Raw genomic sequence first — 106331 nt, 5'->3', positions numbered from 1 at the left:
TTGCAAAAAAACGAACATCTTCCTAAACTACATGCTTGTACAAAAATTTATGGACCATAGAAATAAATATAAAACCATAAAACTTTTAGAAGAAAACACAGGACAAAATCTTCCTGACCAGGGTTAGGCAAAACATGAACCATAATCCATAAAAGAATAAATTGATAATTTGAGTCATCGAAATTAAAAAAATTTTTTTTTTTTTGAGACAGAGTCTCACTCTGTTGCCCAGGCTAGAGTGCCGTGGCATCAGCCTAGCTCACAGCAACCTCAAACTCCTGGGCTCAAGCAATCCTCCTGCCTCAGCCTCCCGAGTAGCTGGGACTACAGGCATGCGCCACCACGCCCGGCTAATTTTTTCTATATATATTTTTAGCTGTCCATATAATTTCTTTCTATTTTTAGTAGAGACGGGGTCTCGCTCTTGCTCAGGCTGGTCTCGAACTCCTGAGCTCAAACAATCCACCCGTCTCGGCCTCCCAGAGTGCTAGGATTACAGGCATGAGCCACCACGCCCAGCTAAAATTAAAAATTTTTGTTCTGTGAGAGTACATAAGAGAAGATGCAAACTGGGAGAAAAATATTTGTAAATCACATATCCAACAAAGCACTTGTACCCAGACTATATATATAAAAATAACTCTCATAATACAACAGTGAGAAAACAAACAACCTAGTTCTTTAAAATGGGCAAAAGACTTGAACAGGTATATCACCAAAGAGAATATATGGTGACACATGAAAAGTATTTAATGTCATGGATCATTAAGGAAATTCAAATTGAAATCATGATGAGATGTCACTATTCACCTCCTAGAATGGCTCAAATAAAAAATTCTGACAACATCAATTTCTGGCAAGGGCGTGGAGCAACTGAACTTTCACATATTGCTGGTGGGTGTACAAAATGGTACAGCTCCTGTGGAAAACAATTTGGTAATTTCTCTTTCTCTCTCTCTCTTTTTTTTTTTTTTTTTTTTTTTGCATGTACCTTTATGGAATGAAAGCATTATATGCTGTGTGCTTTTTATTTGTTTTTGGGGTTTTTTTGTTTGTTTGTTTTTGAGACAGGGTCTTGCTCTGTCACAGGCTGGAGTGCAGTGACCTCATCATAGCTCACTGCAACCTCAAACTCCCTGGCTCAAGCAATCCTCCTGCCTCAACCTCCCGAGTATCTGGGGCTACAGGCACGCACCATCACACCTGGCTAATTTTTTCTATTTTTTGTAGAGCTGGGGTCTGACTCTTGCTCAGGCTGGTCTTGAACTCCTGAGCTCAAGCAATCCTCTTACTTCGGCCTCCCCAAGTGCTAGGATTACAGGTGTGAGCCACTGTGCCCGGCCCTATCATTCCTTTTTAAAGCTGAATAATATTCCATTGAATGTATGTGCCACATTCACAATGCATTTAAATCTATGCGTGCTGTAAGCCCAATTTAATGGATCTGGTCTGCCGCCTTGTGGAATTTTAATGCAACTTCAAATTTTACAAATTGAGAAGATGGCTGTAATTTAGAAATCATGCCACTCAGGTTCAACTATTGGTTATTTTTTCTAGTGTCAATTTAAAGACTAGCTTTATTTAATATAGCTATGCAAGATGTATATGAAGAGAACTTCAGACTCTGCTGATGGGCCTAGATATTTGAATAAATGTAAAAGTATTTCCTATTCTTGGATGGGAGGAACGGACTACAAACATGAATTAAGCAGTCATGGAAAAAAATGAAGATGGCTTTTCATCATATAAAAGTTTACATGTTGCAGGATTTCAATCTCATTCATAAGAAAAAATGCAATTTGAAATGTAATTATCTACAACATGGATGAACCGGGAAAACATTGTGCTAAGTAGAATAAGCCAGATACAAAAGAACAAATATTGTTGCTCTTCTTTTTTTATTATATGGTGTTATCCTTAAAAAATAAGCTCTTTTCTTCTACTTTATCTTAGCTGAAAACATTTGGCAAATGGTATGACATTGTGAAGAAAGAAAAATAGCAACTATTAAGGTCTCCTGCACTCCTTTACATAATTCTCTCCAATCCTCATAACAGCCCAACAATATGGACTTTATTAGTTCCATATTGCAGATGAGGAAACTGACGTATGGTACGGTTAATTGGTTTAGGAGAAAGTCCCAGAGCTAGTTGATGCTATAGAAGAGACTTAAATTCCTGTTACCCATCTCTAAATTTGAAAAATTTGGGAATTAGGTTGGACATCTCTGTCTCAAAAGGGATTTTCCAATCTGATATCTGATGCCTTTTTTCTCCATTTCCTTTGGGATGTGTGATTCCACCATTAGAGATGCAGCACACATTCTGAGCTCTGAGGGGCTGGCTGATTGTGGATTTTTCTCTGTAGTTCACAGGAAGAGTAAATAGTTCTGGATAGGGAGGCATAAAGTAGCTGGGTGATATTCTTGCCAAACAGGCTGCACTTGCTGGGCTGCACCATAAAATGCCAGGCTTTGAACAAAGGAGAACCATCCTACTATTCCAGGGCTTGGCAAACACATCGCCCAATCAGAGAAACACTGCCAAAGGAACATGTTTGTGGATTTGGGACCAACACTGCAATGGACTTGAAAACCATTCATTTAACAAATCCTTACTGAGCTCCTGTTATGAGCAGGCACTGTTCTATGCAGTTTTGTTAATTAGCAAAATAGATCAAAATCCCTGCCTTCATGGAATGGTCATTCTTGTAAGGCTAGGTAGACAAGAAATAAGATAAACAGGTAAATTATGTAGTGTATTAGAAAGTGATATTTTGCCAAAAAAATTATTAAGGAATCAGATGTTTCTCCTAAATAGAAACGCCCAAGGAAGATATTGCTAAATCCAACAGTCAATTCTCAGACTTCATCTTATTTGGCTTATCAGCAATATTTGACACAGTTGTTAATTTCCTTCTTTGAATGCATTCTTTGGGTTTCCAAGATTTCACACTACTGGTTTCTTCCTATCTCAGTGGTTATTCCTTTGGATATTTTTAGCTCATTTCTTCTGATTTCCAAACCTCTAAACACTGGCATGCCCTGGGCTGAGTCTTTGACCTTCTCTGACAGTCTGCACTCCCCTGCTTGGTGACCTCATCCCATCTCATGACTTTTAGACTGTCTATAGCCCAACTCCAAAAGTTATAACTCCAGACCAGAGCTCTCCTCTGAATTATAGGCTTATCGCCTTCCCAATATCTCCATTTGTAATTGCAAATTTAATATGAATTATTGTTCTTCTCTTCCCAACCCCCACCCCCCCCAAAAAAAAAACCACCCTGCCCTCCCACTGTCTTCCCTTTCTCAGTTAATGGATAACTTCAGCCTTCCAGTTTTAGCTCAGGCTGAAAACCTTAGCAGCTAACTTGACTTTTCTCCTGTCACTCCTGCCCTCATGTCAGTAAATCTGGCCTATTCTATCTTCAAAATATATCCAGAATCAGCCTGATCCTCACTTCCTGTGTAACCAGCCTGGTCCAAATCATCATCACCTCTCAGTGGATTATTACAAGTACCTGGTGTCCCTGAGTCTACCTTTGTCCCCCTCTCCTACGCTCTTCTTAACACAACAGCTAGAGTGTTTTTGATTTTAATGGAAGTATAAGTCAGATCACATCATTTTTCTGCTCAACATTTTCCAACAACTTCCCATCTGAGTCCTTGCAGTGGTCTATAAGGCACTATATGATCATTCTTCTCTCCCCACACCTCCTCTTACTGTTTTCTACTACCGTCTGCCAGAGTGATCGCCCACTCCAGCCACTCTAGCCACATGAGTTCTCCCTGCTGTTTCGGAGCCACACGAGGCACATTCCTGTCCCAGGACCTTTGCATAGGCCATTCCCTCTGTTTGAACACCTGAAATAGCTTCATGGCTCACATGTCCCCTCCTTCAGATCTTAGAATGTCACCTCAGTGAGTCTCCTCCTATATAACCAACTGAAATATTCCAACACCCTACCCCTCTTTCTTGCTTTACTCTTTCCCATGGCACATAGCGTAACATGCTACATTATACTTAACATATATAGTTCATTCTTTACCTCCATGGAAGCTCTGAGAAGGAAAGAGATTTTTTCATCTGTCTTATTTATTGCTATATCCCTAATGCCTGGCTCATACTTTCAATGTGTCAGTGCTCTCCAGCCAAAGACTCCAGGAACAGACTTGTAGTTGAAGAAGTTGGGTTTTTGGCTTGCTGCAATGAGGGAGATGCACAACAGGAGGAATTGTGGAGCAACTCAGTACGAAAATGTTAGCAAGGAGCATTTGGGCTTAGGTTAGGTGATTTGGGGGAGGTTTCAAGGAAGTGGGGCTTTGCTCTGGATCAGATGCTACCAAGAAGCAGGAATAATTCTCTGATAGGGGATCTTAATGAGTTTTATATAGAAGGAGAGTAAGCCTAAGGATGTAATTGGTAAAGAAGCAGCAGTTATATTAGCAGAAAGGGGGATATTTAGCATTTTTGTGGTTTACACAGTGACCTTATTTTTTTCCTGTGCATAGATAAGATTTATAAACTGGTCTTATTTTTGTTTTGTTTTGTTTTGCATCTCACTTTATCAAGGTCTTAGAGTGGCCTTGTCTGATGTAGGTATTACGTGAGATTGTTTACCTTCATCAGGAGAACACCATGGCCTGTGACGCCAGGCAAGCTCCTAATACCATCGAGGGGCTAGCTGATAGGACCAGGCCAGTTTCCCATGTCAGTGGTGGCTCCTCTCTCTTTCAAGTATGTGTTTGTTAAATAACTGAATGCATATCATGGTGGTCTTCATATACCTGAAGGGCTATAACATGGAAGTAAAATTAGGCTCATTTTATAAGAATTCAGAGAGTATCACTGGGATAATGAATAAAGTCAGAGAGTAAGCAAGTTTCAGCTCCCCATAAAAACTTTAACAAAATGAGGCCCTCTGCTGGGAGATGAGTGTCAATTACTTGAGTTCTCAACAGATGCTGGGAGATAACTGGATTGGGGTATCCTAGAAGGGATTAAGGTACTGCATAGAGGGCTAGACCTAAATGGCCTCAAATTTCTTGAAGTCTGTGAAGATCTTCCAAAGCTCACCTGGCCTTTCAGGGTGCTTCCTAGGAGGCTCCCAGTAAGAATCAGACACTGGCTACACTAAGATGAGCCAGAAGCTGTCTGGGGCCTTGAGGATTTCACAGACTAGAAGTGGAGACAGATCTGGAAGCAAATATCCACAATACAGTTCTCCATGGCAGTTTTAAAGAAGTAGTTCTCACTGGGGGTGATTTTGCCCCCCTTGCGACATTTGGCAATGTCTAGAGACATATTTTATTGTCACAAGGAGTGAAGGAGTTTGCTATTCACATCCTGTAGGTGGAGGCCAGGATGCTGCTAAGTATCCTGTAATGCACAGGACAACTTTCCACATCAAAGAATTCTCTCTCAAAATGTGAGTACAGGTTGGAGATTCCTAATCCAAAATCCCAAATCCAAAATGCTCTGAAATCTGAAACTTTTTAATTTCCAACATGATGTCACAAGTGGAAAATTCCATACCTGACTTCGTGTGATGGGTGGCAGTCAAAATACAGGCACATGGCACATAGTTTATTCAGTGTCCCCAAGGGAAAAAAGACCTTCCCAGTCCCCTTCAGCTCCAATATATCTTTTCCAGGTGCACCAGATATGTATGTCATATTTTTTTTACTGTTAAGTCCTTAAGTGTGAATAAATGTAAGAAAATGATTGGTTATGGGTAGCATATCAATTCAGAGTCAGGAATGATGGTGATGCCAAACAACCACAATTGTCCATGAGTGGCTGAGATAGTGACACCTTTGCTTTCCGGTGGTTCAATGCACAACAACATTGTTTAATCCACAAAATTATTTAAACTATTGTATAAAACTACAGTACCTTCAGGGTATGTGAATAAGATATATATGAAAATAAATGAATTTTGTGTTTAGACTTGGAGCCAGTTCCCAAGATATCTCATCATGTATATGCAAATATTCTAAAATTTAAAAAAAACTGACATCCAAAATACTTCTGGTCACAAGTATTTATGATAAGGGATACTCAACCTATAGTACCAAAGTGGGAACTCTTGTTTTAGAGGGAGGGGAAAAGAGTTGTAGGTACACATAGGGAGGAATGGGTCATGCTGACTCTAAGGGAAATGGGAAAAGGTTTTACAGAAGAGGTGATATCTGAGCTAAGCTTTTTGTTTTTTCTTTTCTTTTCTTTCTTTTTTTTTTTTTGTAAAGACCAAGGTCTTGCTATGTTGCCCACACTAGATTTGAACCCTGGGCTCAAGGGATCCTCCCCCTCAGCCTCCCAGTAGCTGGGACTAAAAGTGCACACCACCACACCTGGCTTGAGCTGGTTTTGGAAAGAAGAATAGGAATTCCTTAGTAAAGAAATGCTTAATTTATTTTGGAGAAACATTCTGAAATATTTGTAGATGATAAAATGTCTGCATATTGCAAAATAATTCAGTGAGGGGGTGGTGTGTGAGAGGGTAGCAATTTGGTGAGGAGTTGATAATTGCTGAAACTGGTAATGGATACATGCCCATTCATTATACTTTAACTTTGGTATAGTCTCAAAATGTTCCCTGATAAAATTTCAAATTGAGTCTTTTCCTTTGTTTTTGTGGTAAAATATGCATAACATAACATTTACTATTTTAACCATTGTTAACTGTACAGCTCAGTGGCAGTAAGCACATTCACAGTGCTGTGCAATCGTCACCACCATTTCCAGAACTTTTCCATCATCCCAAACAGAAACTCTGTACCCATTAAACAATAACTCCCTATTCCCTTCTCCCACCCAACCCTGGTAACCTTTATTCTGCTTTCTGTCTCTATGGATTTGTCTATTCTAGGTACCTCATATAAGTGGGATCGTATAATATTTGCCCTTTTGTGCCTGGCTTATTTCAGTTAGCATAATGTTTTCAAGGTTTACCTGTGTTGTGACATGTATCAGAATTTTATTTCTTTTTATGGCTGAATAATTTTCCATTGTACGTAACAGTCATGCATCACTTCATAACGGGGATACGCTCTGAGAAATGCGTCAATAGGCCATTTTGTTGTTGTGCAAACATCATAGACTGTACTTACACAATTCTGGAAGGTATAGCCGACTATACAGCTAGGCTATATGGTACAGCTCATTGCTCCTAGGCTGCAAACCTATACAGCATGTTATGGTACTGAGTACTGTAGGCAACTGTAATACAATGGTATTTGTGTACCTAAACATAGAAAAGGTACAGTAAAAATACAGTATAAAAGATAAAAAATGGTATACTTGTATAGGTCACTTACCGCGAATGGGGCTTGCAGGACAGGAAGTAGCTTTGGGTGAGTCAATGAGTGAGCGGTGAGTGAATTTGAAAAGGCCTAGGACATTACTGTACCCTGCTGTAGACTTTACAAACACTGTACACTAAGGCTACATTAAATTTTTAGGAAAATATTTTTCTTTCTTCAATAATAAATTAACCTTAGCTTACTGTAACTTTCCTACTTTATAAACTTTTAAATTATTTTTAACTTTTTGACTCTTTTGTAGTAACGCTTAGCTTAAAACACACATTGTACAGCTGTATAAAAATTCTTTCTTTATATCCTTATTTTATAAGCTTTCTTCTATTAAAAATTTATTTTTTGTCTTAAAAACACAGACACAAACACACACATTAGGCTGGGCGTTGTGGCTCACACCTGTAGTCCCAGCTACTCAGGAGGTTGAGGCAGGAGGATTGCTTGAGCCTGAGAGTTTGAGGTTGCAGTGAGCTATGATGATGCCACTGCACTCTAGCCCAGACAACAGAGCAAGACCAGTCTCAAAAATAAAAACAACAAACACACGTATTAGCCTAGGTCTACAGAGGGTCAAGATTATCAATATCACTGTCTTCCACCTCCACACCTTGTCCCATGGGAAGATCTTCAGGGACAGTAACACACATGGAGCTGTCCTATTTTATGACAACAATGCCTTCTTTTGGAATACTTCCTTGTTAACTAAAGAGCATGAGGTCAACAGAGGAAAGGCACAGGAGAGCTTTATTTTCTAAGAATGAACAATCTGTAGATGGGGAGCAGCCTTTCATGTAAGATTAAAGCATACTCAGGAGAACAAAAAGGGGGTCTGGCTTAAATAGGGAAAGTTCCCACCCAAGTCCTCAATCTGGTCCAATATGCAAATGAAGAACTAAATTCTATTTGTTTAGTCCTGCCAGGCGTGGTGGCTCATGCCTATAATCCTAGCACTCTCTGGGAGGCTGAGGCGGGAGGATTGCTTGAGCTCAGGAGTTCGAGACCAGCCTGAGCAAGAGCGAGACCCCATCTCTACCAAAAATAGGAAACATTAGCTGGGTGTGGTGGTGTGTACCTATAGTCCCAGCTACTTGGGAGGCTGAGGCAGGAGGATCCCTTGAGCCCAGGAGTTTGAAGGTGCAGTAAGCTAGGATGATGCCACTACACTCTAGTCAGCCAGTGCTACAGGCAGAACTCTGTCTCAAAAAAAAAAAAGTTTGATGTATAGCCTATATTAAAGCCCACCAGCCAAAGACCATAAGAGCCACATAAAGTTAAACAAAGTTAGGTTTTTTTAGTTGCTGCAGCAAGAAAGAGAATACACCACAGAAGCTATGGGATGTGTTATTAAGAAGGAATTGGGAAGGGCTTATTATAGGATTTCAGCTTGTGTTGGATGATTCTAAGGAGATTTTAGAGACAGCAGGATCAGTTCCAGATTGGGTGCCATCAGGAGCAAGGGCATTGAGTGATTGGGTAGATCTTTGGTGATTTTTATGTAGGAGGCCAGAAGGTTAAGGGGGGCTAGAGATGTCATTGGTAAGGAAGCTGCAATCATTCATGTTAGTATAAGAAGGAGATATTCACAATTTTTATGGTTTCAAAGTGGTCTTGACTCTGTCTTGTTCCACTGCACTCACAGAATGGGCTTCCCTAATTACTGTTTATATCCTGTGGGAATAATTGTTTCATTAGGAAGATTATAGCCTAGCTTTCAGCAACCAGAGTTATCTTCTTACTTTCCTCAGTACTCCATTTTACCCAAGGGCAGATGAACTCAGCATGAAGAATATATTACTCTGTGAAATTCAGATTCATTGTCAAGATTCCATTGATCAGAAGGTCATGCATAGAACATCATCTGTTGTTCAACTAAAGTCAGTAATTCATATTCCTTTTGTTGGAAGATGTGCTGTCGAATCATCTGACATGACAGTGGCCTCATAAGGCAGTATTTACATGTATGGGGGTTATCAGTTAGAGTACTAAGCTCCTAATTTCTTTGTTTCCTGGAACTGTTCAGTAATATTGAAGATTCCAAGAAATCTATAGGGATGTAAGTACATTTTTCTTTTAAGCACATGCTCCCCCTTGAGAGGCTAATATCACATCAACACTTTGGAATTTTATGCTATTTAAATTGGTAACAGCATTCGTTAAAGACCATTCCATTAGGGTTACTATTCTGTGATCTCTTCCAGAACCTAAAAGCTCCTGAACCAAAATCATGTAGAAGCTGATTAGGTGGCTGGTGAGGGCAGTGTCAGTTCATATCTATCGGTGAAAATACCGAACAGGTTTCTCTAATTTATTATATTTAGCAGCATTATTAGAATAGAGAAAAGTGGAATACTTTATTGAAGACTAACTTATGTTTTATTGAGAGTATTAACATAGTATGGACAGCGAGAGTATTTAAAAAAACCCTCCAAGGCCTTTAATTTAGTTCATAAAATACACATGTCAGCAGTTGACAAGAATATTTAAAGCTGGAAATCTGTAACTTAAAATATTCTGTTGGCTATTATTGTGCAGCCTTTGTGCTGCATGTGAACATCTGTGTGCTTCTTTTATCCTGAGAAGTAGAGCATCACTTAGACATAATGTATGTACAGTTTGCTTGTACATTATTTAACTTAGAAAGACTGAACTTCTTTTTTGTAGTTGTTAGTTTCTTTTTCTTTTATCCTAAATATGATAAACATAAGAGCCTTCACAGTAGTTTTGGGCCAATTAAAGTTTGGAGAATGTGGATTAAACTTATTATTCCTATTAGTCTTTTTTTTTGTATTGAGGTCAAATTCACATAACATAAAATTGACCATTTTAAATGTACAGTGGCATTTAGTACATCCACAATGCTCTGTGGCCATCACTTTTCTCTAGGTCCAAAATATTTTCATTATCCCAAAAAGAATAGCCACTTCCCATTTGCTCCTCCCCCCAGTTTCTAGCAAACACTTTCTATTTCGGGATTTACTTATTCTGGATATTTCATGTAAATGCAATCATATGTGATATTTTGTGTTTGGCTCCTTTAACTTAGCATAATGTTTTCGAGGTTCACCTATTTTGTAGTATGTATTGATTACTGCAGCTTTGAAATAAGTTTTGAAATCAGAAAGTGCGAGTCCTCCAATTTTGTTTTTCTTTTTCAAGATTGTTTTGGTTATTCAGGGTTCCTTGCAATTCTATATGCATTTTAGAATCAGCTTTTCCATTTCTGCATAACAAGCCATTGGGATTTTAATATGAATTGCATTGAATCTGCAGATTGCTTTGGGTAGTACTGGCATCTTAACAATATTAAGTTTTCCAATCCGTGGACACCGGATGTCTTTCTACTTGTTTAGGTCTTTGATTTCTTTCACCCATGTTTTGTAGTTTTCAGTATACAGGTCTACATAGGTTAAATACAGGTTCTGGGTTAAATTTATTCCTCAGCATTTTATGCTTTTTGATATTATTGTAAATAAGATTTTTTTCCTAATTTCATTTTCAAATTGTTCATTACTAGGGTATAGGAATACAACTGATTTTTGCATGTTGATCTTATATCCTGCAATTTTGCTGAATGTTTATTATTTCTAATTTTTTTGTGGATTCTTTAAGATTTCTATATATATGGTCATGTCTTTATGAATAGAGATTTTATCTCCTCCTTTCCAATTTAGAGACAAGATATGAAAATAAGTCATAAGTATCTAAAGGCATAAATAGTTACAGTCAATATTGTGAAAACACAGCAATAGGAAACAATGTCAATAAATATAGATCTAACAGCCTGGTACCCAGAGCCATGATACACTCATGCACAGAATGTGTGGGAGGCCAGAGCAGCCGCAGCCAAATCAGACTGTTGACCAAGGAAGACAGAAGAGCTGGAGATAGAGAATATTTATATAAGATTATAAAAAGCATAGACCAGTAGTGTTAAGTGCTAAATAAGTCATTTAGATCAGTAAGGAACACAGGAAGGAAAGCTTACATACGTTGGACTGGTTGGGAAAGAAAAGAAGGCTGGAATTCAAGGTGGTCTTTAAAGTTCAGGTAGAACTGAGACAGAGAGGAAGACAGAATGGGAAGAGTGGGAATCTCAGGAGAAGACATAAATTGGGAGATGATAAGTAGTAATTCTGGAAGCTACAGGGTTCATGGAAGGGAATACTATTGAAGATACATTTAGGTCTCAGAAGATAGATAGGTACAGGTGGGGGGAAGGGGGATGGGTATATTCACACCTAATGGGTGTGGTGCACTGTCTGGGGGATGGGCACGCTTGTAGCTCTGACTCGGGCGGGGCAAAGATAATAAATGTAACCTAAACATTTCTACCTCCATAATATTCTGAAATAAAAAATAAAAGAAAAAAAGAAAAAATAAAAGAAGATAGGTTGACTCAGACTCTTTTAGGTTAAAAACTAGGCTAAGTAGATTGGACAAACAAAAGGATGTACAATGAAGAAAGAAAAGAATGTAGAGACAAGAGTAGATACTGGAGTGAGAGAAGAAAAGATAGTTACTTCACCTCTTGAGCTATCTCTGAACCACAAGCTGTAGTGACATAAAAAATGGGAAAGATAAATTGTACCTATAGTCAAACAAACACACTTGATGCCTACCTTGGTGCAAAATTCTTCAATAACTCTCTTTAAAAGATGGATTAGAAATTCCCGTGGTTTCTAATGTATCTTTCTGGAAGTTTCTTGTATATTTTGAACATGACAGCATCCCTCTTTTTGTTTCCTTTGTGAATTAGCATAGTTAAGACAAGTACAATGTCAAAATGTGCTGGATTAATTATGAGATTTCTGAAGTTAATTTTAACTGCTTAAGTAATCCATGAACACATTCCTCTTATAATAAGAGAAAACAATGTAGACACAGCTTAAGGGCTCCAAATCTGATCCTCTCCCTGAGACCACTATTAACCTCATATGTATTCTTCCAGACCTTTACTATGCAATGACATACTTCTGAATTCATATAAAATACATACCTTTAAAAAAAAAGTATTGGCCGGGAGCGGTGGCTCATGCCTGTAATCCTAGCACTCTGGGAGGCGGAAGCGGGAAGATCGCTTGAGCTCAAGAGCTCGAGACCAGCCTGAGCAAGAGTGAGATCCTGTCTCTCTATAAAAAAAAAAAAGAATAAAACAAAACAAAACAAAACAAAACAAGTAGTATACAGTACTTTTGCTTCTGCAACTTAAACTGATGCATGTGTCAATGGGAAAAAAGCCAAACTCTGTAAAATAATTTAAAGAGGTGTATTCTGAGCCAAATTGGAGGAGTATGGCCCAGAGCCACACCCAAGAAGCCTTGAGCAAGTGGACTCACCGTAGTTGGGTTAGTTTGGTTTTATATATTTCAGGGAGACAGGACTTACAGGTAAAAATCATAAATCAATACATGGAAGGCATACATCATTGGTTTGGCCAGAAAAGGTGGGACATCTCAAAGGGGATGTGGGGCTTACAGATTATAGGTGGGCTTAAAGTCTCTTTGACTTGTAATTAGTTAAAGAAATGAAGCTTTCTCTAAAGGCTTGGAATTTTTTTTTTTTCTCTGAGTCAGAGTCTCGCTTTGTTGCCTGGGCTAGAGTGAGTGCCGTGGCGTCAGCCTCGCTCACAGCAACCTCAAACTCCTGGGCTTAAGCGATCCTACTGCCTCAGCCTCCCCAGTAGCTGGGACTACAGACATGCGCCACCATGCCCGGCTAATTTTTTCTATATATATTTTTTAGCTGGCCAGATGATTTCTTTCTATTTTCAGTACAGACGGGGATGGGTGGGGGCAAGATAATTTCTGTCTATTTTCAGTAGAGACGGGGATGGGTGGGGGTGGGGTGGGGTCTCACTCTTGCTCGGGCTGGTCTTGAACTCCTGAGCTCAAACAATCCGCCCGCCTCGGCCTCCCAGAGTGCTAGGATTACAGGCGTGAGCTACCGCCTGGCCCAGAAAGTTTTAATTTAAGATAAGGAAGTCTGTTAATCAGAGACAAGCCACTGGCCATATATTGGTTATGTAAATTGAGGACCGCAGGTTTGCCTTGTATATCCTTAGACTTGTTAATGAGTCACAAAGTATATCCCCAAGAAGGGAGGGGGGGCTTGATGAGGCAGGTCTGACCTCCCTTTTCATGGGCTGCAACTCAGTTTTAGGGTATCTACTCGGCCAAGAGTGGGTCCATTCAGTCAGCCGGTGGGAGGCAGCCTTAAGATTTTATTTTAGTTCCCACATGTATTCTGGAATATGGATGTATCTCAATTTAGCCATTTACCTGCTGTGAATGTTCCAATTTTTTCCTGTTACTGCGTTCTACCAAACAACTAGCATCAGCTCCTGGTCCAAACATGCTGCTGTTTTTCTAGCATTGACAGCAATTCGTGAAGTTGCTAAAAAGGTGTATTTTCAAATGTAACTGATGATGCCAACTGTCTTCCAAAGTGGCTGCACCGATTGATACCAATTTACACGCCTATGGAGAGATACGGAATCACTGCTTACTTGGCAGAGATAGTTTTCCCCCAGGGGGTAGGGAGTTCCAGGTCTGGCGATCCCTGTGTACCCCCTCTGGGCCTGACCCAGGCGTCACGCCCCCGCCGAGGCCCCTGCACTTGTTTGGGCCCAGCCCCTTCCGTGGCGCGGTTCCGCCTCTCCGTCGCGCCTTTCCACAGGGCTTGCAGCGGGAGGGGCGGGGCGTGGGTCGGTCGTGACGTCACTGCCGGTCAGACGCCATCTTGATGGTTTGCGGCCGGACTCGGATGTGGCAGCCCCGGCGGTGGTGAGGGCGTGGGGAAGGGTGGGGTGAGGGGGCGAGGCCGCAACGAGGGCGGCGAAACTCTCCTCCCCTCGGCCCCACCGCGTGGGACGGCGTGGACGTGGTGTCGGAGGGATGTCCGCCTTCTCCGAGGCGGCGCTGGAGAAGAAGCTGTCGGAGTTGAGCAACTCGCAGCAGAGCGTGCAGACCTTGTCCCTGTGGCTCATCCACCACCGCAAGCACTCGCGGCCCATCGTCACCGTGTGGGAGCGGGAGCTGCGGAAAGGTGAGTCGCCCGTGCTTCTCGGCCGCTCCCCGCCCGCTGGCCGGCTCCCTGGCGCCCCGGGACCTCCTGTCCTCTTCCCGGGAGCCCCGCTTCCCCAGCGGCCCCCGCTCCGGGGTGACCCTGGCTCCCTGGCGAGGGGAGGGAGCTGTCTCGGTGCCCGCGCGCGGTGGTCCGCGGGCTGGGAGGAGCAGCGCGCACCGCGCTTCTGCAAAGTCGGCGCTTCGGAGGAATAAAGGAATGAATTAAAAAAAACAAAACTTCGATTAACTTAACACAGAAACAGTAGCAAGGGCTTGGGAGTCCACACCCAGTTAGGGCTAGAAATTCAGGTAGTTAGGTATTTTTTTCATTCCGTGGAGTATAATGGAGGATATGGGAGGGAAAAGGTAAGGAGGTGGAAAGGAAAAGATTGGTGTGGGTATGGGCGTTACTTCCGTCATTTCTATAACACATCATCTTAGTCTTGCAAAATTAATAGAGGAATCAGTTTTAGAGCTGGGGAGTCTAACATGAGATGTGTGATGCAGTGGAAAGAACCCTGAATTTGTAGATTTGGGGCAAGTTTCTTATAACTTCTGGATTGCAGATGCCTCCCCTGAAAATGAGAGATTTAGGTTAAGTGATCCAAGGTCCCTTCTTGCTCTGTGAGTATATTCCTCTAGTGCAGCATCTTTATTTTGCAGAACATTTTATAGTGCTCCTGTAAATGAAGTCAACTTTTTTGAGCAGATGTCTGTCACTAAAATGTCCAGATTCGGTTCACTTCTGCAGAGTGACTGTATCTGTAAAAAACTGTATGTTAGTGCGACTGAAAATAAAAATATTTCATTTGCTTAGTCTGAGTTTGTATTCATTCATTGGGTGGAGTGGGCACTCTTCATTTTTGTTTCAAACATCCTGATAGATATGGTGTTTATTTAAAGTGTTAAGGGTTTTAACCATTAGTAATCAAAATAGATGCTTGGCCCCCCTGAAAGCTGTATGGTGTATTAATATGAGAGCCAAAATGTTGACTGTGTAGAATGGAGACAAACCGTCCTTGTCCTTTGTATTTGCTTCCGGTTAAGAAAATGTCATCCCTTAGAAGAAATTGATTTACAGCCCTATTTTTCAGTTTATGTATAAGTGTATGCGTATTGGCTCTCATTGAAGAATTCATCTGTGAGTGGACAAAAAGTTTTGAGAAACAGTGATATAAAGGTCTGAAAAGTAGCTGTGAACTTTGGGAAGTCAGGAATTAGCTTTGCTTCTACATTTTACTAGATTCAGAATCAACAATAAGTTTATCCTATTTTTTTGTTTTTGAAAGAGCATTTAGAAACACACATAATTAATTAGAGAGTGATATCCAGACTTAAGAGCCATTAAAATACAAATCAGTAGAAAAATGGCAATACTGGGGGTTTTTTGTTTTGTTTACCATTTTTGTAAACATCATTTAAGTAAGTCCCTTGTATTTTATTAACTGGAAGGAAAGGATTTTTCACTGAGTTGAGGCTGATAGGGTAAATTAGTTATAAACTTGGTCTTTTTGTGTACATTAGTGTAAACCCCATATTGAAATCTTCTTCTATTGCTTTTGTTAAATAGTAAGCCAGATGCTAGATATCTCTGAATGTCTGGAAGAGGGGATGGACAGATGAAGAGATACATGAGAAATATTAAGGAGATGAATTCAACAGGGCTTGGCTGGTTGGCCAGAAATGTGTAAGGGCCGTAAGGAAGAGGGAAGACTCTGACTCCTTGGCTCTTGCCTTGGTTGGTTGGGACGATGCTGGTACCATTATGGCTTATAAAAAGAACTTGCTTGAGAGACAAGGATGAGTATTACTAAAGTAGTTCAACTTAACATTTGAAGGTATCAATCAATTAATTAATTAGAAATAGGGGCTTGTTTCTCCGGAGATAGGGGTTGGTTGTAAAGATTTTGGAGCCATCAGAATATAAATGGTAGTGGAAACTTACACATGTAGGAGGTTCTAAGGAGAATGAAGAAAGTGACAAGAAAAGAACAAAGATAGAATTCTGGGAAACATTAACTCCTGCTGGGTGGACAAAGAAGAGAGCTGACTTTGGTGGGCAGCAGATTTTGCTGTCCCAGATCCCAGGAAGATGTGTTTTCCTTGAATCTAGAGAGGGGAGATCTGAGTCATAGACCTGGCTTTGTGCTGCTCACACCGCTGATCCACAGCCAATGCCCCCCAGCACCGGCTCAGACTGCAGCAGCCTTGGAGGACTGATGGGTTCTGGGGGAATTATGGGTCACCAGGAGTTTGGGCTTTCAGGGTGGGCTGCTTTTAGCGAAGAGGAGAGTGCAGCATGGCAGAGGGCCCTCTTAGGACATAGGGAACCAGAGTACAAGCTCCCCACCATTTGGGCCTTCTGTTCCGCCGTCCACTGCTGCCAAGGCAGCTATGGCTGTTTCCGATGGGCGATACTAATTACAGGCATTTCACGTGAGGAAAGCTGAAAGACCAATAAATGATACTTAATCTTACAAATCAGGAAAAAATATCAATGGGTATTGTTGCAAGTGCAAAAAACAAATCAGGAAAAAATAAACCAGTGAGGCACCACTTTATGTTCATCAATTGGCAAAATTAAAGAGTATGATAATATCAAGAATTGTTGAGGGTGAAGAGAAACAAATTCTTAACACCACTTGGTGGGAGTGTAAAAAGGTGTAACAATTTTGGAGATCAGCTTAGCAACCTCATGAAGTTGGGGGTATATATCCTTTGACCTAGCAGTTGTCTTTCTAAGAATGTATTTTAGAAGTGAGTACCACGCTCAAGATACTATGTTTATTATAGTCTTTTTTTTTTTTTTTTGAGACAGAGCCTCACTCTGTTGCCCGGGCTAGAGTGCCATGGCGTCAGCCTAGCTCACAGCAACCTCAAACTCCTGGGCTCAGGCAATCCTTTTCTGCCTCAGCCTCCCAAATTATAGCCTTATAATAACAAAATTGGAAACAAGGTAAACATTCCATTAGTTAGAGAATAGATAAATAAATTGTGATATTCATAAAATGGAATAATGTCCAACAGTTTCATGAATGAATGAACTAGAGATACAGGAAATAACATGACCAATTAAAAAACAACAAACACATAAAATCTTGAGCTAAGGAAAGCAAAGAACAGACTAATATGCTATTTGGTGAAGTTTGAAAACATGCACAATAATCTATTGTTTATAAATACATATAATTACAGTTAAAACACGTATATGGAAAACACTGTATTCAAGACAGTGGCTACTGTAAGGAAAGAGGAAATGGGAGCGGTGCTACCTAATATTTCATATATTTAAGAAAATACTGGGCCGGGCGCGGTGGCTCACGCCTGTAATCCTAGCACTCTGGGAGGCCGAGGCGGGTGGATCGCTCGAGGTCTGGAGTTCAAGACCAGCCTGAGCAAGAGCGAGACCCCGTGTCTACTAAAAATAGAAAGAAATTAGCTGGCCAACTAAAAATATATGTAGAAAAAATTAGCCAGGCATGGTGGCACATGCCTGTAGTCCCAGCTACTCGGGAGGCTGAGGCAGTAGGATCGCTTAAGCCCAGGAGTTTGAGGTTGCTGTGAGCTAGGTTGACGCCACGACACTCACTCTAGCAAGGGCAACAAAGTGACATTCTGTCTCAAAAAAAAAAAAAAAAAAAAAAAAACTGGTACAAAAGTGGGAAAAAGATATGATGTGCTGTTAGCTGGGTTTGAGTATGTTTCCATATGCTTAAATGCTTCATACTTAGAAATAATTAGAGGCATAAATAGATGCTTTTGAGGATGGTGATGGTGCTGATAGTGTTGATAGTAATGGTTGTGATGAACATGTTGCTTCTGCAGTCCTCATGTTGGTCTGGGTTAGTATGCAAAAGATTTCCTTTTCTTGACACATGACTGCCTTTGTAGAGAGAGGGTAGGCTTTGTGTTTTCCCCCTTCCTTGCAGTTTTGCTCATCAGCTTCAGGATCCTCATCTCCTGTAGTTTAATAACAATGGCAGTCACTTAGTACCAGGCATTGTTTTAGCCATTTTACTGTGATATCTTGAATCCTTACATCATTTCTCCAAGTATTTATGAAAGGAATTGATCACATTTGAAAATATGCTAAGGAAAATTGGGTGAACATTTTTGTATTGAGCTAGGCACTCTTTAGTTTTTAGAAGTGTATAAAGAAGATAAAAATGACAGTAGAAGAAATTACTGTTCAAGATATAAGAATGAGTAGGTAAAATTGTATGTGTCAGAAACAGTAATAATTTATTTATGAAGGTTCCCCCTCTTATTCTACTACATTCCTTATGTTTTTCTCCTTTTAAGAAAGATTACTTGTTTGGAAGCATAAACCCCAAGACCTTTTTAAAGATCTAAATGGCATATAATTTCCCTGATAAGTGCAATAAATAAATACATAGCCAAAAATGTGACCCATTTTGTTGTTTTTTTCCTAACAGCTTTATTGAGATATAATTCACATGCTATGTAGTTAATCCATTTAAAATGTACAATTCAATAGTTTTTAGTGTATTCATAGAGTTGTAAAACCATCACTAAAATCAATTTTAGAACATTTTCATTACCCAAAAAGAAATTCTAAAAAGCCTTTTAGCTGTCATCCCCCAGTCCCTTCATCTCTCTAACCCTAGAGAACTGCTTTGTTTTCTATAGAATTGCCTATTTTACCATTTCATATAAATGGAATTGTATAATATATAGTCTTTTGCAGCTGGCTGCTTTTAGTCAGCATGTTTTCTAGGCTCATCCATGTTACAGTGTCTGTCAGTACTTCATTCCTTCTTATGGCTGAATATTTTGTTATATGAATTTACCTATTCATAAATTGATAAGCATTTGAGTTCTATTTTTTGCTGTTATAAATAATGCTGCTTTGAACATTCATGTACAAGTTTTTTGTGGATATGTTATCATTTTTCTTGGGTATATACTGAGGAGTGGAATTGCTGGGTCATATAGGAACTCTATGTTTAACCTTTTGAGGAGCCACCAGGCTATTATTTTCTTTTTTCCATTAAAAAATTATTTTTAATTATTATGGGTATATAATAAAAATGTTTATTAGGGTACATGTGATCTTTTGATGCAAGTATGCAATGTGTAACAATCAAGTGAAGGTAATTGGGGCATCCATCCACCAGGCTATTTTCCACCACGGTTTTACCAGTTTTATATATTCCTACCAGAAATGGAGGGTCCAATTTCTCCATATCCTTGCCAATATTTGTTACTACCTGTCTTTTGAATTATAGGTACCCTAGTGGGTGTGAAGTGGTACCTTAATATAGTTTTGATATGCATTTCCCTGATGATTAATGATGCTAATGATGTTGAGCCTATTTTTATCTGATTATTGGTCATTTGTGTATTGTCATTGGAGAAATGTCTGTTCAGATCCTTGCCCATTTTTAAATTTGTCTTTTTATTAATGAGTTGTAAGTATTCCTAATACAATTCCAGATACAAGTACATTATCAGATCCATGATTTGCGAATATTTTCTCCCTATCTTAGTGAGTTGTCTTTTTACTTTCCTAAGAGTGTCCTTTGAAGGTGACTGTTTTAAACTCTAAATGACTTAGTATTTGACTAAATTATAAAACTGTTAATATACATCATATAATTAAGTTACATGTTACATTCATTGCTGTAGAAATATTGACCATGAATTGCCTGAATTTAAAAACCAACACTGACATTTGGGCTCTATTCTAAATATGCTCCCTTCCAAATCTGCAAGAGTTGTAGAAAACAAGCTAGATAGGAGGAAGTTCTTCACAGTTAGTTAGAGTCACTGCCTTTACTAATCTAGTGATTGAATCCTTTGCACCAACCTTTTGTATGTTTTTTATATTGTGTCTTAACAAAACTGTAAGTGCCTAAGCCCTTTAAAGTATATTCATTCACCCTGTATTTATTGATTGTCTGTTATGTTGATAAAGAAAGCAAGGTTTTTCCCTGACCTTAGAATTTATAGTCTTGTGGAAAGGGCAAACAATAAAAAAACTTGTAAGTACCATAATCTTGAACCAGCTTTGCATTCCTGGAATACTTTCAGCTTATCTGCATTGTATAATTATTTTTATATATTGCTGAAATTCATTTACTGATTGTTTTGTTAAGGATATTTGCATCTGTATTCATAAGGGCTCTTGCTCTCTAGTTTTCCCTTTTTTGGTACTATGTCGAGTTTTAATATAGGGTAACATAGTACTGACTTCATAATGTGAATTGGGATGTGTTCCCTCTTCTACTTTCTGGAAGATTATGTAGAATTTTTAAAATCATTTAAACATTTGGTATAATTCTTGGTGGAAACCATCTGGACCTGGAAATTTCCTTTTTGGGAGTTTTAAAATTGTGAATTCAATATCCTTAATTGTTATAGGGCTGTTTAAATTATTTCATATTGACTGAGTTGTGGTAGCTTGTGATTTTTGAGGAAGTGGTCCATTTTGTTTAAGCTGTCAAATTTCTATGTTTAGAGTTCATCGTATTCCTTGTTTATCCTTGTTTTTTTTTTTTTTTGAGATGGGGGTCTTAGTCTTCCTCAGGCTACAGTGTAGTTCCACAATCATAGTTCACTGTAGCCTTGAACTCCTGGGCTCAAGCAGTCTTCCCACCTTAGCCTCCAAGTAGCTGGAATGGCAGGCATGAGTCATCATGCCCAGCCTTCCCTGTTTGTCCTTTTGATGTCTGTTGAGTCTGTAGTGATATACCTGTTTTATTCCTGCTATCGATAATTTATGTCTTCCCTCTTGTTTCTTTGTCATTCTTGTTAGAGGTTTTTCAGTTACATTGATTTTTTTAAAGAACCAACTCTTTGTTCCTCAATTTTAATGTTTTTATTTACTTTGATGTCTTTTCTTACATTTATTATTTCATTCCTTCTACTTCCTTGGGTATATTTTGCTCTGTTTCTAGATTTTTGAAGTTTGAGCTTAAATTATTGATTTGAGACTGTTCTACTTTTCTAATGCATGCATTTAGTGTTAAAAATTTCTCTCTCAGCACTGCTTCAGCTGCGTTCCATAGATTTTGATATGTTGTATTTCAGCAGATTTCCATATGCTAGTTGAAGCATTTTTATGATGGCTGCTTTAAAGTCTTTGTCAGATAATTCTAACATCTCTACTTTGTGTTGACATCCATTGATTGTTTTTATTTTTTTCTTTGAAATCTTTTTGGTTCTTGATATGGTTGGGTTTTTTTTTGATTGATACATAGATTTTTTTTGGATTATGTTATGAGATTCTGGATCTTATTTAATCTAATTTTAACTGGATTTCTCTGACACTGTCACATTGCGGGAGGAAGGTACTCTTTGTTGGTGTTGGGTGTGAGTGGATGTTCCGACTTTACACTAGGTCTTCACTGACACCATGGGAAGGGTGAAAGGAGTTTATTATTGTTGGGCTGTAGTGAAAGTCCTAATGTTTGACTAGGCCTCCTGTGACACACCCCTGAAGGGAGTGCCTCCTTACTGCCCCGTGCGAGTGAAAGTCCAGGCACCCTGCTTTGCCTTTCTTGACACCACCAGGGCTCCACTTTACAGTCTTGTGAGGCTGGAAGTCTATGTTTCCTATTTTGCCTTTGCTGGTGATGGTGTGGCCATAGTATTTTTCTATGGTATTTGGTTGGAGTAGAGTGGTTATTGTGTAAAAGTTTTCTGTCTTGCCAGGCTCCCATTCTTCTAGTCCTTCTGGTTTCTCTCTCTAGAGAGAGAAAGCTTTTGTAAGAGCTTTTAATGTTACCACCTGTTAGAGTTTCTGGGTTCTTCAACTCCAAATATGGGATATATAATATGAGGCTTGGCCGGGCGCGGTGGCTCACGCCTGTAATCCTAGCACTCTGGGAGGCCGAGGCAGGTGGATCGCTCGGGGTCAGGAGTTCAAGACCAGCCTGAGCCAGAGTGAGACCTCGTCTCTACTAAAAATAGAAAGAAATTATCTGGCCAACTAGAATATATAAATATATAAAATTAGCCAGGCATGGTGGCACATGCCTGTAGTCCCTGCTACTTGGGAGGCTAAGGCAGTAGGATCGCTTAAGCCCAGGAGTTTGAGGTTGCTGTGAGCTAGGCTGACGCCAAGGCACTCTAGCACGGGTAACAGAGTGAGACTCTGTCTCAAAAAAAAAAAAAAAAAAAAAAAAAAAATGAGGCTTAAAGCAAACCCAGGGGACTTACCCTTAGGTTCCTTGGGTCCCAAAGTCCCTAACCAGTCTGCCATTTTCTCTGTTCTTATATTTGTTTTGTATACAATGTCTAAGATTTGTAGTTACACTTAGCAATGGGTATAGAGAAAAGTATGTCTTCTCTATCTTCCCAGAAGCAGAAGTCTCCTGTAGATGGATCTTTTTTTTTTCCTCCCCCACCCACCCCTAGATGGATCTTTGTATTGGAATTGGGACATACTATTTGGAACTCTTAGACTAGTATTTTCTTATTTTTGATATTATAGGATACTTTCTGGTTAGTATGTTGTACTAGTATTTTTAACAAGTTTATTTTAATATAATTCTATGCTGAAAACTAATTTTCACATTTTTATTGGTTTAAAATATACATTTCCTGCAAAATTTAAAATAGTACAAAAGTATATAAAATTGCTAAGTAAATGTCCATTGTAAAGAGGCCAGCTATTCCCAAGTTAATCTGTAAACTTGGAGAAATCTGTAAGGAATTTGTTTTTCATAAGAAATTTAAAGTTAATTCTAAAGATCATTGGGGAAAGTAAATGTGGAAGAAGAGCCAAGATGATTTTGAAGGGAAAAAAATAATGCAGGTGTAGTGTGCCTTTTTAGGTAGTTGGGCAGACTGTACGGTTATGTAAATTGTAACAGTATGATGTTAGTACAGGAATAGAAATATATATGAATGGAAAAGAATAGAGATTTAGGAGAGACCCATTTTATATAGGCATATGGAAAATTAGGCACATCAAATCCATGGGAAAAGGATAGAATATTAACAAATGATTCTTCAATTCCTACCTAATGCCATATATAAAACTAATTCCAATTGAATTAAATATATAACATTGAAAAATCAATTATGGAAGCGGGAAGAAAAATATACATTTATAATTGTTTTTAGTTTTGGATTGTGAAAAGACTTTCTAAATATGATATAGGCCAGGATTCATGTAGGCATAGATTTGGCTACGTAAAATGATAAAATGCCTGAATGCAGAAAATACCAAATTTTAATTTTAAGCAACAGATTAAGAGAAAGTAGTTGCAGTATCTAAAACAGTAAAAAGCTAATATTCGTAACATAAAATGAACTTATCAGTTGGTAGGGAAAAGAAAACACCTCAGTAGAAAAATGTACAACATGATATGAACAGATAAGTCATAAAAGAAGGAATATATCGAAATCAGCCTCACTAGTATTCAGGGGATTGCAAATAAAAGCATGGCCATTTACTCCAAAGGGATTGGCAAAAATTTTAAATATTAATAGTGCCATGGGAAATGAGCATTTTCGTGTGGTGGGAGTTCAAACAACCTTTTTGGCAGAAAACTTGACAATATTTAAAGTGCGTACTTTTTTTTTGAGACAGAGTCTCACTCTCTTGCCTGGGCTAGAGTGCCATGGCTTCAGCCTAGCTCACAGCAACCTCAAACTCCTGGGCTCAAACGATCCTCCTGCCTCAGGCTCCTGGGTAGCTGGGACTACAGGCATGTGCCACCATGCCCAGCTAGTTTTTTCTATTTTTAGTTGTTTGGCTAATTTCTTTCTATTTTTAGTAGAGGCAGGGCCTCATTCCTGCTCAGGCTGGTCTCAAACTCCTGAGCTCAAGCAGTCCTCCCACCTCAGCCTCCCAAGTGCTAGGATTACAGGCGTGAGCCACCACGCCCGGCCTAAAGTGCATACCTTTTAATCCATCACCTCTGCCTCTCAGAATCCTTTAGAAGTACTTGCTCATTTTACAAAGATAAAAAGTATTTGAAACACTCTGTGTATCACATGACTCAGTATCTATTAAAAGGAAAGAGGCTATTAAAAAGATTAGTAAACTGTCTTCACACTGAGTAGGCTGAGGAGGAGGAAGAGGGGTTGGTCTTGCTCTCTCAGGAGTGACAGAGGCGGAAAAGGTAGAGGAGGTGGAAGGGGAGGCAGGCACATTTATTGTAATTTTTACTGAAAAACATCCACATGTATGTGGATCATGCAATTCAAACCCATTTTGTTCAAGGGTCAATGGTAATTAAACACACTCAAAGAAATGTAAGGATCTGAGATGAAGTATTCAATCACAAAGATATGGCTACCAAAGCACAATCCATAATATTTCAAAAAATTACAAACATTTTGAATCAAAATTTTTTCCCAATAGCTGGGACTATACACACATGCCACATGCCCAGCTAATTTTTACTATTTTTTGTAGAGACAGGATTTCACCATGTTGCCCACACTGATCTCTAACTCCTGGCCTCAAGCAATTCTCCTGCCTCGGCCTCCCAAAGTACTGGGATTACAGGTGTGAGCCACCATGCTCAGCTGCTAATTTATTCTTTAACCACCGACGTCTGTAGGTATCTAAAGGTGGTAATCATATCTATACTCTTGCCAAATTTAGTTATTGTCAAACTTTCATCTTGGTCAATCTAATAGGTAGAAAATAGTAGTTGGTCTTAATTGTTTAACATTTCTGTTTCTTTGAACTTCCTTTTCACATTACCTGCTCATTTTTCCATAGTTATTGATTTGTAAGAATTCTCGAGTGAAGGAAGAAAATGAAAGTAGTTAAACTCAATACACTGAAAATAAGCATGAGTAGTTAGAGCTCTAAGAAAGTTTTTCATAATCTGAATTTGAAGTTGTAGGGGTTTCTGAGATAGTGTAATTTTACTCTGAGCTATACTGCATGAGGTTAATGATCAGAAACTAAGTTAATGGGGCAAGTAAGTGAAGCTACAGATCTAGGCCAAAATTCATTTAGTAAATACTGAGCGAATTTTGAACCAGCTGTTGGGCTTGTTTCTGGGAGATGAGATTGACAATAGTTGCTCTCAATGGAATTTAGTTGAGAAGCACAGCATTGAATAAAAACAATTATGGTTAGTATAGGTGTGCCATAGGAAAAGTATGGGCACTATGAGAGCATCTTAGGGCTGCCTAACCTATGTGGGCTGATTGGTCAGGGAAAACTAGAGGAACCCATTTAACTGAGGGCTGAAGGATGGTGGGAGTTGGGGAAGTTGGAATAGTAGCCTTGGGTGTGAAGACTAGTGTAGAGGGCAGCAGTCCCCAACCCCCGGGCTGTGCATCACTGCCTGACCACCCCTCAACTCCCTGACCTGTGTCCATCTGTCTGTTGTCAGTCCTTGGAAAAATTGTCTTCCATGCCCACTTACTTAAAAGTTCAAAGTGTCTTGCTGGAATTCATCTGATGGTTAAGGAATGCTATACTGTACCAACCTGGGAGGACGTGGGGTATTAAGATAATGATTCCAATCTAACTTATTTTTTCCTGGAAATGCATAGTTCTGTATAGTTACACAGAACTGTATGAATACATACTTGCCATTTTGCATATTTAAAAACAAATACTTAAAGGGGCAGCAGGAGGTGAGTGGCTGGCTTCAAAGTTCTTCTGTATTTACAGTCATTCGCATCACCACCTGAACTCTGCCCTCAGCCCCACCCCCTAAATCCATGGAAAAATTGTCTTCCACGAAACTGGTCCCTGGAGCCAAAAAGGTTGGGGGCAATATTATAGGGCCTTTAGTTCATATTAAGGATTTGAGGTGTTTTCTAGAGAACAATAGAAAATCTCTGAAAGATTTTAAGCAATAACTGACAGGATTAATCCCTGCTAGGTAATTTGAAATGTGAACCTGAACTCTTGAAGGGATGGGCTGCCAAAAATCGGAGACATCTGGCAGTGGTACAGGAGTACATCAACTCTATCCATTTTTCACCCACCTCAGCTACTGAGAAGCAGCCAGCTGTGTCTGACTGAACAAAGATGTCCTGTCTGGGACAGACAGAATCCATTCAAGAATCATTTGTTGATTATATACTTTCTGTGGCCCAAAAAAAAAAAAAAAAAAGACTAAGTTAAAGCAGTTTCTGCCTTACAGCCACCACCTATCCATCCATATGAACATACTTTCCTCCCCCCGGTGCTGTAGGAAGAAGGAAAAATCTTGAATCTGTAGGTTTTGGGAACAGTTTTAGAGAATACAGTCTCAGGATATGTTTGCATAGTATAGACCTTCTTTTTTGCCTCAGAAATTACTCATTTCCATGAAAACATGTTTTTAATTTTAATTTGTTACACTACATTTTTAAAGTGAGTTCTTAGGTATAAAATTACCTCTAAGGTTAAGGGACTGAATTAGGTCCATTTACATGCTTTTCTGAACTAGAAGAAATAAGGCTTAGTTGGAAGAGGATTTAGAAGTTGGAGATAGGCCATTTCTGTAGTAGGATTTAAGACAGCATGAGGAAACCAAAGAATCTGGAGAAAAGGGTTCTAGAAAGTATAAGAAAAGTTCAGAGCCCTTCTTTTAAAAGCCAGAGTTGGACTCATGAATGCATGAGAGGAAATGCTATCTGTATAACTATTCCTTAGTTTCAAGAGAGAGATAACTGGGGATTATTATGAAAAATATTTATTATTTAAAATTTTCTTTTTTTTTTTTTTTTTGGCCGGGCGCAGTGTGGCTCACGCCTGTAATCCTAGCACTCTGGGAGGCCGAGGCGGGTGGATGCTCGAGGTCAGGAGTTTGAGACTAGCCTCAGCAAGAGCGAGACCCCGTCTCTACTAAAAAACTAGAAAGAAATTATCTGGCCAACTAAAATATATATATAGAAAAAATTAGCCGGGCATGGTGGCGCATGCCTGTAGTCCCAGCTACTGGGGAGGCTGAGGCAGTAGGATCGCTTAAGCCCAGGAGTTTGAGGTTGCTGTGAGCTAGGCTGATGCCACGGCACTCACTCTGGCCAGGGCAACAAAGCGAGACTCTGTCTCAAAAAAAAAAATAAAAATAAAAAAAAAATAAAATAAAATTTTCTTTTTAATAAATGGCGTTGGTAGAGGTGATATTTGAGAGCACATGGAAATTATCCAGAAAGTTCCATGGGGAACCTGTGGCCTCAAGGCCACATGTGGCCCTCCAGATCCCCAAGTGCAGCCCCTTGACCGAATCCAAACTTCACGGAACAAATCCTTTTCAAAGGATTCAGTCAAAAGGCTGCACTCAAGGATCCAGAAGGCCACATGTGGCCCCAAGGCCTTAGGTTCCTCATCCTATGCAGAAAGCCTTTGTTCAAGTCTCATTTGAATTTCAGCCTCTGGAATACTTCATGTAGCAGTATTCTACATTAAACTCTAATATGGAATTCTTTTTTCTACTGGAAATCAAGCAGTGTCTCTGGTTCATTCTGAATGACAGTTACTGAAAAGAATTATTCAACTCCAGAAGGTGTAGCAAATTATTTTCTTGTTAATTGCTTCCTGTTAGAGTGGCAGCGCAACAAATGAGAAATTCCAATTGGAAATTTTGCCCAATAGGAATTTACCATAAGTGAATAGAAAAGCCTTTCTTCTGTGTAAGTACCACCTTCCCAAAAAGCTTAGGAATTGTTAGGGATGATTAGATGTGGTCAGCGAGGAACTGTATAGAAAAACGAAAGGCAAAATCCCTGTTATCACAACTCTAGCTTTGAATTCATTCTTCTTTCCTGACTTTTTGAACTATTCTTAGTGTTAAGTCTTAGCTACTTCCAGTTTTCCTAATGTACCGGAAGGTGTCTAGTCTTTCCCCACCAACTCTAAAACTGCAGTTCTTCTCTTTTTGTTTATAAAACAAAGCTTGGTATTTAAGGCCCTTCCTTCTCTCCAGCTTCATATTCCATTACTCCCTCCTACATAAAGAACAATGTGCTCGTTAGGTCACGCCCTGGAGCTTCTGCCAGGAATATTCTTTCCACTAATGTTTCATTGCACATTTATGCTTATGGCTTAAATAGGCTTTTATGAACCTGACTACGAGTCTTCTTTTATTCCTAATACCTAATGCAGTGTCTATGAAGATGGTAGATACCAAATGATTATCTGCTGAGTGAATGAATGGCATGAGATCTTAATTATTTATAATTATCCTTTGGTTAAGTGCATTTATATTTCCAACTCAAACTTAAGAGGATTTAATAAGTACCTCCTATATAAATAGGGTATTTATAGCATCTCACTCTAGTCTGTAGTAATGCACTTTACCAGAGAATAAATGAGGCTATCCTACAATTGTTGCTAAAGCTTTAATAGATTTTTGTTTCGTGATAATGGCTTTTCCCTGAGTTCCTTCTATAAGACCTGCAGGATGGTCATTCTGTGTGTGTGTATATGTGCATGTGTGTATATATATTTGCTTATTCAATTTTGTGCTCTTCCTTTCCATGTAGAAGGCTTTACTGCACTCTACCCAGGGTGACAGAGTGAGACTCTGTCTCAAAAAAAAAAAAAAGGAATTTCAGCTATTTGTTGTATTTATCAGCGTTGTCATTACAGTAGTTTTAAATTCAACCTTCCTAAATAGATAGGTGGTTAAATTATAATCTGCATTGTATAAAAGTAAGTAGGAATATACAATATAAGTAGTAGGCATGTACAGTATAAGAAAATGAGTAATGTTCCTATCACTTTCTAATTATGAACAAATAAAATTAGATTATGAACTGATTATAAGTCAGTGAGACTAGATGACGTATCTTTAATCCTTTCACTGGCCAAGTTTATTTCATGTTGTTTACCTAATAGGCTAGACTTATTAGGTAATACTGTGTTCTCATATGTTAGCCAGCCAATTTTTTTCTTTTCCTTTCCTGTGTACTTGTTCATATACAAGGTCCCAGGACAGGAGCTATACTTATTATGTATAGAAACTTAAAATTTAGTTCAGGGAAATGAGATAGAAGAAAATAATGCTTCATAATATAAATGTTGAGTGGTGCTTATTTGGCTTATACTTTATTGGTACAAATATAGCAGTGTACATATATATGGACACTGGGAAATAATAAATTTATGATTGTTTTCGTGTTGGTGTAATATATTAGTAGAGAGAAGTAGTAAAGGGAGAAAAACGAATTAACATTTTAATAATGTGACATATCGTGTGGCAATTTATATGGAACTTGTAAACTCCTGATTGAATAGGAAAGGTTCATTTTATTCTATGCCCAGTGTAGCTACTAGCGCATGGCAAACATTAAATAAATCCTATGTTGCCTGGGCTGGAGTAGTGCAGTGGTGTCATCATAGCTCACTGCACTTTCAAACTCCTGGGCTCAAGCAATCCGCCTGCCTCAGCCTCCCAAGTAGCTGGGACCACAAGCACATACCACTATACCTGGCTAATTTTTTTTTTTTAGTTTTTTGTAGAGATGGGTTCTTGCTATGTTGCTCGGGCTGTTTCTTAAACTCCTGGCCTCAAGAGATCCTCCTCCTTTGGCCTCCCAGAGTGCTGGGATCACAGGCATGAGCTACCATACCTGGCCAAATAAATACTATTTAAATTGAACGGGAAATTTGAAAAATAGGTGTCCTTGGAAGGGACCCTGTGAACAACAGAAACATTGGACTTGACTAGGTCAGACCCATTATTTAGCTTTATATTCTGTTGCCAACAGAGGTATTTCTTTAAGGAATTTTGGGTTGTTTGCCCTGTAGACTTTCTGTGTTCCTTCCTTCCTTTCTTTTTCTTTTTTTTTCTTTTTTTTTTTCGAGACATTCTCACTGTAGCTCCGGGTAGAGTGAGGTGGTGTCCTGATAGCTCACTGCAACCTCAAACTCCTGGGCTCAAGTAATCCTCCTATTTCAGCCTCCCGAGTATCTGGGACTACAGGTGTGCACCATGATGCCTGGCTAATTTTTCTATTTTTAGTAGAGGTGGGGTCTTGCTCTTGCTCAGGCTGGTCTCAGACTCCTGAGCTCAAGCAATCTCCTGCATCGGCCTCCCAGAGTGCTAGGATTACACGCATGAGCCACAGTGCCTGGCTCTGTCTCTCTTTTAATAACAGCTTATAGCTCTGTTGTTTATTTATTTACTTTTTCCGAGGCAGAGTCTCACTCTGTTGCCCGGGCTAGAGTGCTGTGGCGTCAGCCTAGCTCACAGCAACTTCAAACTCCTGGGTTTAAGCAATCCTACTGCCTCAGCTACAGGCATGCCCGGCTAATTTTTTCTATATATTTTTAGTTGTCCAGCTAATTTCTTTTTCTTTTCTTTTTTTTTTTAATAGACAGGGTCTCGCTGGTGCTCAGGCTGGTCTCGAACTCCTGAGCTCAAACGATCCACTCTCCTCGGGCTCCCAGTGGCTCTGTTATTTTTAAATGTATTAAAATTCACTTGAAAATAATTTTTTGATTTTCTTCTGGCATTGTTTGTTTTGATTACTTCCATTAATTATTTGCTCTGTGTAAAGGTACACATAATTTTAATTGGAATTAAAAATTTTTTCCCTGAAAATTGGATAGGGGCATAAATTTTGGCAATTTCTCCGTATTTCTCATATGTTAGCTTGGTTCCATAAGAAAAAAATGAAAATAATATGTTGGTATTTGGACTCCAGACCAAATCCATGCACCTAGTATAGAATTTGTCCTTTGGGATTTATTGGGAAATATATTTTGAAATCTTGTAAATTTGTATTGTAGAAGTAATTCTGAATTATTTTTGAGCGATTAGTAGCTTATGAATTTAAAGAACATTCTAAAAATTTTGTTTTTGTGCTAACATATAACATAAAATTTACCATCTTAATTTTTTTTTACGTGTATAGTTCAATAGTGTTAATTACATTCACATTGTTGTGCAACCAATTTCCAGTACTCTTCTTGCAAAACTGAAACTATACCCATTATACAATAACTGCCCACCCCTCTACCCCTACCCCTTGGCAACTACCTTTCTATTTTCTGTCTCTATAAATTTGACGACCCTAGGTACCTCATATAAATAGAATCATACAGTCTTTTTGTGACTAGATTATTTCACTTGGCATAATGTCCTCAAGGTTCATCCATATTGTAGCATGTATCAGCGTTTTCTTCTTTTTTAAAACTGAATAATATTCCATTGTATGTATACATCATATTTAGCTTATCCATTTATCTGTTTATGAACATTTGGGTTACTTCCACCTTTTTTGACTATCGTAAATAATGCCGCTAACATTTAAAAATATTTGGATTTGAGTTGTTATTTAATCTTCTCAAAAGGTTAGCATCCTCCTTCATTTATGATGGGCAGCATGGTCTGGTTATAAAGTGGGAATGCTTTATGGTTGGACTTTTTGGATTCAAATCCTGAATGATCCTTTCCCCGCTATTTCACTGTGAGCAAATAACGTTTTTGTTGTTTGTTTTCTCAGCGACCAAATGGGGACGGTGATGGTTCCTTACATTGTTAAGATTAAATTAGATAATACATGTAAAGTGTTTAAAATTTTACGTAGCACATAAAAGTGCAATGAATGTCATTACTAGGAAAAGGAGGCCATTGGGTTCAGGTACCCATTCAAAAGTACTGCAGGTAGTCTCCCAGTTATGTACTCATAACAATTTGAGTTACTAAACTCTTTTGATGATAAGAAGGCAAAAACCTGCATTGAATGATATCAACCTTTTCTATGGATGAGATTGAGAGGGCAGAGATGGGAAAAAGAGATAAGGTTGAATACTGGGAAAGCTGCCATTATCCTCTTCATGGAAAAGGGATCTGATATCTTAACAGTTATATACTATGGTTTATCTAACCAGAAAAGGATCCAGGGGAACTAGAAATTGGTTTCTGTTATTGCCATCTCTTTCTTATCTTTTTTCCATGCCATCAACTTCCAAAGGCATGAAAAGTGGTGGGCAGCAACTTTAGTCAGGCAAACCAGGTTGTGCAATGGCATGGCACAGGTTTGTAAAGTCTGATCAGTTGTTACTCAGTATTTTATAGTTTATTGTAAGAAGGTTGGGTGTCTAGTTTCTCCTCAAGAAAGATGTGAACTCAAAAGTGGCTTTTAATATATTGAAGGCTTTTAATTTATAAATTGAATACTTAAGTCTAGAGCAGTGGTCCCCAACCTTCTCGGCACCAGGGACTGGCTTCATGGAAGACAACTCTTCCATAGATAGGGGCGGGGGGACACCACCGCCCCAGGTCCACCCCAGATCATCAGGAGCGAGATTCACACAAGTAGCACACAACCCAGATTCCCCGCATGTGCAGTCCACAGTAGAGTTCGTGCTCCTGTGAGCTGTGATGCAAGTGAATCCCCCATCCTTGCTCACTCTCCAGCTGCCCACCTCCTGCTGCAGACGGAGCCTGGCTGGCTCCCAACAGGCCAGGGACCAGTATTCGGCCTGGGGGTTGGGGACCGCAGGTCTAGAGAACCAAATGCAGCCTGATTGAGAATTTTGTCTTAAATTTGATAAGCTTGCCCATATGAATAGTATACTGGATAATTGGTCCTGACTGTAAGTTTCCTATACCATTGTCCTATGGATGCCACAAAATACGATGCTTCTTTTTTTTTTTTTTTTTTTTTTTGAGACAGAGTCTCGCTCTGTTGCCCGGGCCAGAGTGAGTGCCGTGGCGTCAGCCTAGCTCACAGCAACCTCAAACTCCTGGGCTGAAACAATCCTACTGCCTCAGCCTCCCGAGTAGCTGGGACTACAGGCATGCGCCACCATGCCCGGCTAATTTTTTCTATATATATATTTTAGTTGGCCAGATAATTTGTTTCTATTTTTAGTAGAGACGGGGTCTCGCTCTTGCTCAGGCTGGTCTCGAACTCCTGACCTCGAGCAATCCGCCCGCCTCGGCCTCCCAGAGTGCTAGGATTACAGGCGTGAGCCACCGCGCCCGGCCTGATGCTTCTTAATATAATTGTACTACATTCAATGATTCAAGTTTAATTGTAGTAAAATTATAAAATAGTTAATATATAAAAGATTATGTTCAACACTAAGTTTTCCTTATGTATGTGAATCTTGTTTGAGTCATATTCAATACCACTATGCTACTTCACACTGTAACCAGTAAAAATGTGCACTGGCAAGGATTGTTGGAACCTTATCTACTTCCTTTTTTTAATTTATTAATTTATTGGATTTTATTTTTTGTTTTAGAGTGGAAAAGCTAGCCTCATAAAGACTTTGTATTTGGGAGTAGCATTTTGACAATAGTGATGTCGAGGTGGGCTGTGCTGATACACACTGGCATTTGAGGCCATGCTGAAGGCGTTTTGGGTGGGGTCTGGAGGAGGAAATTGTAAATGGGGTCCTGGAGCACACCTGAGAGACATGCATGAGGGAGGAATTAGGGAGGGGGTGGGCTGCCCTGTTCTAGTACACTAAAGTATGGGTTGCTCCTGCACCATGCTTTAGTGTACGAGAACAGGTCAGCTTGTCCACTTCCTTGGACGGATGACTGCACCCACAGAATATAGTGAGTAGGGGAATATTTTTGTCGCCATGAATTCGGTTATTTAAGGCCATGTAGTCTAGTTATTGGAGCCCATTTGGTCTCCCTAACATTTAGTCTATTAGCTTGGCAAATATTTATTGCATAAACAAAAAACAAGTAATTGATTGGAGTGGTATCTCTTTCAACCTGTTTTACATTTTGTATTCTTTTCTTGTTTCACAATAGTTTAATAATGGTTTTGAATTAACATGGATATTAAAACAATTCTAAATTCAGTTTAGGGTGCCACCTTAATAACATGACCAGTCACTATCTTATTTTAAATAGTTATATTTCATACAGTTTATAGTTGTTTTAATAAAATTTAATACAGGATAGACTCACAGAGACATCAGGATTTCAGTGTATAAAAACTATTAATTGAGGAGTGGGGTTGAGATTAGGAATCAAGAATGTTAAGTAGTTGGGGTGGGTGCCTTAGTAAAATTGCAAGGATGTGGAAGGATGTATCATTGATCTACCTCTGCCTCTTGGGTTCTTTTTTTCCCCATGACACATCTCCAGAAGCTGCAGAGTAGTCAGCCTGGTGAGTTTAGTAGCAGGGACTCGAGTAGTTTGGTAGTAGATGAGAAACTAGGCTTGAATATGATAAATAAAGGTTAGTAGGCTTTTTGTAGTTCTCAAAATGCTTAATTGAGATATTGAGAAAGTTTGTCCAAGTTAAGTGAGGATACTTTAAATAGATTAATTTTTTTTTTTTTTTTTAATTTTTCAGCCAAACCAAACAGGAAGCTTACTTTTCTCTACCTAGCCAATGATGTCATTCAGAACAGCAAAAGGAAGGGGCCGGAGTTTACAAAAGATTTTGCACCAGTTATAGTGGAGGCTTTTAAGCATGTTTCAAGGTATGATAATTGTTTTTGGTATTAGGTAATCTGTTTTAAATGTACCATGTATCCTTTTGCTAAAATTTGCCTTAAGCCATTAAAATAAAAAAACAGGGAATATATTTCTTTGAAGCTTTCATTTGAAAGGGCTTATCTCTAAAAGACATTTGTAAATGTATTAAATGCTTTCTGTGAAGAAAAAGATTTTTTTGAATTATTTTTTGAATTATTGCTAAGGTGGGCCTTTAAGTACTTGAATTATAGCTTTCCTTTAAGAGACCAGAACCAGCTGCTGTATTGCAATGAACTTCATTAAGAATGAATGAAGGTATTGAATTAAAAATTTGTGTGCTTATAGAGCTATCAATCTTATAACTAGTATTTCTGTATACACTTAATACCTTTCCCCTCATTGTTTATAATGATTTTAAGGTTTTCTAGTGTCTGGGTGTATGTCAAAACATTTTAAAATGCTTTGGAAATAAAGAATATTTATTTAAGGTATCATAAACCTGTTGAAAAATTTTGCCACAGAAAATTCTAAGGGTGAAAATCTGTATTTTGGCTTATGTCCTTTTGATTGCTTACTTCCAAACATTACACGCAGACATTTGATAGATTTACTGCGTAAATATTATTGGGGTAGACTACTAAATTCATCTAAATTATGGAATTCATTGGTGAATGATGATGATCTGTTGAATGATTTCAGGATGAAAATCTACCACGTGCCATACAGTTAGAGTAGACACATTTTTTTTAAAAAGTGTGAAATATTGCTTTATGTTGCTTTCTTGAATACGTATTATTTACTTTTCAATTTGGATACTGTATTCAACCATCTTTTCAGATGTTGGTGTTTCTTAGTGTTAAGCCCTAGGCCCTTGTTGGGAGGTCATATTCTTTATTTGCCCTCTGAATGATTTTGTACACTGTATGTTTTTAGTTATTATCCACGCTGTAATGACTTATAATCTTGTGTTCCAATTCAGACTTTTTTCTTTGGGCATACACCCGTATGCCCAATGACATTTCTATTTGTATTGGATCCCAAACATCTGAAATTCAGTGTCTGCTGTTGAACTCATTATGTCCTTGCTTCCTGCCAAACATAGATGGGCAACTCTATCTATGCAGATGCCCATGCAAGAAATGAGGTGTCATCTTTAACTCTTCTTTCTCCTTCACTCCCTCATATCTCATTATAGGACACGTTCACTCAGTTCCTTAGATTGCTTTCTCTTCCAGTTATCATAATGTCTTTTCTGTGTAATTGCAGTAGCCTCTTGTATTGTTTAATCCCTTTAGGAAACTGTAGACAGAATTGCAGAGTTGATCATGATACTTCCTTGCCTTTGAGTGGTTCCCATTTGTCTTAGCAATCAAGTCTAAAGCCTACGATGTTCCTTTGATGGTGCTGCCTACCTCTCCAGACTCCCGTCTCACATTTATTCCACACACAATCCATAGCCCACAGTTTAAGCTCTCTGAAACTTTTTTAGTTCTTTCTACCTTAAAACTTTTATATATGTTGCCTCTCCCTAGAATTCAATAAAATATTTATTGACTACCTACTGTGTGTGAGGCCCTGATTAGTAGTGAACAAGATAAGATTCTGTTCTATTGGAGCTTATATTTCAGTGGATAACAAAGGTAATAACTAGATAGATAAGTGAATGCATATATTAAATGTAATGTCAAATGAGAAATGCTATGAAGAAACATAAAGCAGGGAAGGAACCCTAGAGGGTATGAGGGTGCTCAGTTATAGAAGATAAAGAACAACTGTTTGGGGGAGGTGGCATATGTACAGAGACTGAAAGAAGGGATGAAATGAGCTCTTTGGCTCTCTAGCAGAAAAGGATTCTAGGCAGAGAGAACACGTGGCAGAAACGGTGAGATAGTTATGTGCTGGGCATGTTTGAGGATCAGCAAGGAGATTTGTGTGGGAGAAGGTATTAGGGAATATAGACTTGAGAGGTTGCCAGGAGGCAGAGGATGTGAGCCTTATGGCCCAGGGTAAGGACTTCGGTTTTATTCTTGGTATGTTTGGTAGCTCTGGAAGGATGGAGAGCAGTGTGATCTGATTTATATTATTAATAGTAAGATGCTTTGTAGAGAATAAAGTAAAAGAATAGAGATTGGGAGATCAGTGAGAAGACTGTTAATAAAAGTCCAGGCAATAGATGATAGTGGCTCAGTCTACAGTGGTAGTGATGAGAGGTAGGAAATGGTTGGGAATAGTCTGTTTCCCATTTCCCTGTATGTCCAATTTTCAGATCTCAGATTAAATAACACTTCTTCAGATACTCTTCCTGATCTCGCTTAAACTGGGCCATGTCTCTCTGATATGCCTATCTTTAGCACTTTGTTCCCTTTTGTGGCACTTACAAATAAGAGCTGCCATAAAGCTTCATTTGCATCTCCATATCAAATATTATACCTTGGTCAATAAATATTTGTTGAATACATTAAAAAGTCACCTATAAGAAATCTCCCTTAGCCTCATGTTTGGCCCCCCCTTAGGTTAGGAACATTTTCTTTGTAAACCCCAGTTTTTTGTAATTTTTTGTTTAATAATATGTTTATAAGATCTTTAAGGGAATCAGGGAATATGTCTTGATTGCTTCACCCTTGAATTACTAGCCACATAGTGGTGCTCAGTAAACATTGGGGAGTTTTTCCAGGGAATGAATATCTGCTTATTTTTAAAATCATCATTACCTTTTCAGTAGCACTATGAATGCATTTTTACCATTAATATTTTTATTTTTCTTTAGTGAAACTGATGAAAGTTGTAAGAAACACCTTGGAAGAGTGTTATCTATTTGGGAAGAGAGGTCTGTTTATGAAAACGATGTATTAGAACAACTTAAGCAAGCTCTGTGTAAGTATGTAATCTTGATCTCTTATCATGAAGTCTTCTGTAAAATACACTGTTTCATTAAAACTTAAATGTTCTTTTAATTCAGATGGTGATAAGAAGCCTAGGAAGCGAACTTATGAACAGATAAAGGTGGATGAAAATGAAAACTGTTCCTCTCTGGGATCTCCAAGTGAACCACCACAGGTAGAAGTTTTTCTCTGTTAAGAGAGTTATGTTACTTGTACTTTGGAGCTTTATTAATTTCAATGTTTTACTTCTGTAAATTGATTTTTATTATAATTTTGGGTACAAGAAAGAAGCTACATTAATTATCTCTTCTGGTTAAGAAATTGTGTATGTTGGCCAGGCTTGGTGGCTCACACCTGTAATCCTAGGTCTCTGGGAGGCTGAGGCGGGAGGATCACTTGAGGTCAGGAGTTCGAGACCAGCCTGAGCAAGAGCGAGACCCCGTCTCTACTAAAAAAAAAAATTGAAAGAAATTAGCTGGACAACTAAATATATATATATATATAGATAGATAGATAGATAGATAGATAGATAGATAGATAGATAGATATACATATATATAAAAATTAGCTGGGCATGGTGGCGCATACCTGTAATCCCAGTTACTTGGGAGGCTGAGGCAGAAGGATCACTTGAGCCCAGGAGTTTGAGGTTGCTGTGAGCTAAGCTGACGCCACAGCACTCTAGCCCGGGCAACAGAGTGAGACTGTCTCAAAAAAACAAAAAAAAAAGAAATTGCATATGTTTAATGTAGTATGTTGTGTATTATATATTTTGCATAGAAAGAATTTTTAATTGCTAGGTATTAATGTAATTAAGTATGGTGAGATATCAACTGTTTAAAGTTTTTTAAAAAATAAAACATATGACATGCATATTTTCTTCTATGATAAGTACACTAAAAATTTCATTCTTAAACATAAACAAACACTGCCTCTTTAAGTATTTGTTTTTAAACATGTAAAATGGCAAGTATGTATTCATACAGTTCTGTGTAACTATATAGAACTATGCATTTCTATGGAAAAATAAATTAGATTGGAATCATTATCTTAATACCCCATGTCCTCCCAGGTTGGTACAGTATAGCATTCCTTAACCATCAGATGAATTCCAGAAAGACATTTTGAACTATTAATTAAGTGGGCATTGAATCTTTAAGCTTCCTCCTTCTATGTTTCAGACATATAGGAGGAACAGATAAAATTTAAAAGGAGAAAATGAAGACATAGCTATACTCTTAAAACAAGGTAAATACATCTTCATGGGCGAGAAATGGTACAGAAGCACAGCTAAGTATGTGAGCCAGAGCCTGGTTCCTACTGAGCTCTGGTCCAGAAGCAGGCAGGTTGCCTCTAGAGTAATAAGAATTCACACTGTCCATGGGAGTTAGAGTACTGGACCCAGACTCAGTGAATAAAATCAGAGACTGGGAGGGGCTCTTACTCCCATGAAAGGAGCCTGAAAGAACGAAGTGATCAATTACTGCCTAGAACTGTGGATTTATTTCAGTCTTAATACTAGGGAGGCAGAAAGAATCAGACCAAAGCTCTCAGCCAGGACCTGAGCCAACCTTCCTGTTGGTTTAATGACAGGAGTGCTGAAGCCCACTGGTCACCATGGACAAGAGCTTGAATAGAAAAATAATAACATCTGGAACAATCAAACCCTGAGATTTATATTTCTTCCTATTGGTAATAACTCAAGACAGAAAATCATTTTGTGCTGAGAGTACCATTGTAATTCCATGCACAGCATTTTACCTGCATTCTGGATAAAAGATCTGACCTTCTCCCACCCTCCCTGATGAAGTTACACTTCTTAGGAGTATTTTGGAGTAACCATCTGCCTCTTCTCTAGTACTTGTATAAAATGCTATTGCTCTTTGTTTTATGATGACTATTTTCAGATTAATTGTGCTGCTTAATTCTTAGTGGTTCAGCTTTGTACTCAGCACTTTATTTATATCATTGTTTATAAGAATGGCCAAAATCCTTTCCAGAGAACTTAGAATGAATCCATGTAGGAATGTGAAGGTGTTATAAGGTCAACTTGTAGTTGAAGCATATAAGCATTGTCAAGACCAGAAAGCCAAATTTCTTCTTAGAACTCCCTAAAATTTTGGAACTTTCTAAGACTGATTAAAAAAATAGTATTTTATATCAGTTAGTTGTGGCACTATGAGAAACAAGCTTTCTGGTAATTGTCATTGCTCATTTTTTTTTTTTTTTTTTTTTTTTTTTGAGACAGAGTCTCACTCTGTTGTCTGGGCTAGAGTGCGTTGGCATCAGCCTAGCTCACAGCAACCTCAAACACCTGGGCTCAAGCAATCCTCCTGCCTCAGCCTCCCCAGTAGCTGGGACTACAGGCATGTACCACCATGCCCGGCTAATTTTTTTCCATATATTTTAAGTTGTCTAGCTAATTTCTTTCTATTTTTTAGTAGAGACAGGGTCTTGCTCTTGCCCAGGCTGATCTTGAACTCCTGAGCTCAAACAATCTGCCCGCCTCGGCCTCCCAGAGTTGCTAGGATTACAGGTGTGAGCCACCATGCCCAGCCTGAAATTATTTTTTAAAATACTGGGATTTTAAACACACTTCTAAAGAATTAAAAGCACGCTTAGAAGAGTATTTTGCCATGTGCTAGATCCTAATGATAGTATTTTTTTGTAAGAGAATAGCTTAAAGAAAAATTAGTGACTGTTAATGCCATCTTTTTTTTTCTCTTTTACCAACCAGGAAGAAGCGTTTAGGCAATGTCATCTTAATATATACATAGAATTAATAATATCCTATATTTTCTAGCAGTATGTGTAATTTCCTAGTGTCTCTGAATCTAGTCTTAGAAATTCAAAAAAAGAAAGACAAGAAAGATGGGACAGGGATGGAGACTAGTTAGTAAAAAGAAAATTTAATCATTTTTCTTTGGAATAATTTTACAGATATTATAAACTGTGAAATCAGCAGCAAAGAATTGCCCTTCTCTCCTAATTATTGCTGGTCTGAAAACAGTGCAGCTATTATAAAATATTTTAATGATAAAGTAATATATAAATATTAGTCATCAGATACACAGAATTATGAAATATTTTAAGGATCTTATTAATAAGGCATAGATAATTGAAGATACCATATTTGAACATATTCCAAAGCTGCCTTTCTCTTGTGCTTTAATTACAGCATGTAGAAATGGAATCTGGGAGACTCTTCTGTGTTGTAGTAGAGAATTTGTATCCCTTTGCCCCCAGTATCCAGTTTTATATTTAAAAAGTCATCTTATATACAATGATAATGTATATATCATACATAAAACTTGTATTCTCTAGATTGAAGTTATAGCCTACATTCCCTTTTACCACTGATATATTTGGCATATAAATCAATCACTTAACTCATTTTTAATAATCAGATAATTATTTTTCCACTGTCGCCATCATTACAGTGAGCTCTTTAAGGGCTAGGGTTTTGTCTCATTTGTTTTCATTTATTTATGTATTTAATATGGATGTATGGATGTGTTTATTTAAAGATAGGGTCTTATTCTTTTGCCCTGGCTGGAGGTGCAGTGGCCCTATTGTGGCTCACTGTAACCCTCAAATACTTGGGCTGAAGTGATCCATCCTCCTGCCTCAGCCTCCTGAGTAGTTGGGACTACAGGTGCACACTGCCATGCCTGGCTAATTTAAAAATTTTTTTGCAGAGATGGGTCTTGCTATGTTGCCCATGCTGGTCTTAAACTCCTGGCCTCAAGCAATCCTCTGACCTCGGTCTCCCAAAGTGCTGTGATTACAGGCATGAGCCACTGCACCCAGCCTTGTTTATATTTTCAACACCTAACATAGTTTAGTTTCTGTTTCTTAATACATAAAAGAAATGGACTTCCTTTAAAAGCAGTTTATATCAGAAACTTTACACTAATAAATAGCCCATAAGGCTTAAAGAATATGAATTAAATTTCACGTCTTCTGTATTTCTTTAAGCTTCATTTATTTTGGTTCTGAAGTTGTGTACTTTTTAGACTCTAGATCTGGTTAGAGCATTACAAGATCTAGAAAATGCAGCTTCAGGTGATGCAGCAGTTCATCAGAGAATAGCTTCTTTACCTGTTGAAGTCCAAGAAGTATCCCTACTAGATAAAATAACAGGTAAGAAAAGAAACTGTGATCCAGAACTTTTTTGGGAGTTGGGATGAGAGAACAGCACATGTCATTGTTTTTGTTGTATAATATTTTATTATCCTGTGCTTTTCTTAGATAAAGAATCTGGAGAAAGGCTTTCTAAAATGGTAGAGGATGCTTGTATGTTGCTGGCAGATTACAATGGCAGACTGGCGGCAGAAATAGATGATAGGAAGCAGCTCACTCGAATGTTAGCAGATTTTCTTCGTTGTCAAAAGGAAGCCCTTGCAGAGAAAGAGCATAAATTGGAAGTGCGTAACCTTTTCCTTCTTTAGTACTTATGTATTTAACTTACTTTTTCATAGGAATTTTAAAATACTTTAACATACCTGTACATTTTGCATCTTTTTAACCATAGGCCTTTTTAGGTAGTTACTCAGGTAAGCAGCTCCTTGTGTTAATGGATTTTCTTCTCCTTGAACCAAATCAATCTGCCTAACTAAAGAAATTTAGAAGTAGCAGAATCGATTGCATTTTAAAATTATTCATGTGAAATTCTATGTAATAGTAATTTATCTTACCAGTTCAAACCCTTATTCTAGGCACAAAAACAATAGGATAAAGTTGGTATGAAGTGTGGTGTTAACTGCAGTAAATTGTGGTTAGATTTATTTAATTTCTGTTTTGAGAACATTGAGTGTTTTAGGTATATCATTAAGTTTTCCTATTAACTCCCTTATTCACCTCTGATTCTGATGCTTAACATATTCCCACTCCCCACTTCCGGCTCACACCCTTAGGAAGCAGTTCATTGCTCTTTTAAATTAAGTAATGACTGATACTGTTCATGAGAAGTCTGTGAGTGTAGGAGGTAATAAAAAGAAGCACACTCATCTTTACTTTGATTAGAGTAGCCATTTTAAGGGGTAGATGAGCCAGATTTATTTAAAATAAACTTTATTTAAAATAAACTAATATAAATAAGTTTATTTAAAATAAACTTCCAGCTGAGTAGTTCTTGTTTAAATTGTTTACTGCTGTAGCAACTTCTTATTCTAATAGTATATGGGAGAAATTCTAATTTGTGTGGATCCCTTTATTTGTGGACAGCTCACTGTAAATTTGTAGGTAACTCATGGTACTACTCATATTAAGTTGCTTTATTAGTGCTTAGTTCTTGGTTCAGCACTCTCTGTGCCAGAAATGGTGCTTAGATTACATTACCATTGCTACGTGTGAGATAACTCCCACCCAAAATTCCCAGCTCTCAGTTTAGTACTATGCCTCTTAAATTTGCTCCTACTCTGCTCACATAAACACCCTTAGATAACCTGTTGGCACTTTGAAGAGGTTGCTCACTTCTATGTGGAAAAGAAAAGATGGATTTTCTTTTTAAAGATGAATTTGGTAGTTAACTTGACAGTATTTGATCTTGTGATGAAACTTCAATTTTATAAATATTATTATTGGTTTTATTGTCTGCAGAATTAAAGGGTAAGTAATGTCATACAATTTTTGTGTTTTAGTGTGATTTCTTTAACTTCTATCAAGCTTCTGTTGCAGATATTGGACATGGGCGTATCTTCTAATGATGTCATCACCATTAGCATATTCCTGCTAAAAATAAATATTAAACTCCAAAGCCTGCATTGTCTCATGTTTCTGAAAATTTAAGAGAAGACTGAAACTTTATTTTTCTACCTTATACTACTTTCTCACTTATGATTTTGGTCATTTCTCACCATTTATAAAAATAGAATTTATATTTCAAATGGAAGTGTAGAAAATTGATCAGATGCCACCCCCTACAACCTCTTTTCCAAGTGCCTTCCGGCCAGATTTTGTAGTTGATAGTCACAGATGAGGCTGATAATAACAATGTTAACATTTACCATGTGTCAGGTACTATTGTGGGCACTTCACATGATTGACTCATTTAATCTTATACAGCAAGATGTATTATTATCCACAGTTTACAGATATAGAACTGATGTACAGGGAGATGAACTGAGATTGCTCAAGGTCACAAATTATTTGGAACCCAGGGAATCTGCCTCCAGAATCGGTGCATTTCATCAAAAAGACATATTTGCTTCCTATAAAAGAAGTGTAAGATTATAGCAAATGCTACAGCCCTATTTCTCCAACCCTTTCTGCTCCCTCTGTCCTCAGAGGTAATCACTGTCTTGAAATATAGGGTTCTAGGAGCTTTTTGTTGTTGTTCTTTTCACATAAATGGATTTTATTATGAAGAAGAAACCACCTCAATGACGTTCAAAATTTTTTTACAAGTAAAGAAATACTTAGATTTCTACAGAAACTTGGAAGTTATTCTGCAGAACTCTTTGTAAATTATCGTTTAGAACTAAGTGATTCCTTTGTCAGAAGATGTGAAAATGATTTGAGATATTTGGGCATTTTTTATACTAGGATATTTGGGCCTTTTGGGGGGCATCACTCGGAATTTGAGACTGAGAGGTGAAGATTTATACTTCTCTGCATAAGCTGTGATATCATCAAATAGTTTTCAGTTATACATCTTAGAATATTAACTGTGATTGACCAGGTACCCAAGTGTCATTAGTTGCTCTTTTTTTGAAAATGGGACATAAATTTAAAGGATCACTTCAGGAATTGGCTATTTCATATTTCTTAAGGAAGTCACTGTCAAAGCATTTGTAATGAATGTAAACATGAAGTGTTTTAAAATTTTGGAAATCATTATTTTTGAAACTTCTGACTTTAGTTGGTTATTAAGCAGATTAAGTGTTAAAATAGACTAAATAAATTCTGTTTATATTTATAAAATCTATTTCACCATTCAGAAGTTGAAAGTATTGCATAAATGATTGTTTACTTAACCTTATCATGGAAGGCATACATGAATAGGAGAATTACAAGTAACATTTTTGGAGAGGGGCAATATAGAGGTCAGAAATTCGTCCATATTCAATAAGATATTGTCATGTTTTGCTCAATTTTGAATACTTTTTCATGATACAGTTGGTATAAGGAAACATGGTTTTGAAAAGTCCCTATTGATCTCATAGTACATTGATTTATTTTAAATTGCTAGACATTGTAGAAAATAAATTTTCTACTCTGTGGGGTAGATTTCCATAGAAAATTGGAAGTCATAATTGGATGGCTCTTTTTATTTATTTATTTATTTATTTATTTATTTATTTATTTATTTATTTATTTATTTATTTATTTGAGACAGAGTCTTGCTCTGTTGCCTGGGCTAGAGTGAGTGCCGTGGCATCAGCCCAGCTCACAGCAACCTCAAACTCGTGGGCTCAAGCGATCCTACTGCCTCAGCCTCTCGAGTAGCTGGGACTACAGACATGCGCCACCATGCCCGGCTAATTTTTTCTATATATAGTTTTAGTTGGCCAGATAATTTCTTTCTATTTTTAGTAGAGACGGGCGTCTCACTCTTGCTCAGGCTGGTCTCGAACTCCTGACCTCGAGCGATCCACCTGCCTTGGCCTCCCAGAGTGCTAGGATTACAGGCGTGAGCCACCGCACCCGGCCAGGGTAGCTCTTTTTAAATCAAATGATAGTTCCAGGTTTTAGAAACCAGAATGGGAATGTATGCCAGAGAGGATGTGTTTATCTTTTGCAATCTTATGTCAGTATATTTAGATCTACTTTGTTTTTTAAAACAAGTATATAGTGTTCATCGTAAGAATATTGTCTTTCCCTCTTCTAATGGTGTCAGATTGCCTCTGTTAAGTTGCTTTCATTCATTATTGTAACACTTTTTATATTATAGATAGTATAGTAAGTCCTTACTTAAAACATTATTGGTTCTTGGAAACTGGGACTGTAAGTGAAACAATGTATAACAAAACCATTTTTTTCCCTAATCAACAAAGCAATGCTGAACAAAACATTATTCCAGGATGTGCTGTACGTCATTTCACTTACAGTCCCACTTTCCAAGAACCCATCCATGATATTAAAATGAGAACTTGTACTACAGAGAACATGTTGGTGATGCAGATTTGCATAGTTGTGCAAGCACATCTGCAGGATTGATTCTCAGTGAAATATAGCTGGAGCAAAAGGAACTTGTTTAAATGTTGATGATGTACTCAAGATCTCCAAAATGTTTTGCTTTTTAAACTTTTTGCTGTTTGATAGCTGTTCTTCTTGCCCACACTGAATGTCAGTAATCTTTTTAATTGATGCATATCTGATAGGTTAAAATTTTTGCTTTATTCAGATTAGTTATCTTTAAAAAATATTTATTAACCATTTTATTTCTCGCAACTTCCCTGTACCACTTTTCTATTTGGTTCTAATTTTATATCTTAACATCTGTCTTTGCCTTTATAGATTTTGGGCTTTCTAGTTACACTTAAGATGGCCTTCTCAATTCATAACCATGGGAATACTCTACAGTTTTCCAGTAGTTTTTTCTGATAATTTTATCCATTAGAATTTTTTTAAGGGTATGATATAAGGATCTGTTTGAAAGTGATAGTAAAACCTCCTTTCAATTTATTGATGAGTCAGTTAATTAGTGATTTAGTCTGTCTTTACTACTGTTTTTTGTTTTTGTTTTTTTTTTTTTGAGACAGAGTCTCACTCTGTTGACCGGCCTAGAATGCCGTGGCGTCAGCCTAGCTCACAGCAACCTCAAACTCCTGGGCTCAAGCGATCCTTAATGCCTCTGAGTAGCTGGGATTAAAGGCATGTGCCACCATGCCCGACTAATTTTTTTCTATATATTTTTAGTTGTCCAGCTCATTTCTTTCTATTTTTAGTAGAGATGGGGTCTTGCTCTTGCTCAGGTTGGTCTCCAACTCCTGAGCTCAAATGATCCGCCTGCCTCGGCCTCCCAGAGTGCTAGGATTACAGGCGTGAGCCACCGCGCCCAGCCTAGCCCATTTGTCTTACCCACCTTTAATTACACAGTAGGTTTTGATTTTGATCACTTTCTAGTATTCATGTTTATAATTTTAATCACAATTATTGTTAAACAAATTATTATTTTCACTCACTTATTTTCACATTTTGCCTTCACAATTCATATTTTAAATGGCAACATTTTGTTAATTAGATGTTTATTTAGCCTTTTCTCTATTTTTGTCTATCTCTCTATTTGGTAGACGTATTTTCCAGGTATTTCAGCAGTTCTTTCATAAAACTTTTTGTTTTCAGAAATAAAGTTCAATTTGCATTTTTAAATGTTTAATATAAATTTTGTTTTACCTGAGACAGTTAATGATTTAGAAATTCCTAATGTCATAGTCTCTTAACACAGGAAATAAAATTGTTTTAAATATATAGCACTGAAAGTACAAATTTAAAAGTCTGTTGCTGAAAGTGTTACCTGAATGTATCATTTTATGGTTATTGATTTATCAAATTACAAATGTTATTCAAGGACATATAGTGGTAGGAATATGGAGAACTGATTATGGAGTCTTTCTTCTGTGGTTCAGTTATTTTTAATAGTTATTTTGCTCTGTGTTTTTCCATTGAAATCATATTTAGAGGCATACCTCAGATATTGTGTGTTTAGTTCCAGACTACTGCAATAAAGGGAATATTGCAATAAAGCAAACAACACAAATTTCTTAGTTTTCCAGTGCATATAAATGTTATGTTTACACTATTTTGTAGTTTATTAAGTGCGCAGTAGCATTATGTCTACAAAAACCATATATACTACCTTAATTAAGAAACACTTCATTGCTAAAAAGTGCTAGTGATCATCTTAGCCTGCAGTGAGTCAAATCTTTTTCCTGGTGGAGAGTCTTGTCTCAAAGTTGGTGGCTGTTGATGGACAAGGGTGGTGGTTCAAGGTTGGGGTGGCTGTGGCAATTTCTCTTTTCCTTCCTTCCTTCCTTCCGTCCGTCCGTCCGTTTTTGAGACAAGGTTTCACTGTGTAGTCCTAGCTGCAGAGCAATGATGTCAGCATAGCTCACTGCAACCCCAGACTCTTGGGCTCAAGTAATCCTCCTGCCTTAGCCTCTGGGCTAATTTTTCTACTTTTCATAGAGACAGAGTCTCCCACTATGTTGGCTGAAGCTGGTCTCCTGTTCTCAAGCAATCCTTTCACCTTGGCCTCCCAAAGTCCTGCGGTTACAGGTGTGTGTGAGCCACCTTGCCCGACCAGTTTCTTTTCTTCTGTTTGTTTTTTGAGACAGGGTTTTGCTCTGTCACCCAGGCTGGAGTGCAGTGGCACAGTCATAGCTCACTGCAGCCTAAAACTCCTGGGCATAAGCAATCTTCCAGCCTTGGCCTCCAGAGTGACTGGGACTATAGGTGTGTGCCACCACACTTGGCTAATTTTTTGTTTCATATTTTTAGAGATGGGGTCTTAACTGTGTTGCCCAGGCTGGTCTGACTCCTAGCCTCAAGTGGTCCTCCCACCTCAACCTCCCGAGTAGCTGTGATTGCAGGCGTGAGCCACTGAGCCCGACCAGTTTCTTAAAATAAGACAATGAAGTTTTTTGCATTTATTGAGTCTTTCATGATAGATTTCTCTGTCACACATGGTGCTGTTTGATAGAATTTTACCCACAGTACAATTTCTTTCAAAATTGGAGTCAGCCCTCCCTAGCCCTGCTGCTGCTTTATCCCCTAACTTTTGTTATTTTCAACAGTGTTCACAGCATCTTTACCAGGAATAGATTCCATCTCAAGAAACCACTTTCTTTGCTCATCTGTAAGAAGTAACTCATCTATTTAGATTTTTATCATGAGATTGCTGCAGTCCAGTCACGTTCCTCTGCTGAAATCTTGAACCCCTCTAAGTCATCCATGACAGTTGGAATCAGCTTCTTCCAAACTCCTGTTAATGTTGATAGTGTGACCTCCTTCCATGAATCATGAATGTTCTTAATAGCATCTAGAGTGGTGAATCTTTTTCTGAAGGTTTTCAATTCACTTTGCCTAGATCTACCAGAGGAATCATTATCTATCTATGGCGGCTGTAGCCTTACGAAATGTATTTCTTAAATAATAAGAATTGAAAATCGAAATTATTAATACTTATTTATCCATGGGCTGCAGGCATGTTGTGTTAGCAGGCATTAAAACAATATTAGGCTGGGCGCGGTGGCTCACGCCTGTAATCCTAGCACTCTGGGAGGCCGAGGCGGGTGGATCGCTCGAGGTCGGGAGTTCGAGACCAGCCTCAGCAAGAGCGAGACCCCGTCTCTACTAAAAATAGAAAGAAATTATCTGGCCAACTAAAATATATATGTAAAAAAATTAGCCGGGCATGGTGGCGCATGCCTGTAGTCCCAGCTACTTGGGAGGCTGAGGCAGTAGGATCGCTTAAGCCCAGGAGTTTGAGGTTGCTGTGAGCTAGGCTGATGCCATGGCACTCACTCTAGCCTGGGCAACACAGCGAGACTCTGTCTCAAAAAAAAAAAAAAACAATATTAATCTCATTGTACATCTTTATGAGAGCTCTTGGGTGACCAGGTACATTGTCAATGAGCAGTAGTATTTTGAAAGTAACCTTTTTTAAACCGTGCTGTAAACAGATGTTTTGTCATCCAGGCTTTGTTCCATTTATAGGGCACAAGCTGAGTGGTTTTAGCATAATTCTTAAGGGCCCTAGAATTGGCTTCAACTTAAAGTCACCAGCTGAATTACCTCCTAACAAGAGTCAGACTGTCCTTTCAAGTTTAAAGTCAGGCATTGACTTCTAACTATGAAGAATTAAAAAGAAAAAGAATTAGGACCCTGCTCTGGATTAGGCTTTGGCTTAAGGGAATGTTGTGGCTAGTTTGATCTTCTATTCAGACCATGAAAACTGCCTATCAGCTGTAAGCCTGTTTTGCTTATCATTAGTGTGTCCAGTAGAGTAATACTTTTTAAAACAATTTTTTATTTTTTATTTTGGCAGCAGAGTGCAGGGGTCCCCTAAGAGGTGACCTCCCCAGGCCCAGCCTAGAGTAATACTTTTAATTTCCTTCAAATACTTTCCATTTGCATTCACAACTTGGTTAATTGGTGCAGGTGGCCTAGGTTTATGCCTGTCTCGGCCGACTGGCCCTTCCTTGTCTCTCTCCGTCTTCGGGCCTCCCTATTCCCTGAGACAACAGTACTGAAATGAGACAAATTAATAACTCTGATTGCCTCTAAGTGTTCAAATGAAAGAAAGAGTAAGTTTAGTAAGGAAGACATGTTAACTTTTCACTCTCATTTATCACATCTATTCTTGTGATAAATTTCTAAAGATGAAATTGCTGATTCGTGTTAAAGACTCCATACTTATTACCAATCTGACTTTCGGTAATTGTGCCAGGTCATTGTCATCTTTGATGATTCATCTGTTCTAGGCCATTCATTTTCTTCAAAGAAAACACCTCAGGATTTGCTGAGTAGATACCATAGGGTATCTGTTTTCAGAGTGGTGGTTTACCTCTTGCCTTTCTGATTTGGATCTCTAAATGCAGATTTTCTTCTCAGTTTCTTGTTTCCCATCTTTCAGCTCTGTGGATAAGGGTTTTAACAGATTCATGTAAAGATTTTTCAATTGATCCTCATTGTCAGCGTTAAGACTCACCATCACATTTTAAGGAGCCAGGTACCTCAAAGTCCTGAGCGTATCCAGAGTTCTGTAGGATGAATTGCATTACTTTTGGTCATTATCCTCTGTTACAGTTTTTTCGATCTTCCAAATGGTTCTTGACATCTGTGGTCCCCTCTCCTCTGTCCCTGTGAGTTTTTGCTTTATACGTTGTTTTAGTGAGTTTTTGCTTTATACATTGTTTTAGTGGCTTTTTGGGAGGGAGCAGGTAAACATGAGTTTGATCTATCATGTAAATGGAAGACTATATTGTGTCTTATTAAATAGAACTATAATACATGTCTTTCATAACTGCTGCCAAACCACCCGTGTCTAAATGGTTGTTATATATTACCTGGATTGTTAACAACTGACCTTCCTGTTCCCTTTCCTCTCATATCTCCCTACATCACTGCAGCGAGAGGATCTTTTAAGAAGAAATCAGGTTCCATCACACTCTTTTTTCTTTTTTTATTTGAAGAGACCATCTCACTGTTGCCCAGCATAAGTGAGTGCAGCAGCATAATAGCTCACTGCAGCCTCAAACTCCTGGGCTCAAGTGATCCTCCTGCCTCAGGCTCCCTACTAGGTAGGACTATAGGCACCTGGTATCTTGCCTGGCTAATTTAATTTTTTGTAGAAACAGGGTTGCTGGGTTGCCCAAGCTTGTCTCAAAACTCCTGGCCTCAAGTGATCCTCATACCCTGGCCTCCCAAAGCACTGAGATGATGGGCAGGAGCTGTAGTGCCCAGCCTATACCCGTCTTTAAAACTCATCCATGCTTCCCATTAAACTTTTCGATCTTATTTTAAACTTTTGTAGCCTATGAGATCACTAGTTATGATGTTCCATTTAACCTCATGTTGTACATCTTGTATCATGTCACTGGCATACATTTTATTCTTCAAGCAGATGAAGCATGTTTTCACATCAGTGTTTGTTGATTGCTAACAGAGTGACTGGAATGCTTTTTTTTTTTTTTTTGAGACAGAGCGTCATTCTGTTACCCAGGCTAGAGTGCCATGGCATCAGCCTAGCTCACAGCAACCTCAAACTCCTGGATGCAAGGGATCCTTCTGCTTCAGCCTCCTGAGAAGCTGAGACTACAGTCACAACCATGCCCGCCTAATTTTTCTATTTTTAGTAGAGACAGGATCTCACTCTTGCTCAGGCTGGTCTCGAACTCCTGAGTTCAAGTGATACTCCTGCCTCAGCCTCCCAGAGTGCTAGGATTACAGGCATGAGCTGCGCCTGGCCTAAATGACCATTTTTAAATTGTAAAGTTATTTTACCAGCCTGCCTTTCTTCCCCTTCTGAACAAGAATAACACATTAACAGTAGTAAGAATAACCTAACAAATGAACAGAAGTCTGCAGTACGTAAGTACAGCATTTGTAAAGAGTAACAGTGCCACCTAGTGGAAGAACTGGAACTACAAATGAAATCAGAATCCTTAAGCCAGCGTTCCTTTTATGATAGATATAGTGTGTAAAAGAGGAATTTAAGCTGTAATTGCTTTCTGTGCCTGTTCACTCATTCTTGGAATGGTAATGGTAATAGTAATAGCTGTCAAGAGAGGCATTGTGACGGTTAACGAAATTCTGCATATAAGTAGTTACACTCTGCCTGAGGCAAAGGAAGTCCCTAAACTATAATGGGGACTACTACAGCTTGTTTCTTATTGCAGCTGAGAGTTCTTAGGAATTAGATGAGACTGAAAAGTAGATTGGTGGGTGGAGAAGCAATATAGCAAAAAAAGCAAAAAAAAAAAAAAGCAAAATGGAAGTAGATTGGGGACACAGTGTTGAGGGCACTTGAATGATGTCAGGTTTAGCTGATGGTGATAACAGGCCAAGGGGCCTAGGGGAGTTGTGACATAGGCGGTGTCTGAAAACCTGGTTGTAGTTGCTCAGTGGAGTAGAGTGGAGAGAGATTTGCAATAGGGAGACCAGATGCGATTTAATAAGAAAAATTTACTAAATGCAGGGCAATAAAGGCCTGAATTATAGTGGGTGGTAGCACTGAAGGTTTTTTTTTTTCTTCATCGCAAAAGTAGTTTAGAAACAAAGAGCACGCACAGACACCACCTAAAATTTCATCACCCATTAAATAACATTTGGCAAGATTAGAGGGATGGAATCTTCCTGTACATGCTATTTTATATAGCGTCTTTTTTGCACATTTTACTGTAAACATTTTCACACGAGTATAAATCTCCTTTTAATAGCTCAGTCGTATTCTGTTGTATAGAAGTAGCATTTCTGTAACCAGCTACTTGTTGTTTAGGTTATATATTTTTTCCAGTTTCTTGCTATCGAAAACATTGCTCTGGATCACCTGCCAGCTAAGTCTTTTCTTATCTGTGGTAGTTTTCTCTTAAGTTCCTAGAAACAGGAAAAAATGGAAATTGAAACAATAACGAGATATGATTTCCATGCTTAAGTTCGTTATAATTTAAAAAAAAACAAAGTGACATCCTTTGTGATGACAAAGCCTTGTGGAAATGGAAAGGAACTCTTCTTACATATTGTTGATATAAATTCACATTCAATCTGTGGAGGACAGTTTGGCAATAAGTATCAGAAGCCTTTATTTTACACATTTTTCTTCTCTTTGCCTTTTACCAGATCATTTAAATTGTATAATGATCTAAATGTAACCAGTTAGTAGAACAAATTCTGGGTGCAATTAAAGGGATAGTATAGTTTTTTTTCTCCTATTTTTAAAAACTTGTAAAATACACATAAAATTTACTATCTTAAGTATTTTTAAGTGTACAGGTCAATAGTGTTAAGTACATTAACATTATCATGTAACTTATCTCTAGAACTCTTTTCATGTTGCAAAACTGAAACATTATATCCATTGGACAACAAATTCCCATTTTCCTCTCTTGCCCAGCCAACAATCTTTCTCTGAATTTGACTACTGCAGGTACCTTATATAAGTGAAAGCATATGGAATGTATCTTTTTGTGATTGGCTTATTTCACATAGCATAATACCCTCTAGGTTCATCCATGTTATAGAATGTGTCAAAATTTTCTTCCTTACTTTTAAGGCTGAATAATTTTTTATTATACTTATTCCTTACAACATGAAAACTCTGCTTGTCTAATGTTGGGAGTATGGATTATTTTGTCAGATTTTTGTGTGTCTCTATTGAAGAAAGGGATTTATTGTCATGTTTACTTGACCAGTTCACAGATTCTGCTACTCAGGTCAAGAATGAATCAGGAATCAGGAGATGTTAATGCCAGAGTTTGGTGAAGTTAATGAGTCATTTCAGACCTGACCGGCACCTTGCCTCTTTTTTGCCAGCACTCCCCCACACTATCTGGTATCCCTTCTGTTACTGTGGTCCCTGGATCCTCCTGTGCCTCTGAAAACCACAGTAGCCACAGGTTTCCTTGTTAAAATGATTTGGAGTATGAATGTCAGTAATGTCTATAAAATATTCATGCCTCCAGAGCTTGGCAAAGTCTACAGGAGCGTTTGGGTCTATTTAATGTAAATGCAAAATACTGCTTAATTGGCCTACTGTTTATTTTTTATAAACATTAATGAATCTACATTTTTTATGGTTTTTTGAATAAAGGACACTTAAATAAATTTCAGTAAATACAATAGTCCCCACCTTATCTACAGGGGTTACATTCCAAGACCCCTGGTGAATGCTTACAACCTCAGATAGTACTGAACCCTGTATCACTTAACAGTGGGGATGAGAAGTGCATAGGTAGACAATTTTGTTGTGCAGACTTCATAGAGTGTACTTACAAACCTAGGTAGAATAGCCTACTTACTACACACCTAGGTTTTGTGGTGTAGCCTATTGCTCTTAGGCTACAAACCTGTACAGCATGTTACTGTACTGAATACTGTAGGCAGTTCTAACGCAATGGTAAGTATTTGTGTATTTAAACATCTAAATACAGAAAAGGTACAGTAAAAATGTGGTTTAAAAGATTACAAAATTGTACAGTTGGGTATTTGCCATGAATGGAGCTTGCTGGACTGGAGGTTGCTGTGGGTGAGTCAGTGAGTGGGAGTGAATGTGAAGGCCTAGGACGTATCTGTACACTACTGTAGACTTTATAAACACTATACTTAAGCTGCACTAAATTTATTTTTTTGCCCCCCTGCCCCACACTAAATTTATTTTTAAATTTTTCTTCAATAATAAATTCACTCAAGCTTACTGTAAATTTTTACTTTATAAACAATTTTTTTAACTTATGACTCTTGTAATAACACTTAGCTTAAAACACAAACACATTGTATGGCTTTATAAAAATGTATTCTTTCTATTCTTATTCTGTAAGTTTTTTTCTTTTTTCTAATTTTTTTTTTCTTATTTCAGCATATTGTGGGGGTACAAAAGTTTAGGTTATGTATATTGCCCTTGCCACCCCCCCTCGGCCCCCTGTAAGTTTTTTTCTATTTTTAAACTTTTTTTTTTTTTTTTTTTTTTTACTTTTTAATCTATTTTATTTTTGTAAAGAAATTTTTTTTAAGCTACAGTGCCCAGGCTGGGCTTGAACCCTGGGCTTGAGCAATCTTCCCACCTCAGTCTCCCAAGTTGCTGGGACTCCAGGTGTACACCACCACACATGGCTACTTTTCAAACTTTTTTGTTAAAAACTAACAAACACACAACAACCCAGGCTTACACAGGCCCAGGGTTATCAATATCATTGTCTTCCACTTCCACATCTTGTCCCACTGGGAAACCTTCAGGGGCAAAAACATGCATGGAGCCATCATTCCCTGTGATAATAATGCCTTCTGGAATACCTCCCAAAGGTATACCTGAGGCTGTTTTACAGTTAACTTTTTTTGTTTTTTAAATAAGGACTATACTCTAACAATAGAAAGTATAGTACAGTAAATATATAGACCAGTAACATAGTTGTTTATTATCCTTATCAGATATAATGTTAATAATTGTGTATGCTACACTTTTATACTTTTGGCAGCACAGTAGGTTTATTTACACCAGCATCACCACAAACATGTGAGTCATGCATTGTGCTACTACCTTATGGGTACGCTGTCACTGGGCCATAGGAAGTTTTCAGCTGTATTACCTTATGGGACCAACATTGTATATTCAGTCCACTGTTGACTGAAATGTTACGTGGTGCGTGACTGTACTGTTTTTTCCTATACAGTCACATTGTATAGGGTGGGTAGCATGTAAAGCATGGATATGCTGGACTAAGGGCTGATCCAGGTCCTGGGTGAGATCAGACGATATTTCATCATGCTACTCAGAACAGCACAGAATATAAAACGTAGGAATTGTTTATTCCTGGAATTTTCCATGTAATATTTTCAGACTGAGGTTGACCTTGGGTAACTGAAACCATGGCAAATGAGACTATGGACAGGGAGGGACTATTGTAAACTCTTTACTATGGCATAAATTACAGCACTTTTTTCTGTATATAAATTTTTTTACTTCTAGGCTGTGGGCTTTTTTGTTTGTAGAGCATACGCATTTTTGGCAGTGTAACATTGGCATGTTTTTGGTCATGTTAAATTTGGAACTGTCTCAAACCCTTTTTTTAAAAAATAACATTTGCCATTGTTAATCTTGGAGTTGTTCATCAGATTATTATGTAATTAGTTTTTAAAATATATGCGTCTTTATGTTGTTGAGCCAATGTTTCAGCCTGTAGACTTTTTTTAAAAGTTGACTTTTGTCATTTTGTATTTTAGCTTTGTTTCTTCTGCAGATTTCTTAAGGATATATTTTAAGTTCTAGATAAAAATAAAAATACTTGTTGAAGAGATGAGGCCAGAAACAGAGCCGTGTAGTTAGGAATTTTTCTTAGTTGACTTTGGTCTTAAATTAATAAACACTTGGAGAGGTAGGCTAACTTTGTGGTGAACAATGGTGACACTGGAACGGGATTGCCTGGGTTTCAATTCTGCTTCTCCACTCACTAGCTCAGTGACACTGGGCAAAGCACTTGACCTCAGTTTCTTTGTCTGTAAATAGGGATAATAATTGTCACCACTTTGTGTGGTTATGATGGGATTTAAATGAGTTAGGTGCTTAAAACTGTGCCCAACATATAGTAAGTACCTCAGAAGTTTTAGCCCAAAATAAAAAAGACTTGGAGGTTTTATATCTATCATTTAACCATTGAAATTACGTAGTTTTATAGGAATACTCTTTTGAGTGTCAGGTGTCTGTGATATTTTAATATCTATATACAGTGGTCCTCCCAAATAGGAAGTGTGTGTTTTGCTAGTTATAGTCTTAGTATCTCAGTGATTGCAACTGGATTCCCACGTTGTTTTAAACAATATAGTCAATCAGTTTCTGAGATTCTGGCTTACCTGAATTAAGCTTACTTGTCTTCTACTTATGGATTCTACCTCTTTTCAAAATTAGGTAAAGTACTTGCTGTTTACTCTTTTGGTAATTTTTCGTGACTTCTTGGAAGTAATTGTTTCAGAAATCAGGTTGGTGCCAGGTGTTTTCTACTGCTCCTCTTGCCCCTCACTGCCATTATGGAATATGATTGATGAGGTCAGGAGACTTGGATTCAGTTAAAGTGTTGTGTGCACCCTATTTCCTTGCCTGGTTTAGATTTTCATTCTCGTAGAGAAAACAAAAGTAGAATAGACATTGTACCCTTGAATTTTGTTTTAAGATATTAGACTGAGTTGCAGCTTTTCTCTAGAAGTTACAGAAAACAGTATATTTTAGAATATAATAAAGAAATGTATGAAACCTAGTATATTCTGTCTTTATTATATTATATAACTAGTAAAGATGTATGTAAATATAACTTACATGTTACAAGTCTATTACACAAATATAAAATGTAAAGGTACATATAATGAAGAGAGGGAAAGGAAATGGAGGACAGACATGAAATGGAGGGGCTGAGAGAGGTGAAGTGTGTGGACAGCCACATTTCAGGTGCCCAATAGCCACATGTGACTAGTGGCTGCATGTTGGATAGTACAGATACAGAACATTTCCATTGTCATAGGAAGTTCTATTCAAAATGGTTGATGAAGATTGCCAAAAAGATAAGTATAGCTGAAATAAGGAAATAGATATGTAGGAAATGAAGAAATTATATTTACAACATAAGATATATGTAATATATGTTAGATATATGTTCTAAAAAGAGAAGGGATGCCCCAGAAAAGGCAGTATTCATAGAAGATGGAACACTGATAGGATTGAAGAAAGAACTCACATCCTGTTGTGTTGTCAAGGTGGGAACATTCATACAAATGTTCCATAGCAGAAGTGAGATATCTGGAAGCAGGAGGTTGGAGCAACGCATAGTGACTTAGGACACTGCAGTGGAAACATTCAGGAGAGCCAGCCCCTGTGCATTCCCTTTCTTTGTCCAGGTAGCAGTGGTGAGGAGTTGGAGCTTGGAACAGAGGAAAAGGGCAATGTCTTCAGGCTGATGAGGGCCAGGAGTGATGGAGATCATCTGTACATGCAAAACCAGTTGCTGGGATAATCCGTGGTGGATCTTGTCCATACAGTCTAGTTAAATAAGATGATTGCACCACCTAGCAAGCATTTCTGGAAAGAGAGCAAGCTCAGAGGGAAAAATTTACTCCTAGGAAAGAGTTACTAGAAAAAGATTATAGTAATGAAAAGTAACTACTGAAAATGCCTGAACACCTGGAGATTCTTCACCCCCATCTCACCCTCAGTTAGGATCTATCAGAAGACAGGGTGTCCTCACAGCTGTTTATCTGGTCAGCAAAGAAGTGTTTGGAAATTATAGGCAAGTAAGCAAGTATCAGTATAACCAGCAGTGTCAAAGCCATGATGGCTGTGAAGTGAGAGCAGAGGAGAGTGGAACAGTGGAGCAAGTGAGATGCACTGTGAGATTTTAGAAAACTGGAATTGTGCTGATGGAGTTTAAACTTAATGTAGTGCTCTACTGTTGCACATAATGCATTAATTACTAAAAATATATATATAAAATCATCCAAAATGTACTCCCATAATCTGAAATTTAAAAATCATACAAAATTTTAGTATGTCAGAATTGTGTACTTTCAGGGCAGTTATTTTTTCCCCGTAGATTTTTCAATTACAAATTTTATTACTATGGTTATTGATGCTTTTTAAGCCCCTGAGTAGTATTCAAAATATAAAATTAATAGGATCATAGGTAAGTTATTAAATATAGGCAGTGCATTTTAAAAATAATGGATTCTCTCTCAGCTAAATATGAGTAACATTTAGTAGTCAGGAGGAACTGATCATTGAGTTGGGAAGGATTTTGTTTTTAGTAGATTGACCTGGGGATTGCGATGCTGATTTTGATGGCAATCTCATTTTCATTAACTTTTCTTCAATCTGTCAAGCAAAAGCTGTGTAAGATTGTCATCTTCTTTTGCTTTTTCATGAGATGTAAAGAAGCAGTGTCATTTTCAAATTCATGAAATCCCTTTTGCATTTGGATCTCTGGAATTTTTTGATGCTGAGTCCCAATTCAGAATCAGAAAATGCTCTTTTTATTTTCCTGTAGTATGGAACATGCAGTCAGCCACCTAAATGTTTGCCACTCAGCGTGCCTGATACCTGTCCTTGTTTCTTGTCACAGGTATCATCACCCACATAACTCCACAGACCCTCCTGTATAAAACTGAAATACTAACTGTAGCATCATCATGGGATGGTTTTGACCTGTTGCTAGTTAATATATGAAAGCCTGAATTTGGTTTCAAAAAAGCTGTTTAGGATTATTGGTGTATAGTGTATTAAAGTGAACATTCTGTGAAAGCTGGAGATGCCTTGTAGGTAATTCAGAACTACTGAGAATTTCACTATACAGTTGTAAATGATCAAAGTGTTAAAGGGTTTCCCTTTGACAGTAGAACAGAGGATGAGTCAAGGGAACAAAAACAAAGTGAAGAAGTGAGAAAAAAGATGAAGAAAGGACAGAAGAAAAACTGGGAAGAAGAAAGAAGATAGAAAGGAACAAACAGTACAGCTTTATTCATGCTGGGCAGATTTCTTGTTGTGTCCCCATCCAGCAGCTGGAATCATATATGCCAGATGGTCCTTTTCCCTCAACTTCCTGTCTTAGAATTTTATCATTTGCGGGATGGAGCGGAGCTTCTAGGTGGCTAGTGCTAGTGAGCTAGGCAGAGTTCTAGGATGTCAGCTGGGGCTCAGCCTGCCAGATTTTATTGTCTGCACCCTGACATTGTTGCCTCTTTCTGGCTAAACACTGAACACCATTTCCTTCCATTTGAACATCTAAACTCATAATTGGGGATGGGGGAGGACTTTTTTTTATCAGGAGATGCTGCCCTTGAAGCCTCTAATAACTTGTGGTTTTGAGATTCTCAGAATTCTTAGGCTTCTTGAATGAAACCTCCCAATATTACATAAAGGAAACATTTCTATACACTATGTGGCTGAAAAATTACCACTGTCTTTATACCTAACCTGAAACCGTGCTATTACACTTAAACTTCATTGTTTGTGAGAAAATACTTTAAAGTTTAATCATAAGGTAATAGTTATTTAGCATTAACTGTGCCAAGGTACTGTTCTAAGTACTTTTCCTATTTTTTATTGACACCCTCAACTGTGTGAGGTAGGTACTATTGTGCCTATGAATATTTTGTAAATGAGAACACTGAGGCACAGAGCTGTTAACATATTTCATGGGAAATTTGAGGAATACATTTAAATTCCATTTAAACAGCTCCTGGTAACATTTTGATGTATTTCCTTTAGTTTTTGAAAAAAAAATCATAGATTAAAAATGTCATCGTAAACATAGTTGCGAAAAAAGCAGTTGTAGCCATGCTGTATGTACAGATTTCCATCCTACTTGGACGTCTGTCTCGGTTAGTGAGTATGGCATATGGAGTGCAGTAATGAACTGAGAATCAGGAGTTATGGATTCTGGACTTACTATGTGAACTGGAACAAATCGTGTACTACTACCAAGGCCATTCTTTCCTGATCTTCAAACTGTATTTCAAACCTAATGAATTATAAGATCTATTCTAGTTCTAAAATTCAATGCCTTTGACTTCTTCCCTGTTCCTTATCTAATAGTTGGGTACTTCTGAGTACTTCAGGAGGTTTTTTTTTTTCTTTTTGTAATAATTTGTTTTTTTTTCCCTTTAAAAATTTTTTAATAGATTTAGGGGGTACAAGTTGAATTCTGTTTAAAGAATATATTGTGTAGTGGTGAAGTCTGGGCTTTTAGTGTACCCATCACCCGAATAGTGTACATTGTACCCCACAGGTAACTTCTCATGCCTCCCCGACTCCTACTTTCCCCCATTTTGAGTCAGCAATGTCTATTACTGCTCTGTCCTTTCGAAGCCATAGTTTAGCTCCCACTTATAAATAAGAACATGTGATATTTATTTTTCTGTTCCTGAGTTACTTAGGATAATGGCCTTCAGTTCCATCCAAGTTGCTGTAAAAGACAGTATTTTCATTCTTTTGGCTGTGTCGAACTCCATGGTACATACACATACACAAAACATTTTAGTACTTTAGTTTAATTCAACTTACAAAAGCAGTATATGTAGAGTCTAAAATTTTCTTATGTCTATTTCATAAGCATTTCCCATTATAAATACAGTACATGCTTATTACAGAAAATTTGGAAAATACTGAAATGTAGAAAAAAAGAACAACTCACAAGTTTACGCCAACCACTGAAAACAACCATTAGTATTTTGATGTATTTTGTTTCACTGTTCTGTTTTTTGTTTTAGATAGTTGCATGTATGCATTTTCATCATTTGAAAAATGTTTGTAAATGTGTTTTTTTTTTAACTTAACATTATAGGAAGCCAGCATTTATTGTATCATTGTTTCATTTCAAACAGGAATGGAACTTTTTTTAAAAAGGTCTATTTATCCACCTGGGGGTAAATAAGTTACACTTGTTGGACCTACTGAAAAAGCTAGGTCTACATAGCAAATGAGAGGATTTACTATACAGAATATTGGAAGGTATTTGAATAATAAAAGTCCTCACTGCCTCTCTAAGTCCAGTTCCTTCAGTGCCGCATTGTAATTTATTGGTGGTGTGGTATCATTGGAAAATATACCATCTAACTATTTAACCCATTCTTGTTTTTGAGGTAAGATTTGTGTTAGAGCTAGAATTTAATTATTGTTAATTTTGATAAAATTGCACCGAAGAGGTTCCGAGAAAATGTGAACCTGTTAAGCAGTTAATCAAAATTTTAAGGAGAGCCTTTTCTCATTCAGAGTGATGTAACCTCGGAATTGTCAGGTTTAGCTTCCTAAAGCTGGAATTCTTTTTACAGCATCCCTCAAATCTGATCATGGTTAGGTCAGGTTATGGAGAATGCTACTGTTTCAGTGCATCTATTATTCCATGCTTGAAACCTTTCTAAAATCCAGGCATCTTATTCTATTTTTTTTATTAATTTATTTTATTTTATTTCTTTTTTTAGGCATCTTATTCTAATATAAGGAAATATTCTTGGGAGTTTTGTAGAATTAATAAACTTAATACATTTTAAAATTGAGATAGAATTCACATATAATGAGATTCACAAATGTTAAGTAGGCAGCTAATTATTACTAATAAATTTTGCTGCAGGATATGTGTTTTAATTCTAATTCTTAAGGATATTTTAGTTATATGACTGTTGGGAATATGGCAAATAAGTTTAGTTTTCTTTGATTTGAAAAAAGGGTATGTGTCTATGATGTGTCCATGAAACACTGGAAAGGCAAATTATAGAATAAGAAAAGAATGTGGCGGTTTTAACCTTCTTTGAGTTCGCAATAGCTTTGAAAAAGGCACATATACACACAGATTTGTTTACAACTTCATTTGATTTAGGGCTACCTCTGAAACTTTTCCATGATTAATTCACCGTGGGTTAACATGATTAAGATACATTATCTATTGGGAAATGTTCTTAACAAGTCAGACCATTGGCCCATAACCAGAGCACATCGATTGGGGATCACTGTGAAACACTGCACTGCTTTCATCATACCCTTTCTCTGCCTAAGAAATTTTAGTATAAATTCCTGCATTTAGATTTCCCCAAGCTAACTGCATCACTACAGTCAGGACCTGGCTTGGCATCACTTCATGGGAGGAAGCACTGATAGTATGTAGTCACCGTGATGATGTAGCTAGCATGGTCTTAGCTACACTAATAAACTGGTGTTCAAAGCATAAGAAATACGTTCTGTTTCATCAGATGCTGGTTAAACCACAGATTTCTGTCTTCAACTCTGGATTCCACATAAGCAGAATGAATTAACTTGCCTCAGTATATCCAGAGGGAGAAGGCCAGGATGGCAGAGGAAAAGGAAACAAAACCTGGAGAACAGTTGAGGGAACTGGGGAGATTGGAGTTGGGCATGGGTATAATTTAGTGACTGTCTGTCTTCAGATGCTTTGAAAGCTATCATTGAAGAGAATTTGGGTTTACTTCCTATGGCAGGACTAGGACCAGTGGATATGTTAGAAGTGACAAACAAGACCATTCGTTCAGTTAAAACTGCCTAATAGGAAAGGCCTATTTAGTAAAGTAGTGAATTTCAGTCTCTGGCATCTACATCTAAAGCAGACCTTAAATACAGCTTAACTCTTTGCCACATTAGGATAAAACCTCACAACAGACCAGACCTGTTAACCTCACTGTTGCCTGGCATCATGTTCAAGTTTCAATAAAAAATTAGAAGGCATGCTAAAAGGCAAGAAACAGTTTAAGGAGACAAAACAAGCATCAGAACCAGACTCATGCATGACAAAAGTTCTGGAATGATCAGGAATTTAAAATTATTGATTCATATGTTACGGGCTCTAATGGAAAAAAAAAGACACCACGCAAGAACAGATGGATAATGTAACTAGAGAGGTAGAAATGCTCAGAAAAAAATCACAGCAAATGCTAGAAATAAAACACAAACAAAGGGTGCCAGTGGTGGCACCTTAACAGACTGGACACTGCCAAAGGAAGAGTGGGTGGGCTCAAAGGCAGGTCAATAGAAATTTCCCAAACTGAAATGCAAAGTGAAAAAAGAATGGGAAAGAAATTCCCACAAACAATCCAAGAATTGTGGGACAGTTTGAAAAGGTATAGCATACGTGGGCTTGGAATACCAGGAAGAGAATGAAGTAGAAAAAATATTTGAAGTAGTAATGTCAAGAATTTCCAAAATTAGTGACAGATACCCCAAACCACTGATCCAAGAAACTCAGGGAACACCAAGCAGGATACCCAAAAGCCTACAGTTTATACTTAGGCATATCATATTCAAAGAGCAGAAAACCAAAGACAAAAAACCTTGCAAGAATCCAGAGTGGAGCGGAACACATTACCTGTAGAGGAACAAAGATAAGAATTACAGTTGACTCCTCAGCAGAACCATGCAAGTAAGAAGAGAGTGAGGTGAAAAGTGTTGAAAGAAAAAAACCCACCAACTTAGAATTCTGTATCCAATGAAATTACTCTTCAAAAGTGAGTTTGCTATTGCTGGAGGTAATCAAAAAGAAGTTGAGTCACAAGGACAAGAAATGTTGGGTCCAGTGATTGCCTAACTGCATTCTGTATATAAACTTAGCTCTGGGAGATGGTAGTAAGTGTTCAGCAAAAAAATATTTCAATGATTTTAAGGAATGTTGCAAACCAGATTCTACTCTTGGAGCTTTACTCTGCCCAGATACTGAGGATCTGAGCAGGGCTGTAGCAAACAACCCTTTTTTACAAACAAGCCCAGAACCTCTGATTTTTGGCCTGCTTGTTAAAACCTTGTGGAACAATGCTTCACAAGACACCCAATTTGAGAAATGCCAGGTTAGATTACACTTATGACCCTGAGATAATATGATTCTTTAGTAACTGGATAATACATACTAAGGGAATGAGGTGGAAAGGCCACACAAAAAATAAAAGGTAACATGATTAAGTCAGCTTCCTCATTTAAATAACAGTATGTATAGAAAGACTGATTGTTATAGGTCATTTCCTTAAATTCCTCCTCCCTGCATGAAGTTGCTTAACTAACAGAGGACTAACTAAAGTTATACGCTACCTGTCAGCTCCTGGCTTACCCACCCCTCTGCCCCCAAGGTCAAAACTGATAATTATATCAGTAGGTTCAGCTTTCTTGGAGTGTTGGCACCATTTCTGGATGAAGTAGCCCCCTTGCTTCCCCCTTTTCCCTTTTATCTTCTCTGTGTTGTTGCTGCTATTCCTTATTCTTGTTTAAGAAAATCCATTTCAAAGCCCATTTGTCATTATTCGTGAGAAAATAACTCCCACTACTAGGAATTTCAGAGATGTTTTAATGACAGAATTAGACTATCTGATGCAAGTCACAATGTGTTTCCTTATTGGATTTTGAGTTTTAGGGACATGACTGGTTGTTCTGTCACTATGGTGATTCTATAGTTGACAAAAGGTAGCTTTTAGTTGGATAACATACTTCTTCAGAATACTCATCCCCAAAATAATTTCAGGATGTGACAGGGAGGTTAGGGTAATGGTTAAGCATGAGGACTTTGACAACAGATTGTTTAAGTTTTTGAGTCCCCTTTTGCCCCTCTCTGTTGACTTTGGGTGAAGTTTCTTAATCAGTAGTTAATTGTGATTTAGTTTCATCATTTGTCATACATGGCTATTAATAATCTCTACCTGTGAAGATTAAATGGCATGCTTAGAACAATGGTTGGCATGTAGTAAGCACATGAAAAATGTAGTAGCTGTTTGGTTAGGGTCACAATGTGCTGGATGAAATCTTGGAGTATATAAAGCTTATTTATAGTTATCTGCCCTTATCATAAGTAAGCATTATTGGTTTTTCAAAACCCAGTTAATAGCCAGTAGCCAGGTTACCTGCTGAAACCTGATAAAACATCCCTTTTCCACGTTTGTCAACAATCTAGAAGACTAATCAAACTTTACAGTTTGTTAGATGACATTCATTTACAGTAAAGCAATTCCCACTAAAAGGTAAAACTCTTATATACACAGTCAAGGAAGAAAAGACAGGTCCACCTGAGAGGTATAGGATAGATAAGGTGAAAAGAAATGAGAAAGGATTTGATTATGTTGGCTTTTATATTTAAAAAATATTTCTATTCCAAAATTAGATACCAAGCTAAGTTCAGGCATTTGTTTTTTAGAAGGTGAGTAAGGGACTACTAAGATCTTTATCTGCTTTGTACTCTGTCCCCTGGAGAAGTTAACAGCTTGACTAATCTTCAGAGTCTCAGAAACTCCCTGACATCATGGAATTTCTTGGCCTCATTTTAAAAAAAAAAGTGTTTTTATTGTGATCTATACTCCAATTAATTTTTCCTATCCTAGCAAAGAGCCCCAATTTCAGCACAAGCAAAAATGAAGTAAAAGTAAATTATGGTGCATTCTACAAATGAGAATCAAAGCTTCTTAATAGTTATATTGAAGGCAGCGGCTTAGGGAAGACTTGTATGTTAACTTATGAAAGGCAAAGGACGTGATACTACAGACAAGTAAGACCACCTAAGAAACCAACTTTGCAGCTTTTTCCTTCACAAATTCTGCTGTTCTTTTTCTCAAGAGATGGGTAAGAAGCCATGAAGCTGTAACAGTGTAGCTAGGACGTTTGGAATTGGCCACAGCCTTTAATCGGCCATGAAAGATCCCCATGTGGACACAGTTGAAATTCTTCCAGTGTTTTCTTAAGGTCACAACGAATGACGTATGGAAGAGGAGAGCAGAATTATTGGCAGCATCTGCAAGAAAAAGGAAGCCATATCAATATTTTAAGTTCAGAAATAGTTTAAATATTTTTTAAAGCAACTGGAATTTTAGAACTATCTAGGTCAGCCCTAAAATGAATAAGAACTCCAAATTTGGTGAAATTTATTCTCTTCACTGTTTTTTTCTGCAAGATGATCCTGATACTATCCTAGAATGATAACCACAGTTATCTAGCACTTCATAATTTGAAAACTTTCACATTAACTTATTTAAGTTTCACAGTCCTGTAAAATAGATACCCCTGTTTTATAAAGGAAACATCTGAGACTTGGATAATCTTAGGGAGTCCTTGCCCAAGGTCACATAGGTAGTAGATTGAGGAAGCTGTACTTCCATCCGGGTCTGACTTCATAGAGTATTGATTGGAGGGACCTGTTAATACTCAGTGCTCTGGGGGACACTACAAGAAATGTAGATACATAGAAAATGTTTTTCCCTAATTACAGGTATGAAATTAAAAACGTTCCTGTAGTATTTTATGTTCAGAAATAACTTGAATAATAGCATGTCAGGAAGTTATTTTGAGGCTAGAGAAGGAAAAATTTCTGTGACAGTGTTTGGTCTTAATATAGGTCTTGAAAAGTAAGATTTGGATATTTGATATGTACTCAGTATTAGCTGTAAAGACGTATGTAACGGTGGTTCAGATTACAAGCTAGCTCTGACCCACTTGCAGTGTTCACAAGGCACATCAAACCTCGTAATTCACTAATGTTGAAGTATGGCAGTATAAAGAAGGCTCCTGCCCTTGGGAAGACAGGACAAACACACATATACATGTGTTAGACAAAGTGCAGAGAGGTAGTTTCAGCTGAGAGCCTAGAGTGAGGATGACAGGGACAGGGGAAGGGTTTCTAGGCAAAGTGAAAATTTATCTGGACTATAACGTGGGTAAAATTTTGACTAATGGAGAGGCTTGGATATGACCAGTGGAACTGAGCCTTGGTATGAAGCTGGAACTGAAAAAAACTGACTTGAGGGTTTTAAGAGACTGATGTGAATGATATTCTCAAAGGATTGGATTATAGTTATAGTACCTGAAGCATCTGATGGGAAAGCCAGTAGTTTTGTAAGAAAAAAGTTGGAAACTTTCCAAATATATGCTTACTCCAAATATATGCTTACTACTCTATCCTTGTTCACTTTTACTGCTTTTCCATAATCTTTCTTAACCCTGGGAACATTTCTGCATTCTGCTGTTAGGCCACCTCTCTTCCTTCATGTGTCTCTGTGATTCTCACCCAGAAGTTGGAGGAGAGGAGATGCCATCCTTTTGGTGGACGCATTAGAATCCAAGTGATGTGGTGTGGTATGATGGATAGTTTAGAAAGTCAGTGTCAGTATACATATATTTCTGCTGAAACATACCACAAAAGGTAAAGTTTGACAAAAATCTTCTTGGCTCATGGCAGATGTGCAGATGAAAGTGGAGAAGGGAGGTTTAAAATGATTGAGTAACACTACTGTATATGTCTTTATATAAACCTAATTGTTTCACACGCTTCTCATGGTTTTAGTTAGACTTTATTTGCTGATGGTAAAGCCTAAATCTTTATTTCTAGCTCAGAACACTGGAATCTTATCAAAATGCCACCTAGAAATCCCATGAATAACTCACACTTAACATACTTAAAACTGAACTCTTCATCCTTCTCCAAAGGAGTTTCTACCCCTCTTTGCTATCTCAGATAACAGCACCTCCATCCACCTGCTCATCAAGCCTGGAAACTCATCATTGCTCACATCAGAACCATAACCAATTTCTGCTGATTTTTCTTAGTAAACATTGTTTTAGTCTTTTAAGGTATTACGGTATATACAGTGTGGTTTGTAGAGTACATTGCCCTATCCCTACTACTATTGGCTTGGTTCAGGCCCTAGTCCTTTCTTCTCTGGATACTTACAGTAAACTTGCTGAGTTTCCTTAGATGCTTCCTCTTCTGTACTGTATCCAGGATGGTCCTCTCAGAACTTCTGTGTGAGCATATTTGGAAAGAAAACGAATCTCTACTTTGCACCAGGCACTGTGGTAATCATGAATTGCCATGGACGTACCTATTTTACTGCTTGCTTCTACGAGTAAAGAGACTGTGTTAGGACTCTGGAACTGAGGGTGGGTACAATGGCAAGCTCTCTGAGTGATACCCCATTCTAGGAGCTGAGCTCTTGATAAAGAGGATGGGCACAGCAGCCTGAGGTTGTCTTGACATCCCTCTTCTGCTGTGGAACCACCACCTCATGAGTTGGGGGTGAGAATTGTCAGGGCCCCAGAATCCTCAGTGCTCCACACCCAAAGAAGAACTTCTCTTAGGGGCTGGGCAGAAGGGATCTCCCAAGGCTCTTAATTGCTCTAGACTAGGACTTAGCTTCAGCACCAAATAGCTGGGGGCAGGATGAGAAATACTGCTGTTCTGCACTTGCTGGGAACAAAGCCCTCCAAATGGGAATTGTGGGAAGGATAATCCTGTGTTCTTGGCTGCAGCTGTCTGGAGTGGAAACTGCTTTGTTGAGAGGGGAGAGGGAGGGAGAAGTCTTGGTTCAAATATCACAAACTCTCGCCATTCTTACTGAGTTTTCATAGATATTCTTACTAAATTTCAGTTTAGGTTTATGAAAATAAATACAAGATTTTTCCTGTCCAAACTCAAGAATACCTGAAAATCTTATATGCTGAGGTTAAGTATATTAATATGTTAGCCTTCTTTCTACAGGTGCGAAGCAACATCTAAAGATTGTGTTTTTTTCATAATAGAATTTACCTAGTTATATACTTGTAAAGCCCCTCTTTTGATCCTAAAACTCACATGGGAATAATCTTTGTTTACTTGGTGTTAACTGAGTATAGTATCAGATTTTATGTAGAGCATTATTAGCTAGATAGCTCTTTCAACCCCTAAATGCTAATGACAGTGGTTTGATGTTACAGGAATACAAGCGCAAGTTAGCCAGAGTTTCCCTGGTGCGCAAAGAACTCAGGTCCCGGATCCAGAGCCTGCCAGACTTATCTCGATTGCCTAATGTCACTGGCAGCCACATGCACCTGCCCTTTGCGGGGGACATCTACAGTGAAGATTGATGACCAGTCTCTTTCCAAGTCCCAGGACTTTGCAAGAAATGGAGACAGGTTAGGTGGATAGTCCTGTAGCATTATTTTTGTATATTATTGGGAGAGTAAAACTTAACAAAAGAAACAAGTAATTTATAAAATTGTTTAAAATGTTGGTTTGTTTACTATTTTATTGATAAGTTAACATGACTTAGCTTAAACAAAGTGATGATCTCTGTGTAATAATAAGCTCACAAATAGTGATTATTTTCAAAAGATCTTTTTGTAAATTTTTTTGATCCAGGGCCTTGTGAGAAATTCCATGTTTCTATTTCTTCATGTATTTTCAGTTGTTTTTCTTTATTTTCTTTGGTAACTAATCATTGTATACTATAATTCCTATGGGGGAATAACTAATCAGGAGTTGGTTGAGACTTTATTATGGTATAGTTAGGACTTGATTGTAAAAGGGACTAAATGTTCCAACATAATTTTCACCATTCTTCCCAAACAAAATATCGATTCTGTGCCTCTCCATGCCTTTGATTCCTTATTCCCTAAAGGTCAGTAATTTAACACTAAACATGGATGTCAGTTTGAGGGTCAGATCAAAGCCTAGAGAACTTTTTTCCAAGAGTACTGTAGGGGTTCCATTCCAACTGCCAGTATAGAATAAAAAGAATGTTAAATTCATTAAACTGTTTAGAATTTTTTGAGTAGATTAATATGGAAATGCTTGGGAAATGTTCTAAATTTTGACATTCTACCAAGAAGACAACTTTGGTTCTGGAACTGATTCCTATTTGTCAAGTCAGTCTCCTTTTAACATAGTTCATCCCTTTAACAAAAAGTCATCTATGGGTTGAAAAGACACATGAAATGATGATACTTTTATTATTTCCTTAGCTATATAACTTTAAAAACAATAGTAATTTTAGCTCTGGTAGCTCAAGAACAAAACATTAATGTTCAGTAAAGTAGCTTGGAACATTTTAAATGTTTCCTTAAGGTTTTTGAATGACAGCATATTTGGCAGTTAAGCAATGCTACACTACAGGGTAGATCAGGTAAATTTTATATTTGTATATTTACAGTTACCAAAACAAATGTACTTTTTACCTTTTATTTCTAACCCTGTGTGTTAGAGCAGTTGCATGCTCTCTTGCTTTCTTTTTAAATCACATTGTTAAGTTGTGGATTTGTATTCACTAATGACTTAAGATAAACACTTTTTTCACTCATTACTTTACATATTAGACATTATTCTTGTTGTAAGCAGATTCAAATTAGATAGTCAGTAAAACATCTTTTAAGTCCCACAAGCCAATTATGTCTCACTATTCTGAATGGCTTCACTCTGTTTCTTTCTCAATATTAGAGATTATAGTTAAAATGAATTAAATGTGAAGAAGGCAGACATTTATTTTTAATAGCCAGTAGTTCTAGAAACAGTGCTTTTAATAGTTTAACCTCTCTCCAAAACAGACATGTAAAGTAGTCCCCATCCATATATGGCTTATATTCCAAAGTTTTTTTTGTCAACTTTTGGGACTTGGGGTGCATTTTCTCACAGAAACAATAGTTCGGTTCTCTAACACTACCACTAAAAGCTCACCTGGGAACCTAATCCACTTAACCGTGAATGTACTTAACTTGTAATGTGGTTGACAGATTACTAATAGTAGATCCTAACCAGCATCTTCACCACTCTAATAAGGAAATGGTGTGCAGCAGTCAGACTCACACATGGGGTGTCTGCCCGTGCTGTGTACCTCTGTCCCTAGGTGTAGGAAATGGAAGAAAAAGATTCAGCAAAGGAGGGAGAGGTAACAAATGCACAATTACAATTATAAAACCTGGTTATATGTGTTAGGAAAGTATACCAAGTAAGTTAGTTTTTATTGTTGTTGATGTGAAAGCAGAAACTTGTGTGTTAACTTATTTTCAATATCTTGACCTTATTTATGATCTGCTTAAGTGGTGATTTATCCATTCAAAATACATATTTTTTCCCATTTAAAACTAATTTATAAACTATGTACTCCTGGGAAGATTTGAAATCTTTTAGAAGTTTGTTGAAATATTTTCACCATTTAGGACAGACTTCTGACTCAGATACTGATTTTAATGCCAGTATCTTCTCTAAATATTTATGATAAAAATGCATTATTTTTTTAAAGAGCTTGATGAGATTTGTGATAAGTGATAGTACTCAAGAACCTGAATCCCACCCCTTGACCGATCCTCCACAAACCTCAGTTGGTTAACTCATTAACTGAATACAGACAGTATGGTCTGGTTTAGAAGTTATGTCTTCAGCCTTATGATAGTTAACGTGGTAAGCCTTAGCAGTAAACAGTCTTCCTTTCTAGAAGAAAGACTACTTTTTCTCAAGAATGGGGTTAGATGGGGGTACTATAATACCAAATTCTAAATCATGAGCATTTTCTCCATTGTGTACCTGAGGCAAATCATGCATCCTTGAGTGTGGTTTGGCCTGGCCCCTCAAGAGCAAAGCATGTCAGCACACTTGCAGTAGGGGGACTGTGGTTTGAATGGATACCATCACTCTTTTCTCCACAAACAGCACAGAGAGCTGTCTGGAGTGGCAGTTTGAACAGATTCCCCGGTGCTCCCTCTGCTCCTTCCATCACTACAGTAAGTAAAAGGACCATGTGTGGGGGGAACCCGGAGGCTGAGAAAATCAGCTGTGCTCAATAGCCAACCTCCCCCTCTAGGAAAACCATTCCAGATGCAGCTATTCTGGTCCCTTTTCTCACATGCACTCTGAATTAGGGCTTTTCTATAAGAAGTCCTTCAGAATCAGAAAAGGCTGGGATGACCTGGTCATCTTGATTTGCAGAATTAAAAGAACAAAAACTAAGTTGTCAGTTGTCACTGCTGATGAGCAACTCATCTTTTAAAATATATTTATTGTACTGGTTCTGAGAAATCTTTAGAGAGCAAAAACTCACAAGTACAAATTAACTAATTGGGAAAGTTAGAATGTGCTTTCTGAATTTTCCACTCTAAAAATTTACATTATGTGAAATAACATAAGGCTACTAAACTGCTTTGTATTCTATAAGAAATAGCTCCTAAAGATGTAGTCTTGTTTCATAGTTGTTGCACTATATCCAAGCTTAAAGTGTAAATCCAGTTCTTCTCTGTATAGAAAGGGAACATTGTGTTACTTAATGAATTTATTTATACAAGAGCATTTGTTGCCAAATGTAATTCCAGCCATCCACACACAAGTCTGCTCTGAGGTGGCAGTAGCACATGGGAAGATGAACTTTCCCTATTTGTTTACCTTTTTTTCTTTGGCTGTATCTGATGATAGTATAAGAGTTCTTAATAAAGTTTTATGTTCTTTTTGAATGTGTAGGTTATTTTTGTGAATCTCATTCATTGGATATGGGGTGGAGAGGGGAAAGATTAATGGACTGGGAGGGAAACAAAGTCCTGGAAGTATTCAGTGACGTATGGTAGAGAAACTGAAGGAGATTAGCCAGAAGTTCCCAAACTTGATCGAGCATCAGAATTACCTAGAGGGCTTATTAAACTACAGATGGCTAGGCCCTACTCCCAGAGCTTCTGGTTTAGTAGGTCTGGGGTAAGGCCTGATGGTTTACATTTGCAATAACTTAATGCTGATACTAGTGTTTAAGGACTACAATCTGACAGCCAGTGCTGTAGGCCAACTTTGAAGTCCATGACTTGCTTCATGATTTAAAATATTTAAGCAATTCCAGGAAGAATATAATAAAGTATGGGTTTCATTACATAGAAAGTCCCTTATGTACAAAGAACAAGACCACATATCTTTTGTGATCTACTGCTCAGTGTAGTGCTTATTAACTGCTTTTGAGTGAACAGATTCAATTGGTACCTTAAAGTTCGTAGAGCCCAGGGCCTTTTGCCTTGAATTTAAAACCAAATTGAGGAATACTAGAAATCTGTGGGAATCCCTAGGGCAGCGTTTGCCAAACTTCTTTGATAGACTCAGACTCAGTTTGGGCATTTGCAAAAAGGACACATACTTACTGAGTGGGAATTTTCTGTGATTCTGTTTTGTTGTTTTTTTTTGAAGACAGGGTCTTGCTATATTGCTCAGGCTGGTCTCAAACTGCTGTCCTCAAAGGCTTCTCCAGCCTCAGCCTCCCAAGTAGCTGGGATTACAGGCATGAGCCACTGCACCTGGCTGATTTTTATTTATTTCTTTTGGTGAGACAGAGTCTCACTCTGTCACCCTGGCTAGAATGCAATGATGTCATTGTAGCTGACTGCAACCTCAAACTCCTGGGTTCAAGCAATCCTATTCCCTTAGCTTCCCGAGTAGCTGGGACTATAGGTGAGCGATGCCTGGCTAATTTTTCTATCTTTAGTACAGACGGGTGTCATCCTTGCTCACGCTGGTCTTGAACTCCTGAGCTCAAGCAGTCCTCCTGCCTTGGCCTCCCAGAGTGTTCAGATTACAGGTGTGAGACACCACACCCGGCCAGAAACTTATGTTCTACTGAGAAATTAGCCAGAAAGGTAAAGTAGCTACCATGATCAAAGTGTTATGCTAGATGCTGGGGACACAAAGGGAAGGCAGGGCCCAGTTCACCATCCTTTTGGTACTGGCACTAGTTAGCATAATTTTACTTCATGCAACTATAAGACAACTGGTTAACCTTGAGTCTTTCAGTGTGCCAAGCCATAATGAATGAAAAGTTTAGCAGCAGAGAGGCTTGGAAACTGACTACAGTTCAAAGTAGCTGAATTATTTATTGAAAGAGTATTTTAATTTTTTTTTTTTTTTTTGCTTAATACCACTTGTGAGATTCACCCAGGTTGACATATGGAGCTCTTGATCATTGATTTTTATTTTATTTTATTTATTTATTTTTTTTGAGACAGTCTCACTCTGTTGCCTGGGCTAGAGTGCCATGGTGTCAGCCTAGCTGACAGCAACCTCAAACTCTTGGGCTCAAGCGATCCTCCTGCCTCAGCCTTCCGATAACGGGGACTACAGGCATGTGCCACCACGCCTGGCTGATTTTCTTAATTTTCAGTAGAGACGGGGTCTCACTCTTTCTCAGGCTGGTCTCGAACTCCTGAGCTCAAACTATCCTCCCACCTCAGGCTTCCAGAGGGCTAGTATTTATTTTTAACTGACAATTAATATATATACCATGTCATGTTCTGTTACATGTATACATTGTGGAGCAATCAAATCAGACTAATTAACATCCATTGCCTCAAATATTTATCATTTCTTTGTGGTGAGGACATTTAAGATCCTCTCTTTTAGCTATTTTGAAATATACATTTATTATTAACTATAGTCACCATGCTGTGCAATAGACCTTATTCCTCCTCACTGAAGCTTTGTACCTTTTGACCGGCTTCCCTTTCCCTGTCTACTTATCCCTCACTCCCGCCTCTCAGCCTCTGGCAATCACCATTCTATTCCTACTTAACTTTGAGTTTGACTCTTTTAGATCCCAGCTAAGTGAGATCACATGTGGTATTTGTGTCTGGCTCATTTCATTTAGCATAATGTCCTCTAGGTTCATTCATGTTGTCACAAATGACAGAATTTCCTGCTTTTTAAAGGTAAATAGGTCGGGTGTGGTGGCTCATTCCTGTAATCCCAGCGCTTTCGGACGCCGAGGCAGGAGGACTGCTTGAAGCCAGGAGTTTGAGACCAGCCTCAACATACTGAGATTCTGTTTCTATCAATCAATCAACCAATAAAGGCTGAATAATATTCCATTGTGTATCTATGTACATTTTATTAATCCATTTATCTTTTGATGGGCATTTTGGTATTTTCATATCTTTGCTATTGCGAATAATGCTACAATCAACATGGGAGTCCAGACATCTCTTCAACATATTGATTTCATTTGGATATATACCCAGTAGTGGGATTGCTGGACCATATGGTAATATTTTCAGGTTTTTGAGGAGCTTCTATACTGTTTTCCAAGGTGGTTGTACTAATTAATACCACCAACAGTGCAGGGGTTGGTTCCTTTTGCTAAAGAGCTTTTTAAAATACAAGTCCCAGGCCAGGTGCAGTTGCTCACGCCTGAATCATAGCACTCTGGGAGGCCAAGGCAGGCGGATTGTTTTGAGCTCTGGAGTTCAAGACCAGCCTGAGCAAGAGCGAGACCCTGTCTCTACTAAAAAAAATAGAAAGAAATTAGCTGGACAACTAAAAATATATAGAAAAATTAGTCGGGCATGATGGCGCATGCCTGTAGTCCCAGCTACTTGGGAGGCTGAGGCAGTAGGATTGCTTGAGCCCAGGAGTTTGAGGTTGCTGTGAACTAGGCTGACGCCATGGCACTCTAGTCCAGGCAACAGAGTAAGACTCTGTCTCAAAAAAAAAAAAAAAACCAAAATACAGGTCGGAGTCCTAGCTTATTTAAAGAAATTATATCTATGTTCCAGAAAAGATTTAAGATCATAAAACCATTATATATTTAGTATGTTATGTTTTGATACAATTTTTAGAGCTAGAAATAAGTCATCAAAGCAAATTAAAATGCCACTTTAAGGTAAAATATTACTATAGGAAAAATGGAAAGTTGTAAAAATGAACATTTCAGTATATTAAGTCATCTATAATCAGGAATGTCCCAGATATTTACTGTTGCATACAAAATAGGAATAATGTTCAGATTTTACTAATATAGTTATATACATAATTGTGAGAAAATACGGACACACACTTGATCCTTTTCCTGAATTAGCAATAGGCTATAGACATGTAGCCTTCAAGAGTGAATAGACCCTTCTCATAAAGGTCTCAATTTCCTTTTGAAAGAAAATGACATAAATAATGAAAACTACTAAGACAAGAGAAAATATCACCACTCAATGTACATAGATAGCTTTACTATTTACAAGGACCTTTCATGTATTTTTTGATCCTCACAAGCACCCTGTGAGGCAGGCAGGTTTCACACTTACTCATTCTAAGGAGGTATTTTCCCCACAAACACTGAAGGATGCCAAGAAAAGTTTGCTCTTAGACCTCTGTGTGTTCAAAGAATAAATGTTTAAAGTTGTTTTACTAACTTTAGTTTCAGAAATTGCATTAGGCATTTCTTATTTTCAAAGTCCACCCTTCAGAGAAGATAAGAAATTTCTGAAGTCCACCTTTGGATTCTTTTGGGATTCATTTTGACTCAGCAACATTTTTAGTCGAGAGAAGTGTTTCTTTGTTTTGCTCATATTATTTGAGGAGCCAGTAGATGCTGACTGTTCAGATGTAGGTGTTCTGAAAAGAAACAAAACCACACTTAGTTATACTGACAAATGACAATTTAAACAGTGTTGACAACTGCTACTAGAATCATTTTCTACTCTTTTGTATTGTGCCATATACAGGCAATGGCTGCATATTCCTTCTTCACAGGGGAAGACCACTCAAAAGTGAAGGATCTCAACCCACACAGAGGCACCATTCCATTGCGTCTTCCCCACTAGAATGTAAGCCCCATAGGGCAGACACCTTTCACTACTAATTGTATATTCCAGTGTTTTTTGACAGTGCCAGGTACATAGGAGGTGCTCTAAAAATATCCACTGAATAAATGATCCCCATCTGATATGTGTGTATTTCATTCCCTCCAATTGTGTTCCATCCCCATGAACCCTTATTTGGGGTTTGTCAGACTGATCTCTTTTAACTCCTCATGTATATGATAAATGTGAAATGACTTTCCCATTCCTGCATATATCTAAGAAGTAGTCTGTTCTAAAGGCAACTAAATTATTTTAAAAAGCCAAATTTTCTTTTAGATACACTTATCCAATAAAATGAAAACTTCTATGATGAATTCTTATCACACCAAATATCAAAATAATTAAATCATGAATAGAGATAACTAGACTTGAAATTTTAATTCTTACCCAATTTTAAAAACTTGAAGCCAAATATAAAAAATTAAATTCAATAAGCAGAGATAATCTAGTTCTCACTGAATTTTGTTATTTATGTTCAAGAGGCTACCAGACTCAGTTTTTCTTTTGTAGCAAAATGTTCCAAAATTCCTTTCATAGTTTCTATGGAATCAAATTTAAATTTTACTGTCACAGTAAATAAAGTACAAGGAATTACTAAAATAAAATAAAATATGTCCAGTAATATAATTAACTTAGTATCATTTGACAAATATTTGGATTTCCTCAGGAATTTTTGATACAGGAAAGAGCAAGAGCAAAGGCTTAGAGCAGGAAAGTATACTGTGAATGGCTCAGTTTTGCTGGCACATAGGATGAATTAAGGCAAAGTAAGACAGGCAGGCAGATTGGTGCCAGACAGTGAGGGCTGGAAAGCCATACTGGAGTATTTGATCCATATGCTGCTGAGCGAGGTGTTAAATGCTCCTACTCAGAGCTATGCTCCAGAAAGATGATCAGACAAGGGTTTGAAACTAGAAGGAGGGAGACCCAGTAGGAAATAACTGTAGTACTGACAAAAGATGAATAAGGCCCTGAACCAGGATAGCAGCACTAGGGAGAAAACAGAACAGATACAAACAGCATCTGGAGACAAGGACCAAAAGGAGGAGGGATTTTTGACTAGACTTGCCCTTCTAGGTCAATGACCAGAAGGGCATGCTCCTTCACAGAACAGGGAACTTAGGAGGATGGCAGGTCTGAGCGGTTAGCTGTGGGGACATGTAGGGGGTTGAAGTGGATATATTAATATTTAGCAGGCAGCTGGGAATAGGCCCAGGGAGAGGTTGGAAGTAGAGGACTATGCCGTGAAGTCATATGCATTGAGATAAGCATGGAAGATATGGAATTATATGACATTAGAAAACGGTATGGAGGCAAAACGGCCAAGTCCTGACTGTATGGCATATTTAGGGAGTATGTATTAAACAAAGGAAATTAGAAAAAATACTTGAATTAACACTGGCAATTCAAATAAAGTTAATGGATTAAGATACCTGAAAATCAATGCTGGGCTCTTGCCTTTAGAACCAGACATATCATGACTTAGGTTTGCAGAATTCAGAGTCTTTCCCTCTGGTGTCTTCATACTGCGTTTACTTGTAGGAGTGGTAGGATTGCTCTTCAATGCTGACAGAAAGCTTCTACTTTTACCATGATGTTTAACTGTTCTGTTGCATGTTTTACAAGTAACCAACTACCATAAAAAGAAGAAATATCAGTCCTTTGACTTTTCTTATAACTTAACCCCATAAATCACATGTTCTCATGTTCATTGAATTCTTATGTCAAGGACTACAGCAGGTACTATAGGGCTAAGTAAAACAGAGGCTGCCCTTGGGGAGCTTGCAGTCCAGCAGCAGGAATAGACAAGACAAATTTAAAATGAGAAAATCTTCAACAAAAAATCAATGGCTAAACATTTATACTTAATTTAAAATAGCTTTTTAAAAATAATGAACTCTACTTTCTCAATATAAAACTGTGTTTGGGGAGAGTTGGGGAGGAGACTGGAGATGATACTCTTTAACATCTGGAAGGATTTTTTTGTGATAGCAGCAGACATTTAATATTTTTTGTAGATGAACTTCAAGCCTTTTCCCAATAAAATGTGGCAGAATATCACTGGAACTTTTAAGTGGTCCCTTCAAATCCTTCACAATTTTGTAAAAATAGGTCTAAAGTAATTTAGAAAACCAAGTGAGTTATCATATTCTCAAACCTCTTCACTTCTATCATTGCCTCTAGAGGTTAACTTTCTTTTAAGGATTCATTTCTCAAGAAACTGTCCATTTTCTAGCTAAATTCCTTTCTTCTACATATCTAACTCACAATGCATAGGATTTAGCCCACGCCTCAGCAAAATTAATACAAACTGGTTTAGGTGAGAAGTACTCGGATGTTCATGAACAGGTGAAAATGCCAATGGAAGATCTGCGTATATCAAAGATCTATTTTACTTTACACTTTTTAGAAGGAGGCTGTACATACACATACATATCAATAAATCAGCAAAACAAACACCCTTGTAGCTAACCTCTAATTAAAATACATTAGCATGTAAGCTTCAGGAGGGCAAAACACTGGAAGACAGTGAGGCAGCATTTATCTTCCCATTTAAGAACATTTTCAAAATATGTGACACAGTGTTTTTTGAAAAATACAATTCTCCAAGAACTAAGAAAGTGAATTTGACTCACTTTAGTATTCTATCTCTTCTTTTTCCCTTGAACCATTTAATTATTATTATTATTATTTTTTGAGACAGGGTCTCGCTCTATTGCTAGGGCTAGAGTACAGTGTCATCATCATAGCTTACAGCAACCTCAAGCTCCTGGGCCCAAGTGATCCTCCCACCTCAGCTGCCTGAGTAGCTGGGACTGCAGGCACGCACCACCATGCTTGGCTAATTTTTCTATTTTTTGTACAGACTGGGTCTTGCTTGTACTCAGGCTGGTCTCAAACTCCTGGCCTCAAGTAAACCTCCTGCCTTGGCCTCCCAGAGTGCTAGGATTACAGGCATGAGCCCTCACACCTGGCTAATTTTATGACAAAGCAAACTGCGCTTACCTGTCCAATACTGGTAAATTCCTAAATATGGCAATTTTCAATCCAAGTTTTTATTACTAATTGTAGTCTTAGGCCAGACAAAAGCTGTCATTCATAACATTAATAAATGTTAACACAGAATATGCAAAATATAAAATGTATCTGATATTGGCCTTCATATAGCAAACCATAAGTAATTTGATTTTGGCTTATTCCATTTTATATCCCCAGTCCTAAGTATTATTTGGCATATGATAGACCCTCAGTAAATGTTTAATGAATGAACACAAGATGCACTTACCTTTGTTGGGCACAAATATAAATATATACTCTGACATGGGGAGGGGCACGACTGAGGAAGTGACACTGGTACCTAAATAAGTAAGGTACTGCTGTTTGAAGAAAAAGACCATTAACTGAAAAAATAACACAGTGACAACTGCAATTCAGGTAGAGACATAATGGTCAGCTCAAGAAATCCCCAAATTTGTGAAAACAATTGTGCTTAGCAGTGAGATCTGAGAACTATTGAGACCTTATGATGTTGGGTTTTAGGTAATCATGAAAACTAAAAATAAGCTAGTCTTGTAATGAAACGTTAATAGAAAAAATTGTGTATATATTTTGACAATCCAAATATACTACTATAAATCTCTGAGTCATATTCAGGCTGATTCTTAACCTTATTTTAAGTAAAAGAAAATTCTAGTTTATTCACACATACTGGAATTGAAATCTTACCAATACACTTTTGGAGTCTTTGTACTTCTTCACAATTTTTGCTTCTTTAAAACTGAGTGTATAATTTCTTGCTTCTCGATTAAGAAGTTTCTGTATTTTGGGTGTCAATTTGGCCTTGGGTTTGAGGCGAACTCTAGAGTTGTCCAGAACCAACAACTGGAAACAGTATGGACATGTTTCTTCAAAAGTGCTATTATCATCTAAAATTGTACAAATGAAACTCACAATCCAGCAAATCATAATATTTTATTACCTCAAACTGCCAACATTATAAATGTGAAAAAGAAAAGTATACTAATATTTAATATACGCAGATATACATTCTCCTTAAGCAAACTCAAAATATGAAAACTTTCAAAAATATAAATTGGCAGTAATTTACTTTGCAAAATACTATTATTCCATCCATTCACTCCTTTCAGCAACAGACAGGAAAGTCTCCAACCTATGCCAGCAAATCCCATTGGCTTTTTTTTTTTTTTTTTTTTTGAGACAGTCTCACTCTGTTGCCTGGGCTAGAGTGCCATGGCATCAGCGTAACTCACAGCAACCTCAAACTCCTGGGCTCAAGTGACCCTACTGCCTCAGCCTCCCAAGTAGCTGGGACTACAGGCATGCGCCACCATGCCCACCAGTTTTTTTCTATATATATTTTTAGTTGTCCAGCTAATTTCTTTATATTTTTAGTAGAGACGGGGTCTTGCTCTTGCTCAGGCTGGTCTTGAACTCTTCAGCTCAAACAATCTACCTGCCTCGGCCTCCCAGAGTGCTAGGATTACAGGCGTGAGCCACCGCGCCCCGGCCATTGGCTTTTGAATACATCTAAAATCTAGCCACTTTCTCATTACTTGCTACTAATTAAAAAAAAAAGGGCTATCATGTCTTACCAATTTTACCAGCACATTTACAGCAAAATGGTAAATTACATTATGATTTTGTTTCTTTTTTATTTTTAAAACAATTAGCACAATGAATATTTGTTGACTACCTGCTGTTTTTTAGCACTGTGCTAAGTGCTAGAGATATAACACTACAAAGAGCTATGGACCATGCTTGTAATTTAGCTCAGCCAAATGTAAAAAAAAAATTCATTCTCATTTTTTGAGTGACTATTAACTGCCAGACAGTTCTTGCTGGAGATACAGCAGTGAACAAAGGACAACAATTCTTGGTGGCAGACAGTAAATGTAACAATGTCTAATGTTAAGTGCTAGTAAGAAAAAAGTAGGATAGGAAAGGGAAATAGGGTGTGTCAATGGAGCCACTGTAATTTTAAATAGAGTGGGTTCATTAAGTGACATTCACAAGAGACCAGAAGATGAAGGACCCGAATGGAAGCAGATATGTGAGGCAAGAATTCCAGGCAGAGGGAAGGGCATCTGCTAAGCCCCTGAAACAGAACAGTAAGGAGGCCCAGTGTGGCTGGAGGTGAGTGAACAAGAGAGCAAGTCAGAGAGGTAATGTGGACCTATGATGTAGGGCCTTACAGTCCTTTTAAAGGGCTTTCACTTTTACCATGAGATGGGAAGCCATTTGAGAGTTTGTGGCAGAGAAGTGACATGATCTATAATAGCTTTGTTTTTTTATCAGAAACATTCTGGTTGCTGCCTTAAAAACAAACTAGAAATGTATGGGAGCTATTGGTAATAATCCAGGAGAGAGGAGGTTATGACCTGGAGCACGGTGGTGAGAAGTGGCTAGATTTTGGATATATTATAAAGCCAAAAAGATTTGCTGACATACTGGCTTGGGAGAGGGTTGGAAGGAGGGGTGCTAGGGAGTCAAGAATGGCTCCCAGGTTTTGGGGCTAAATAACTGTAAGCACAGAGTTACTATTTACTGAAATGAGAAGAACTGTTGAAGCTTGTTGGGGGTAAAGCCCAGGTTTTGGACATATTAAGTCTGAAGTGCCTGCTAGACATTCAGAAGTTGTCAAGAAGGCATGAGGATAGAATTTGGGGAAAAGTCTGGGCTGGGTATATAAATTTGGACGTTTTCAGTATATGGTATTTAAGAACCACGAGACTAGATGAAAAGCTCACCAAGAAAGTGACTGTAGCTAGAAAAGAGGCCCAAGGGCTGAGTACTGGGACACGGCAATCTTTAGAGGTTGAGGAGATTAGGAGGAAGGTCAAACAAGATTAGAATTTGGATTTTTCACGAAACTGAGAAGCCTCTGGGGTTTCTGAAACAAGGGGAGCGAGTTGATCAGCCTTCTCTTTTAGATCATTCTGAGCGCTGTGCGGAATGGAGGGGAGCGAACCCGTAACAGACGGGTGTTGTCCTTACCGTGTGACGAACCGTAGGCCCAGCTGTAAAAGAGAAAGAGATTCGTGAGGGGCAAAGGAACGCCTTCTCCCCGCTGGCCTCCCGCTACCTCTCCCGTCCTCTTACAGGAGATATCGGGCCTGACCCGGGCAGCTATCTTGTAGTCCTCGAGCAGCAGCCTCAACGTAGTGCTTCCGCCTCATGGCTGCTGCCGCTTCCCCGCCACCGCCGCTCCCTCACCGCTTTCCCGCTGCTGAGACTCGGTGAAAAAGAGAGACTCCGGAAGTCGGCTTCCCAGCGACGCAGTCGTTGGCGTCAAGGTCCAAGCTCCCTCCGGAAACCGGCACCCTCGGCCGAGGGGTTCCGGCTTCCTTCGCGTCGGGTCCGGCGTGCGGGCGTACCCAGCCAGGAGGAGGCTCTCATCCCGCCGCGGCCCCGCCCCTCGGTCCCATCCCGTCCCTTCAGGCCCCCAGCGTAGGGATGACCCTGGGCGGAGCAGCTTGACCGGGCAGGGGTGGCAAAGTCCGGAGCCGAGGGTGACAGCCGTCTGTCTTCCTCCCCTGCCTGCCTCCTCTCGGACCGCCCTGTTGTGGTTTCCCCACTGCACCGTGCCCCTCTACATTCGCGAGCCTGAGTATTGACTCCACGAGGCGGCTGGGAGGACCCCGCCTCCGACTCCGGCCTGGGAGAAGGGTCTCCAGTCCAGCCTGCCCGCCGCACGTGTACAAGCCAGAATTGTTTTTCTTTTTGTAACTGAAGTGAAATCCACACGGCATAAAACTGACCATTTTAAGGTGAACCATTCAGTGACATTTAGTACATTTACAATATTGTGCAATCACCACGTTCATCTAGTTGCAAAGTATTTCTGTCACGCCAAAGGCAATCCATAGCTCCTCTCCCTCCCAGGCCGTGACAACCACTAGTCTGCTCTCTGTCTCTATGGATTCACCTATTCTGGGCAATTCGTATAAATGGAATCATACAATATGCTGATTTTTGTGTCTAGCTTCTTCCACCTAACAACGTTTGAGTTATTTCTGCTTTTTGGCTATCAGGAATAATGCTGCTGTGAACATTTATTTTGTTGAAGTCAAAATAAAAATGTAGAGATGAATCTCCAATGTTTCATTTTGGAAGAAAGAACTGCAATTTAGGGTACACACGCAGACCAACTGGTCTTCCATAGGTCTGAAGAACAAAGAAAACGTTAGAGGTTTTATGAAAAAGGAGAAACGTTACTATTGCTCTTGGAGGAAGTGTATTGGCACTAGTATGGGTTTGAGGAGCCGGCAGCAGTGGGCAAAATTAGCCCTAGAATTGTAACAAGTTATCTCAGATGCTATAGATAATTTTTTTCTATATATATTTTTAGTTGGCCAGACAATTTCTTTCTATTTTTAGTAGAGACGGGGGTCTCACTCTTGCTCAGGCTGCTCTCGAGCTCCTGGCTTGGCCTCCCAGAGTGCTAGGATTACAGGCGTGAGCCACCATGCCCTGCCCCAAAAAGCACTCTTGATATCACCTAGCTACCTGCCTGGCAGCCTAGTATTCCTCCATCTTAACCCCTCCCCAGTGGCATTGCTGCCTCCTCCTTCCTGCCACATGCAGCTGATCTACTCACGTGTCCTGCCAGGTTCCCTGCACCCCTCGGCCACCCTGTTCTCTTGCCTGCGCCCCTACCACGGCCCCCTGCATTGTCTTCTGGCTTCCTCTCTTACCTCTCCCGGTCCATTCTTTATCAGGCAAACAGTGTGGCCTTCCTAAAATGTAAACCACTTTTTGGATATGGGATGTTCCTGCTCAGAGCCTCAAAGTTCCTCAATGCACTTGGAACACCAGTGCCTGGCCATGCTCTCCAGGGCCCTGTCTGGGCAGGTTGCTGCCCCCACCTCAGGCCTCACCTGTCTCACCTGCCCACCTTCACACTGTGCTTACCACACTGGCCTTCTCTCATCTCTCAAACATATCCTGCCCAGATCTACCCCTGGGGCCTTTGCTGTTCTCTGCTTTGAATGAGGATCCTTCTCATGGCTGTTTTTCCTCATCATTCCAAGGAAAAGCCTTCCTTGACTACCCAAATAAAGACTTCCCCTCTGCCCCCACCCACCAAGTCATTCTCTGCCATTACTGGGTTTTTGTTGATGTTGTCACAATCACCTTAGTATCTGAAATTGCCTTATTCATTCATTGTTTACCTGTTCCCCTCCAGAATGAACCCACGGCAGCAGGACTTGGTCTGTCCTGTTGGCTGTTTCATACATGATCCCCAGCCCAGGGTCTGGCACAGAGAGGGCTTCAATAAGGATTGGCTAAGTGCAAGAGTTCTCACAATGGGCCTGGAAGGCAGGTACTGTTGCCGTCCATCTCTGCTTCACAGGTGAGGAGCCTGAGGCCCAGAGAGATGAAGTCACTCGGCCAAGGTCACACAGCTGATGTGGGACTTAACCCAGCTCCCTCTGGCTCTGAACTCCCTGCTTTTCGCATTGGTCCTCTCCTTGCCTGGTTCACCTGTTACAGACCTTCCAGCCCATCACAAGCCCTCCAGGGAATGATGTGTTTCTGAGCCCTGATTTCTGCAACAATTTAATTTTCTCTGCATCATTTCCCTGTGCCAAAACCTGCAATGAGTCTAATTAAACTTACCTGTCTAACATATCAAGTTTTCTTATTATATCTCATTAGCACTGCCTCTCTTTTTTCTAGAAATCCTACACTTCCTTCCCCACCCAGGAATTATTTTTTCAGTTCAACAAGAAGGCAGGATGAGCTCAAAGATCAGCTGGTACACCTGGATTCTGTCTGTCACTCATCAGCTTTGTGATCCTGAACAAACTTTACTCAGCTTGGTTGTGCCTCGGTTGTTCAGTCATCTGAAAAAGGAGATAGGACTATAACCGGATAAATAAATGTGGTTCTAGATATTTTCAAGTATCATTTGTTTATTCACCATGTGCCTGGAACGTGGGGGTGAGAGTACAAAAGGAATGCGTGCTTGCCTATCAACACTAAGCCCCTACAACCCAGCAAAGGCCTGGTGGCCCCAGGTCCAGAGCTGTTCGCCACACGCCCATCCTGAAACCCATGCTCAGCAGCTGCAGCCAGCATCACTCCACTTCTCTCAACAGGCACAAGAAAGTTCTTAGAATCACTGAGACAAATTGATATTTTTTGACAAATTAATTTTGATTTAAAAATGACTTATACCAGAGGATCTCTTTAGAAGAATGGAGTGTTAATTACAATCACAAACACAGAAGCCTGAGCATGTCAGTAATTCTAAAACAGTTGGGAATTGCCATACCAAATACTGATGATGATGATGATGGGGAAGAAAGGCCTGGGGAGATGTAGAAGAGAATCGCTCATCTCTGATTTTATGATTTGGAAAAAGAGCAGTACTTTCTTGAGTGTTCACGCCAACAGCCAAAAGTCATCAGAGCTCTCAGTCTACATGATTGAATTGTTTTGTCATCACATTGACTTAAATCCATCTTTGTTTGGTGTATGTGTTGGATGGGACTCTTGGAGTTCCACATAACATTCACCAACTTGAGTTGGACAAAGCCAGTCAAAGAACACCACAGATCTGTCAGTGGGGCCGGAGCCCAGGCCCCAGGGCGGGACTTGTCCAGCAGAGTCCAGTGGACTTTTGGGGAGAGGCAGTGGGAAGAACTCAGAGTCCTGGGCAGAGCCAGGGATGAGGAGCGCATTCTCTTTGCCAGTGCAGACTCGGAGATGGGGTCAGTGCCCAGAGAGGGGCTGTGTAGATAACCCAGCCATGTAGACCTATTCTCCCATTGACTGCCTCTTTGGGCTTCTGGAAGGCTTTTCTTTGCAAGATACACACTTATGACTTATGTACTGCCTGTAGTAGTTAGTAGTTTTGTTTTTAATTTCATTCATTTTGCCCCTTAAAATTATCTTTTTATCAAGGAAAATTGCAAATGTGTAAAAATAGTGAGAACAGTCGAATGAACCCATCTCCCAGCTTCAATTAGTATAAATAAATGGCCAGTCTTATCTTGACCATACCTCCATCCACTCCTCCAACCCACTCCTGCCCCACCTCCGGGCTGGATTACTTTGAAGCACATGTCTGCAGGGTTTTTAGAAGAAACAAAGCGAATGATTTGTGGAGACAAGCCAGAATGCTGCTGGAAAAAAGCATATGTATAAAGGGTTGCCAATTTTAAATGTCCTCGGTCATCTCATCCACTCTCCTAAAGCTATTTCATTCTTTCCCCATGCCCCTGTCATCCTATGCCTCACCTGCTGCTTCACGGCAAAAGTAGAGTCCATCATGTGTATGTCATTTAAAAAGGGTCAGCAAACCACCAGAGGGGCTCCAGTGAGAAATCCGAGGAGTCTTTGGGGGGGCAATCAGGACCTGGGCCAAGGGAAGTCACCAGAGACATAAACACCTTTGCTCTTCCTGCTCCGGCATCCTTAGCATGTGGCCCATACTCATGGGTGCAAGACGGCTGCTGCTCCTCTGGGCATGGCATCTTTCTTCCAGGCAGAACGAAGGAAATCCAAAAGCCTTTGCTCTTTTTCTTTTTATTCAGAAAGTGAAGCTTCTGATTCCTTGGACAAATCTAAGTCACATGACTACCCATAGCTGCAAGGGGCCCCATGAAGGTGAGTATTTTTGCTATTTTAGCCCCTGCAGTAGAGTTGGGAATGGACTTTGGGTGGCCAGTTCACAAAGTCTGCACACCAGCAGGTGCCCTTAGTGTCTTGCGTCTCCCTCTGTCCCCTCTCCCTCCCTCTTCCTCTCAGTGGGGGACTTCTCCTCTCTGCCAAGGCTGCTCCTGACCTGTGCTCACAGGCTCCACCTGCCCCCTGCCCCCCAGGAACCTTATGCTTCAATTATCTCCTGTGTCTTCATCCTTTCCCTTCCAACCAGCCTTCTCATCAGGGGTTTTGTTTTGTTTTGTTTTTGATTTTGAGACAGAGTCTCACTTTGTCACGGGGGTCTAGAGTGCTGTGGCGTCAGCCTAGCTCACAGCAACCTCAAACTCCTGGGCTCAATGATCCTCTTGCCTCAGCCTCCCAAGTAGCACGTGCCAACATGCCTGGCTAATTTTTCTATTTTTTGTAGAGATGGGGTCTTGCTCTTGCTTAGGCTGGTTTCAAACTACTGACCTCAAGTGATCCTCCCACCTCAGCCTCCCAGAGTGCTAGGATTACAGGCGTGAGCCACTGTGCCCAGCCTCTCATCAGCTTTTAAGCGTGCTCCATTCCCCTCACATTATAACCAACACACACCATAGCGCATGAAGGTGCCCCCAGCGTTCTGTCCCACTTGTTCCACATCTGAGCTTCTTGAGCCGCCTGTCCATACTCTTTGCCTCCATTTCCCCCTCTACATACCACAGTTTTGCTTCTGGCCCATCACGGCCCTGAGCCTGTGTCACCAGATGAAACACATCTCATCTTCTGAACTGATGACCCTGGCCAGTATCATCCGTGTTGCTCCTCCTAACCTCTGTACAAATCCCCATCTGATCTCTAAGTCATCATTTCACGTCTCTATCTCTCTATATACCTTTCTGATTTCTTTGCCTCTTTCCTTTCTCTTTCTTTTCCTGTGCCTCCCTTTTGGTTGCTACTAACTGGCTGAGGTATATTTTTAAATACAAATACAAATTTATTGTGTTACATTAGTCAATCAGAAAGAATCTATTGAGCCAATGAACACAAGCTAAGTATCAAACTGGAGATAATGGGACATCCAGGAGAGCCACAGAGGCTCATCGGAGCTGGCCTGTGTTTGAACACATCAAGTGCAAGAATGGTCACTCTCTGACGGGGCAGGCTGCTTCGCTGTGGGTCAGCTCTCAGACATAAGAGAATTCTCTCTTGCAGACCTAAAATGTGCCTCCTTGTATGGTTCCCCTTGACATCTTCATTCTCCTGGACCTGGAGCAAGGCAGAACCATTCCTGTCTCTTTCCCACATAACATTGCCAAGATTGTGCAGACAGATGTCATGCCTGCCTTCAATGCTTTTTTACTGGGCTCATCATCACCAAGTTCTTCCCATTTTTCCTCAGGTGACACGGTCGCCAGACTTCTCAGTGACTGTTATCCTTGGGCCAGGCACCCTATAGGTTGTCCCAGAGCCTTGGGAACATGGCCCTAGCTCTGGCTATGATGCTCTGTGTATGATCTGAACTGGTAAAAGGGCTCACAGTGTGGCTCCTGCATCCAGGCCTGCATGGCAGGGCAGAAGACCTGGGTTGACTCATCAACTTTCCTGTGCTGAACCTCCCTATCTGTAAATTAAAACAAAATGCTTATTTCAAAAAGAGCTTTGTTCTAAGATCACACGAGATAATGTTTTTGAAAGTGCACTGCACACAGTGGGTGCTTAATAATTGTTGGTTGACTCAATAAAAGCTGGTCCCTAGGTTCTTCAGCCTGCACAGCCCAGATTAACTGGGGGAAGGTAGAGCTGGTGATGGGGAGATGATTTTTTTTTTTTTTTTTTTTTTTGGAGACAGAGTCTTGCTCTGTTGCCCTGGCTAGAGTGAGTGCTGTGGCGTCAGCCTAGCTCACAGCAACCTCAAACTCCTGGGCTCAAGTGATCCTTCTGCCTCAGCCTCCCGAGTCGCTGGGACTATAGGCATGTGCCACCATGCCCAGCTAATTTTTTCTACATATATTTTAGTTGGGCCCCTAATTTCTTTCTATTTTTAGTAGAAATGGGGTCTCACTCTTGCTCAGGCTGGTCTCGAACTCCTGACCTCGAGTGATCCGCCCGCCTCGGCCTCCCAGGGAGCTAGGATTACAGGCGTGAGCTACGGTGCCCGGCCCGGGAGATGGTATTTTATCATTTACCCTTTCTTCATTTTAAAATGAGTTGATTTTAAATCCATGGGTTAGTGACAATATTTTGAAAGCTACCTCATTGCTGTTGAAGGATACTCATTATTTTGAAAATTGGTAAATAAAAAGAATTAGCCATTTATTCTGTGTTTCTTGTACTCTATATGGGATGTCTACACAATAAATGAAGGGAAACTTGTTTTTATAGAAATATTCCAGCTAATAAATGAATAAAGACAGAGAATTAGGGTATCATCATTTTGCAATCCTAAATTATACAAGCATGGAGCATCAATAGCTGCTAACATCACAAAAAGAGGCAAGCAGGTATGCCCACGCCTCCTGATGAAAGAACGCACTACCAACTGTGAAGTAGGCTTCCCAGTAAAATTGAACCTGAATCAGATCAAGCCTCTGGATCCAACTATCAAATGACAGAAAATACAGGGGATGGAGGAACCATTTAAACCACACCACATGGATACAGTGGAGAAAAATCCAAACTGTGTGAAACTGTATACTAAAAATAATTGATTTCTTCAACAAATAAATTACAAAGATTATTCTTTTTTTTAAAATTTATTTTAAAAAATAAGAGACTACTTTTTTTTTTTTTTTGGAAACAGAGTCTCGCTCTTTTGCCCTGGCTACAGGGCCGTGGCATCAGCCTAGCTCACAGCAACCTCAGACTCCCGGGCTCAAGCAATCCTCCTGCCTCAACTTCCCGAGTAGCTGGGACTACAGGCATGTGCCACCATGCCCAGCTAATTTTTTCTATATATATTTTTAGTTGTCCAGCTAATTTCTTTCTATTTTTTAGTCGAGACAGGAGTCTTGCTCTTGCTCAGGCTGGTCTTGAACTCCTGAGTTACAGCAATCCTCCCGCCTCAGCCTCCCAGAGTGCTAGGATTACAGGCGTGAGCCATCACGGCAGGCCACAAAGGTTATTCTTGAAAAATGCAGGAGAGTGGATGTTAAGTGTTCTCTGCACAAAAATGATTACTATATGAGGTGATCCATATGCTAATTAGTTAGACTTAGTCATTCCACAATGTGTATATACTTCAAAACATCATGCACATGATAAATACATACAATTTTATCTGTCAATGAAAAAAAATAAAGGAAAAAAATCCCTAAAAGAATTGCAAAGCAAAAGAAAGGGAGATGGAGGGGTAACTTAATAAAAAAGGACATTTACAATGTGCAGAACTTACTTGGATTCTGATTTAAACAAACTACAAAACCCACATCATTTATGCTATTTATGAGACAGATGGATATTTGGTAATATTAAGGAATTTTTTTTAGCTGTTTTGGGTTATCATAGTATTGTGGGTATTTTTAAAAACTTATCCTTTAAAGATATACATGTTTGCAGTTGAAATGATAGTTTTTTGGGACTTGCTGCAAAATCATATTGAAAGGAAAGAAAGTTGAGGGGGTGAAGATAAATCTAGATTGGGCATGAGTTGACAATTGTTGTATTTATTCATTTTTTATTAAAAAACTTTATTATGGAAAATTTCAAATATATACAAAATTTAAAAAATTACGATGAACCCTCATATATCCAACAGCCAACTTCAACAGCTATCAGCATCTTGGCATTCTTATTTCATCTGTACCTCTCCCTACTCTTGATTCAATTATAATTATTTTTAAAAGTTTTAGGTAAAATGTACTTATGTTGAAATGTACATATCTTAACTGTAAAACTTAAAAAATGAATACACTCCTATAAAGATATAGAACATTTCCATCACTCCAAATGATAAACCATATCCTATCAAGATTTTCCTCACTCCAGAAGCTTCCCTAGTGTTCTTTCCTAGTTAACTCCCCTCAGAGAGGCCACCACTGTTCTCTTGTTCTCTCTTTCTCTCTCTCTCTCTCACACATACACACACCATATATTAGTTTTACCTTTCTAGAACTTCAAACAAATGGAGTCATAGAGTATATACTATTGTCACATAGATTAGTTATGACTTTCTAGAACTTCACATTAATGGAATGAAATAGTATGTACATCTTTTACTGTGAGTTTCATTCACGTTCTGTGTCTCAGTAGTTTGTTCTTTTTTATTGCTGAGTAGTATTCCATTTTATGAATATACCATAATTTGCTTATTCATTTACCTGTTAATGGACATCGGACTATTTCCAATTTTTGGCTACTATAAATAAAGCTGTGATGAACATTCTTATACAAGTCTTTGTGTAACCTATTTTTCTTAGGTAAATAACCAGGAGTGAAATTTCTTAGTCAAAGGGTAGGAGCATGTTTATCTTTATTAGACATGGCTAAATGGTTTTCCAAAGTGTTTGGACCATTTTGCATTCCTATCAGGAAGGTATGAGAGTTCCAGTTGCTCCATATCCTTGTCAATATTTGATGTTGTCACTTATTTATGTATTTGTTTTCTTTTTAAGGAAAATATTGTAGAAGAAATTGTCAGTCATTTAATTTTTTTTTTTTTTTTTTGAGACAGAGTCTCACTCTGTTGCCCAGGCTAGAGTGCTGTGGCATCAGGCTAGCTCATAGCAACCTCAAACTCCTGGGCTCAGGTGATCCTCCTGCCCCAATCTCTCGAGTAGCTGGGACTACAGGCATGCGCCACCATACCCGGCTAATTTTTTCTGTATATATTTTAGTTGGCCAGATAATTTCTTTCCATTTCTAGCAGAGATGGGGTCTCGCTCTTGCTCAGGCTGGTCTCGAACTCCTGAGCTCAAACAATCTACCCGCCTCGGCCTCCCAGAGTGCTAGGATTACAGGCGTGAGCCACCACACCCAGCCAGTCATTTAAATTTTAAGCATTGTAATGGGAATGGAGTGGTATGTCATTGTGGTTTCAATATTCATTTGCCTGATGACCAATGATATTGAGCAATTTTTATGTGTTTATTGGCCATTTGTGTGACTTCCTTTATGAGGGGTCTTGCTATGTTGCCTAGGCTGCTCTTGAATTCCTGGCCTCAAGCCGTCCTCCTGCCTTGGCCTCTCAAAGTTCTAGGATTATAGGTGTGAGCCGCTGTGACCAGCTCTTAGGATTTTCTATGCCAATAATCATGCCATCTGCAAATAGGGCTATATTTATTTCTTACATTTTGTGAATGATTTTTGTATTTATGGCTTGTAATGTCTTTGGTATCAGGGTTATACTGGTCTCATAAAACAAATTGGAAAGTGTACCTTTATCCTTTGTATTCTGAAAGAGTTTGTGTAAGATTGCTATCATTTCTTCCTTAAATATTTGATTGAATTCACTAGTGAAACCATCTTGGGCTGGGGTTTTCTCTGAGAGTTTTGACAGCAAATTTAATTTCTATAATAAATGCAAAGCTATTCAGATATTCCATTTCTTTTTTGTGCTAGTTTTGGTAAGTTGTATTTTTAAGCAATCTGTCCATTTCATCTAAGTTGTCAAATTTATTGGTATAAAATTATTATAATGTTACTTTATCATCTTTTTCATGTCTGTGAGATCTATAGTGATATCTTTTCTTTAATCTTTGATATTGGGGTTCTTATTCTGGGTAAGGATGAAGTACACATACTCCGTCCTGTCTCTCCCACTGAACATCACTATAAAACCTGCACAGAATGCATGGAGTCCCTATAGGATGCTGAAAAGTAAATAATAGTAGGCTGATTGGAGAAGATGACCAAAACTTGAAATACCAATGAACTAGAGGTTCCTTTGGTACTTGCTGTCCTGAATGCAACACATCCTGAATCCCAGAAGTGGAAACTGGGACATATTTAGAGAGAGCTCCAAGGGCAGTTCTTTAGTTCTGGCTTGAGTAACAGGAAATGGTACCAGAAAGAAACTTGGAGTATTGTGAATGAGGGAAGAGTAACAAATAATAAAATTCTGGTTAATAGCATAACTGTTCTTCTCTTCTTGAGTTGTTTATACTACATTTGACAGCTGAAATGTACTTGACAGTTGAAAGCAAAAATGATAACATTGTCTTATGGGATCTTCAGTGTATGTAGATATAATATATAGACATCATAACATAAAGGGCAAAGGAGTTTATATAATAGCAAGATTTCTACCTTCCACTTGAAGTGGTAAAATATTGACTCCAAGTAGATTGTGAAACTGTTATGTATATTGTAATCCATAGAGAAGATATTAAAACACCTATACAAAGAGATATAGTCAAAATCACAGTGGAAAATTAAAATGAAATACTAAAAAAATGTTCAAATAACCCAAAAGAATGTTGCAAAAGGAATACAGAGGGGTGAAAATCAGAAGAAATAAACAGGAAACAAATAACATGAGAGACCTAATTCCTGACATTGGTAGATCCTATTTTGTCTATTCTTTTCTTGATCAGTCTTGCATAGAGTTTAGTAATTTTATTAATCTTTTTAAAGACCAAAAAAAAAAAGACCCAACTTTTTGTTTTGTTAATTTTCTCTGTTGCTTTTTTATTTTCAATTTTATTGATTTCTACATTAATCTTTATTATTTCTTTCCTTCTATTCACTTTGTGTTTTGTTTCCTCTACTTTTCTAGATTCTTAAAGTGGAACTCAGTTCATTCATTTTGAGACTCTTCCTTTCTACTACAATTTTTAAAGCTGTAAACTGCCCTCTAAACATTGCTATAGCTGCAACACACAAATTTTAGTATGCTACTTTTCATTTTCAGTTTGAAATATTTTCTAATTTCCTATAAAATGTCTTCTTTGACTCATATATTATTATTATTATTGTTTAAAGCATCAGTTTGGTGAAAAAGACTCATTATTTAGAAGTGTGTGGTTTAATTTCCACATATTTGGGGCTTTTCTAGATATATTTATTGATTTCTAATTTAATTCCATTATGGCCAGAGAACATATGTTGTAAGATTTCAATCTTTTGAAGTCCATTAAAGGATATTTGATGGGCAATTTTGGTCTATTTTCATGAAAGTACCATGTGCAGTTGAAAAGAATGTATATTCTACAGTCATTGGGTATAGTGTCCTATAAATATCAATTTGGTTGAGATGGTTTATAGCAGGGGCTAGGAAACTTTGCCCATGAAGGGCCAGATAGTAAATATTTCAAGCTTTGGGAACCGTACAGTCTCTTTTGTATCTACTCAATTCTGCAAAAGCAGCCACAGACAACCATAGACAATACATAAATCAATGGGTATAGCTGTTTTCCAATAAACCTTTATTTATGAGATTTGTCCCATAGACCATAATTCATCAATCCCTATAGTGTTTTTTAGATATTCTATATCTTTACTGATTTTTTAAATGTCTAGTTGTTTCTGTTGATTATCAAAAACAGGATCTCGACATCTTTCATGATAATTGTGGATTTGTTTCTTCTCCCTTTAGTTCTGTTAATTTTGCTTAAGTTATTTTGGAGCTCTGATTTTAGGTGCATAAACATTTATAATTTTTTTTTTTTTTTTGAGACAGAGTCTCACTTTGTTGCCTGGGCTAGAGTGCCGTGGCATCAGCCTAGCTCACAGCAACCTCAAACGACTGGGCTCAAGCAATCCTTCTGCCTCAGCCTCCCAATTAGCTGGGACTACAGGCATGCGCCACCATGCTGAGCTAATTTTTTCTGTATATTTTTAGTTGTCCAGTTAATTTCTTTCTATTTTCAGTAGAGACGGGGTCTTGCTCTTGCTCAGGCTGGTCTTGAACTCCTGAGCTCAAACGATCCGCCCGCCTCGGCCTCCCACAGTGCTGGGATTACAGGCATGAGCCCGGGGAACCAGGCTCTGGTAGCCATTCTTAATGGCCACCTGAAGATGTCCGTGTCCTAATCCTTGGAACGTGTGACTACGTTACTTTACATGGCAAAAGGGATTTTGCGGATATGATTGAGATTACTGACCTTAAAATGGGGGCAATTATCCTATCCTGGATAATCTGGGTGGGCTCAATCTAATCATGTGAGATTTTAAAAGGGGAGAGCTGCAAAGAACTGAATCTCTGCCAGTCATTGAGCAGGAAATGGATTTTCCTCTACTTAAGCCTCTAGAAAGGAACACAGCCCATCTCTGTCCACACCCTGATTTGGTCCAGTAAGACAGGACTTCTGACCTCTGGAACTGTGAGCTAATAAATTTGTATTGTTTTAAGCCATGAAGTTTGTGGTAATTTGTCACGGCAGCAATAGAAAACTAATATGACATGTATTCTGAGGTTCACCTTCTCCATAGATTCCTTCCTTCCAGAATTATCACCTCTACTTTCCAATTCTTCTGGAACCTCCAAGTCTGTTTTCTCTGCCCTTCTAGCCAGTCAGGCTATAGTGCTCTGCATGGATTGGAGCTGCTTATGGACTGGGGATTGCCCCGGGTAAAAAGCCACAAACGCACAAATCCCAGGAGCTTCCTTTTATCTTTCAAGGGTGGTCTCTCCTTCAGTTTCTGTGCTTTCCTTTGATCAATCTCTAAGGCCTTCAAATAATTTTCCAAAATGTTTTGCTCCGATTTTATATTGTTATCTACAGTTACGAAAAGCTGCAACTTCATTATACTCTTCTGCCTGCTTTCATGTTTGCAATTTTCCGTAATTAAAAAGAAAAAGAATTTAAAAAATGGTTGAGTGGGATGTCTTCACTTTTCTTATTCTCATTAATCTGAAGTCTAAAAACGAGTTTCCCTTTCTTAGTATGGCACTTAAAATAAAATGAATAAAAAGACTTTAAAACTCTGTGAGATGGACAGGAAAGACCGACCAACTTGTAGGTTTGTTCCGCCACCTGCAGTTCCCCACAGCCACCAGCAGGGGGAAATTAGTTTTGTGTTTTGCACGGACCGCGGCGCCGCGCCGCTAATTCCCCAACCAAAGCGCAGCCAGGGGAGAGCGCGGCGGATCCGCGGTCAGGGTTCCGGAGACACCGGCCTGCAGGGGTCACTCGGAGCGCAAAGGCCCCGAGAAATAGAACATCCGTGTTCCCGGCCGCCTTCTCTTTGGAGGCTCACGGGGTAACTTGGCTGGGACTCCCTCCTGACCCTCCGCCCGGGACCCAGGGCTGCAGCAGCGCGAAGCCTCCTCCGGAGCGGCAGAGGTGGCGCGGGCAGGACCAGGTGAGCGCGCGCCCGGGTCGCGGTGCGGTGCAGGTGAGCGGACCCCCGGGCCCGCGGGGGACCAGGTGAGCGCGCGCCCGGGTCCCCGTGCGGTGCAGGTGAGCGGACCCTCGGGCCCGCGGGCAGGACCAGGTGAGCCGGCGCCCGGGTTCGCGGCGGATCCAGGGGAGTCCGTGTCCGGCAACTTAGGGTCTTGGCTGGGGTCGGGCTTGGGACTCGAGCGGTCAGTGAGCAAAGTGGGTAGAAGCGCAGAGCTCAGCGCGCGCTCCGGCCAGGCTGTGGGCCTGGGCACCGTGCTGTCTTCAAGGGCTGTGGCCAGGCGACCGCTGAAAGGACCTGCTTCTACCAACTGGGTCCACAGTAGTAGCTGTAGAAATGAATCGTGCTAATGAGACGGTGTTCGGAGGAGGGGGCGGGAGAGTGGTTATTTTGTTAGAGCTGAGCATTAATAATTCCCTTGAGGACCTTGGCTAAACTCTTGACTTTGTGACCAGTGGCAGAGCCTGGGTCTGTGCCCCTGAGTTTTGAGTAACTGCGGGGGTAGGTAAAGAGTGAGCAGCAGACGGGAAGACACAGCCCCCACTTTAGGCGTACAGTAAGAGAAAGTCACTGGGAATGCAAAGCAAAGAACAGAAGGACAAGAAGCAAAGATAGGGGAAGTCAAAAAAGGAAACCGTTTGGAAACAGAACTGGATGTGTCCCCTAGCTGAGTGGGGTGTGCAGGTTAGTGGCGGAAGCGCTGTCTCGGTTGACACCCGTTGACCCTGGACAGCTCCCTGGAGCCATAGGAGGTCATTGGTTAAACATCCACTGGTTATCATTGGCGTTTTGACGTTGTCATGGTAGGAATAGAAACGTGTGCAGTGTGTAGGCAACAAGTTTTGGCAGATGATCAAATAAGATGCAAACGTTTCATTGGATTAGGAGATAAAATGCAATGTGCTGTGGTTTTCTACAGTCCTTTCAAAGAGGAGTCGCTAGAAAAGCATTTTGTGTGAATAATTGGGCTCTAGGACTAAAGTGTTGCAAAATAGTACAGTAAATTATTTACTCTAAGTCTCCATAATATTTGTGTAGCAGTAGTATTACTCTAATTATATTTACATATATTTCAAGAAGGTGTCTGTTTGTTTTAGACAGCTAATTACAAGTTTAAAATGGATTGGAATATAAAATATTCCAATAATTTGAAACATATGCAAAAGTCAAATAAAACATTTACGAAACCGTACATGAAAATGAGTAAAATATTAATAATAGCATAGCCCAGTTCAGCTACTTTTCAAATGAAATGTATTATTCTGGGATGCTGCTCTCTCCCCTGTTCTTGTACGTGAGGACTGAGGGGCTGTCTGTCATTGCAGACTCACATCTGAGTGCCTCCATCGGGCCTGTGATACCTGACTCTACTTCTCACTTCTCAGTTTACCAGTTCTAGGGTCCTCCTCTGCACACCTGTGAAAAAATATCCTATTCTTGTGTTTTAAAACTTGCCTATTAAGCTTGGTGTTTTTAAACATTTGGAAGGGGGAGGAAAAGGCAGGTTATCCTTCCATGAATCAGACATGGCAATAGAACCTCAGTTATTGGAGAGGGAGAAACAGGGTGGGAGGTGGGAGGGGTGGATATGATGACCTCATTTGAACTTTGCACACTATTTCTTCCTAAACAGTGAGGAGTTCAGAACAAGTACTCAAGCTTAGTTTTGGCTGAAAGGCATTAGAAGTATATTCTCAAGCAGTGTTTATGTAGAAGTATTAGGGAGCCTCTTAACAGTTTCTCATAAGCCCCCAGGACTGATTCCTGGTACCTCAGAGGAAAGGTACTTGTCACTAACCTTTGGCTTGAAGCTTGCTCTGATATATTTTATATGGCTATATTTGGAACTTAGTAATTAATTAGAATATGTGCTATTAGTTATTTTTGAAAAAATACAATGCAATAGGAATGTTGCATCGTGGGCTAAGTAATTCCCTCTATTGGTTGTTCACCAATAATCTGTGCCCACTGTGTTTTGTATAATGGAAAAAACAAACAATCATTGTGTAAGAACTCTATATGTTTTCTAATGTGTAAACATTCTAGAAGTAGGCAAGACCTTGGCTGGTGTGGCATTTCCTCTGTCTCATCAGGAACCATCTCTCTCTTTCTTTTCTGCTATTTTTAGTGTGCAGTTCCCATCTTTCAGATTGTCACATGGTTGCAAAGTGACTGCTGAAGTTCCAGCCATCATACCCACATTCTAGTCTGGAAGAAGTAAGAAAGGGAAAGGTAGCTGAATAAGATTTAACAACTCCCACTTAAATTTTGTGCTAGCAGTAGTAGTATTCTAATTATATTTTGTATTGTCCCACCTTCTGAAGTGGGACCATTCATCTTATTTTACAGATGAGAAAACTGAGGCAAAATTCTATAAAACCTGCTCAAGGTCACATGGCCAGGAAGGGGGATAGCCAGGACTTGATCTACTTCTTTCAGAGCTCAAGGGCAAATCCACTCGGTCACACTATGTTTATTCCCTGCCTCATGCCTGCTCACAAAACTGGAAGAGAACATTAGTTGTCATACATGGTGCCACCAAGGGAGTCTGCCCCTCTCACTGGCCCTGTTATTAGCAAAACCCATGTCCCTCTGCCTTCCAGAGCTGACTGGAAAAGGGCTCTGATCCATTGATTCCTTTGTAGAATCATGTTCTTAAAAAGTTAGCTATCAATCAAGTGATATTTTCCCATATATGTCTACCATAAAATTGATAATTTCTTCCTACTGAAAAGTTAATTTCCAATGATGTTATATGATGTATAGAGTACTCTAATTACATTTTGCTTGCAAAGATAGCTATTAATAACTCCTGTATGCTCAAGTCACTTTTCCTGTCAAGGAAAAGCTTTTCTATTTTAGTTAGGGCTGGCCCTGTGACTTGCTTTGACCAATAGAATGCAGTGGAAGGCCTTATTAGAACCTGCTACTTTTGTTTTCACCCTCTTGGGATCCAGCTGCCGTGTAAAGAAGCTTAGACTAGATTGTTGAATAATCAACAACCATGAGAGAGACCTACCAATCCCCAGCAATTTCAGCCACCCTAGCTGATGCATCTGTCATGAGCCTGAAGACACCTTAGGTGTAGCAGCTGCAGTTGAAGTCCAGTTGACATCACGTGGAATATAAGAACCACCCAGCTGAGCCCTGCCAACTTGCAGAAATTGTCAGAAAGAGCAAATCATTGCTGAATTGTGCTGAAACACAACTAATTGGCCCCCTGCCTCTAAATGCCAGGATGGTCAAGAAGTGAGGCTCGTTGCTGCACTGGACGTGTTAGAAGTCTGTTACTGGAGAAGAAAGGGACGGCTGTTTGGGAGGTAGCAGTTGGCTACAGTCACCAGTCACCTGGTGGCACCTTGGGACAGGAAAAGCATCTCTGGGACCTGAGGAACAGGGTCCTATGGGATTGTTACTCTCATGCTTTAGCCTTAATGAGACTGGGCCACCCACATGGGCAGTGCCCTGTGTTCTGTCAAAGCCTTTCTTCCTCTTCTCCAAAGCTTTTGCTGCCTCACGGTTTCTGTGCCTGCGTGTCCTCAGACTGCCCCCAGTGCCTTCTCTGTGCACACTGTGAGCTCCTGGCTCTCAGCGGCTGTCAGGTATGCCCACTCCTGTTCTCAGACAGGAAGTTGGGTTGGATCAGTTTCTCATCCAGCCAGGCCACCGCAAAGGTCATTGCTGTGCTGTGGGTTGTCTGTCAGCTCTGGCAGGAGAGGGACATGGTTCTGTGAGGGTTTGGCCAATAACAGAGGCCATGGGAGGGGCAGGCTCCCTTGGGGGCACCATGCATGTGGCAACTAATGTTCTCTTCCAGTTTTGTGAGCAGACATGAGGCAGGGAGGAAAGACGGTGTGTCGGGGTGGATTTGCCCTTGAGCCCTGGAAGAAGCAGATCAAGTCCTGGCTATCCTTCTTCCTGGCTACGTGACCTTGAACAGGTTTTATAGAACTTTGCTTAAGTTTTCTCATCCGTAAAATGGATCAAATGGTCCCCCTTCAGAGGGTTACCGTGAGGATTAAATGAGAAAGTGCATGTAAAACATATAGCCTGTGCTCACTAGATGTAGCCATTATGTTACCGTTTTGTTTTAACTTAACAGAAGCAACCCTGTGCCTCCTTTGTGGAATCAATGTTTCTTGCAAAGGTAGCTATGAATCAAGTGATACTTTCCCATAGATGTCCGTCATAAAGTTGAGAATTCCTTCCTAGTGAAAAGTTAATTTCTAATGATGTTACTACATTTACAAACTTCTTGTAAAATACCACAAAACTTTTTTCAAAATCATGAATTGAGAAGGAAATGATCTGGTAATATACTAAAGGTAACCAAAAGTCTCTTCATATGGTAAGTACTGTTTTCGCTCTGTCTGGGGTGAGCGGGGGTTTGGGAGGGTAGGGTGAATAGCCAGTGTTGGGGGCTCTTACGCTGTTCTCCTGGGGAAGGGCAGCGTGAGAGAAAAACCAGTGATATCTGGGTGACTTGGAAGATACACCCTCAATTGATTTGAGGCTGTGCCTTAACCCAAAGAACGTGTGATCTTCCGCACAGGGGCATTTACAATTTTTGTAAAGTGATTTCTCTCATAATTGCTTATTCAATAGCTATGGGCAGGGTTGTTACAGGCTATTGATGCATTTATTTGATTTTTTGGGAGTATTTATAGTGGGCCATTCTGCTGATAATGTACCTTTAAAATTACTGCTTCCATAACATATTACTTCCATACAAATTCCTTGCAGAGGAATGTTTATCCTTCCTAGACTATAAAACACTATAGATATGTAGATATCACTATCATTCTGTAAGTTGGACACACCCTTAGTTGGTTGTGACAATTCTTTTTATATAATAACTCCTAAGGGGCAGGTAGTAGTACCACATGTAGAAATTGATGATTAATTTTGCGAGCTTGAGGCTGATGTGGGTTATAACCACTGGTTGGAGAATACACTCACATCTCAGTGCAGTCTGTCAATACAAGGCAAGAAAAACAATGGCTTTTCCTAAAACAACTAATTTTTACTTATTTGTAAACTAATCTACTCTTAGAAGGGTCAGACAGGACAGGAGGGTGTGAAGTCTCCCTCCCATCACACTTGCCAGAGGTAGACAGCAGCTGCTAAGGGCTTTCATCCTCCTTCCAGCATTTTTCTGTGCAGTAATAAACATACTTACTGTGTTTTGTTTCTATTTTAACGCGAATGGTATTCCTATGCAGGTTTTGTTATTGCATATTTTTGTACATATCCCAATGTGTTCCCTAGGGAGCACACATAGCTCCATTTCGTTCTTTTTAACTGCTACATTGTATCCCATTGCATGGCAGGACCATGAGTGACCAATCTCATAATGATCTTTTCCAAAACTGCTGTGTCTGAAGCTAAACACTTCAGTAGATTTTTTTTAATTACAGAAGAAAGCATGCCTATTGTAGCAAGTATAATAAAGCAGAGATGTATTAAGAAAAATGCAATAATCTACTCTCTGCCTCTAATTGTACCCTTTGAGGTACAGTCTGAACAGTTCAATTTGTATTAATAACTTTCTGCATCTTTCTTTCTGTTCAAATGTGTGTGTGGAAATGTACATGGGCTTTTTTTTCCTTGTATATATTTGTTCAAAAATAAACTGCTTCTTTCTATATACCTCTATAATTTTCTTTTATCCCCTCCCTCTAAATAATACACCACTGGTATATTTCCAGATAAATATGTATAAACATAACTCACTCTTTTTCATGGCTGCATACCATTCCCTGACACAGATATCAGTTTAGTCAGCCATTCTTCTTTTGTGGTATATTTAGGGCATTTCCAATTTTATTTTCCTTTTCCATTATAAACAATGCTGGTGCTTTTATTCCTTTAGGAGAAATGCCCCAAACTAGGACTTCTGGGTCAAAGGTGATGTATGTTTCTAATTTTAATGGATATCATCAGATGGTTTTCTGAAAGATTGTAAGGATTCATGCCCCCGCCAGCAATGGATTTCCTCATATCATCAGTGCTAGATGCTAGTGGTTTTTAAAATGTTTACCCATCTGTTGATATTGTTTTAACTTGCATTGTTCTTACAGTTAGTGGTGTTGGACATCTTTCTGTAGGCATGCAAGCTGGTTATTCATATCCTTTGCCCATGTGTCTAATGGGTAGAAATGTGGTGGTGTTTAATAGGGCCCCTCTCAAGGGTAGAGTAGGACACAGCAAAATGGAGCGGGCAGTGCAGGCATCATATTTATGGTGGACAAGGTATATGTAGGGTTCTGTCCTCTGGGCAGCTGCTACCAACACAGTGGGATGGGGCTGCCCACTGTTAGCACCTCCTCCACCCAGCTGTGTCCCTGCCCTGGGTCATGTCCAGGGCCGCTGGGTGGCGCAACTCCAAGGGCCGTGCTCCCATGGTAAGTGGACAAGGAGTGGCGATTCCCTCAGCCTCTTGCAGACTGTGCCCTAGAGCTATGCATTGCCAGGACCCTGGTCCTGCCTGGGTGCTAGCACTTGCAGGATTGCGCTGAAACTTCCATGTATGTGTTTGTTTGCTACCTTTTCAGTCCATGAGCTTACTAGACTTTGATTCCTCAGTGCTTAGGATAGTGCCTGGCACATAATCAGGCCTCCAAAGCTTTTGCTGACTGAGTGAATACAAGTGTCTGCAAGAGCTGGCAGGCCTCAGAGGTAGTGAGTAAGGGATCTGTGTGTGTGTGTGTGTGTGTGTGTGTGTGTGTGATTAGAACTGGCTTCAGGGGCTGTTTCGAGGAAGCTCAGCCCAAGCACAGAGGAGAGCTGCCCAGTAGCCTGGAACCCTTTTTCCTCTCCCCACTTTCCTTTGAGTAGATATTGACCCTAAGGCCTTTCTCTGCTGTCTCCCCTGCTCTGACTTGATCTTGGGGACTCTGTCCTTCTCTGAGGACTCCTTCCCACCCACCCACAGCTTGAGAGGCTGCTTTGCGCAAGTGTGAGGGGATTATGTTAGGCAAGGACCATTGTTTCCCCTAATATTAGTCCCTGGAATATGGGGTCAGCAGACCAACATTTGACTCGTCTATGGTTGGAAAGGAACTGACCTAACCCCAAAGGCAGAGCTCAGAAAAATCATGACCAACTATTAATGATTAAAGGGGCTAAATGTGTATATATCTGTATGTGTGGGGGGGTGCTGCATGCAGATTGAAGGGGTGAGGGGTTGGGAATTAGAAATTGAATGGACAAGTAAAGCCAGCCAGAATAACATTTCGCTAATTTATTCATTTTCTTCTATTCATTCATACAACAGATTTTTTTTTTTTTGACTCTGTTGCCTGGGCTAGAGTGCCGTGGCGTCAGCCTAGCTCACAGCAACCTCAAACTCCTGGGCTCAAGCAATCCTCTTGCCTCAGCCTCCCAAGTAGCTGGGACTACAGGCACATGCCACCATGCCTGGCTAATTTTTTGTACATATTTTTAGTTGTCCAGCTAGTTTCTTTCTATTGTAGTAGACATGGGGTCTCTCTGTTGCTCAGGCTGGTCTCGAACTCCTGATCTCAAATGATCCACCTGCCTCGGCCTCCCAGAGTGCTAGGATTACAGGCGTGAACCACCTCGCCTGGCCCATACAAAAGATTTTAGACAGGTTCAGCCCTCTCAACCTTTATGAGATCAAGAAATTCTCTGAGAATCTGGGGACAGCTACCAACATTTTCTCTCACAAAGCACCCCCTCACACACACACAAAAGGCTTGCATACAATTTGGGGGGCTTCACCAGTCCCCTGAGCCCTCCAGGTTTCTTGGCTCTTTGCCTATAGCCTAAGAGGAGGAAAGATATCCTAGAGGTACCTGACTTCCTAAAAGACTATTACCACATTCTGATTACCTTTTTCCCCAAAAGCTAATTAAAGTGCCCACAAAGCATGGAGATTTACTTAGTCAGTTGAGTGACAATGGAACAGTAAAGGAAGCTGGGGATAGAAGTGTCTGTTGCCAGAAGCACACGAATGCCAGGTAAAGATTAGCAAAAACCTTATAAGAAAGATAAAAGGCATAGTTTTCACTTTGAACTTGAAAAACATCCACCCTGCACAGAAGCATGTGGCCAAAGTTAAATGCAACAAAAACAAACAACAGAGAGAGTTCAGAACTATAATCATAGGCACTCAGAGCTGTGGGGACTTTTTAGAAGGTGCATAATGCATTTACCCTCAGGGCGTTCTTGTACATTTACTTCATAATTTCGCCATGTTTTATGATCCTAAACCTCAATGTCTTCTTTATCATCACTTGGTAGGAGAGGGCCCTGTATGGTACCCACACCAGGTACCCACGCCTGATGCTCCCATGGGACTGCGGGCAAGGCAGGGGCTGATTGATGTAGCTGAGAACTTTCTAGAAAGGTGGCTGGGAGAAGCTGTGGGAAAGGCCTCTTCTTCCATCCAGGGACTGTGATTTCCAGCTTGAGGTTTTCAAAAACTCCTCACCCTCTCAGGCATCGGCAGTGAGTGCAAATCTCACAGAGACCGTTTCTCTATGATTTGCCGATTTTCTTTGCTCAGCTGTCAATAACACCTTGACTGTCTGGGGTCTTTGCACACAAGTGTTCTGGATTAATAAATATCAACCCTCTACCTCCACATGTTTTGTACCTTCGAACAGAAATCTTTCCAAAAACTTTCTGCCTGTTTTGACCTCACTGAACTGCAGGGACTGTTTTTTTGGGGGGGGATGGGGAGCGAGCCCAGGACCAGGTGTCTAACGCCCTGCGAGGGAGTATATGGGGTTCCAGAAGAGTCCGAGTGTTGTCCTAATTTCTTGTTTGCCTTCTTCTCACAGAAGTGCAAAGGACAATGTGGGGCAGCTGACCTGGAGGCAGTTTACTGTGGCTGCCTTTTTTTTTTTTTTTGGGACAGAGTCTTACTCTGTTGCCCGGGGTAGAGTGCCGTGGCGTCAGCCCAGCTCACAGCAACCTCAAACTCCTGGGATCAAGCGATCCTCCTGCCTCAGCCTCCCAAGTAGCTGGGACTACAGGCATGCGCCACTGTGCCCGGCTAATTTTTTCTATATATTTTTAGTTGTCCAGGTAATCTTTTTGTATTTTTGGTAGAGATGGGGTCTCGCTCTTGCTCAGGCTGGTCTCAAACTCCTGACCTCGAGTGATCCTCCTGCCTTGGCCTCCCAGAGTGCTAGGATTACAGGTGTGAGCCACCGTGCCCAGCCTTGGCTGCCTTTCTTTACAATGAATTAATGAATTACAAGCAGACGCAACCTTTTTTCACAATGCACATCACTTTCTTAAATGCCAGAAAAACTCCCCCTTTTCCTTTTTGTCTGGCATTATCTGCGTCCTTTGATTTTCCAGTGGCATCCCAAACATTGTCTATTTCAGCAAGTCTAATACAATGCAATTCTTCAGCCTCCTCTTCTGCCTTGCTGATATTGAAGTTTCCACAATATGCAGGAGATGCATCCCTCACCGCTTCCAGCTTTTATCTCACGCCAACCTTGTTCACTGAGTGCACTTTTGCCAATGTAATATGAGACTACAGTTCCTCCCTGGCTTCCTTGATATTTTACTTTTCCACTGAATTCTAAGCACAGGCAATATTTGAAAATTAGATTTTTAGTATTCTGAGTGCGAAAGTCCTGTCGACTGCTGTGCCAGTTACTAAGCTATTGACTCTTAGCTGCAAACTCTCTGCTCTGTGATGCTGGGGCTGCAACTTTGCAAACCTCATTTCCGCATTTCCAGTAAGGCTCTGTCAATAGGGGGCGATAGATGGAAAGTGCAAGGCTGTGGGAGGGAGAGGGGACTTGCTGTAGC

The 106331-nt window shown here is 39.2% G+C and overlaps 2 protein-coding genes across 6 annotated transcripts; one reads left to right on the top strand and one right to left on the bottom strand.

Annotated features, from left to right (window-relative positions):
• The first annotated feature begins 14017 nt into the window (after positions 1-14017).
• On the top strand, positions 14018-72458 carry RPRD1A (regulation of nuclear pre-mRNA domain containing 1A). Of its 5 annotated transcripts, XM_045528008.1 has the most exons (8): positions 14060-14362; positions 34591-34720; positions 37483-37589; positions 37675-37772; positions 41614-41740; positions 41849-42024; positions 68958-69155; positions 71665-72458. In XM_045528008.1, exons 1-7 carry the CDS (start codon positions 14212-14214, stop codon positions 69105-69107), a joined length of 939 nt encoding a protein of 312 aa, XP_045383964.1. In that variant the 5' UTR covers positions 14060-14211; the 3' UTR covers positions 69108-69155; positions 71665-72458. The 5 variants fall into 5 exon arrangements, with proteins under 5 accessions (XP_045383963.1, XP_045383965.1, XP_045383964.1 ...); XM_045528007.1 differs by having other exon boundaries at positions 14018-14362; positions 68958-72458; XM_045528009.1 differs by lacking the exons at positions 68958-69155; positions 71665-72458 and adding an exon at positions 43277-44055 and having other exon boundaries at positions 14018-14362.
• Positions 72459-75950: 3492 nt separating this feature from the next.
• Positions 75951-82905, bottom strand: C16H18orf21 (chromosome 16 C18orf21 homolog). Its single transcript, XM_045527608.1, has 5 exons — positions 82725-82905; positions 82620-82642; positions 80331-80530; positions 78038-78237; positions 75951-76356 (listed from the first exon to the last, which is right to left on the bottom strand). The coding sequence occupies exons 1-5, from the start codon at positions 82799-82801 to the stop codon at positions 76191-76193; spliced, it is 666 nt and encodes a 221-aa protein (XP_045383564.1). The 5' UTR covers positions 82802-82905; the 3' UTR covers positions 75951-76190.
• Between the last annotated feature and the right edge of the window lie 23426 nt (positions 82906-106331).

This window comes from Lemur catta, chromosome 16 (assembly GCF_020740605.2).
Source record: "Lemur catta isolate mLemCat1 chromosome 16, mLemCat1.pri, whole genome shotgun sequence".
In the NCBI taxonomy this organism is placed as follows: Eukaryota; Metazoa; Chordata; class Mammalia; order Primates; family Lemuridae; genus Lemur; species Lemur catta.
The sequence above is the reverse complement of the archived record's forward strand: the minus strand, read 5'-3'. Positions and strand labels throughout refer to the sequence as shown.

Bases quoted from the DNA above. Each gene is read 5' to 3' on its own strand.
- RPRD1A (XM_045528007.1), top strand. From the start codon at position 14,212: ATGTCCGCCTTCTCCGAGGCGGCGCTGGAGAAGAAGCTGTCGGAGTTG. The intron at 37,590-37,674 runs GTAAGTATGTAA...CTTTTAATTCAG, and splicing joins ACAACTTAAGCAAGCTCTGT to ATGGTGATAAGAAGCCTAGG. The intron at 37,773-41,613 runs GTAGAAGTTTTT...TGTACTTTTTAG, and splicing joins CTCCAAGTGAACCACCACAG to ACTCTAGATCTGGTTAGAGC.
- C16H18orf21 (XM_045527608.1), bottom strand. From the start codon at position 82,801: ATGAGGCGGAAGCACTACGTTGAGGCTGCTGCTCGAGGACTACAAGAT. The intron at 82,643-82,724 runs GTAAGAGGACGG...TCTCTTTTACAG, and splicing joins GGTCAGGCCCGATATCTCCT to CTGGGCCTACGGTTCGTCAC. The intron at 78,238-80,330 runs GTAAGATTTCAA...TTTTTATGGTAG, and splicing joins AAGACTCCAAAAGTGTATTG to TTGGTTACTTGTAAAACATG.